The sequence below is a fragment of the Anastrepha obliqua genome, chromosome 4 (assembly GCF_027943255.1).
Source record: "Anastrepha obliqua isolate idAnaObli1 chromosome 4, idAnaObli1_1.0, whole genome shotgun sequence".
Classification (NCBI taxonomy): Eukaryota; Metazoa; Arthropoda; class Insecta; order Diptera; family Tephritidae; genus Anastrepha; species Anastrepha obliqua.
The window spans coordinates 103,410,906-103,513,515 of NC_072895.1; the positions used below are offsets into that span (position 1 = coordinate 103,410,906).

A 102,610-nucleotide genomic window follows, 5' to 3' on the forward strand; every position below is an offset into this window, starting at 1 on the left:
AATATTTCTTTTCAACATTTCTATATTAGAAATAAACTTTGAACAATTTTTCTTAATCCAGTCTTTAAAATTTTTTTGAAAATTTTTTTTTAGGGAACGATTTCTTTAAAATGTAATTAAAACTGTGTAATAAAAAAACTACAAATGTCTTAAAGCTTAAGCTTCAAGCTTTTTCTTAACAGTCTTTAAATTTGTTCCCAAAAATTTTTGTTTTAGAAACATTTTTTCTTCAAAATATAATTAAAATAAAAAAAAAGAAATAATTACAAATTGTCTTGCAGCTTTTTTTATCTTAATCCAGTCATTAAATTTCTCCCCAAAAAATTGTTCAATTCAAAAAGTAATTAAAAAGTAAAAAAAAAATTCAGTGGTCTTGAGCTTTTATTTATCTTAGTCCAGTCTTTTAAATATGTTTGTAAAAAAATTGTTTTTTTGGAAACGTCTTCACTTCAAAATGTAATTAAAATTAAAAAAAATGCAAAGCGTCTTCAACTTTTGTATCTTAAAAACATAAAATGTTAAATACAATTTTTTCTTAACTTAATATTTCCGATGTGTTAAAGATACGTTTTGAAATATAATTTTAATTTTTTTATAAACTTTTTTTGGAAAAGAAGTTGAGGAGATTTTTTAAGTGGCCACACGGTTTTCCATGAATTCGTAATAAAAGAATGATTTTTTACCACTTTAATTTCTGTTTAAAGAGATTTTCCCACACCGTCGTTTTTCTTCTAAAATTTGTGTGCGCATATTTCTAATAGCACACAATCGGGTTGACTGCCACACGTACATACATAAATAATTGGATTTAAATGAATTTTTACAGGAAGTTTTTCAGCGTCATTTTCGTTACGTAGCGCATTGTCAAGGTTGCGTTGGTTGAAACGCCTAAAAGCAGACTATTGCAAGCTCGGAAATTTATAAGTATTTTTTCATTTAAAATAAATTTAACTAAAATTTATGCTATTTTACATTTATAGTGAGAATCCGGCAAACTTCCAAAATGGCACTGATTTTTTTTTTTTCAAAAAAAAAAAAAAAAAATTAGGCAATGTGTACAGTATTTTTTCAAGTATTCACAATCAACAAACGCTTGCGCCTACGCTTGTGCTGCTCCTCTACAACGCATAGACATGGGACATGGACGCCGACTTGGACGACGATGACAACCTGAACAACAACAACAATAATATGAACAAAAGCAACAACAACAACCACAACAAAAATATGTACATTTCCCATTGTACCTACAATATAAAAGAAATATAAAACAAAAAATATGTAAAAGTATATACATACATACATACATGTATGTGCAATAAAAAAAGAAAAACAAAAACAAAAAATCAATGCAAGAAAGTTTAATCAAATGTGTGCTTTAGACAGCCAGTCTCAGTACTACAGTCTTAGTCTGTCGACAGGAAAAAAAAAACAAAAACAAAAAAAAAAAGAAATGATAAATTAAAAATGAAAAATGAAAAAAAACAAAGTCTCAAGCAACAGCTGTCTGTCTTTGCGTCTAATTGCGTATTGTCTTTAAGCGATTTATTATAATTATTATTATGATTACGATTATTATTTACATACATTTATGATACATAACAAAAATGAATAGTTTGTTTAGATAAATGATAAATTGATGAAAATCGAAGAAAGTCAAGACTATTTGTACTTAATTGCTACATGCATACATATAAATAATTAATTATGCATTTGAAGTAAAGTGTGGTGGTGTAATGCTAACTTAAAAATACAGATATATACATATATATATATAATTCAATTGAATTGATTAAAAAACTGTAATGCTATTTCGAAAAAAGCAAAAGATTTTTTCACTACAGCAAAAATGGAAATTGTTTGGTAATTTTGCAAAAAAAGCAGCGGGGCTCACGTTGAAAAGTGTTGAAAAGCGTTGAAAAGCGTCTAAGGAGGAGGAAAAGATACTAGATGTTGATGAGCGTCACATATAGCTTTAATAAAATACCTTTTACCGCAAACATGTGGATGAGAAAATTTGTTCATTTTATTGCGTACTGATGGAGCTTTTCGAAAACGCGTCACTCAGCAGCTGCTTTTTGAATTATTATAATTTAAAATGTCCAGAATAGTAAATATTAAAAATCCAAAATTCACTAAAGAAAGTTAACTTCGTCGCCATATTTTTTTTTAAATGTCTAGAATAGTAAATATTGTTTTCCAGTATTGAAAGTTTGGAATTCACTAAAGAAATCGCCATAATGTTTTTTCCTATTCACTTCATAAACCAGCTTCGTAATCTTGGTTTATCGGCAGGCTAATCACCTACCCTGGCAGAAATCAAAATAGATTAACGAAACCAACGCGAGACTGAGTCTTGTCGAGGCCCTATGCTTCCCAGAGGAGTGAACAAGGAAAAAAAAGAAATCTTGATATCCAGCATCAGTTAACGGTTATTCGATTAATAGAGTTTTAATTAAGCCCACATGACCAAATTACGGCACTTGACTTGCATGGAACTCGATACGAAAATTCAATTTAAGCTTAAGTTAACTGGACGTTGAAATTTAATTTAAAATAAAGCATTTTGAGGATTTTCGAAAAGATTTTCAAAAAGATTTTGAGAAATTTCGAAAATTCTCAAAATGCTGGTGAAATGTTGGAAAAATAATTAAACACATTTTGGTCCCCGAAACATAATCGGTATTTTACATGAACAAATTCCTATAAATTACAATGTAAAAACAAAAACAACATAAAAAAAAATTTTTCAAAACTTGTGTTGATTATGTTTTTGTAATTAATGTGGAAGAATGTTTCGTTCACGTAGAATTCACGATTAAGTTGAATAAAAAAAAACGAAAACTGCAAGCAGGCATTCGCAATTTTCTTGTGACCAAGTACATTATTTACTAGATTTTAAATGTTCTCTGAAACCATAGCAAAATTTAATTAAAATGGTGGTAATAAACAATTCTAATGACCTTTCAAACTTTCAAACCTTTCTAAGCTAAACTAAAAGGTTTAATTGTTGTTTTAACGGCATGTAACACTTCCCAATAAAAAATATTAAGACATGCCTTCGAAGTGTCACACCTAGATGGCATATAAATCCAGGTCGCTCCAATAGCATTGGTAGAACAGTTGAAGAGACCACTAAAGGAGATCTTCCGCATGCTCCCTTTGGCGTGTCAGCGGCATTTTGTAATTTACACATGAAAAAAAAAACTTTGTATTTGCTTCCCGTGGCACTTCATCTAAGACCCGCACGCATGAGCAAAAAGAACAAAAGAAAAAAAATCAAAGGTACAAAATAAATTTCCATTCTGCTGGTTTTCTTCTCAACCTAAAAAATATTTTTTTTAATGCCTAGCAGCTTTATCGAATTCGTCAGCAATGACAAACACATTTCTCTTACACTTGCGCTACGCCCTTCGAAAAAGGTATTTGTAGCAAATATAATATATATATATAAATATATTTAATAAAAAAGAAAAAACTTCGAAAATTATAATTGTATGTATGTAATATGATGTAGCCTGTAACTGCATACTATTCCGTGAAAAGTAATGAAATAAAATTTAAGTAAAAATCAAGCACACATGAGCTAAATTCGAATACATACACACACACACATACTACGTATACACATATACACGTGCGCACTCTAAGAACATACATACACATATATGTACGTACATAAGTTTACACGTGCTCACTAAAGTACGTATACAGTAAAAACTTGTGAAGTGTAGAATTTCAAAAAAGCAGCGAAACAGTTTGGGTTATTAAAATTCGGACTCTCTTTTAGTGTGAGACACAACATACCTACATATGTGAGTGTGTAAATGGGCGCACGAGCGTGTTAATTGTTAATGTTGAATTTGTAAATGAACTTGAGATTCAACCAGCTGCTTTTTATTAAAGTTTTGTACATAGATATGTGCATATGTATGTATGTATATGTACAGCTCAAATTCATTTGTATGTATTATTGTGCTTGTGTGCTCTTGAAAAGCGCTAAGCAGCAAAAAAGTATGTTTCTAGTGAAATAAATGCAAAAAAAAAATTGTAAACAAAACTCCAATTCCTCAATTCCGGCTTCCGTTTAGCTGGATTTTAACCGACTTGAGCGATTTGTAATGGCGTCTGTAGTAAAATGCTATGAAACAAACAAACAATTTCGAAACAAAATTTTCCAGTTACACTCACAAAAACACATATTACAGTTTATATATAATTATAAATATTGTAAAATTTGCAAAAAAAAAAACTTTCTTTAAAATACACAAAAAGTTATTTAAAAACTGAGAAAAAAAACGGTTTGTAATCATTAGTGTTGGGCGGGCGAACATTTTTTTTCGTTACAAGTTATTGAGGGTGCCGTAGCCGAATGGGTTGGTGGGTGACTTTATCATTCGGGAGGCGTAGCGAAATAATCGTATAGCGAAAAATTTGCTAATACTAGGTTGGGTTAGTTTTAGTAGCCACATCGCGCATAGAGACAGCGATGCAACGCAGACCACGAAATGAGTCCGTTTTGTTCCCATATTGAACCATCCTGATCTTTTGACAAAGCGTTAAAGGTTGTTGATATCTAAAGTGTATAGATTATCTATATTCATTAAGAAGTAGGATCTTAAATATCGGTTCCTGCTTCTGGCTAGAGCCGGGAATGTGCAAAAAAGGTGTTGAATTGTTCCCAACTCCTCCATATTTCTGCAGCTACGACAGAAATCATGCATGTAATCTCCTTGCATGATTGCCTACAGACGTAGATTTAGCCTTGGTCATGTTTGCCTAGCAATTTCATATGTATTGGCACCAACCCATCTTTGATTTCTAGAATTCTAGAACTGAATAGTGGAGCCTGAAGGATCTTAGGTTTGTTCAAATTCATATCATAGTAAGAGTGAGTAAACTAGTGGAGCCTGGTTCCAATGGATAATGTGGAGCCTTCGTAAAATTTCAATATTACTTTTAAAGTTTATGTTTGGTTTTTGTGGTCACGTCAAAAATAATATTTAATGACCACTCAAAATTCACTTTTTTCATCTATTTGAAATGGCTCTCGCCACCTTCAGGCTCCACTATTCAGAAGCTTACACGCTGCGAGAGGTACTCCTCAGCCCTATAGTTCGCTGGCATATCTCTGTGGCCTGGAACGCAGCATAAGATGATACTATATTGCTTGGGCATCTCATTAGGAGATTGGCGAGAATGTAAGACACTCCTTGATGCCAATTGGAATGCATCCAGGGCCCGTAGGTCAGCTTGGCTGTATGATAGAATGCAGGGTATGTTCAACAATGCATTATAATGCGCAACATACCATTTCAGAGTGAGCAGTGCGTTCAAAAATACAAATATGGCAGTACTGCAAATGCAACGCGTTCTCAAACGTCTGTATCAAAAGTCGTGCATTATTTGCAGCAAAAATTTTCACACTGCCAATAAATACGCTAGTGCAATGTCTGATGAAAAGTGGGTATTTAATTATTTAATTTTATTTACGATATTTAAACTTTATTTTATTATACTTTTCTTGGTTTTAGTGATTACTTTAGTGCATCGGAGATAAAATTACTGCTCAGAGTCCGACTGAGCAATGAGAACGAGTTCACGTCGGGAAGGAGGAAAAAGAGCATGCTCTGGGCTAAGGTCGTAGATGAAGTAAAAAAAGTTAATAAAGATTTAAAAATAAGTAGAAACATGACCAAACTTAGTAACAATTCCATTTTACTGTACGGCGCGTTCATAAATGCAACAAATCTATTTGCAATTTTTCAACAAATCTATCAGTTGCATGAATTGTCACATTGACTGTGCTGCCAGCGCTGCAAGTACTGCGCATTATAATGCGTTTCTGAACATAGCCGCAGATATCTTTTGATAATATTCTGTTTATCTCTAACCATTTTAAGGCTTCATGAATAGCGTTTATTTCCGCTTGCAAAACACTACAGCGATCCGGTAGTCTAAAGGATTCAGTGATAGAAAGCTCTTCGCAATATAACCCTGATCCTACACCGGTGTTCATTTTAGATCCGTACGTGTATATCTTAACTGGTGTGTTGGATGATGGATCTTCTTCAATCCATTCCAGTCTAGAAGGGATTTTCATTAAGAAATTCCTTTCGAGGGAAGGTGATAATCATAGGAGGGTGATAATCACAATCTCTAAGTACATCCGTATAGGAGTCTAAGATGGTTGAATGCCCATGTGTGACAGTCTTCCATTGTGAGGTCGCTCTGAGCCTTAAAGCGGAACAGGCCGCTGAGTATTTGGGGGTGGCTTCACGAAATATTAGAAGTCGTATCAAACTAAGAATTTTTAATTTGCGTGTAAAAACAGTCCTCTTGTGCGATTGTGAAACCTGCAAAGCCACTAACAGAATCTGCCAGAATATGTAAACCTTTGTAAACAAATTTCTTCGACGAATTTGCCGAATTTTCTGGGTCATAGTTATAACAAACGACAATCCACTAGCACTAACAACGTCAAAACCTGTTATTGTCGAGATTAAACGCTGGAAAGGGCGTAGGATTGGGCACACTTTGCGAAAGGAAAATAATGAAATGGCACTCCAGTGGAGCCCCTAAGGTTCACTAAAGAGAGGGCGACCCACAATTACGTGGATAAGAACGGTAGATGCTGAATCTCAACAAATTGGTAGCTGACCTTATATTCTAGGAATTGCACAAAATGGGGATGGATGGAATGCGTTGTCTTCACCCCCTATGCCGACTAGGAACGATACTAAATTGTAACGTTAAATTATTTTTTTTGTTTGTATTCAATTTATTGTCAAGGAAATAAAAAAATATAATTTTAAGAAACTTGAATTTCTTATCGAATTTTTAGTATTTTTTTTTTATTTTTCCAACGAATTTGTATAAACTGCTGAATAAGGCGCATTCATTAAAGCTGGTAGCACTAGACCAACAACAATGTTTTGTACGTTTGATTGTCATGGCAAAGTATTGGAGGAGTAGAAAAGAAAAAATGATCGCCTTGTTTCATTCATACTGACAGCCACATGGACACGGCGAAAGAAAAAAAAACAAATCAGCCGATTTACCGATACCACCTTTAATAGATTTGCCTTGACTGCAACCATCTTGTATGAATTCGTTTTAGTTAAAAAAATTAATAAATAAATAATTGGCGCGTACACTTCTGTTAGGTGTTTGGCCGAGCTCCTCCACCTATTTGTGGTGTGCGTCTTGATGTTGTTCCGCAAATGGAGGTACCTACAGTTTCAAGCTGACTCCGAACAGCAGATATTTTTATGAGGAGCTTTTTCATGGCAGAAATACACTCGGAGGTTTGCCATTGCCGGCCGAGGGGCGACCGCTTTTTGTTTTTTTTTTTTTTTTTTTTTTTTTTTTTTGTTTTTTTATTATTATTAATTTTGCTTTCACCGAGATTCGAACCAAGGATCTCTCTGTGAATTCCGAATGGTAATCACGCACCAACCCATTCGGCTACGGCGGCCGCCGTTTTAGTTATAGACTTGAATTTTGCTAAATTTACAAATTCATTTAATCAATAAATTAAATTGAAAAACTTTTCTTGCATTCGGATTTATATTTGGAATGGCTTTGGAATTTTAAATACATATCTACGATGTTAGTATCCAGTTTGTGTGACATATTTAGTGCTACAAGGCATCTTGGCTGCATAGTCGGATCATAGCGCGCATACTTTTAGGCACGTACCTTCCACTCAGATATGAATGAATGAATGAAAATTAGGTATGAACTTCAATCCCACTTTTGTGTAGTCTACTCAGCACAGCACCTCATCCAAATACAGTCCTCTCAATAAACCTAAGATGGAGCTGGGTTGGGCTGAGCGTATTTGTCTTTCTTCCGGACACATTCGGCCGAGATGTTTGATCCTTCCCCTCGCTCTAGCTACAAATTCGAGAAGAAAGTGTGTGTTGGAATTTCAGGGGATTGGTTACAGAAACGACAGGAGTCAGTGGACCATGCCGGTGTAGATGGAAGCGTAATTGTTCCCACGACAGTCAGTTCTACGCTACCGGAATGACCCGGATTTATGACCGGCCAAGGACTGTCCCTCCAGCAGCATTCTACGTACATGTATGCAGAATGTTTATGTTGCTACAAGCAAAAAAAAACAAGAAAACAACAACATTACCGCGCAATGAGAATGCCAGTGAGCCACATATGAGCCGGAAGCGATTGTATATGTACATATTCTTAGTAAATTTAATTTAATTCAGATATAAGGAGAAGATAGAAGGAGAGAAAACGGAGAGTTCTTTTGTTCTGCTAATGATATTTATTTTTTGATATATTTGCTTATAATAAAAAGGCAAGTTTCTTAAAAAATTGCTTAGATATGTTTGGACTTGACTCACGACGCCACTTGCAAAAGCTACCGACAGATTTATTCATTTTGCGCCACATTATACACGTGCACGTAATTGGCGCGAACATGCTTCGTTGAGTGTATAGCCTGGCTCTTCCTTCCACTTGCAATTTTCTGGAATTTGTTTCACAAATGGAGGGACCCGCACTCGGACGTTTGCTATAGCTTATCGGGAAGCGACCGTTATTAGAAAAAAATCTTGGGAGTTACCGTGGACCGTTTGCTCTCCTTCTCAGCGCACATAACCGCTATTGCCACAAAAGTTCAAAATCGCAACAAGGCACTCAAATCGCTTGCCGGCAGCACTTGGGGCAAAGACAAAGAAATGTTGCTACCGACATTTAAAGCGGGTTGGTGTCGAAATTCTGTATGTAAAAAATTCTAAAAACAAAATTCTGCTTTCAAAATTCTGTATTACAAAATTCTGTATTAAAATATAATGTTAACAATTTTAAAGAGGTAATGTAATTATTTAATTTATTATTATTATTATTTTTTATTATTATTCGAGACATTAAATAAAAAATAATAATAATAATAATTTTTTCTTCAGTTTCGATAGAATCCACAGTATTTTTGCGTAGAACTTCTTTTCGCATGGGCGGCCTTCGGCCGCACTTCAAAAAAATAACCCTCATCAGTCCAACTCCGGCTACGCAATCCACAGTATTTTTGCGTAGAACTCTTCTAAAAAAACGAACAGCTGCGAAGAATTATTAAGAAAAGAAATGAATTAAGTCACACTACATACTTAAAAAGAATTCCAAAAAAAATTGTAATTGTCTAAACTAAAATATTGTTATCGCTTATGTTATGTATGTATATTTATGGAATAAATGTTTATTTTGTTACTTCTTGTACGACGAAAATCACAAAACTTGAATAAAACAGAATTTTTCGCATTAAACATGCAGAATTTTGAAAAAGCAGAATTTTTTTGCAATTAACAGAATTTTGTCATCCAGAATTTTGTAATACAGAATAATGACACGCTCCCATTTAAAGCAATAGGCCGGCGGGTTTTAAACTAGGCTGCGCCTGTCTGGCCGTCTGAAACCAGCTACGGACTTATCAAAATACTGCCATTAGGACTGCGACAGGATGTCTTCTGATGTCTCGACTACAACATCTATATGACGAGCCCCATATGCTCCCTGTCAAGGAGCATAATAAACTGCTCAGCAAGCAGTTCCTGTTAGGCTGTTACCGCAGGTCTCACCACCTGCTTGAGCCTGAGCCGCTTCCCAGGCATGTTAGGAGGCACCTCCTTAACTGCGCGGACAAGATCCAGGACAAAACAGATAGACAATTACTGGACAATTATCGGGCAGTGTACATACAGACAATTAACGACATTCATCGGGAGGTTCTTACCACCTTCTGAAGCTCCCGACTCCCGAATGCCGTCATCGAAGTCCAACCACCACCCATTGCAGACGAAGAGCTCCAACTTCTACGAAATCCCGCCTAACCTTGGCACAATTACGTTCTGGATACTGTAGCAGGTTAAACTCCTACCTATCCAGAATCGACCCCGAAATACTAAACATATGTGCGGCATGTGAAGGCACCCCGTACGACACTAACCACCTTTTCACATGTCCTATCAAGCCCACTCATCTAACACCTCTATCCCTTTTCTGAGCTTACCGTTACATTAGCTAGACGAAGACGACCGGTGATTACACTACGCCGACGGGGCAAAGTTACTGCTACAACAACAACAACAACAACAACAACAGAAACCCCCTTCCTAGCATTTTGAACATGGGCAATATTGAATGGTCATGCACAGACCTATTCGACTACGGAGCTGCAATCACTAAATAGTGTACCAAAAAATCTTCTTAAAATATATTCGAATATGATCGACAGTTTGGAAATTACTTGTCGACATTGAGACCTTCAATTCCATTCGATTGTCAAAGAATAACTAAAAACAAAGCCTAAAATAAACAGAATAAAATACAAATAAAAAAATAAGGTATTTACTTTCTTTGTTTTTCTGCAAACTGAGGTGAGTACGTGTGCCAATTCAGCTACACACAAAAATTTGGCGAACAATCACATAAATGATATGGAAATTATTAAATGTATGGGTGGTCTGGCTTTGTGCGTGGGTGACGGTAGACTACAGTGCCATGCATTTTGCCACGCACGAACATGAAGCCTCGTAGACTCACATATACATACATACATAAGTGTGTGTACATATAACTAAATGCGAAAGCAATTTATGAACCGTAAAGTCGAGCAGAAACTATTATTCGCATAATTGATTTCGATGTAATAAACGATGTTAAATGTGTGTAATTGTGATGTGCAATACATACAAACAAATAAGTGTCAGCGCTGTTTGGAAGTCGTTTCAGTAACCAAGTAAATACGAAAAACAACAAAAAGTGGCATATATGGAGGTAAATCAATTATTTAAGTAAGCAAAACAAGTAAGCAGTAAATAAAGGGTGTGCTTTTAGACGTATAGTCTTATCGATAGGAATATCTGTGAAGCCAGCTGTGCCAGCAAAGATTCCACATTTTGTCCCAAAAGTGCCGGCAAATGATTTGAGCGATGATGATTTTCATCCTTACAATAGACTATCCAAAAAGGCAATCTTCTTCTTCTTCATTGGCGCGATAACCGCTTAAGCGATTTTGGCCGAGTTTAACAAAGGGCGCTAGTCGTTTCTTTCTCGTGCTAACCGGCGCCAATTGGACACACCAAGTGAAGCCCAGTCCTTTTCCACTTGATCTTTCCAATGCAGAGGAGGCCTTCCTCTTCCTCTGCTACCACCAGCTGGTACCGCATCAAATAATTTCAGAGTCGGAGCGTTCGTATCCACTCGGACGACATGACCCAGCCAACGTAGCCGCTGGATCTTTATTCGCTGCGCTATGTCTATGTCGTCGTAAAGCTCATACATCTCAATGTTTTATCGCCTACGATATTCGCCGTCGCCAACGTGCAAAGGTCTAATAATCTTCCGCAGAATCTTTCTCTCAAACAGTACAAGCGTTCATCGGATGTTGTCATCGTCCAAGCTTATGCGCCATACGTTAGGACGGGCATTATGAGAGCCTTGTACAGGGTTAGTTTTGTTCCTCGAGAGAGGACTTAACTGCTCAATTGCCTACTTAGTCCAAAGTAACACTTGTTGGGAAGAGAGATTCTACGTTGGATTTCCAGGTTGACATTGTTATCGGTGTAATGCTGGTTCCTAAATAGACGAAGTCTTTTACAACCTCGAAATTATAACTGTCAACAGTAACGTGGGTGCCGATACGCGAGTGCGCCGCCTGTTTAGGTAGGTACTTCGTTAGAAGGTACTTCGTTTTGTCCTCGTTCAGCACAAGACCCATTTGCTGTGCCTCTTTATCCAGTTTGGAGAAGGCAGAACTAACAGCGCGGTTGTTAAGGCCGCTGATGTCAATATCATCGGCATACGCCAACAATTGTACGTTGTTATAAAATATTGTGCCTGAGCCATTAAGTTCTGCGGCTCGTACGATGCTCTTCAACATTAGGTTAAAGAAGTCACACGACCGCGAGTCACGCTGTCTGAAACCTCGTTTGGTATCGAACGGCTCGGAGAGGTCCTTCCCAATTCTGACGGCGCTGCTGGTGTTGAGCAACGTCATCTTGCATAGCCGTATTAGTTTTGTGGGGATACCAAATTCAGACATCGCGGCATACAGGTAACTCCTTTCCGTACTGTCGAATGAAGTCAACGAAAAGATGGTGTGTATCGATTCTCCTTTCATGGGTATTTTCCAAGACTCGACGTATAGGTCTAAAGCCACACTGACAAGGTCGAATCTGTTGGTTGAAGGTGGGCTTCAGTCTTTCACACAAAACGCTCGCTAGAACCTTATGGGCGAAGAAGACTAATCCCGCGGTAATTGGCACAGATTTCAGTATCACTTTTCTTGTGGATTGGGTAGAGCGCACCTGAATTTCAATCGACAGGCATGCTTTCATCCCATTATATTTTGATGCATGCACCTCGCTGACATGTTTGAATAGCTCAGCCAGCAGTCCGTCGGCTCTCGCGGCTTTGTTGTTCTTTAGCCGCGTTATCGTTATTCTCACCTCGTAATGGTCGAGTAGCGGAGCAACAGTCTCGTCGTCAACGATTAGGGCATCGGGATCTTCACATTCTCTGTGACATGCGCAGCTGTCACTGTTTAACGAGTTCGGGAACTGTTCCCTACATAATTTAAGGATGCTCTGGATGTACGTCATCAGATCGCTGTTTTAGTTTTTACAGGAAATCGCACCAGTCTAAAAACCTTCTGTAAGCCGCCGAATTTTCTGGTAGAATTTGCGAACGTGTTACCTGTTGGGCATTATCTCAAGCTACTTGCAGTCACGGATTTTGGTCTCTCGCTTCTTCATTCTGATAATACGTCACTCTTCCTTTTTCAGCTCTCAGTAGCGATCCCACATGGTTCGCATTGCGCTCGATCGTAGTGTGGCAAAGGCAATCATTACTAATAAATTTCTGGAAAAACAACGAATATCAGCAAACAATCAACGTTTTCTTCTAATGTGGCTCCAGCTGAGTTTTTTCTCTCTTTCTAAAACACCAAATACAAATTCAAAGTACGCATTTTCAGTCGCTAGAAGGCCTGAAAGAGTTTTTGCGGCGAGAACTGAAGTCTCGTCCGATATTCCGTATGCGTTTGAAAAATATTTTAATAATTGAATGATTCGAAGGTTTAAGTGTTTAAACACCTACATATTTTGATGGCGGTTTAATAAATTTGAGTGAATAATAAACATTTTGTGATTTATCGATTCCTGAACCTTTTTCTTACAGGAAGTGCATTCTTGACATTTCTGCTCTATATTTTCTGCCGTACTAGGAGAAGACTCACCCAAAATGAGATTGTCACTTACACTGTGATACCAAATGGGACGAAAAAAGAAAATAATGCGCTAAAGGAATTTTCTAGTGGTTGCTGCTCGTTGGATCAGAGACAATTTAAAAAACGCGCTGGAAACGCGACTGGGCAAAGTACTTCGAAAATTCAATTGGTTCAAACGAATGCGAAAGTATATTGATCATCATGGGGAATACTTTGAAAAATAAAAATAAATAAAACCTTTTTCAACTACCAATGCTCCTTTTTCTTTTGTTAGGATAAAAATATACGTAGCAACCCTCGTACCTTTTCACGGCACTTGGTTTTAATGAGAAGAGTTTTCATGGAAGAAATTCACTGGGAGGTTTGACGAGCGACCGCTATTAGTGAACATTTTCCCTGATGTTTGTTGTTTCATTTTAATAGTGGACTTTCAATTCAGACCAACTCGTCTTCTCTAATTTGTGAGCAACTATTTGTCTTTGTTTGGTGTTACCAATCGGTGTTAGTTGGAGTCAAAGAAGAGAACTACTCGTATACATTTTTGAATTCTTTCAAAAATTCGTATACGGTTTAAGCGCCAGTTAAGAAAAATAAAAAGAAGGTGTATGGAAAGCTAAAGCCTGCATAAGTAAGCTCAACAATCATACGAAACCGGAAATCCTGCTGCTCGTCGTGGAGAAAGTTACTAAAAGCTTAACACCAGTTTCGCAATGGTATCAATCGTATTGATTCGTGCACTTAAGAAAGCTTTGACAAGTTTACCGGCATCCCAGCCCCAGCAACAGACAATACCATACACACATGTGCATGCTTCTTACCCCGCGCACAACAAATCACCCTACACATGCTTACAACTGCCATAAACCGCAAATCCTCAATGAACTCCGCCGCTCGGCTGAACAACGTGCTACTCGCACACGATGTTGTTGCTGTACGCATTGCTCGTGCCCCGTGTCTCGTGCCTGTCTGCAACAGTCAATGCAATCTCGTGTGAAGCCAACGAAAGCTCTACAGCACGCACGGCATGCGAGCTTTCCGTGCATTTAGCAGCTGCATGAACGGCGGTAGGCACAGTGACTAGCTGGCAAATGCAGTTGGTGGCAGAGTGGGCGGCCTTCCTGTTGACTTTGGAGCGCTTTTGCTTTTGGCTTTGCACGTGAGCGATTTTTTGTTCGTTACCGCTTTGACGACGCTCGTGTCACCAGTCGCAAATTGCCGCTACTGCCACTTTTCAGCCGGGACTCAATGCATAGTTCGCGAGGCTGCTGTCAGCAGTTGGTGATAGGACACCGAGGGCAGCTGTGTGCTTTGAGTGTTTCGAGGGTGCAACGGTTCTACGTTTTGACGCGTTACGTTCGGGTGTTTGAGTGTTTGTTTGTTTATTTGTTTATTTATTCGGGCTGTACGTACTTCCTCGTATTCGGATACTGCTAGACACTACCACATATACAGTCACATACATAATGTAGCCATCTATCTATACAATCGCAAAAGGCATACAATATTTATAATACAAATACAAGTTTTTCACTACTCTCGCTTTCTTTCATTCCTTTTTTTCTATTTTCTATTTTCTGCTTTCTGTTTGCTTTGTCAGATGGCTGCTTTGTGGAAGGCCAAATAAAGTGTCGGCAGGTAATGGTGTTAGTGTATTTTAAGCTTCACGGCCAAAAGGATGCAAATAACTGTGCGAATCCTTCCATAGTGTTTTAATAAAACAATCAGACGCGGCAAAACCGTTATTTCGTGGTCGTTTATGCACGTGTGTGCGTGTGCGTTCACCAAGTTCGAATGCGTGTTCGTACATTCTCGTGCCTTGGCATTGCCTACGTCGCGACGTCTGCACCCGCCACATTTGCCAATCGTGTGAAACGTGTTTCAAATTTGCACGTGTCCTTGCGACGCTGACGCTTCCGTCGCATCTGTTCTCATATACATGAGCACATGGCACGAGTCTGCGTGCGTGTGTGTGTGTGTGCATGCTTTGTTACTTCAAATTGCAAGCTAAAATAAAAGTCACCAGAAAGCGGATAATGTGATGCGATTGAGCGTTTAAAGTGGGGAAGCGTGACATAAAGTGGAGCAGAGTAAAAAACGCACGCGATTTAATTTAGGCTTAAAATAGAAAATCGTGCAGGTGAGCTAAAGTGAGGCTCGTGAAAGGCAGTTTGAGTAGAAGTAAAGTCACTAAAATTGCATAGAGATTATTGCATCTTTTTCTCGTATTGCATGGCAGACAAAAACAAAAACACGTGGGCCCAAGACGAAATGGTGGTGATGTAAAGAAGTAGTAGATATTTGAAGGGAAAATTAATAGACTTTGCCTCAAATATTGAGAATGTAACGAAAGGAATGCAGATATTTAAAAAAAAAAATTATATTTAGTTTACACCCTTTTTTTGGGTATTTGGCCGAGCTCCTCTTATTAATGGCGTGCGTCTTGTTGTTCCACAAATGAAGGGACCTACAATTTTAAGCCGACTCCGAGCGGCAGATATTTTTTTTTATGAGGAACTTTTTCATGGCACAAATACACCCGAAGGTTTGCCATTGCCTGTGGAGCGGCGACCGCCATTACAAAAAACTTTTTAAACTTTTGCACGGAGATTCGTAGCTGTGCACTTCTGAATGCTGCGACCTTCTAAATTCGGTCGGAAATCGAACTTTATACACGCGCGCTCATTTTAATAAAATTTTCTTTGGACTGGATGCTAATTTTTAGAACCAGACAAATTCATCGGCCATGAGAGTTATAACTTGTAGCGTCAGAGGGATCGACAGAAATTAAGTTTTAGCATATGAAGGGTTGGCGTGGCTTTTAGCCGATCCCAGCAATATTTATATGGGGTCTAAGAGGGATGGGGAGCAATACGTGTGGAGAGCATATTGAGCAGGTTTTATTTAGTCGTTATCGAGATTTACACATTTATCCAAAAGTAGGCGTGGCACCACCCATTTTCTAAATGTATACCAAATTTCAACAATTTTGCTTCATTTATAAAGGAAATATCACGTTTTTTATTTTTCGAAAATTATCGTTATATGGAAGGAAGGCTTAATTGTCGGTCTATTTCCTCAATTTTCAATATCAAATTATCCTGGACTAGGTGTACCAAGCATCATTGAAATATATTAATTTTTGATCGATTTGGCGTGCGCACGTATGAACTGGGTCAGATATACAATAGCAAAATTGGCTCCACTCGCCATTATGAGTATTTTGGTGGCGCAAAATTAATCATCCAAGTTGGTTTGTGAATACTTTTACTAAATAAAAAAAATATTTTGAGTCATGGAAATCTTTATTCTGACTTCTCGGTGCTCCATTGCTAGTCTGTTTGTGCACTGCAGCTGTCTAGTTCGCATGTGTCCAAGGATGTACGACGCCACCTTGTATATTCCCAAGCATAGAAACAAGAAGAAGAAATTACACAAACAACACAAGAATAAATTGCGACGTCACACACACAGCGATTGTGTCCAATTCGCTGAGAGCTAAGAAGCGGTATTACGATCAGCGCCACTTATATCTACTTCGATTTTTTTATCCTGTTACAAACAACCTTTATGTGAGGAAATTTATTATACCCTTATATACAAGTGCGCGCGGGTATAAAAATCGAGTATATACCTGAGGGCATTTTAACATTTCTCATACATTTCTCTCAAAATCTGAGGGACTTATTTATTGGTAATTGAGTAGAGTTCTTGGCAGCATTAATTTTTATTTGCTTTTAATGTCGTGACTTAAGTCGGATACCTTGGTGCTTCGTTTGGGTATCTGGTATACTTTAATAGCTTATCTTCTGGTCTTATCTCGACTTGGCAGGTTAGGTTAAGTTAGGTTAGGTTAGATTACATAGCTGCTCCATGGAAAATCGGGCGAGGCATATTTAGATGATCGAAAAAGAAGCCATCCGTTGTGATACCATTAAGAAGAATATAAATAATAGAATTTAATACATGTTAGATATCTGTGGTCGTTCCAAACGTTTAAGAAACACAATGCCTGGTTGAACTTCTACAAATGCGGCGCTGAAGACTTGTGAATTTCCTTAGCCTGTTTTTAGTTGAATCCATTTTGTTGTATCCAGATTTGTGTTCCTTCCTTTTTTTCGTCAAATTACACTGTGGTACAAAAAAAAAAGTTGCAAAAAAACTTTGGATCGGACATGGTGAGGGTTGTAGCTTATGAAAAACTGAAAAGAATGGTATAGGAGAAATTTCCAATACACCCCCAAAATCTCATTTTATGGCCATAAAACCGTTTTTCAGTAGGTTGATATGAACAATCCCTCCTAACTTCGCCAATTTCCATCCGATTTCGAATTTGCTTTTTTAGTTCGAAAGAACAAAAACAAGCCTTTTTGACAGTGTGTTAACATTTTTTCTGAAATGACAACTGACGAGACTGTAGACGGAAGTATTTGGAATTTTTTTATTTTTTCTCTATTTTTTCGACTTTGACATAATTTTTACGATATTATCCGATATTGAGGATTTTTTTTAGTACCCTACTGTGTTACTAAATTTAATTTTGCGTCAAATGAGCTATATTTGACTGTAATTGAATTAAAATTAATAGAGTTGTGTGGGTTTTAAGATTTTTTCTTTTTTTTTACTACGAGATTTGGTATGCGTTTCGAAGCATGAAAATAATAACAAGTGTCATTATAAACGCATAATATTTATTGGAGTATTGTGCAGTGCAGCACTGTACGGTATGGTGCGGTGCAGTACACAACGGCACTGGTTCCAAACTTAAAAATGCATTGGAAACGGCCCTTTGGAGTTTAGTATGGTACGGTACATTTGTCATTTCTTCATCAGTTTTGAATACTTCTCTGTAAGAAATTCGATCATCATCATTCATCTGAAGTCGTCATCAACTAAATTCCATTGTTTAAATCGAGAAGCGAGCGTTTCAGATTGTCTTCCCGATAGAAGTATGTAAATCACGAGAAAGATCCTGAAAATCTGAATTTGATACAATGTCTCAGCAATGAGTTCAACTTCCTTCAGTTCATGACCTGCAGTTGAGTCAATCATATCGTCCAAGACTACGGGGTTCTTAACAGTTGCAACATCAGCATACTTTATGTGCTTTCGAGTTTTATAATGATGACCGTTTACGTCCGTTTTACAAAAATAACAATCATCTGGTTTATGATAAGGCTGATGATGCCATATCATCGGAGAATATTGAGAAATTTGACTTTTCTGGCAACGTTTTGATTTATATCTTTTGAATTTCAATGAAACAAACGATAAAACTTTAACTTTTTAATAAGGTTAAATTATAATAACAAACTTCTTTTGTTAATCAATGTACAGTGTGAACTTTGGTACACTTGGGAGCTTTTTCATATTTCTATTGAAAAAAAAGTGCTATAATATGTCAGATATTTTCGTAAGTTCCAACCAGTTCTGTTGTATGCAGTACAGTGTACTCTTATGTATACATATACACTCCAATAAATATTACGTATCTATAATAACGCATCAAAACACGTCCTTATTCCCATTTAGCGTAAGCTATACCAACATTCCAAATTAGTAAAAAAAAAAACAAAAAATCTTAAAACTCGCACAACTCTATTAATTTTAATTCAATTACAGTCAAATATAGCTCATTTGACGCAAAATTAAATTTAGTAACACAGTAGGGTAATAAAAAAAATCCTCAATATCGGATAATATCGTAAAAATTATGTCAAAGTCGAAAAAATAGAGAAAAAATAAAAAAATTCCAAATACTTCCGTCTACAGTCTCGTCAGTTGTCATTTCAGAAAAAATGTTAACACACTGTCAAAAAGGCTTGTTTTTGTTCTTTCGAACTAAAAAAGCAAATTCGAAATCGGATGGAAATTGGCGAAGTTAGGAGGGATTGTTCATATCAACCTACTGAAAAACGGTTTTATGGCCATAAAATGAGATTTTGGGAGTGTATTGGAAATTTCTCCTATACCATTCTTTTCAGTTTTTCATAAGCTACAACCCTCACCATGTCCGATCCAAAGTTTTTTTGCAACTTTTTTTTTTGTACCACAGTGTTATTTTTGCATAAAATTTTTGCACAAATGGTTTATGATCGATCTTTAGCTTCTTGGCTATGCTACGACTATTAACATGCCGGTCAACTTCGATTATTTCTGTCATTTTATCGACATTATCGATATTTTCATTAGCACTAACCGTACCGGTGTATCACATATGTATACCTATTCTTACCGCAACCGGTCATTTGACCGGTTATGAAATAATTGTTTTTCAAAACAAATTTTTAATTTTTTCTAATACATAATTAATATTTATATATATAGTAAATAGCAATAAAATAATAAATCATACATTTTCATTTTTTTGTATTATATATGAATTTATATAAAGTTAAATTAACCATGGAACAAATAGTCAGTTTATATAATATTTTTAAATTCAATTGTAACCGGTCATTTGACCGGGCGGAGTGCGATTAGTGTTAATATAAAAAATGCCTGAACGGAATCGACGAAATCAAAATACAGTTTTGGCACCATAAACATCATTCAGTATTGGCACCACAAACACCATTCACAATTTCAGTGGCGTGCATTTTCGAGTTTATCAAAGAAAAACTGTGAAATGTGCCGAATTTTCTATTTGTCGACTTCCATTGTGACCACTGAATGGAACAAATATGAAAAGAGCAAAATAATTTTTTAGTGTGAAATGATGCCTTGACAACGAGCATAAACTTTAAATTGTTTGATCGATACTTTGCGAGATATCCATTACTACGACCATCTACCGAGAAAATAATGGATTTATTTTTCCCCAAACTTATATTCATCCTCTTGGCTATTGCTTCTGTTCTTTCCATTGCGCTGTAAATATTGATTGAGCTTAGCGCAATAAACTTCGAAAATAATATTTTCCTAAAAAGTTGCTCAAATTATCCACAATTAAACATCATAATGTAAGATATTTCAAGAGATAATAGTTTGGTCCTAAATAAGCAAAAAAGTCTTAATAAATATGCGTCTGGAAATTAACAGTTTTTGAGATATGGCAAACTAAACTATGGAAAACTAAATATGCTTGGAAGGCTCCATTTCTCACACTATTCGTGAACCTAGGTTGGGTTAGGTTAGGTTACAGTGGTAGACACTCTCCACGAAGATATGTAGGGAACCACTTAAGCCTGAAGCCGCATTGTGATACCACTTATTTGGGTTCAAATCTGCTCCTCTAATTACCAGTATGGTGATTCTTCTTCTACTACTTTAACTTTTCAGTAAAATGTTTATAACTCGCTCAATGTTGCCCCGATTAGCCATAAATTTCGGGAAATCATTGCGAAAGCGTTAAGCTTTCCAAACATGCAAAAATGATAAAAAATAGTGTTAAAACAACAATAAATGTTGAAATATTGTGGATGACTGTAGATACTGAGTCTCTCAGAGATCCAAAGAAGTAAGATGTCGCGTTTTGGTAAGAGCGGGACAGTAGCTACACTCTCTACTGCGACAGAAGACACTAGACCCCATACGCTTGCGTGTGTTCTCATTAGGTAGTGTCCAATGATTATAGTCACTAACTACTGTACCAATGGAAGATCAGTCTAGTTCGATTAGGTCGCTAGTTATGTTCTCATTCATTTGCGCAGGTAGGCTCCGCGGTCTGTCTATTTTTAGCCTGCGCGCTGTAGACCGATCAGATACAGAGCTTGCTTGGGGATAAAGGAATGTCCACATAGGATGCCGAGTTTATGGGTTCAAGAGCACTTAGAAAATCAAATGAACATTTAACGCAAATGACATGAGTTTTATTCGCTTCCATAAATCATTTTATTGTTGTGTATAAGCACTTGCGGCCGTCGTAGCCGAATGTGTTGGTGCGTGACTTCCCGAATCGTAGTCGAATCTCCGTGCATGAAACACCAAAATAAAGAAAACGTTTTTTCTAATAGCAGTCGCCCCTCGGCAGGCAATGACAAACCTTCGAGTGTATTTCTGCCATGAAAAATCTTCTCATAAAATATCTGCTGTTCGGAGTCGGCTTAAAACTGTAGGGCTCACCATTTGTGGGACAACATCAAGACGCACGCCACAAATAGGAGGAGGAGCTCGCCCAAAAACCTAATAGCCAATTGTTTATTTATTTTTAATCACTTGTGGTGCCAGAAGAAGAGAAGCTCATTGTCCATCTGTCCTAGTTTTTTATTTGTTTAGACCGACGACCCTCAAGTTTACAATAATAATAATGCAAAGCATAATTTTCATAAGCAAATAATGCAGACTAATTGAAAATAATTTTATTTTGAACTTGTGCCCTCTTTTATTCGCCACTAAAAACATTTAAGATCTGTCGTGCAATAAGATAAAAAAGGTATCGCATTGTCGACTTGTTGGGCATCGAGCCAACAAGCAATCAGCCACTGCGCTTTGGCTGCCGTTTAACACAGTCATTAAATAATAACTGCTTGACGATTTTGCTTTCTATTATATTTTTTGTTGCTGCTGTAATTTTTTCGATTTTATTTTTGCACTTGCACTAACTGCACCTTCCGTCCCATAATGCAGTTGTACTTATATTTTTATGCACTCTCAATAGGTCGAGTATTAATAAGCGGTTTATTTATTAAACAACGCTGAGCAACTACAGAAATGAGAGAACGCGCCTAAAAACGTGCTACCATTGTGTTTGTGGCTATGTGTTGTATAAATAAAATGTATAAGTAAGTGTGGCATGAACGCGTATGGCTATGGAATTACGCAGCATCCACATAGTCGTATATGTGGCACAAATAATTCCATTTGGTGCTGTGCGTAGACCAAAATAGACCCGTTCGTGTGTTTGCTATAATCCGCCGAGATGGGTGAACGCATAGCAGCTGCAGCTGCAACGGCGGTGAGTGCTGGTGGACGACACTCGCGTATCAGTCCAACACCTGGACGTGGTAGTAAGGTCGCCTACACCCTGTGTCCGCGCAACGAACCGCCCGATGAGAAGATGCAAGTGCAGAGACGAACGTCGACGTCGAAGGGGGCGCCGCCAAACTGTGTAGCCATACCCATGTCATCAATTCAGACGAATACGAAAGGTGAGTGTGGTATTTAGTTGAAATATTTTAAATATGTGTTTGTTTGTATGTTAGTAAAGGGTGATCAATTTAGAGCTATCGAATTTTAAATTTTAATAAAAAAACGAAAATTCAAATTAATTGGGCAATCTTTATTATCATATTTGTGTGTAGTCCCTTTCAAATGGGCATTCGTAAACACCATTTTTGAATGACTCGCTGGAGGACTTCGGTCGGTATCTTGTGAATAACTTTAGTAATTTTGGCTTCCAATGCCTCAATCGAAGCTACTTTATCCTCGAAGCATTCAGACTTTACATTCCCCCACAAATAAAAGTTCAAAGGGTCCGAGATGAGAGAAACGACGACGCAGTAAATCCATTGTGTCACAGGGTGCATGGCAAGTAGCCCCGTCTTGTTGGAACCAAATGTTGTGGAGATTACGGGCTTCAACTTTCGGCATCAAAACGTCGTTTTTTATGGCGCGATAGCGTTTGCCATTCACTATTACATTAGCGCCAGCCTCGTTTTTGAAGAAATATGGGCCAATGCGCCCCATAGGCCGCACAAATCGGTTGTTTTCAATAGATGTAATGGCTGTTCTTGAATGGCAAGAAGATTAGAAATCCAATTTTATTATCGTCCTTCACAATCATCTTCTTCTCACACCTACAATTGGAACTAGTTCAGCTCCATGGTTATAGCTTCCTTAATCTGCTGCAATACTTCGCCATGATGAGCTCATTTCAGATGCCACTTTTTTCGCGGGGCGTTCAAAGTTAGACGTTGGAATGTCTGTTTTTGAAATAATCTCACGAGGTATGGCCAATGTTTTGTCGTGGTGCAAGATCCAGTAATTCTCGGCCACTTCAATCCACTGCTAACTTTGATTACGGTTTTCTTGGTCATAATCAAGTATCCAGGTTTCATCACTAGTGACTACCAGACTTATCCAGTCTTTACCGTTGCCAGATTTCATTAAAAATTGGATTACAACAGGTTACTTGTAATATGAGGGACTGGATGAACTAATTTTTATTTCATCACTAAAAAAACGTGGTTTAAGTAAGACTGTCGGCTCATAAAAAGACGTCAGACGATACTCACAGAGGTTCATTGTGGTGGCTGGGAAAGATTTTTTCCATTCCTATTCCATTCCGATCTTCTGAGAAATCCAATCCGTCCTTCCAGGGAGTACAACGTCGATTCTAATATTTTCTGCTTATTTGGTCTCCCGATCCCTTTGCAGAAGTTTGATACTCACAGAGGCCCAATGTGGTGGCTGGGAAAGATTTTTTCCATTCCTATCCCATCCCGATCTTCTGAGAAATCCAATCCGTCCTTCCAGGGAGTACAACGCCGATTCTAATATTTTCTGCTTATTTGGTCTCTCGGTCCCTTTGCAGAAGTTTGATACTCACAGAGGCCCAATGTGGTAGCTGGGAAAGATTTTTTCCATTCCTATCCCATCCCGATCTTCTGAGAAATCCAATCCGTCCTTCCAGGGAGTACAACGCCGATTCTAATATTTTCTGTTTATTTGGATCGGCTTTGCATAAGTTAGATTTTTAGCTTAATCATCAGTATCGCAGATGAAATATAGTTCTAGTATTTCTATAGTTGTACCTAGTGGTTCAACTGCTTCGCGGGCTCCCCACTTTGCTATCAATCTAGTGACTTGTTGGCGTTAATGACTTGATTATTAGTATACCCTTTTTAAGTGTTTGGCCGACCTCCTGCTCCTATTTGTGGCGTGCGTCTTGATGTTGTGCCTTGAAGGGAGTCGCCTACAGTTTCAAGCCAACTCCGAACCTCAGATATTTTTAATGAGGAGTTTTTCCAGTTCAGAAATACACTCGGAGGTTTGCCATTGCCTGACGAAGGGCGACCGCTATTAGAAACAAACTTTTTCTTCATTTTTGTGTTTCACCGCGATTCGAACCTACTTTCTCTCTGATCCCATTCGGCTACGGCAACCGCCTATTAATCTAGTCGAACTCTAATTAGCACCTGAAGCGTCACTTTGATACATTTACTTCGTCAAACTACATACTTGGACTTGACAATGAATCTACTTTTAAAAGCTTTTTACTGCTGGGTGTCTATTATAAGGCAATGCGAAGCAAGGTTTCATAGTTGATTCAGAATACTTAACATACCCTTTTAATCCCCAGTATATCCTCTTGGGAAAGTGCTAGCAAAATTAGGTTGCCTAAACAAAAGAGAGACATCGAGTTCTTCAAGAAACACGTTTGCCCTTATGCCACTGTCCATTTTGGTACAATCGATATAGAAAGCAGTGGAACTCTCCTAATTTACTTTAAATCCTCTTAGTTCCTTCTAGAAAGAAGCTGCTTCTGTAATCTAACGAGCGCATCCTTAATTGCTCGCGAAAACTCTGCGACCGGACACCCATGAACTGGATATGTAAACGCAATTAGTCACATCGTCAAGGGATGCCATCTGTAAGAAGGTCATATCCGCGGAAAGAGACAAACTGAACGCAGCATCTTCAGAAACAAAAGACACACAGCAGACTGAAGCAGGTACAGACGCATAGAAGTTCAACAATTTAGACATTTCACCAAACTAATCTTTCTCTTTTATACTATGCCCCAATCAAACACTCTGTTAGTCAAGTTTGAGTGAAGCCCGTCAATCGACTTTTTTTCCTATATGAGTTAGCATAATTGGAATACATAATTTCTTTGCTCTGCCACTATTGTATGACATTGAAAATAGTAAATTTTGATTTACTCAAAACGCATAGTGGCTCGTGAAGGCGCTGATTGCGAATTTGGGGACTTATTTATGTATGTCGGCCTCATCGAAGAGTAGTAAATTTTCTTAGCCGGCTCTTTAAGGTGTTTTTGGTCGTGCTGGTGATCTTGCTTGAAGTTTCTCAAATTCTCGCTGCAGTTCGTGGCGAGATGTTCATCCACCGGATAGTAGAATTTAGCGGCGTCTAGAAATCACCTCAAATATAATATCCAGTTCACGCTAGTGGCTGCATCAGCGTGGTGGTCTAACATTGTCTCATCCAGCTCGTTTAGAGGAAAGGTGCAGCCTTCAACTTTCTGCCGGCGACGTGTTTCCTATTGCATGATAAAACGTGAAAAACGCTTACGATATGTTACAAAAAAATCTTCTTTTGAGGGAATTGTCATCGAATTTGACGTTCTCATAAGTTCCAATGTCGAAAATCCACTTAAGAAATCCTTGAGCACAAACAAAAAACGCATACTACATTTGCTTTCCGCACTCTAACCATCGTCAGTCTTAACATTCTCAAATATGGATACGCACATATTCGTGTATGTGTGTGTCATCTTTTGTGAATAAATGACAACTGCAACGTTTACTTCAACCGATCCTGACTAAGTCCTTTGCGTTTCCGCTAGCCATTGACGCCACTCAATGCGGTAAAATGTTGCATTTACAGATGAATTTCAATGTCGCAAAAAATACAAAAGAAACAAATAAATAGTAACACAAGTGTTCCACGCGAAAGTGCCAAGAAATATGTAAATAAAATAGAAAACAAAGACACAAAAAGCCACACAGAACTATTTACCACCACGATTTTCCATTTTTAAGTAACTCACAACCCTTCATTTGTTCGCATTTCATTAAGTTTCAGCAGCACAGAAGAAGTGAGCTGAGTAGGACAGAGGTGATGAGGGGTGGTGAGATTTGTTGTGCAATTTAGCTGTGGCTGGCACTATTGTTTACGACTCGGTCGCACAAAAGGTTGCATCTTGGCCAAAGTCTTAAATGCGCCTTTTGTGTATTTGTGGCTTACCACAAGAGCCAACAGGTATTTATCCTTGTGCTTGTGGCGTGATATATATGTGTGTGTATGTAAGCAACTGCCTGGCACAAAAATGATGAATGCATGCAAACTTTCGAGATTAATAATAATACTCGTAGAATATAGTAGGAAGTACAGTTACAGTTGTCAGTAATTCTTTCATACACACATATTAACACACACATACACATGTGCTTCATACCGAAAAATAAGACTTTCCCTTAGCGGCCTTCAGATTTGTTCAAAGTGCGCAACGCTCGAAAATATACAATAAATGCTGTAAGTGCTGATAATTATTAAAAAAAATAATAAAAAAGGATTACATTTTTTGTTCTTAATTTAATTTATTTAACAATAAAATATTTTAGTTTTTTATATATTAATATATTTTTAGTTTTGCAACATGAAAAACCAATTAATTCTTTTTTTTAAATTCTATTAATTTTGTTTTTACATACAATTTTAATTTCTTGGATTTTTTTTTAATCTTTAAAGCCTTTGTTGGATTAGAAAAAAAAAATAACACATTGAACTTAAAAACTAGGTAGCCTTACTACGTAGTTTTCGAAAAAAGTAGTAAAATATAATTCATTTTTTTTAGGAAAATTTAAAGTTTCTTATAAGTTTTTTTTTTAAAAAAGGCTTTAAAAATAAAAAAGAACAAAGGAAATACATTTTTTATTCGTAACTATTTAATTAAAAAAAAATGTTTTATGAAAAAAATGAACAGATGTTCATTACCATATCTGTCTCTCGAAACATTTTTTTTTGTTTTAATTTAATTAATTTAACAATAAAATATAATTTTTTTTAATCAGAAAAATCTAAAATTTCTTTATTTTTTTAACGTTTAAATCACTTTTTAGATTTGATAAAAAAACGCAGGCTTCATAAAAAATTTGTTTAAAGAAAGCAACTCTCGAAAAATAGTTACAAATAATTATAACTTGATTTATTTAACAATAAAATATTAAGTTTTTTTTTAATTAGGAAAATTTTAAATTTCTTTATACAGTTATTTTTTTTTACAGCTTTTGTAGATTTGAAAAAAAAAGTTTAAAGTACAACTCTATATATTAATCAATATTTTTTTAAAAAAATAATAATTATTTTTAAATTTTTTTTTTAATTTTAATATTTCAACTATAAAACATATACATTTTCTTAATTACGATAATTTAAAGTGTCTTTTAATAGTTTTTTAATTTTTTATAGCTCTTTTTAGATTCGAAAAAACAAAATATATTAACACATGCTTCATGCCATTTTAATTTTTTAAAGCCGTTTTTAGATTTGGAAAAAGAAAAAAAACGCCTGGTTCATATAAATTCTGTTTAAAGTATGAAGCTTTCGAAAAAAATAATTCAAATAATAATTATTTTTTTAATGTGAATTATTTAACAACAAAATATAAATTAGGAAATTAAATTTTTTTTTTTTATTTTTATATCGCTTTATGCCATGCCTGTTTAAAATACGAAAATTTCGAAAAAATAGTAATAAATGATTTCCATTTTTTAATAAAATATTAATTATTTTTAATTAAAAAATAAATAAACAAATTTCGTAACTTTTTTTTTACTTTTTAAATCCCTTTAGATTTAAAAATTTAACTCCTGCTTCAAATCTAAATATGAGACTTTCCCTGTGCCGTTTCCATGTCTGTTCGAAGTATTCAACTCCTTAAAATGTGCAATAAATTTTGTAAGCCCTGCTAGTTTGGTGAAAACAATTAAGTTTTTTATTTAAATTTATTTAAAATATCATATAATATAAATTATTTTTAATTTAAAAAAATTTAAAAATTTCGTAACTATTTTTTTTACTTTATAAACTTACTTGCTAATTGCTTGCTAATTTAGTAGAAAACCATTAAGTTTTTTTTTTTTTAATTTAATTTATGTAACAATAAAATATTAGTTATTTTTAATTAAAAAAGTTGATAAATTTCGTAAAATCTTTTTATTGAATATAAAAAAAAAAATAAATAAATTGGAAAGAAATATTAAAAGAACTTCCATTGTAACTTTCGAAAAATTTAATATAAAAGTCCATTTATTTTTTTAATATTAATTTATTTGGTAATGAATATTAATTTTTTTTAAATTAAGAAAATATCGAAGAAAATTCGTCTTGCTATTTAATTTTTTAAAACCTTTTTCATTTGAAAAAGAGTATTAACACACACTTCTTTTCTAAAAATGAGACTTTCCCTATGCGGTTTCCAGGTCTGTTCAAGACATGTATCCCGGTAAAAAAAGCAAGAAACTGAAATATAATTTATACATTTTTTTTTGTAATTAGTTCTCTAAAAAATAATACGTAATTTTTTTAAATTTAATGAGTTTAATATTAAAATATGTAATTTTAGGAATTTAAGAAATTGAAAACTTCGTTTAATTTTTAATTTTTTTAATTTTTAAAACATTTTTTTAGATTTGAAAAAAGAATAGATATATATATTGAAATTAGTGAAAACAAAATTAGTTCTCGTTTTCCTCATTTTCTGCAAAAATTTCGCAAACTGCTTTGGCAGTGTCATTGCTAATTAAATAAATAAAATGCTCGTATAAATAAAATGTCTACTTGAAAAATGTGAATTCAATTCATGCAATGGTATTCGAGTTAACAGTCATTCTATAGGTTAGCAAAAGTGGCTGACGATGAGTTCTGTTGGAAAGAGTATAAGGATCTGCTAAAAGTATACAAGAAAGAGATACGTAGAGCCAAGAGAGAATCTTGGAAAGACTGCTGTAGCAGTATGGAAGGCACTAACGATGTGGCTAGACTTAGGAAACTGTTATCCAAGAATCCGTCTATGCCAAGAACAATACGAAAAACTAACGGGGAGTGGGCTGACAGCTGTGAGGACTCTCTAGAAGACCTAGTCAGTACACACTTTCCAGGGTGTGCGGACACTGCAGATCTCGAACCTAGAGGAGATATTGTGCACGAAATCCCGACGAACGTAATTACAAACAACAAAATAGAATGGGCTATACAAAGTTTCGACCCATACAAATCGCCAGGACTGGATGGAATCTTCCCGGCCATGCTCCAAAAGGTAATCCATCTTGTGGTACCATGGTTAAGAACGATATTCAGGGGATGCCTGAGGTTCAGCTACGTTCCTGTATTGTGGAGAGAAGCGAGGGTTGTGTTTATTCCAAAAGCGGGAAAAAGCAATCCTCTATACTCAAAGGAATACAGGCCCATTAGTCTGACCTCATTTCTCCTGAAAACGTTAGAGAAGATTTTAGATACATACATTAGAGACACAATTGCGCCGGACGTATTATCCAAGGCGCAGCATGCTTACACTAAAGGCAGATCCACTGAAACTGCACTTCACTCACTTATACTAAACATAGAAAAGGCGTTAGAATATAAGGAGTATGCTCTAGGAGTATTTCTAGATATATCAGGAGCCTTTAACAACGTGACAAAAGATGCTATTTTAAACAGCATTGAGTCTCTTAATGTGCAACCCGCGGTTTATCTATGGATAAGGCAGCTATTAGCTAGCAGAAAGATAAAAGCGGAGTGGAACGATGCGAGCGTCACCAAATATGCATGTAGAGGTACTCCGCAAGGTGGGGTACTATCACCGCTATTATGGTTACTTGTAGCAAATGAAATTCTTAAGAAACTTGACGGAGGGGCACCTAAACTAGTGGCATATGCCGATGACATAGCTGACTCCGTACTTTAATTGGGAGAGAAGGTTTCGCACTACAATTGAAGAGGAGGGATGGCACAAAGGCATGAAGCCTGGCCATAGAACTTTTCACATCTATACAGACGGCTCGAAAACTCCAGACGGAGTGGGAGCGGGTATTTACTGCTCAAAACTAGGAATAAGGCAGCCTATCAAGCTGCCAGACCACAGCAGTATTTTCCAAGCGGAAGTTTTTGCTGTGGGGAAGGCCGCGGAGCTAGCCTACTCTAGAACAAGAAAGAACTCAACAATTAATATATACGTGGATAGTCAAGCAGCAATAAGAGCAATAAGCTCATATTGTATTAAGTCCAAAAATGTTCGACGGAGCAGAGAGGCCATAGAAAGGCTAGCCGGAAACAATAGGCTGCATATCTACTGGATACCTGGTCACAAAGGCATTATGGGGAACGAAATAGTAGATTAAAATTCTGTAATTCTGTAATCCCGAATTCCTGTAATCCCGATATTTCAGTATTGACATCTCTAATATAAAATCACATTTTCATATGATTAAATATTTGCATACGAATTTATTTTTTGCGGCCATAACCAAGCATAGTTGAGTACAGATGAAATCACATAAACTTGAAAATACAGAGAAACACTCACACATGCACACATTGTTAAAATTTCAGCCTACTTAAAATACCAAAGTATGAGTACTCGTAAGTAGAGTGTACGTGTGGGAAATGGCTTCTTGTTGTTGCACTCAAAATCATAATACTTGTACAATAAAAAGCGCCAGCATTGTAACAAAATAATTTTGTAGGCCTCTCTCAAAGTTTACAACAGCAGCACAAAATTTGTAAGTCACCTGCTTTTCTGAGGGAAATTGAATAAATTCTTACTACACGGCTACAAGGACAAGCTTTTTACAGTAGTTTTGTACTTTCGTTCTTCTTTTTTATTCTCTTAGCATCCTTTTAATGGCTGTTTGGTTTGGAAAGGCAAGGCGAAATGCCGCAAAATATTATTTCTTTGATACGAACTTGGTGGCAGTTTACCAAGGCACGATTTTTACGATTTTATGGGATGAATTATGGGCGATTAATTTTTTATTTTTTATGTATGGTAAATATATTTATTTGTGTGTCTCAGTTTTTATATTTATGTGTGTGTGACGTGCGGTATAATAAATAATGATTTATTGTGATTTTGAAATATGTTTCCAGACTTAACGAGAAAATTCAGTTTAAAGTTTGATTTGAAATTCTACTATAAGTGAAATGAGCTGTGTATATTTACATTGTGTATATAAAAGTCTGTATTGTAATCACTTGCTTATAAAAATTATACGATCGACGAGAGCACCGACTTGGCGCTCGAAGTGATGACCATAAGCCCGTAGCATACTTCCATGGAATAACCATTTCCTACACCGACCTGATAAAAATTTAACCACCAGATTCTGGATTATTATCTAGTTGATTTAGCAATTGAAAGCACACAACCATTCGCGATATCTCTTCTGAATTTCTGGCGATACTCCTTTTTATTTCGTCGCCAATGTTAACAAACAAAAATGCCGCATATAGGAATTGGAAAACAAGCTCTGGATTATCGGGAGTTTCTTATTTCTGCAAAGTGTGAGGGTTTGCAAGCTCTTGAAAACTCTCTCTGTTTTTTAGAAAATGTGTCATAATTTTAGTAGACTAAAATCTAATTCACAGTTTTAGCAAAATGCCACCCAATTCTGATACTAAAATAACAGACAATTTAAAGCGCTGAGTACGTTAATCCTGCCATATGTTGCCTTTGTGTTTGTGTTGTTAATTGGGAGAATCGAACCCGTAGTTTAATCCCATTAAACTGTTCTCTGTCCGGTATTACTAAAGATAGATGCCCGTGCTTAATTTAGAAACGATTCAGGCTTTTGGAGGAGCCAGAAACCGTGAAGTGGATCTTAGAAAATTGTGTTTAAAGGAAGCTCTATTGGGATGCTTGCCTAAGCAGTCACATTACTTTATGAATTTCTATCAATAATGGGAATATCTACTTTTTCTTAAAAACACATAATTTACCAACAAAAATATAGGTTTGTTAATTTTCCCAGTGCTTTAAAAATAAACTTATATATTCGACTGCCCTTTAAGAAGAGTTTGGTCTCATGTAAAAACATTTGTGTATTCATAAAAAGTACACTGACAGTCCAAAGAAAAATTTAGTGGTTCCCATGGCAGTCGGTTCTACTTGACCGGAACGACCCGGATTTATATCCGGCCAAGAACTGTCACTTCAGCAGCATTCCCTGTATATAGTATATGGGACATCTTGTGGACTTTTTCTTGTTGCTCCTTCGCTGTGACTGAGACGTCGGGCTTGTACGTGACTACCATGAGGTTGATTTTCGGTTTGTTGTCCACTGTGGACATGAAACATCAATTGAGAGATGGATAAATAAATAATCAGATAGATTTATAGATACATACACTGATAGAGAATTGGTGAGTAGCAGAAATTAAGGTACCTGGAGGATCTTTTGTATCTCCTTAAAACGTCTCTAAAGCTGTTTACAAGAGACTGTTAGCCTCACTAATGAACACAACGAGCATTCAAAAAAAAAAAAAATAATAATAATAAGAAAAAACAAAATTAAAAAAAAAAAAAATATGTAAAGGTGACGCAAAATTAATCGTTAAATTTTGTTTTTCAATGGTGGTAGAACTCATTTTAATTAAAAAATAATAATAATAATAAGAAAAAACAAACCTAAAAAAATATGTAAAGGTGGCGCAAAATTAATCATTCAAGTTTGTTTTTCAATGGTGATAGAACTCATTTCAATTACAAAAATAATAATAATAATAATATGAAAAAAAATTCAAAAAAAAAGTATGTAATGGTGGCGCAAAATTAATCATTTAATTTTGTTTTTCAATACTTATAGAGTTCATTTGCAAGCCGGTGTTTTGCTTGTTCCCCCCATCTATCCCGTATATCTGCCGAGCATTCGCCCGTCCGCAGCCTGACGACGCATCCGTTGGGATACAAGCAACTCCCCACGTTTGATACTCCAACTATGATATTAGTTAAGGGGATCTACAAGGTGAAGTCCAGTCCAAAATAAACAAGACTGGCGTCATAAACATGTTTTTGATGGCGCCATCTTTTTAATGAGTTAGTGAGTTGGAAGTTACATCCCTACCTGACTTCCAGTGAAAGCTTGGTGACTTTCGGTTCAGTGGAAGCGAAATTATTGCGTCTAAAGTGTCAGTATGTTTGTATCATCGGTACAAAAACGAGTTTCGAATAGCAAATTTTGTTTTAAAATCGGGTAAATCGATCACCGAAACATTTGACTTGATGAAAAAAGTTTCTGGCGATGATTGTCCTTCTCGTGCCAGAGTTCATGAGTGGTTTACACGTTTGAGAGATGGTAATGACAATGGACGGGCGCCCATAATCAGTAACCACCGAAAACTCCATCAAAATTGTTCGTACTTTAACAGAAATGAACCGAAATACTCTTTGATATCGATGAAATCGGAGTTGAATATCTCCAAAACATTGATTTATCGCATTTCAACTGATCATTTGGGCTTACGAAGGGTCCGCGCACATTTCACTCCGCACAAGTAAACTGAGGACCAAAAATTGCTCAGAATTCAACATTCGAACGAACTCCTTAGAGAGGCGTGAAAAGACGAGAACATCCTTTACAACATTGTAACGGGTGATGAAACGTGGTGTTTCCAATATGAACCTGAAACTAAGCCAAAGTGTCAAAGAGCCGAATGGAAGACCCCAGACGAGCCACCACCTAAAAAATCGCATTTAGAGAAGACAAAAATGAAGTCGATGCTCATTTGTTTTCACGATTCCAAGGGAATTGGGCACAAGGAGCTCGTGCCAATGGGCTAAATCGTCAATGTATTTTCGAACTTGGTATTTTGAAGCATTTGTGGAATGGGCCCTGAATACCGCGAAGGAGGAAGTTGGCGCTTATTACATGACAATGCACCATCTCAACGATCCACTCTTGTGAATGATTTTTTGACTAGAAATCGCATTTTAACCATCATTCACTCATCGTATTCACCTGATATGGCTCCCTGTGTAATTTATCTATTCAGAAAATTGCATTTGGCCATGAAAGGAAAACGTTTTGCGTCCGTAGAGGCCATCCAAAAGTCTTGCACCGGCATTCCGGTCAATGACCGAAAAAATTCTTTCAAAACACCCTGTATTGAGGCCAGAGGGGAATATTTTGAATAAATGAACAAAACTCCTGTCGTTTCTATTTTAGTTCAGTCTTGTTTATTTTGGACTTCATCTTGTATATCTAAAGTATATAAATATATATTTTATTTACGCGTTCCATTGCTTTGTCCGACCCCATTTGCAAAAATTACAACTCTTCCAATAGGGTGACTAATTTTGCGCCACCTTCTATTTCCATTTCTTATACGTGCGACTGCTCACCAGCGTACGCCAATTAACAATCTTGCTTTTATGAATTTAGTATCCTTGTCCACAATTTGTGATTGAGTTGCAAAGGTAAAAATTCCTTTTCTCTACTTAAAAAAGTTGATGCAAATACCAAACCGGCATTAGCTAACACTCAATTAACATTTTGCCGGCAAACCGTTGCATTGCTGGTGGCTAATGTTTATGCATGGCATCTTCACACAGTCCCCTCACCAATAGATGCACAAATAAGCAGAGAGCCGAAACACATACAAGCAAACGTACCTTTAGGCAAATATCTACATAAAATTCCGTATGAAAACTGGGTCTGGGAGTATGTCTATCAGTATTAATGAATGCATGTGTGTATGTATGTATGTGTTGATTTTTGTTTGCTTACGTTTAATCGATGTCCTTGTCTTTTGCAGGCGAGCTTAAAAAGTAAACAAACAAACTAACGAACAGACGTAGTAGTTCAACATGCTGATGAGTGTGTGTGTGTGTGTGTGTATGAGTGTGCCAAGTGTTCCAGTGAAAGGCAAGAAGATAATAAAAAAAGAATATAAAATGGGATATTTACGGCAAATGAATGCAGTAAAAGCAGTAAAGGCTTGAAGTACTCGCAAAGGTGGCTTGAAAAAGAAAATGAATAAATTTTAATTAAAAATTAAATAAGAAAAACATGTACAAATAAATAAAGTTTTAACTCGTGACGACTTGAAATCTGTATATATACATACATATACACGGTTTTTGGAACTTATTGTAATTCTTGATTGTTGAAGATGAAAAGAAAAGAAAATTCAAAACTTTTGTTTGATAAGCAGTACAAGCCACTGGGCTAGAAATAGAATTCTGTAAATATTAGTTTGGGGGGTGGAAAAATCCATTAATTTTGCGTAAAATTTTTGCCCAAATGGTTAAAAACTGGTTTATGGTTGAACTTTAGCTCCTGAGCGATGCTACGACTAGTAACACGTACATACCAGACAAACACTCATACACCCTAGAGCCCCATTATAGTGCCCATGCAAAATATGGGCCAAAAATTAATCTGACTGAACGGATCGTTCTTCTACAATTTAAAGATTTGAAGTTAAATAAAAGTCATCCAGACTTATTAGGAGATAACGGATCTTGAAAACGCAGAGACTGGTAAGCAAACCTAATAAAAGCGTGTTGAATACTCTCAGGAGCTTTTATGTAACAATTGTCACCATCAATGCCTTCAAATGAAGAGAGAAGACAGATTTGGAGCTCACTAGAGACATGACAATTTTAAAATATAAAGATCTGTGAATACATGGAAAAAAATGGCGTATCAAGGCATGCGAATCATCAGACTTTGCGGTAACCGTTCCCACGGCAGTCGGTTCTACGTTATGGGAACGACCCGAATTTAGATCAGGCCAAGGACTATCACTCCAGCAGCATTCCCCATGCTTCCACGGGTAATGTTTATGCTGCTACTACAACAACAACAACATAGTGCGAAAACATATAAGAATAATTTAATATCTGTAGTGTGCGCCATGGCTGGCCCTCCGACCTAAAATATATTTTGTGTCCGATAAAATCATTGAAATGACTATGGAAAAGAAATTTAACATCAAAAACTATGCCAAGATCAGATGCTTCTTTAGCCCTCCAATGGACACCTTGTTTAAAACCTTCGGTTGGGCACCCGCGTCTGGCCTTTTTCCTCCTCTTCGAGGTTCCTTTTTAAAAGGTTATATCCATAAATCGTTAGAAAATTAAATTTTAGGCAGCTACTTGGAAGCTCAAGTCGTTAGCTATAATAAAAATATGTTAAATTCATGTACAAAGTAGAAAAGTCTGGTAGAGTCGGATGTGCAACGGAGGGTTAACATGGGTGGGAAGATGATACAAGGAAGCATTTTTTTGAATTGAGATGTCGTTGTTTGTTACTGCATCAAACTATTTCAATCTCAGCATAGAATCCGATTTCTTCAAGGTTTTACAAGCGATTGGTGAAAGTATTTTAGGTTATGGCATTCTATAGGTGTACGTGTCGTATGAGTAATATTTCACTGAAGTGGAATTTTAATACTATAAATCTCGTGAGAGTTAAGAGCGCCCACACTCATACAGATTTATACAGAGTATTTTACTTCAATCGCAAACACTCATTTTTTCTCAAAAAGAAAAAAACACTCGAGCACGTCGGTTTTTCACTTCGTTAAACAGAAAACAGAAAAAAACGCATGCAAAGCGTCTCTGTTTCTTTTTGCGATTATTTTCGCTAATACGACAAGAGCTCTACAGTTTAGCGTCCACGATCAGCTGTGACAGTTTCATGTCTAGTGCCAAGTGCCTTTGACGATCAAGTGCTTTCCACAATACACAAAACATATTCTCGATCTCGATCTTGCAGGCATTTCGGCCGAACAGCTAAACGCAGACAAGTGCATACACAAACATATGCACACATGTGTATGTGTGTATTTATAAAATAGAATTTCAAGGCATACTCTTACGCGCGCGAGTGTCAATGACAGACCTTTAACAATGTCGGCAACGCGTGACGATTTTTCGCTACTCATACACTTAATATTGTATTTTCTGTAGTACAGCGTGCAATTGTTTTACACTTCACCAAGTGATTTAGTTATTTAAAGTTGCTGCGGAAGTGGTGCGAAAATTCAGTTTATGCGAAATAAATGTTAATTTTACATGAGTCGCTCAAAACAATTTATGTGACATGTGAAAAAGTTATAAATTTCTGTTCACCGTGAAATAAAGACAAGTTTAATTGCATAATACGAAAATATTTAAATACAATTAAGACAAAATTTGCAAAAATGTCTTCGATGATTGTTCGCGTGTGGAATAGTAATGAATAAACAACAAGAATTACAAAAAAATAAAATAAATTATAATAAATGAAAGCGCACCGTTAGTGTAGAGTTGTAGATATTCGAAAGCGTTGACTATCTATTCAAGCTATTTATCCATCTGTCTGAAAATAAAAAAGAAAAATTCGATTTATGTATAACTACCTATCTGTATGTATTCTTGTGTCCGCTATGCTAATCAAATGCCATTAATCACAAATAAAAAATACATGAACAGACATACAAAATTTTACCTGCAATGAAAATTTGCATTATACATTAGACGATTTATCATGAAAATTTCTTAATATTTGAATACAATGCAAACAAATAAAAATATGAAAGTATAAATATATAGCCAAAGGCAAATAAATTGGGTTCGAGGAAAGCTTCGAAAAAATTAAAAATTTTATATTAATTCAAAATAACAATTAAATAAATTTTATGAAAGTAAATTAATTTATTCAATATCAAAATTATTAAGGTTCTATACGCAAATTTTGAATATTTAAAAATTACCTAAATGCATATATTTGCCATTGAATTGTTGCATTACATTTAATGCGGCATTGCATTTTTCAAATATATGGGGTATGCAGAATTTCATTCAAAATAAGTATGCATGATTTAATTTATGAAAAACATTTGTGCTGCAAAGAAATGCATACTTTGTTTTACTTAAAAAGTTGAAATTTAAAATTTAGACTTTTCAACGAGTACTTCAATATCCATTGAATTCGCGCATAAAATATATTACAGAATAGTCAATTGAGCTACAGAAAACATTAAATATATAAAAAATAATAATAATAAATTTATAAAAATAATATAGAAAATATATCGCATTCTATAAAAAAACCACATAAATCCAATTGTCAAATTTTTTATCAATCAAAATGTTTAAATATTTATCAATTTTCATCAAAGATCACACTTTCTATTCAGCAGCTTTGGAGTTTTGAGTATGCAGTCTTATAGCCCATTTAATTCTAGTATAATGAATAGCTAGTTCAAACTGGTTCCGAATTTTCGTTAATTTTTGATGATTTTTTTCTTTGACGGTGTTGCGTATTTTAACTAGCATTAGCACGAGCATTTGTTTTATGGAGAAAATAGGCAACACCGTCAGGAGAAATATTTATAAAAAATCAACGGGATTTTGTAACAACATAAAATTTGCACTAAAATTTAATAAACTATAAAATGGTAAAGCAAAATTTTTTCAGAAGTTTTAATTAAAAACTGTGAAATTTATTATTATTGGCAAATCTAGAAATACATGATTTCTTGCGACTACAACTGAAAACCATAACGATATTAGTTCATATTTACCTAAGTAAAGGGTTTTCCAATAACAGGTGTTTTGTTTTTTTTTTGCCGTAATTGGATGGAATTTATCTGGACAACGTTTATTTTCAACAAGACGGCGCTACGTGCCACACAAGCAACGAAACCATTGATCTTTTAGGGGAAAAGTTTCCGGACCGTGTTATCTCTCGAAGAGGTGATCACAATTGGCCACCGAGATCTTGTGATTTAACACCTTGTGACTTTTTTCTTTGGGGCCACGTGAAAGAGAAGGTCTACGCCAACAGCCCAGAGTCAATTGAAGACCTCAAAGATGATGAATTCGAGATGCTATCGAGGGCATAGGGCAGCCACTTTGCAATTCGGTTATGGAAAATTTCATGAAAAGAATATTGGTGGTCATATGCCTGATGCTATTTTCCACTATTAACGGCATACCTTCCTCTTTATAATGAAATAAACATCAGTTATATTAAAAAATATTATTTTTTTTGTGAATATCAAAATAACACCTCTTATAGGAAAATCTTTTATATAATTCATTCAGTGACAATTTTAAAGTTTACTTAAAATAAATAAATATTTGCGCGTACACTTCTGTTAGGTTTTTGGCCGAGCTCCTCCTCCTATTTGTGGTGTGCGCCTTGATGTTGTTCCACAAATGGAGAGACCTACAGTTTCAAGCCGACTCCGAATGACAGATATTTCTTATGACGATCTTTTTCATGGCAAAAATGCACTCGGCGGTTTACCATTGCCTGCGGAGCGATATTACAAAAAACGTTTTCCTTCTTTTGGCGCTTCATGCACGGCGAGGACGAAAAATCAAAATCCAAAGAATTCGAAATTTTACTCAATTCATTCAGTGTTCCACGCATCGGAATAACCCGCTCTAACTCCCGAAAGAATAAATCATTACTCCGCAAGCTTTTTTTTGAAACGTAGTTAAATTTTTTGATAAATGAACTGATATGGAAATTTTGTGGAATTTTACTAATTTTTATACGAAGCTTTTTCTTAAACTACAAGCTATACTTTTATTGATTATGGGCATTCAAAAAAAAACAATAAAAGCTAAATAGTCAAATTGGCGCCCAAAACCTTCAATAGGAGTTAAAGAAAAAGCAAAAAAAAAGAGAAAAAAAAATAGTTTTATCGCGGGCTTCATTTTCTACTACTTTTCCCGGCGTTTTTCTACTCACTAGTGTAACTGCAGCACTGATTCCGAGAAGATATTACAGCTTTTCTATATTTTAAAATTAATTATCTATAACACATTCCAAAAAGTGCATGAGATTCTGTTACAACAATAAAATCGATTGATAACTCAAATATAGAAGTTTGAGTGTGTATGTTTTGGTAACTGTATATTTGAAATGAGATATTTTACCATGGACATCTTTTGTTTCAAAAAGTGCTTCAACTGAGCATCAAGATGAAGGTTACTATAGGAGTATGCTTCCCTAAATTGACTCGCGTCGGACTTTTTCCAAATGTTATTTTTGCAAAAAATATAGACATTGAGCAGCCTGCAATATGCTATTTTTCTATCTCGCTACTGTATGCATACAAATTAATATAAGAAAATCAAATATTGCTGTTTGTGTGTGTGTTTTTGCTCCCAAATGTGCGAGCGCGTTGGCATTTCTATTTTTGTCGCAATGCGATTTTCAAGTGCCATTTTCAACTGTATAAATATATGTGTATGTATGCGCAAACAGTTCCATCTCGTTATTTATATATTTTTATTTATTTATTATTGTTATTGTTTTTGTTTTTTCTTGCCGCTTTCGCTTCATTGGAATTGCCAACAGATGAAAATTAGGTATTCTTCGAAAAGAAAAACAAAAACTGCTCGAAGTTTTGACTGCATTTAAATAGTGTAGTTCTTAGTAGACTCTAGTTTGTGATACATTTTTGAATATCTTAAATCACTGACGTATGCAGCACTAAATCACCGAAAAATCACCTCAAACTTTTAGTTTTTAAATTTTTATGCCACTGTTGTTAGAGAAATATTTCTAGCGAAGGGGAGGCGCAATCCATTCTTATTTCGTTGCATATTTGCATTTTGCTTTCATATTTTGCATTTTCTTAATATTTGGTATAACGAGGTATAAAAAATTGTTCAGTAAGCAAGAGGGGTAAGTTCATGAAAGACCACTGTGAGGTGTTGATAAGTAAGCCTGGATCTCTCACTCGTATATATGTACGAGTACATAACATATACTGAGCTTCAAGATTGATTACGTAGTTCGGGTGAAGAAAGGCGATCTTAAAGTATTTTTCTTTGTATTTCGCCGACGAAATCAACACATTATTATTATTATCCGCATGCAAATGGTTCCAAACACTAGCTTTCTGCCTAAGCTTCCATTCCTGGGAAATGGGAAAAGTTCTCCCATACCAGCCCGATTCGCCGATTTCAATGATTTTGTCAATAGTTTTGTCAATATTTTTGTCAATTTTCGATAATTGACCTACCAGAGAGTAGAGAGCATCATCTTCGACGTTCATATGATCAGCACGGAATCAATAGAATCATCGCTTTCCTATTGCATTCGATGCTGTATTGGTCCCATAAACAGAGCACATGTTTTGGCTACTTGCTCCGACTTTTCATCTTGGCCTTTGTTGCACCGTTATTTTGTAGTGCTGTAGCACAAAACTGACTGCATCAAACACAAAATTGTCAAATTACCTTTTTTTTTTGAAACGCGTTGCCAGTCTTTTGTATCGCCGTTATAGGTCTCTAACTCTGGTTGCCGCAAGAGATTTTCAGCCTAGCTATGTCATTGAATGCAACGTGCTTTAAAAAAAAAAAATACATATGAATATATAGACAGTGTAGTCACTTGAGTAACTTTTTTAGTAAATAAAGGGAAAAATGATTTTGAGTGAACTTTTTTTGTCCTTTACGCCGCATTGTCTGCCTGTTTGAATACTGCAATTGTCTAGTTCATAAGTGTCAAAAATGATTGATATGGGATACCATTGGCAAAAATTATAAATTTTCCAATAGGGTGATTAATTTTGCTCCAACGTGAATTATTTGTCTCGAAGGTCATCTAGTGGCAAACATTCAAACATTTTTTACTTCACCTAATATTTCCTTAGATTTATTAGGTGTAGAAACATATCTTGAGATAACTAGTTTCAAAGGCCTTTTCATCAAACACTAGTGCACGAAACACTAGTGCCATTCGAACTATATTAGTATAACCTCTTCTATCAAATACCAATTCGAGAACTGGTACAATTACAACAACAGTAGTACAAAAGTGCCTTTCGAGCAAAAATAAGTTCGTCCATTAAATGAATGAATTACTACAATTCTAGTTCCCTTCGGACTAGTGCAAATCTAGTCCCTTTCGAACTAACATAATTCCCTTCCTCTATTAAATACCAATTCTCTAACTTGTACAATTCTAGTCCCTTTCGAGGAAGAATAATTTCGTGCATGAAACACTTGTAAATGAACTAGTGCAAATCTAGTTCCCTTCGGACTAGTACAAATCTATTCTCTTTCGAACTAGTATAAGTTCATCTATCAAATGCCAATTTTCGAACTAGTAAAATTATAGTCCCTTTCGAACAAGTATCACTTCATCTATCAAATACCAATTCTCGAACTAGTACAACTCTAGGCCCTTTCGAACTAGTATAAGTCCGTTCATCAAATACCACTTCATGAACTACATATGTAGATATGTTATCTCGTATGTAGTTTTTGCTTTTTACTGCAGGGTATTTGCAATATGTATACGCATGTCATTGTGCATGCATACACATAAATCAAAACGTATGACCTTTCCTTTTTTTCCCCTATAAAATTTTTACTTCTTTCAACACAAAACACACAACAACCAATCTCAGTAGAGCAAAGGCTCTGCATAAATAACAGATTTATTTACTTGTTGATAGCCACCAAAAATACATACTTACATGCACACATACACAAACAAATATATGCATCAAGCGTGAAGTATGAATTTGTGGTACTAGCCACGGATTATGGGAATTTATGTGTGAAGTGCCATTGAAGTAGTACTGATTCTCATACTACTAAGCCCTTCCAGCCCGTTATTTCTATAAAAAAATTTCACACTCACAATAATTAAAATGGATTGCGTTAGATTACTCCGAACATAACAGCGGTAATAAATCTCGAGTGCCACTCCTACTACTCTCTAGTGGTGCAGCACCAGTACCATGGAATGAGGTGGCACAAAGTCACACATTCGAGAAAAAGGGACGAAAAAACTAAAAATGAATAAATAAAATTATAAGTAGAAAACATTGTACGATTGCAACGAAAACAAGCAAAGCAATTTACAATAAATGCATACGCGTGCTAAGATTGCGTGTTTGCGGCGCAGAGCCGGTGCTGCTCAAATGTGCCAATTTGTTATTTCCTCTAACATTACCGTTAGAGCGGATATTTGCTATATCCGTTGTTGGCTAAGTATTGATTGTAATTGAGTGGTGTGTATGTGAGTGAGTGAATGAATGAGCAAATGGGTGGGTGTGTGAGAGCATGCAAGGGAGTGAGTGACTGAGTGAGTGAATGAGTAAGTGAGTGAAAAGTGTACAATAAAGTGTGGGTGTGTGTGCGAGTGAGTATATGATTATTGCCCCCTTTGCTATTAATGACTGATGTCGGCTTACTTGCCCATTTGCCGGTTTTTGGTATCTTAATTTACCCCCTTCTCTCTCATCACTATTAGCTTGCTCACAATGCGCGCGCTATTTATTTTTGTTTATTTTTCCCAAAGCGTGCATACAAAGTTTTGTGCCATGCATCATGCTGCCAGCCCCACCAATATCACCCTCGCTATTTCTTGCTCTATCCCCTCTCGATTGACGGCAAGCTGTTACCAACAAAAGTCGGTAGAATTCTACTGTTACGCTGCGGGAAATTTTGGCTCGTCTCCATTGGCTGTGTATAAGTGCTCGAGACTGTTGGTGAAAATGACAGTTGTTTGTGTTAAATTTAATTGGCTGTTTTATTGTTTGATGGGCTGAATGGTTTGCTATTGTTATGGGATTCTTTTTAAGCTTCTATACTATTAATAATAAAAAATTAATGAATTGTATGCCAAAATTTATTTCTTTCTGTTACAATGGGAGGCCAAAAAGTTCGCGGAATGGGGAAGAAGTGGTGTGAATTTAAATGTGAAATTAATTTTATATTATATTTTGATATATTATATTAAAGTGTGCAATTCTCAGGTGTTTTCTCTAATTATAAAATATATGATGGCCTCAAGTATATTTTATCAACAGTCAAAGTCGCATGAACGTTTTTGTTTTGTTTATTAATTTTTTACAGAAGTATTTAGTACATATATGCGTGTACATTCACTATAAACGGATAGCTGAAAGGAAGGAATATTTGTTGGATGGGTACCTTCCGGTAGACCTGCAGGCAAAATATATAGCGCATAGTGTGGCAATAACGTTGAACATTTTGAGTAAGTGCTCAAATACAGACTACGGCCATCGTAAAATACTGGCTAGCATTTTAGAGCTTTTGGGACAGTCCACCAGCACTCCCCTCTATATTTACCATTACAATGTTCCCAACCCTTCTATCCTCAATGGAAGAGTGGGAAAGGGACGATGTAAGACAGGGCGAGTCCATCCATGTATACACAGATGGCTCAAAGCTCGAGGGCAGGGTGGGCTAAGATGTATTTTCTGAATAGAATCTCCTTCAGTTTTCGGCTTCCCGACTATTGCAGTGTCTCTCAGGCTGAACTGATACCAATGATGAAAGCCGTGGCACTGGTGATGCGATACCTAGAGATTATATCTATATTTTCCCTGACAGCCAGGCGGCTATAAAATCCCTCACAAAGCAGTCGACAACTTCCAAGTTAGCCGCGAAATGCCACACATCTCTTACCGAGATGGCTGAGTCATTTCACCAAAGGTAACAGGCGTTTCTGGCCACTGTGACATTGAGGGTAACTTCAAAGCCGATAAACTAGCTAAATTCGGCACCAAGTTGGCCGATGAGTACATAGACGATGTCATAGGCATACCCTTACAAACATGTCAGCTACTTACTTTTGAGGGAATCGTAAGAGCAGCGAATGAAATATGGCGTAATAAAACCGCATACAAAATCGCCCGACAACTGTGGCCGACTTTCAGTGCTAAACGCACAGAATCTTTGCTAAACCGAGATAAGCACTACCTTAGCACACTGATTTCAATTATAATGGGGCCTAATCGCCGGGCATGCCCAGAGGATGGGTGTGCAAACACATGAATTCTGCAGAAGTTGTCTAGATGAGGGAGACGAAGAGACGATCTCGTACCTCCTGGGCCATTATCCTGCTCTATCCAGGCGTCGTAGGTTTACCATTTTATATAAACAATTTTCTAATTAGATTAAAAGACCTCAGTAGTGTAGAAATCAGAGATCATCCAAAATTTTTGAAAAGCACACACTGGCTTTAGAAGAGATAAGGACAAGTTTCCCACGCGGCATCACAATGGGCGAGGAGCCTGAGCGTGCCACACAGTAGTCTACCACTCAACCTAACCTAACCTACCTTAAGGGGTTAAGGGTAGCCAGAGGCCCGAAAAAATTATGATAATAATAATAGCTTTTTTTGTTTTTTTTTTCAAAATTAACAATATGGCGGCCTCAGAAAATATTTTTCAGATTTTCGAGAAAAAAACCGACAATTGTTAAAAAAAAATCGAAATTTTGAAAAAAAAAATTCTTTGTTCAGGCGCGAGTTTTTTATGTTCCGTAGCGCCCCAGCGCCTTTTGTTAATTGTTGAATAACTCGAAAAGAAGTTGTCGGATTCACTTAAAATTTTCACACAATATTTTTAAGATAGTATACTTTAAAAAAATGCAAAAAAAAATATTTTTTTTGAAAATTCTTATTACCCCTAACCGCTTAAGAACGTAATTCAATTAGCACTCCACCTTCTATGAATAGTCTATGCGATTTATAAATTAATGTTTTTTTCTTAGGCCAGATTCGCCATACTCTAATCACTTCTCCTTCACAAGGAGCCGGTGTTTCTCTTTGCTTAGTTATTATTAATATTTTTATTAATTGCTTTTGCGCCGGCTTTGGGCGCTTTGGTGCTTAGTGAGACACTTAATCCCCGCCCGAAACTCAGGTTTTCGCCATTGTTGATATTTTCTTCCATTGTTGATATTTCCGATTGGCTCTCTTAGCTGGCCGTATCTCAAGAGTTAATGAAATGATTTGACTGCAGTTTGGTAGTTGAGATCGTCAAGTAGCTTTAAGTTGTCAAGTTCTTTCCTATCTTACAACACTCTTCTCCGAAGTTTTTGATTTTTCTTCGTATCTTATCCACAATGCACAAAAAATTATATTTTATGCCGAGCATCATTCATTTGTTTTTTTTTTTGTCTTTTTTGTGGCAAGCAACAACATAGCTCGTCACTACAATCACACCACCCAACTGTGCAGTGCTTTTAAAACTGAAAACTTGCCCATAAACGGCAAAATCAGCAACTCAGCAACGACTCAACACCAATAACAACTCACCACTAGAACTGCTAATGCAACGAAACGCCCGGAAATAGGCCGACCCTTTCCGGTAATTAGTTTCAATTGCAATAGTAAACATACGCCACGAAACGACACGCACCTGCCGGTAACACACATACAAGCACACAACTATAGAACAATACAGCAATACAGCAATACACCAACTACTACACATAAATTTGAACTCAAACACTCAAAATGAATTTGATGTTTCGTAAGCATTTTCGCGAAGGTGGTGGTGGAAAGTCGGGTGGCGGCGGTAGTAAGCTGCAACCGAAGGCCAATCGTACGAAACGATCACGCGACATGGGCGCTCAACAGGAGGATATCCATTATCGTACACATTTATTTTTTGCACCCAGTCGTCCCGGAGTGGAGGTGGGGGAAGGTAGGCGTTTAAAAGATGATTGCTGCACCATTCTGCAATAAGTCGCTTTAAAACCAAAAGAAATACAAAAAAAAATTATAAAAAATAGAAACACAAAATTCCAAAATTTCTTAAATTAATAAATAATTAAACGAACTGAGTACATTCCTTTAGATCGAAACAATGCTACACACAGCACTATTAACTCAACTCACAAACTGAGCACCTGTAGATGTTTTTGCTCGCTCGCGCATCGCTACACTGCATATTTTTCTTTTTCTTTTGTTTTTATTTCTCTCTCATTCGTCCTCTATGTGTGTTTTGCATATCCATCCAGCCATTGCTTAGACAATTAACAACTCGAACATAACCGCACATGAGCCATTGAAATAAGTTATTAATAAAATATCGATCCTTATATGCAATTAATTGAATATCCTGCAAAGGATATCTGCCTTGTACATTTTAGAAGTAATTTAGTATAATACTTTGATAATAAAATGAAAACCAACAGACTACACTTTAGTATAAAACGCATTTTAGCTCATTTTATATTAGAAATTTGTCGCATACGTTTATGTACTATTGATCACAATTTAATTGCACCTAATGATAAATGTATCTACAATCATATGTATTAGGTGGCGCAAAATTAATCACTCTATCGCAAGAATTATAGCTTTTGTAAATAGGGACGTACGTCAATCATATTTGACACTTGTGAACTGAACAGCTGCAGTAAGAAAACGCGCGCGTAAGAGTCGAAATAAAGATTTTCAACATATAATTTTTTTTTGTATTTCGTAAGAAAGTTATTCAAAAATCAAATCGGATAATTAATTTTGCTGCACCGTGTAATTAGTGCAAAATACTTATATAAAAAGTAGGTTGTTCGACTAAAACTCGATTAGTCTAAACAGGGTCGCCTGTAAAATTTGAGCCATCTTAAACAGCTTTACGAGTATAGGCAGTCACCAGTTAGCACTAAGGTTCATGTGAAAGTGCCCTACTTTGTGCTAACTGGTGACTGCCTATACTCGTAAAGCTGTTTAAGATGGCTCAAATTTTACAGGCGACCCTGTTTAGACTAATCGAGTTTTAGTCGAACAAGAGTGAGAGCGTACAACTTAGATTTTATACACAGATATATTTCCCCATAGTTCCTAGATGAAACAAAAGGCATCAGTTCTTCATCACTTTTTTGGGATTGTTGTTAATTTCTTTGTTTATGGGGATTTCTGCAATCCGTTATTTAAAGATGAGTAAGTGATTGATCTTCTGCATCTGATTCTGGATCCGGGGTTACCGGCCTGCCTTCAGGCTGGCATGGCGTATGAACTTCCCCCTCGCTTGTAGAAAGGTTATCCCGTCTTTACTCGGTCGTCAGAGCCTCGTTCGTTTTAAACAGGGGATGCCACGTGAAGGAGAGGTTGACATTTGGGAGGGATGAGGCTATGTATTCGCGTCACCATCACCGTTTACTCATCTTGAATATTGGATGGTTAGCTCCCACAGAGAGAGATTTTACATACATAGTAAATACATTTATACAGTGATCTGTTTACTCTTAGATGGGAGCTAGCGCTTGGAATCCAAAAATATATTAGAATAGAATAGAAAAGAGGATTGCATTTCGACCTTAAGATCTTTTGAGCCTTTTATACCTCCCAATACCTCATCCAAACTCAGTTCCCTCAATAAACCTAGATCGAAGCTAGGTTGGGTTGAGCATACGAGGGTCGTTTGAAAAGTCTGAACAAAGTCAGAGAAATGAGACTACTGGCGCGTATCGAGCTTTCGTTTAGTTAGTGGCATTTTTAGATTTCTTCGTTCAAGTGTGCCCACTCCTTGGGCAACCATTTTAACCTAATTAATGGCATCTCTTGGAAGAACACACACCAAGTTTCAGTAAGATCGGTATAATTCTTTGTCTTTGGCATTCGTTTGAATCGACAAAGTCAAATGATTTTCAAAAAATGGAGGGAAAAGAATTTCATATACACCTCAGCAGTTGAGGCCGCAAAATTAGGGAACATAGAATTCTAATAAAACTAACACTCTACAAGGCTCTCATCATGATCGTCCTAACGTATGGCGCAGAAGCTTGGACAATGACAGTATCCGATGAGATGCCACTTGGAGTGTTTGAGAAAAAGATTCTGTGGAGTATTTTTGGACCTTTGCACATTGGCTACGGCGAATATCACGGGCGATGGGCTTTACGACAACTTAGACATAGCGCAGCGAATAAAGATCCAGCCGCTACGCTGGCTGGGCCATGCCGTCCGAATGGATACAAACGCTCCGGCTCTGAAAGTATTCGATGCGGTACCAGCTGGTGGTAGCAGACGAGAAGCAAGACCTCCTCTGCATTGGAAAGATCAAGTGGAGAAAAACTTCGCTTCACTTGACGTTTCCAATTGGCGCCGGTTAGCATGAGAAAGAAATGACCGGCGCGCTCTGATAAACTCGGCCAAAACCGCGTAAGCGGTTATCGCGCCAACCAAGAAGAGGAGAAAGATTCTAAATCGTTTCACATCCCGCCTATTCTTCACACTTTGCTCCCTCGCGGGAAAAAGACTTGGACCAATCCTATTATTTGGAAAGGATCAAAAACTATACCAGTATTGAACGAAGTGTATAATTCTATATCGAAAAATAAAAAAAATGTTTACCACCAAAAAATTTAGTAGTTCTCATTTTTGCACGGACTTTTTAAATGACCCTCGCATATGCTTTTCTTCTGGCCGTACCACATCGAGATGTTCACTCGCAAGTATAGAGCTGTTTTCGGTGATATGTCGCAAAAACAGCAGAAGCCCCGTAGCTCATATTTCCAGCTATGAACTCTAGTAAACCATTAATCTAAATATGACGAGCTGATCTTATGAGAGCCAAGCGGTTTTTTAGATGTTACTCAGAGGAGTGAATTTTTTCTAGCCACTTCCAGGTGTGCCAATGTAGCGAGTATCACAGAAAAATGATGCTTAGCTCATAGAAGCTTAGCGGAGATATTTGCGTGATCTAACGCATGAAAATCTATGGGATCCGCTGACTAGGCTGTGTCGTGCGAATGGTTGCAAATGCTAGTCAGCTGGTAATGGCAGAGGAAAGGTAAGGCCTTCTTTGCTATTGAGAACCAAGAGAAGAAGAACTTGGGATTTCTTTGGTGGTCATAATTTGGGTCAGTTAGCGCGAGAACGGAGAAATATCTTGTTAAGCTTGGCCAATATCACTGCAGTGGCTATAATGCATTTAAAGATGCAGAAGAAGATGGTCCGCAATCACAATTATGAGCTCCTTCCATGACGTCTCGCAAGCTTAAAGTAATCTCTTGCCATCAGTCAGGTATGCGAGTTTTGTTTTAAGTGCCTTTCTCCTAGCGATTTCTTTCATAGCACCCATTGCGATATTCTTATTTTATTGGGAAGGCTCGAAATGTGTTTTATATCACTACATAAATATTTAATAGTAGTCCAGTTCGGTCACAACCAGAACAATTTAGTGCATTTTTTTTATCACACACACACCCACTCTCTCTCTTCGTTATTTGTTAATAATTAGTTTTATTACGAGTCAGCATTAACACAAATACATACACGAATACCAACACATTCTAGGTTAAGTATATCACTAAATGACACTCACACTTATTCACTAACACTGAAAATAAAATCAACCACAAACAGTACACAAAAACAAAATTTAGTGAGTAAAGAAACAAAACATCCTTTAAATCAACAGAACTCATTGCAGAAAGGTGCACTGCCTTTTCGGGTGCGTGCACACAGTTATCGACCACCACAACATCACTTTCACTTCCACCTCAGCCCTATGAAGTGGAGGCACCGCAGCCCCTTGTCGATCGCAAGCCGTCCATATCTCTATTAAGATGGAACAATAGTGTTAGAGTACGGAATGGTCAGGTTGCCACGGTGCTATCGAATGCAGCAGCAACAACAACGGCCCGCTTTCAAGCTGCCAGGCAAGGTTTGAGTTTCCGTTTCCGTTTAATACGACTGACAAAAATTAAAAATAAAAAATAAAAATATGCGAAAAAAGCACAAAAACAAAAATCAAATAATACATATTAAAAAAAATTAAATAAAAAAACAGTAATTTTAGTAAATAATTTTTTTTCGTATTACCAAAAGCCATTGCTGCTAAACTAATTCCTTAGCACAGTTAATAAAATCAAAAGGAAAATTTATAATTAAAAATATATTAACTTGTGTTGAGATGCGCTCAAATAATTTGCCTACTCCTTGAACAAAAACAAAAAAAAACCAAAACCTAAAACAAAACCAAAAAAATTCAATTGGCTTACAACGCCTTTTTTAACCAAACCTATTTTCCACCATCCTAGTTCAATACAGCATTCATCTCCCTCCTTTTTCCTACGTCTAACATTTCAATGAAAGCAAGGAAATAAAAAATTGAGAAGAATATTCCACACAGGGGAACAATGGCCTACAAACGGACACTAGAGAAAACTAGCAATTTCTTACAAGTAACGTGATTTTGTTCTTTTTCGCGGTAAATTTAAAGAAGTGGCTTTAATGACCTTGACCTCAACTCTCTTACTCTGAATGACCTTGAGATTGTCTTAGCTACTGCTTGTGTGGCTTCGCTGTTCATATAATTTGTTTTATAACGCGTTTATGAATTATAATATATATTTTTTGATACTGTGGTTTACGGTCTATAACTCTGCGATGTATTGTTTTGTCGATTTATTGCTTTTGGAATACAGATTTTTATTAATGTTTTTTTATGCTTTCGACCAACAAGAATGGACTCATTTTTCCCCTGTGCTGCTGTAAAAAAAAACTAACTTTATAAAAAATTGTGTCTTTAACTGCTGACTAATATTACCGTAATGCGCCGAATAGAAATCCTGGAACGGAAATGTTTGCGCATAAAAATATTTTCGAAGCAAAAAAGGAATTTTCATGCCACACGGCATACTGACTGAAAAACTGCAAACCTTTTTTAATTTAATTTAGCAAAAAGCACACAGAAACTAAAAAAGATCGTCGTTGCTATAACTTCATCACCAAAACTATATTGCACGCATTAAACACATTTGCGCCCAGAAATATGCAATGTCAATACGAGTACACATCTTTTGAACTTGTGAATTTTTTCTCTAGTGATTGAAATTAAAATTGAGCTTTACTGATTTTTCAGATTGCATATTTTGAGACGGTCATTTTCAGAATTTCCAAAAAGCTATATTTCAGAATTTAAAAAAATCAAAAAAAATAATTATTAGTGACAGAAATTCTAAAATGCCATTAACGGTGCAAGCGATTGAAATACCAAATATGGCCTATTACAGTCCATGCAAGTGAAAGTGGGCAGTTCTTTCATAGTTTCGACTTGCGTCATAAGCCATCAGCCAATGCTTTGGAAGACTGTCTAACCCAGGTTAAGCCTTTAGCATTGAAACGTTGAACATTATTTTCAAGCTTAGTCCTTCAGAAGTTAATCCAAAATGGGTTTGGCAAATTATGCGAATTATTTGAAAATAATGAAGTGGTCTTATCGGAAATATAGTTTTAATACTGCTTTAAAGTTATCAAGTGTCCCCTTAAATCTCACATTGTACACATTTGTAATCTCCTTTTGTTGTCAAACTAATTCTAACTCGTACTTACAAAACTGTGAAAGCACCAGCAGAAGTTTAAAAAGCTCATAGAAGCTCGTCCGTCAGCTTAAAAATCATGTGTGTAAGTCTTTTAACAAAAACCTTTCATACTTCGGGGACCAAGTATGCGTTTAACCAAAAAAATGTTTACCAATTGTCAAAGCTTTGTAAATCTTCTAAAAAAGAGAGCTTCATAAAGCTTTGCGCCAACTAAATATTTTCTTTTTTAAATTTTGTCTAACTGTTGTACTAACTAAATGTATGAATTTCCATAACAACTATTAATCAGCCATTTATATGAATTACATTTTCCAGTGAGTTTCGGTGGCGACAATGCAGCTGGCACGTCGGGCGCAATCCGTTCCGAACCGATTTCATTGTCAGCGTTGGATCGTGATTGTTTCATTATACCAGTGCACAGTGTCGATCGTTTTCTGCCAGCGGGTATACCGGTAAGTCTATTAAGCGCATACATTTCATATCTCACAGAAGTATTTGAACAACCCAAAACGCCTGTCTGACATTTAGTTGCCCGCCCCATCGTCCGATGGTAAAACCAATAGTCCTCTCAGCATACTCGAGGTCTCCGATCCCAAATTATGCATACTCGTGCATCTAATGAGCCCTTTGGAACCCATTGATCCAATGCTCGAGTCACCATTGTCACACCCATTGCTGAAGCAACGCGCTGTGGCAGCGGAGCTCGTATCGGAGGTGCAGCAGGCGAATACGGCGGTCGGTGGCATGCTCTTGGCCAATATGGAGAAGAACGGTAAGTGCAAAATTGTAGCTAAATACACTGGAATATATATGATTTTACGTTTACTCCCCGCAGCGGACTTTCCATTCATCTCTTACTATTTAATCAACACTACGCAAACGGATCCATCGCACTTTTACTCAGGCATACGCGTCTCATCACTATCAAAATTCGAACCGAAAGCACTAAAGTAAGTATTTGAAAGATGTGGCGTAGTTGCGCTAAATATATTTTAATTTAATGTCCGCTAATTTACTAAACTGATTTCTGGGGTGTGTACTCCAGTTCAGAAACCAAATCATCATGCAGAGAATTCTGCAGCCCTACTATGATCAGCTCAGCATAAGAATTGTTATGTGCCCCATGCCTATTCATGGCAACCATAGGCGAAGAGTTCATGAGGGATTAGGGGTGGGGTACGACACACTAGGCAGATCTAGTTGACTGGAGTGGTAGCTCATGGTCGGGAAAAGTCCGAGTCATTCCAGTAACGTAGAACCGGTTGTCATTGGAATGTCTTTAATGCCTTTCCCCGACGAAGTCCACGGCGACCCTCTTCACCACTTGGACAAACGAGGTCAAACTGCAACTTGAAGTAAAAGTCGATGACAGACCAATTCCGACTGTTAAAACCCCCAAAATATTGGGAGTTACCTTCGACAGTTTGCTCTCGGCAGCCCTTGGGGCAAAGGCAAAGGAATGTTGCTATCGACATTTAAGGCAATAGGCCGGCCGGTTTTAAACTATGCTGCGCCTGTCTAGTCGCCTGGAACCAGTGATTCGCAGTGAAGGAAGCTACAGCCGTCGTCGGAGTCCAACCACCACCCATTGCAGACGAAGAGCTCTAACTTTCCCGAGAGTCCCGCATAATCTTGGCACAATTACGTTCTGGATACTGTAGCAGGTTAAACTCCTACCTATCCAGAATCGACTCCGAAGTAATAAACATATGCCCGGCATGTGAAAGCTTCCCGCACGACACTAACCACCTTTTCACGTGTCCCATCAAACCCACTCATCTAACACCCCTCTCCCTCTGAACCCAACCTGTCGAAACAGCAAATTTCCTGGGCCTACCGTTAGATGAGCTAGACGAAGACGACCGGTGATTACACTTCACTGACTGGACAAAGTTGCTGCTACAACAACAATTCATGAGGGAGCCAAGCATACCCAATCTATTGGATGTGTTATTCAATAGCAATGCAATTTTTTGTGACCTGTACCATTATATTGTCTCACAAATAGAGCGATATAAAATTTTTTACCGCCTCCGAATAGCTAATGGCTTTTTACATATGAGAAACTTTTCCATACAGAAATGTCTTCGGTGGCCAATGCCAGTGTCTGCCGAGGCGCGAAAAAATCGTTTAATATTTTATGTAGAGTAGATGTACTTGTAATATTATCTATTATTTGCTAACGCGCTGGCTGGGTGCGCAAAGTGCTGATACAAATAAATTCCTTTCGGATCGATTTGCAGCTTTTGACTATATCTGCCGCCAAGTAAGCGAGTCGGCAGATGTCGTGACTTCGTCACAAAGCTTCGTCTCTATATTCCTTTTGGCCAGAGCCTTGCGGATTCCGGTCTAGGGACATTCTGCTGATGTCAGTCGCTGGTTTACTGATCGTATGGCCTATCCTTTTCCACTTTCGTTCACGTATTTCAATCTCAACCGCTGTTGTTGAATCCGCTGCGGACCACGTTTCTCAGTACAGACTTCACATTCAAATTGAAAATCCTTAGCTTTGTTCTGGCGGTTAGCAGCTTATGGTACTCTGCTTTTAGTCATAACGAAGAATGATCTGGCTTTCGTTATTCTGTACATATTGTCAGTATTAACGCCACCGTTAGGGGCGATGTGGCCACCTAAGTAGACAAATTTGTTAACACTTTCGATGGGTTGTCCGTACATTGACGATGCGCAAGGTCGAGTGCCATTAATGGCCATAGACTTCGTTTTTTCAATGTTAATACCCAACCCAACGCGATCTGCGTAGGTAGACACAACGGCTAGTTGGTGTAGCATGTGCTCCCATTGCTGTGACAGTAAATCAACGCCATCAGCATAATCGAGATCCTCAAGATGTTCCATACTGATTGGGTTCCTGAGGGTGGAAATTTGGTCCACATACGATTTTCTCGGCCCAAATGCAGCTTGTTGTCTACGTAACTATCAATTTTACCGCTGATTCGGTTAAGAATGACTTTCCAGAGTACTTTGAGTGTTACATACAACAGCATGATTCCCATCCAGTTACCACATTCAGAAGGCGCATATTTCTTAGGGATTTTCAGGAGCACCCTTCTTTGGGATGTGCTGCAAACTGGTTATACAAATTGAAATAAGTAATTTATCGCACTCCGCCGACCCGATCAGCCACAATTGCTTAGCCGATGCTTTTTCAAATGCAGATTTGGTCATTAAACTATCAAATTTCATTATTTGTACTAGACTTTTAAGTGGTGTGAGCTTAAGCTGCTACAATTTCCCAAAATAAAATTCCACCTTAATCTGCAAATAGTAAAATCATGCCAATATACATTTACATACAACAACATTTTTTATAGTTAAAGTTTGAACATTGAAGCATTTCCATATATGCACATATACATATATGTTCACGTACATACCTGCATACATATGTAGATTGCCCTTGGTGATGTCTGAAATAGATCTGCAAACATTAGAGCTAAAGTATACTTTGCTCTTCTTTCAATTCACTATAATCCAGTTTACTCTACGGCTGGATAGAAAACATATCATTTTATTCCTTTAACAATACTCATCCATACAATAATTTACTATAATATATTTCACATTCTTTTATTTTCAATTTCCGCTTAGATATACTGCCGCTCATACTCTGGATCTGTACAGCGAAGTAGCTGCCATATGCCGTCCACCGTTGGTGTTGGCGCCCAATGAAAGTGGTAGCTTCAAGAAGACACAAACGCCAGCAACAGGCTATATAATCAGCGTGTTTAAGGTATGTACATGCATGCATACATACATACATGCATACATACATACATGCATACATACATACATGCATACATACATACATGCATACATACATACATGCATACATACATACATGCATACATACATACATGCATACATATATACATGCATACATACATACATGCATACATACATACATGCATACGTACATACATACATGCATACATACATGTACTATACACATATACTTAAGAGAGTGAATGAACAGAAGACGGGAGCGCAATACCCCAATAGGAAATGGTAGATGCACTACTAAGAAAAATTTATTGAAAACTCGAATCACTTCGATTTCAGCAAATGTAGGTATATAGTAGCGACTAGTGTAAGGTGGCGCAAAATGAATCACTCTATCGCAAGATTTATAATTTTTACAAATCGTGCAGTCATAATTTGACACTCGTAAAGTGGACAGCCGAATGGGTCGGAATTCAAAGAGAAAGTATATTCGAATCTTGGTGAAACACCAAAATGAAGAAAATGTTTTTTCTAACAGCGGTTGCCCCGCAGCAAGCAATGGCAAACCTCCGATTGTATTTCTGCCATGAAAAAGCTCCTCATAAAAATATCTGCCTTCCGAGTCGGCTAGAAACTGTAGGACCCTCCATTTGTAGAACAGCATCAAGACGCACGCCACTAATAGGAGGAGGAGCTCGGTCAAACACCCAAAAAGGTTGCACACGCCAATTATATATGTATATATATAAAGGGGACAGTTACAATATACAACCAGACAAGCAGTGGAGCGCATAAAGGTTAAAATAAAGATTTCCATTATTCAAAATAGTTTTTTTTTATTTAGTAAAAAAATTATTCAAAAACAATATTGGATGATAATTTTGCGCCACCTTCGATTACGCCGGTTGAAAGGAATCACATAAAGTGTAGATTAGGTTAGGTTACGGTGGTTTCCACACTTCATAAGGGTGTAGAGGGACTCACTTAGGCCTGAAGATTGATATCACTTATTTAGGCTCAAGTATTCGCCTGAAATTCCCAATGTGGAGAAATCACTTCGTGCCTTTAATAAATGTGGAAATATTGTTGCCACCTGCGGATCTTAACTCTACCAGACATCCAAGAAAATAAGATGTTGCGTTCTGGTAAGAGCGAGACAGGGGCAGAGAAGTGCTCAACTCTCGTCATTTCCTCCTCGTATTTGCAGCTGCGACAGAAACCATTGGAGGGAAACCCTATACGTTTCCATGTGTTCCCTTTTAGCAGTGTCCGGAACTAAAGCAAGGTCGGGCTAGCTTGATTAGGTACTTAGTTCTGTCTTCATCATCTATTGTTGGCGTGCGCGATGTAGACCGACCTTAATCCAGTGCCTGCTTGTGGATAAAAGGATATCCACTTACTAGGAAGAGTTCACTAATTAACGATCAGTTCCTCTCCTATCCAGCTCATCCCCGATGCAATTTGCACGAATGCCCCTGTACAGGTGTCAAGTGTAATGGTCACCATAAGCTTGCATGCTTGGGTTTTCAATCAAGACCTACCAGTTCTCTCAAACTCGTTCCTACATCCATGCTTCCGAATACCCTACAACCACACATGTTCAGAGGCACCAAATTTCCCACAGGCTATGCACCAGATAGTATTTGCATAACACTTTGCATAGCCATTTCAAAGCAACTTGAGTTATCTCTTAATTTAAATATATCAGAAACTAGGTTGTTGCAAGGATTCATTTGTTTTAAGAGAAAACGATAGTGAATTATTTTTATATTATTCTAATCTTTTTTATACGACGAAGTGTGTGAAATATTTATTTTTATTTTACATGTATTGATTGTTCGTTTGTTTGTTTTAGGTTTTCGAAGGTGATGATGGTGAACGGTTCGAGAAGAATTGGCTGTACTGGACGGGGGCACGAATGTTGTATCGGTGAGTGAAAGTCTGTAGATGAACGACTTTTAAATTAAAGTGCAATTTTCTCATGCAACCTATAAAGTGCAGTTTACTAAAAAAAAGATAGCTAAGACTAAATCAAATTTTAGTAAAAATTACTATTCTAATTAAGAAGTACTTTGGCCACTATCATGGCAAAACAAGGAAAGTAAACAACGAAAACTTACAACGAAAATTGAGTTGCTACCGGGGTAGTAATTGATAGGCAATGGGTGACCTGCAGACACATAAATGAAATTGGAACCTGTGCATGTCTTGATGTTGTTCCACAAATGGTGGGACCTACAGTCTCAAGCCGACTCCGAACGGCAGATATTTTTTTTTTTATGAGGAGCTTTTTCATGGCGGAAATACACTCAGAGGTTTGCCATTGCCTGCCGCGGGGCGACCGCTTTAAAAAAAACTTTTTCTTCACTTTGGTCTTTCGCTGAGATTCGAGACATGTCAAATAGAAATTCGAGATGATTAGTGCCAAATAAGGAGGAGAGGTATGGAATACATGTAACGGGTGATCAATTAAGAGGAGTTTTTTTCATTTGCGTTTTTTTACAGATCGCGCGCGAGTTGTGGCAAACTGTCATCGTGGATTTGATGAACAGCGTTTGGCATTTCATCATGGAAAGACTCACACCGCAACAACGTCTACAAATTGTTCAACTGTATTATGAAAATCAGCGTTCTGTGACAAATGTTTTTCGTGCGCTTAGATCGCATTATGGTCAACATAATCGGCCTGCCTTAAACACTATTCGACATACCATCAACAAATTTGAATCCGAATATTCATTGGTGGATAATTCTCGACCGAATAGATCACGTCCAGCAAGAAGCATTGAGAATATAGCGGCAGTAGCAGAGAGTGTACGTGAAAACCGCGATGAATCGATTCGGCACCGTTCTCAGCAACTTGGACTGTCGTATGGAACAACTTGGTCAATTTTACGGAAGGATCTTCATTTAAAAGCATACAAAATACAGCTCGTACATGAACTAAAGCCAAATGACCTTCCTGCACGTCACCGTTTTGCTGATTGGGCTCTTGAAAAGATTGAAGAAGATCCGCTGTTTTCGAGCAAAATTTTGTTCAGCGATGAGGCGCATTTCTGGCTCAATGGTTACGTCAATAAGCAAAATTGCCGTATTTGGGATGAAGAGCAACCAGAACAGGTTCAAGAGCTACCTTTACACCCAGAGAAAACAACGGTCTGGTGTGGTTTATGGGCTGGTGGAATCATCGGTCCATATTTTTTCAAAAATGATGATGGCCGCAACGTAACTGTGAATGGTGCTCGCTACCGTACCATGATATCGGACTTTTTGCTACCTGAAATTGAATCTAATGATCTCTACGACATTTGGTTTCAACAAGACGGAGCCACTTGCCATACAGCTCGTGAAACAATGACTTTATTGAGAAGTCATTTCGGAGAGCAGCTGATTTCACGTTTAGGACCTGTGAGTTGGCCACCAAGATCTTGTGATATCACATCTTTGGACTTTTTTCTTTGGGGATTCGTGAAGTCCAAGGTCTATGCTGATAAACCAGCTACGATTGAAGCTCTGGAAGCCAACATTACGCGTGTTATTCACGACATACCAGTCGAAATGCTCGAACGAGTGATTGAAAATTGGACCTTCAGAGTGGACCACCTTAAGCGTAGTTGCGGCCAACATTTGAATGAAGTCATATTCAAAAAGTAAATGTCAAAGAATGTCCTTTCAAATGATAAATAAAGGTTTTGAACATAATTTACATTTTTTTTTTTTAACTATTGAAAAAAACGCACCTCATGATTGATCACCCGTTATATTATATATACAGGGTTATCCATCTTAAACTGACCCATGTGATTATTAAAAAAATATGGAAAAAGAAACATGTGTTTCATTGTGAAAAACATTTAATTTAGTTCAAGGAGATTCGTTTACACCACTTTTTGAATATGATATCGCGCAAGTGGTCGCCCTTAGCTCGTATAGCGTAATGTGCCCGTTTTTCGGCGTTTTCCATAGTTTTGGCCAGCGTCTCGGCCGATATGGCGGCTATTTCCCGTCGGATATTGGCCTTAAGTGCGCCTAGTGTCTTTGGCTTGTTGACGTAAACCTTAGATTTCAAATTACAGTAAAAAGTTATAGGGTTACTCAATGGGTCAGTTTAATATGGCCAACCCTGTACATACATATAAGGGCCACAACATTATTCCTCCATTCGATTCCAACAGAATAGATCTTCTTCAGCTCGTTCCAGCTTTTGTTCATTTTCTTCATTTCTGTTTCTAAACTGTTTGTCGGTTTCCTTGTGGATTCCAATCAATTGCTGTGCGTGTGATGTGACTTGATTCTCTTCAAAGAATGTGTCCAAGCCAACCCCATTTCCTTTTCAGGACTTCCCTTTATATTGGAGTTTGTTTGGTATTACTCCACAGGCTGCTGTTTGGTCTGGTGTTGGCGCAGAAAATACGAAACATTGTCCACGGGCAGCCATTTACAAATACAAGAAGGGCTATGGGGTAGAAGATTCTAAACATCCAAAGTTTATATGGTAACAGGGCAAGTAGCAATGACTCTCAGCACGACTGATTGCTGAAGTGTTTAGCACCACAGCACTACTAGGACGGCTTTAATGCTCATAAAAATGAGATAACGAGCAATGATTTACAACTGTTACGATTTCAACATAAAAACTTAGCTCAATAAGAACTTATCGAGGATATTCAAAAACTAAAAAAAACCACATATTTACAGTTTTGGGCTGTCGGATATATTAGGCAATCAGAAGATAAGCTGCATATTTGGGCTGAAATATGAGGCTTTAAGGGGTTCCGGTGGTCTAGAGCTCGAAAATTTGGGGTATTTTCAGGATTTTTTTCTTGCACTAAAAAAATAAAAAACAATATTAAAATTTTTTAGGCTTTTTATTTAACTTCTTTTACATACAAAAATGAAAAAAAATAAGTTTAATAATTTTAAAAATTGCGCTGAAGTTGACCCTCCCAAAAAATTGGACCTGGATGGTGTTGTCCATTTTTGCTCTTCTATTTATCTGAAACAAAAAACCAAACAAATTATTAATCAGTATGACTGTAGCTATGTTCCGCTACTAGAATAAAAAAAAATTGATAAAATGGTGCAATTTTGAATTTGGCACTCAAAAATTCGGTTTTTTCAGTTTTTTAATAAAAAATATGCAAAATAATTGAAATAAAATTATGATTCTAGTACGGGCGATAGCCATTGATGTTGTGAACAACATATTAAAATTTCAGACGATTCGGTTGAATAGCCGAAAAAAGTAATTTTGAGATAATTGAGTTTAAAGTTTTGAGAGTGGCCGAGTGACGAATCTGACTCTATCTGCTAAAACGCCTGTAGTATCGGAAATACTGGGAATATCCTTCCAAAAATTTTACAGTATATTCTTAAAAGCCTATGCTTTTTGGAAATTCTAGACCTGAGGTTCGTTAGGTTAAGAAACCTGCTGACCTACTTATGTGGGCTGATCTTTTATGATTCCAGGTTCTTTAAAAATTGCCGTATCGCAATTGATACTGGACATGACCAACTAAATATTTTACCCGGTTCTAGTAAATAGCTACGATGTTATAAAATGAGAATATCAAACTTTCTCGTTGCTAAAATAAAAAGAGCGAGGCGTTTTTAACACACAATAGAGTGAGGTGATCTGATTAGGATACTTAACATGAATGGAATTACACTTGTTCCAGAAATGGAGAGATCTACAGTTTTAAGCGGACTTCGAACAGCAGAATTTTTTATGAGGCGCTTTTTCATGGCGGAAATACACTCGGAGGTTTGCCATTGCCTGTCGAGGGGCGACCGCTATTAGAAAATTTTTTTTCTTCATTTTGGTTATTGTAAAAAATTAGTACATACATTTTTGAAATTTATTTAAAAAAATTCAATCGGAGCTTCAGTTGGAATTAACCAAATATTTTATTTATTTTCCCCCCAAAAGATATCTGCCACGTGCTGCTGGCCTACGTCGCATTGCACTGCATAAAAGCACTTCACAAAGAGGTGATAAAATGTATTTGTTGGTATGCGAATGTGCCGACTTGCTCAAGGACATCTCCTCAGCTGCCTTTTTGATTCCTGCATTGCGCGCGCGCCTATGCGGCTATACAGGACTTTACAAGCCAATACAAGTGTTCTAAGGATAAACATAAAAAGCAACACCAACAAAAATAGCAACCAACAGAGTATAGCGGCAAGAAAACTGAGGCACAAAACTAATGGATTATGTAATTGACTTATGTAGTATGTAATGTAATAAAAGACGAGCTCGAGGAAGCACCAAAAAAAGTGAAAATTGGTGAGACAAAAAAAAAAAAAGAAACAAAAGAAAATGTCAAATGAAATTAATAATTGATATTTATTTATAGAACACGGAATTAGTATTTAATCAAAAGTGTGCACTAAATCGAGAAAAAAAAATCATAAAATAAACAAAAAATCCCAACTAAGAAAGCATCAGCAAAAGTGTAGCAAATTGCAAGATTATAGAAAATGCAAAAAACTAAACAAATAAAAAATTCATTTACGTAGTTTCAAACTTTTTGAACAATCAGCTGTTAGAATGAAAATAGATGGCAATAATGGTGGTACAATTTTGAGATACATATGTAGGTATGCATGTAAGTTTAGCAAGAACACGAAGCATATGAAATAAGCATATTTTTTATATACTAAATAATTGAATTAAAATATATAAATAAGAGAATTAAAAAATTTAAAAAATTGAAAACTAGCGATTGAAAATTTATGCATGAAAATACATGTAAATAATACATATTTACATACTCATGTATGTATGCCATTTTATATCCGCTTGAGCAAACCAAAACTGTGCAGCAACGTAGAAAAAAATTAAAAAAGCTTTAGTAACAAATTTATAAACTCTTTCACTATATTAAACACATAAAAATACACACACTGTTGTTAGTGCATTTGACGATTCTTATACATATAATATATGGAAATATTTCCATTGTGAAAAAATGAAAGACAAATTTGGAAATTTGATATTTCTTGAAAGCGTAAACAATAACAGGTGCCAAGTGACTGGGTAAGGTGAAAGCAGGTGGGCAGAAATTAGTTTAAAGGTATTTCATAAACGTTAAAATTTTTATTTTATTTTATATTTGAAAATTATTTTATAATTGAAAGCATTTATTTCTGATTTATTTTATTCTGAAGTTTTCATCTTCACGTACACATTTTTTCGACAAATTTTAATGACACTTAAAAATAAAATTTTTAGCGATAACAGCAAATCATATTTCGAAAAGTCGTATGGCTGAAAATGTTTTTTTTTTTAATATATTCTGAGTTTTCACCACTGATATTTTAATCCTTTGGGGACGAGTGTCGGCATATAGTCGCCCAAGCCGTTTTACCGTTGCGTACGCGTATCGGCATTTAGCCGCCCAAATTAGTTCGTAGGTATAAGGCTCGCAACGTCTGTCGTTCCGAGCGATAAAAAAGTCACTTTTTCATTCAAAAACATTAGGAGCCATTAGCGATGAAGTCTTATCTTCCTTATAATGTAAACTTACGATGTGAGACGATGGTAGAGTTAGAACGAATTTCAGTTCTTCGATTCAGTCTCTTAGGGTGAACCACCAAGATTTTTATATATTTTATATTTTATCTCACGCACTATGGTTAAGCGATCTAGAGATGATACGTTAGATAGTGACATTACTTGCCGTCATTACAATGCCGGAATAAAAAACGTATACATAAATACAGCCACACTTCTTTTATTTTATTTTATTTGTTTATACTTATTTTTTGAACTTACAATATGAAAAAATTTTCTTGTGTTAAACAAAGCCTTAGTTTTTATAACGTTCAACGTATTTATTTTCTTTACTGCATATTCCAATACCTCTCGTCCTCAACGGCGCTCGCTCGTCGGGCGGATCTGTCCCCAAAGGGGTTACATACGTACATACATGCATATCCAAGTATCTATCTATCTCTAAGTCTCAATTGCAGCAGTAAATTCGAATATCGATATTTTGTATCAAATAATATCGATTATATTCGTGAAGTTATCGATGTTTATCGATTAAGTTATCGGCATTTATCGGCGAAGCAGTAGGTATTTATCTATGAAGTTGTCGGTATTTATCGGTCGCTCTATCGATATTTATCGATTAAGTTATCGAGTGCGTTATCGATATTTATCGAGTAACGTATCGATATTTATCGAGTAACGTATCGATATTTATCGAGCGCGTTATTGATATTTATCGAGTGCGTTATCGATATTTATAGATGAAGCTATCGATATTTATCGATTAAGTTATCGATATTTAACGTTGATATTTTTGAGTTTTCGAGTTTATGGATATTTATATTACTCATAGGTGGGCACACTGCATTATAAACTTACTGCATTACAAATAGCAGTAATCAGTAAAATTTTACTGATAATGAAGTTTAATTTGCATTACCAGTAAACTTTTACTGATTACTGAAAAACAATTGCAGTAAAAATATTTTTTTACTGATTACTGAAAAAAATTTGCAGTAAAAATATTTTTTTACTGATTACTGAAAAAAATTGCAGTAAAAATATTTTTTTACTGATTACTGAAAAAAATTGCAGTAAAAATATTTTTTTACTGATTACTGAAAAAAAGCAGTAAAAGTATTTTTTTACTGATTACTGAAAAAAAATTTCATTAAAAATATTTTTTTACTGATTACTGAAAAAATTGCAGTAAAATTACTGATAATATAATTTGATTTGCATTATCAGTATAATATTTACGGTTTATGGGAAGTCAAAATGTAATATACTCTCATCACGAAATTCAATCATTTATGTACTCAATAATTCTTTCTTATTTTGGTTTCTGTTATTTTCTTTCTTTCCAAAGGTAAAAAATCCTTCAATTTAATTGCAATTTTTTATATTTACATATTTTCTTACTGCACAGATGCACACAATTTTGGAATAAATGCAATAGACCGAAATCTGCAGAAGTAGTTAATGGAGTGATAAATGCGAATTTAATAACTCCATGCATAACAAGGTGGAACTCGCTTTATGATTCCGTAAATAAGTTACTGGAGCACAAAACCAATTTAGCGGAATTGTGTTTCCGTTTAAAAATTCCTACCATTCTCAGTGGTGAGCTTGAGTACTTAGAGGAATACGTAAAGCTTATGAGACCTATTGCAGAAGCAATCGACTTCCTTCAGGGTGAAAAGACCATGTATTTTGGTTATTTCATACCCACTATAGTGTCCTTAAGAATAAAAATGCGCCGTTTGGAGCCTAAAAGTTTTAAGTATTTAACCGAAAGTAGCAAAAAAATGCATGAAGCTTTGCTTAAAAGATTTGAAAAGTACTCCCTGATTCAGCCTGACGCTTGGGATGCTTTTATTGCCGCTATTTCTGTCTCTGACATTAAGTTGCGAATTGTGAAAGCTCTTTTAGAAACAGCTAAAACGCAAACAAGAAGTTAAAAAAATGTTGAACACTTATGTGGTCAAGTATGGAAAAGTAGCCTGTGCCAAAACTCGTATTCTACCTCAACCCCCTCAAAAAACATTGTTTGACTTCGGAGATGAAGTAATGGTGAACTTTTTACACTTGGTTTTCAATTAAATATTTGTTTTACGCATATATTTACTTAAATAGATATTAGCATACAATGTGGTTCCACTGACTCGGAAAATTATCTTCAAGAAACGCTCTTATACCTGACCGAACGAGAAGAAACAACAAGTTGCCTAAATAAATATCAGGCTATTAAAAACGTATTTTTAAAATATAATACCCCATTACCGTCATCTGCACCTGTAGAACGGTTGTTTTCATTCGCTGGAATTGTAAATCGGTCCAGAAGGCAGAAACTCAGCGATGCAAATTTTGAAATGCTTGTGTTAAGAAAGGCTAATAGCTAATAGCAAATCAAATTATATTAACAGTATTTTTACTGCAATTTTTTTCAGTAATCAGTAAAAAAATATTTTTACTGCAATTTTTTTCAGTAATCAGTAAAAAAATATTTTTACTGAAATTTTTTTTCAGTAATCAGTAGAAAAATATTTTTACTGCAATTTTTTTCAGTAATCAGTAAAAAAATATTTTTACTGCAAATTTTTTCAGTAATCAGTAAAAAAATATTTTCACTGCAAATTTTTTTCAGTAATCAGTAAAAGTTTACTGGTAATGAAAATTAAATTGCAATATCAGTAAAATATTATATTTACTGCATTTTTACTGTTACTGCAAAGTGCCCACCTATGATATTACTTTACTTATATTATATTATATATTTTACGAGTATAATATGTTGATATTTTTTCTAAAGTGATTCGATATTTTTTGACAAAGGCATCAATATTTTTGTCGGTAACGACTTTGATCTCAATATCCCGAGATTATTTTTTATATCAAATCTAATTTGTTTTTTTCGTCTATGTGACTGCTTCGCAACATCATGAAAATGCTTCTGTTTGTGTTTTGCTGACAGATTTGAAATTTTTTTGGCAATAAATGCTCTTTAATAGCTTCTGATTATAGATAAAAATACTGATGTGTCGAAATAATTATTCATTCATTCATTTATTTATTTCATGTATTTTAAATTTGTTTATGAAATTAAAACTTTACTGGCAAGTTAAGATGAACTCGATATTATTTTTAAATACCGATGCGTTAAACGTAGCTTTTATTTAATTTCGAAACTAAATTAAATTTCTTTTTTAATTATTTTACTAAGTTATTGCGTTTTCTCAATGCTTTTCTCGTCACTTCTTTTTCACATTTTGTCAAAATTTGTGACTTGCATAAAAAGTGAAACTACTCGTATCTCAAAATATATGCATAAATATCGATATTTGTGTAATATAATCGATATTCTTGGCTAAGTAATCGAAAATTAACTAATAAAATACAATGATAAATTGCGTTTACATCGTTTCTCAGTTATTACATGAAATTTGTATCAAAAATAGGTACACTTAATAAAACAAAAACTATGGAAAATAAAATTTTGTATTAAGAAAATGAAATCAGGAAAATTTATTATACATAAATATCCATATTTTTGTAGATTAATCGATATTTTTCACAAAGTAATCGAGATTTAGCTAAATCGGTGATAGGTGTCACCTTTCAATTGTTACACTAATTTTTTATGAAAAAACAGATACCTACATTTCATCATTATCAAGAAAGTGAAATCCGGAGCCATTGCTTTGAAACTACTGAAGTGATCTAGGAACCCTGTACAATGTAAACTCAACTTAACGTGGCTGCTTTTGAAAGTCAAGCAAAAAATATTAATTTCACGTTTGAAAAACATAGCCATTGAGAGTTTTTTATTGTTAATTATGAGTTAAGTGATCCTAAGCCTCTTAGGAAAGATTGCCTAATTTGTAGTATTTTTTTATTATTTTTACACCAGCGAAGTGCACCCTTTTTGAGCTTTTCTCAGGAGCTTTGTCATCAATAGTAAATTTGTCGAAAGTGATTTGCTAAGTTCTGATACCCTTTAGGGCAAATATTTCATAATATTGTATTTGAGAATGCCAACTGATATCTTTTAAATTTTTCGTTTTCATTTCAGTGAGTTGCATAATTTTTACCCGATTATTTAATGCAACATCGCCTAGAATCTCTAATCTGACCTATGGCAATCAATTCAATTCATTTAAAAAAACTGAATTCATACCAAATATTACAATTAAAAGCTGTGACAACTCAGCCGCCTCAGAGGGGAGAAATACTACATAAATAATCAATCGTATCTAATACTTAAGAAAATATGTAAAAAGAAAATAATTAAACTTAATTTCACACATTTACTGCCACTGAAGGATAGTTTACTGAAAGTTTGTTAATGAATGAAATTGGCCTGAATAATGGTGCTCTTAAATCTACGATACACCCTGTACATGCATGCATGGTATGACATGTTCATGCAGCTAAAAAATATTTCGATATTAGAATAATGTAAAGAAATAAAATTATTAGTGTGAAAAAAATAAAGGATTAAGAAATTAAAACAAAAAGAGAGCAGCAATTTCCCAAACGTTGTCATTAGGGCGAGTTTACATAGACCGTCAATTAATCGATGGCCATTAGCAGAAATGTTACGCATTCGCGCTCGATTGCCAACCCAATCAAATGGCCACATACTCGATCACTGTTTGGCACAGATTCCCAAATTTACACCTTATCTGCATGCAAACTCGTCTTAAAATTAGAATTTTGTAATTAGTTTTTAAAAATTATTAGTAAAAGTTTATGAAGAGTTTTGGGCTATCGATCATCATGAGCAAATATAGTAAAGTAATTTGAGTAAAACATTTGAATTATCAATCATTATTAATTCCTAGAGTTCCAAGTTGGAAAATAGGGCCACGAAATATGAATGGACATTAAGAATGTGAACCGCGAGCATATCTAAATATCGCCAGAAACTATACCAATATAAAAAATAAAATAAATAATCCGCAAGGTGCAAATACCTATTGAGGCAAAATATTTTTTTCTTTAAAGAATTAAGGCACTTCGAAGAGGAATAGCTGGACAATTTCTTGTTGAATTGATTAATACATTAGAAGAGGAAAAAAGGTAGTGAGTGTTGCTCACAACCGTTTCGTGACTGTTTTGTTCGGGTTTGACTGTTTTCTTTGAAACTTTACAGGAAGAATAGTTGATCAGTAAGTCATTTTAAGACTTGATGCAGAGAGACTCGGTTGAAAAATTTTTGCTATAGATACGAATAAATTAATTTAACAAAAACAGAAATTATTTTAATTACTTTCGTGTAATAAATCTACAATTTAGATAAATAAATAAAGAAGTGAACCAGTAAAGGAATTAACAAAAATTAGAAGAGAGTTAATTTTTACAACAAAGGATTAAATGAAGACTCTCGGAATGGCTTCTTTGTCGTAGAAATAAATTTTGATTCGCTTAACAATTGAAAATTCAAAAAATATTTAGTGGTTAATAAAAAATAATACTTTCAATAAACAAAAAATAATAATAATTGCGAAAAGAATAAGTAAAAACAAAAACAAAAAAATGCTGTGATAAACAAACCAAAAATCAATTACGCAATACATGCGGGCACAAGTGCTACACTCAGAGAAAAACCATTAAGCTGCAATTTCAAATTAAGCAAAGTATATTTAAAGTAAGGCGATGAATAGAAAACTACAAATTTAAACAATTTTAAAATTTAAACTTAAAAATTATGAAATATTAATAAAATAAAGCGCTAAGTTTTATAGTAAATATCTGAAGGCGGATAAAATGCAATACATTGAAAAAGCTAGAAAAGTAGCTTAAAAATTAAATAAAATTTTCTAAAAACATCAGTTATGAGAAAATACAATCAATAAGACAACAAAGCTAGAAATAAAAAATAGCTGCTGCATACTTTTTTGAATCAAATTAAAAAATGCTCAAAAACTGTAGGTATTAAAGCAGTATGTGACTTTTTCACATTTCACCATACAGTTTTATTAGTAACTTTAAAGTAAGCTTTTTTTTTAATTTAGTGCATTCGAAATTGACTTTAAAGCAATGCTCCATTGGACTTTTCTTCTAAGAGCTCTATGTAGAATCCGCGTCTGCTAGGAACGATGTCGAGAGAAACAGTTTCATACAAATTGAGATACCCTAATGCACATCTGTTTGTAAGTTTACAAGTCTATTACATAATTATTTGCTTACGAAATGTAAGTAGATTCTTATTAAAACTTGCAGTGATATTTTTTTATCATAAAAGTTTTTTCCTAAATTGGCATTGTTTGATAGTGGCTAATCCAATTGGCCCAAAGTAACAAAAAAAATTTAATTAACGTTCTTTATTTTAACTAAGAAAAAGCGTTGATGTCCGATGCCAATCGAGACTACTCCCAAACTCCTTACGATGATCCCTTCCTTGACCCGGGGTGAAGGGCAAATCACGCAAAAATTATAGGAGGTGGCGTATCCTATTGTTGGCAATGCAGATGTACTAAATGCATCGCACATGGCAATGACGATGAGCGAAATGATAATAGCGAAAACTACAAATAAGCGAAAAGCGAACAAGCGATAAGAAAAATGTGAGCGACAAGCAAGGCAGGGAGGATTTTCGAATTGGTCACAAAACAATTGATAGCGAGTAGGGTGAAAACGTAGAATAATAATCCAGAAATATAGAACCTAATCTTAATCTAATCTTAAAAACAGCAAATTAGGTTTGGCTTAGTTATAATTAGTTAATGAACAGAAACAATTTATTAAAAGTATGATTTAAAATTGCGTCGCATTTTTTAAATGCGCAAACGTTTTTTTTACCAAGCTGTCATAAAAATGCAAACCTGTGTACATACGCATATAAACCATGGTGAAAAAATTTTTAGAGATGTACTACCTAGCAGACCGTTATTTTGTGTTTCACAAAATTTAGCTTTAGCTTAGTGAATCCAAAGTTCTCCTCAAAAAATTTTTTTCACCATACCTAACGAGCAAACCTAGTATCTATCATCCTTGCATATAAACCTTAAACTAAAAGTTTTGATTAATTTTAATTAATTTAAAAATCTCAAGTAGTTTCATACTGAAAATTGCAGTAGTAATAAAAATTTATGCACGCAATTTTTTAACAAAGAAGAAGCAGCATATACATATACAGTTTGTCAAGGAAGTGTCTTGACATCTACTAATTAGTGAAATTCGGACATTTTGTCATGGGTATCCTTCAATATTTTGGTTTTATTTGACTAATATAAATAATTTATAAGTCAATAGCAGAAAAATACAGTTATTTCTTTTAAAAATAACACAAAAATTAAAAACAAAAACCTAGAGAGCTGTGTTAGAAATCTTTTTACATTTGCAGTTAATAGCTTTGAGTTATATTTATATGTTTTAAAAAATGAAATATGAATCAGTACTTTGTATAGGTTAGTCATAGGAGCATGTATAACACCTTGTAGTGTGCTTCTTATAGGATGTATCAAATTTTGAGCATCGTAGTTTTGAGGTAACATCGCTCTAAAATAACGTTTTGAGCTCTGCTTGACCTTTGGAGTGTCTTTTTGCAACTTTTTTCTTTAAATATGCTCATAAACTTTGTATTGAATTAATATCCGTGCTTTGAACTGGTGTATCCAATACTTTTTTTCCTTTTTCACTACTCTCGGGAGCATAGGGCCTCGAAAAGACTAAGTCTTGCGTTGGTTTCGTTAACCTACCTACCTACGGGGTAGGTGATTAGCCTGTCGCTATCAGTCCTAAATAGGGGGAATGCGCACCTGTCGTTGCTTAGGAATAACGCCTTCTTACTGCTTTGGAGCGCCATCTGTGTTTTACATTTTTCTGCCAGAAGGATCGCACAGATGTTTTGAGAACTTCGCAAAATTTGGTGCGTCTGCGCTATTTCCGCGGTTGCTCGTTTTCTCTTGCTGGCCCCACTGATGCAATGTGCAACTGTTGCTGTTGTTGTTTTCTTTGTTTTTGCTTACTACAATCTTTTACTGACATAAAAAGAAACCACATTCTGACCATAAGGTCCATAAGTTTTTGATCGTTGACCTAGTAGAATTTAAACTGGGATTTGTTGTCAACAATAAAGTCAAATTTTGTTGTACTGTTTGTGAAATGGCATTGCAGAATATTCAAATATTGTCATGCATCCATTTTAACTTCTAAAGAGTAAACGATTTAGAGATATCGGATTTTGAATTGAAATAAAACAACGAAAATTCAAATTGATTGGACAATTTTTTTATTATTTTTGTGTAGAACCATTCATGAAATTTAAATTTTAATATTCAATAGTCTCAATAGTAATGTTGGCTTCCAATTTCTCAATCGAAGCTGGTTTATCCACAAACAGCAAATCCCCACTTCAATTACTGAAAGTTTGCCATATTTCACTGTGGGTGTAATATTCCGCCTTTTCAGTGTTTGTACTGGCTGCCTCCACCTTCTGTTGAGTCCATTGTTGTATTAAAGTATGATTTTAGTCTCATCGCAGAATATCACTTCTTTCCAGTAGTTATCTGATTGAGCTATGTAGGTACATTCTAGCGAAAGATAACCGCTTTTCAATGAGCTGTACAGAGAGCAAAGGCCTCTTTCGAGCAACTCTTCAATTATATTTGTACTTTGGCAAAACTTGGCGGACTGTTTCACGAAAACGTCGGCCCTACACTCGTCTTTAAGCTCACTAGCAAGACTTCTCTTCGATTCCTGTGAGTTTGCGGCAACTTTACTCAGCAAAAAACGTTCGGCGCGGTCAGATATTTGATGTGCTCCACTTGCAGATTTTGTCTGCAACCTATTTTCATTTTTTGCACGATTAATTACATATGCCAAAAATAGTTAGCTGGGTTAAATAAAACATTTCTGACACCTATTGCTGTTTGTGTATATTTATTATATATTTATAATAGACCAACTGATGTTCGTTTTCCTGGCATATTTGCGTATTTTGTAATTCACGCACGATTTGATATTTTGATTAAAAATTTACTCAAACGTTCACTTTACGTATGATTCATGACTAACGCGTGGGCAGCAACTTAGGGGAATAACGGTACATCAAATCATCTGTGCAAACGATGCCAGAAATATACGAGTATTACTTTAACTAATGGTAATGCTAATGGAGCCAAGGTTTCTGTGTCTCCTGTAGCCTAATGCCCCACAATAGATAATCCTATTGTGTTAAAGTGACCTGCAAGTGCTCCACAAAGTAATCTGAGGCCCTTTTTATCTAGAGTTAGAGCAGATTTTGCTCCGTTGGTATTAAAGTTCAAAAACTTTTTGGAGTGATTAAGGCCGCTTGTGCCGTTACAGTGTTCCCTGATTTTATAATAGTTTTGATCAATTTTTTGGTTTCCTGTATTATATAATATAATTTTTGTAAAAGCCGAAAAATGGGGTTGGTCCAATTCTAATAGCCTTTCTGTCCCTTTTTTGGCATAAAAGTCTGCCTTCTCGTTTCCTTCGTGTCTCTCATGTCCTGGTACCCAAATCAGTGAGACCTGATTATAGGTGTCCAGTTTGTTGAGTGCACTGTTACACTCTATTAGGACTTTTGACTTGAATGTGAAGGTATTCAAGGCTTTGACAACCGATTGGCTATCCGAAAGTATGTTAATTCTTACTTTCTTGAACCCTCTTTTGGATATGATTCCCACTGTTTCCATTATGGCGAACAGATCCGCATGGAAAATTGTGGTATCTGCATTTAGTGTTAGGGATTTGAGTGCTCTGAGCCCCATTATTCCTGCTCCCACTCCTTGGAGCGTTTTGGAACCATCTGTGTACCATTTTTGTGTGTCATCATTTATCCATGTTGAGTTAGTGTTCCACTCTTCCCTATACGGGAAGATAAACTCGCATCTCTTTATAAAATTGGGTACAGGTTCCGTGTGGCCATTCGCCTGGGTTATGCACACTGCATGTTGAACTCTGCTCAAGTTATTGAAGTGTCAAGTTTAAGTTTTTCTTTCATATGAAAAGAGAGTGCTTGCATAGTAGCTTCCTCTTGTATTGCTAAATATAGCGGTGGTAAATTTGAAACCGCTTCAATGTCAGCAGTTGGGGTAGTTCTCATGAGTAGTTTGTAGTTTACACAGTTTTGATATAGTAGTAGTTTGATTTGTTTTAATCCACCATACCAAAGCCCCATATAGTACAATAGATCTTACCATTTGGGTGTAGATCCAGAAGGTCATTTTAGCGTTCGGACCCCAGGATTTACCCAAGAATTGTTGTGTTGACAAAAGGTTTTTCGTTGTCTTTTTTACTAATCAGTTGAGGTGGGCCTCCCAAGAGAGCTTTTTATCCACGATAATTCCTAGATATTTAAATTCCTAGATAGAACCCTTTTCCTGGTAAATGGAGTAATAGTGGTTTTGGAAGGGTTGATTGATAATCCCTCTTTTCTACACTAATCCCAGGTTATATTTAAGGCATCCTACATTAAGTCCTTTATGGTCCTTTCGTGGTTGTCATCTGCATACCCTATTGTCTTATACCCTTTATTGTTAAGGGCTAGTACCAAATCGTCAGCCAGGATAGACCAGAGCAATGGCGATACTAAGTAAGTTAATGAAATAATTTTGAAAAGCTCTCCAAATTCAATAAGAAGTGTTGGTTTGAGTTAAAAAAGTGCAAATAACTTGAGAATTTTAGTATGTCAAAACACTTTCTTGACAAACTGTAAAAAGTTTTGAGTTAAAAGAGTGCAAATAACTTGAGAATCTTAGTATGTCAAATCACTTTCTTGACAAACTGTAAAAAGGTGATAACAATACACACAAAAAAAATTAAAATGCTTGCCTAATTTTTATCGTTAGAAGCAAAATCAAATCCATATCAATTAAAAAAATGTAGCAATAATATTGCCGCCTATCCAGTAATCTGCTTGCCACCACTGTACCGTACCGCCTATCTAAATTAAGTCAGTCACATGCGATTTCTAAACAAACGGTAAATGCACTTTTCCTACTTCCGCGCAACTCTGCATTGTAACCAACGTCAAGCAAACCGATTAATGGTGATATCAAATAAATAGCGTATCAAATAAGTCAAATCTACTACTTAGTATGTATTTAGTAGTAATCAAGTACTTTCTTTTATTAGCTATAGAACCATAAAAAAGTGAATTAACAAAACCATTACCTAAAAACTACGATTGAAAAATAAATTTTAAGCAAAATAAAAGTTGTATTTGTTTGTTGTTTTTTTTTTTTATATTTACAAAAAGGTAAGCACCGGCTCTTTAAGTACTGCAATAATCTTCGATTGAAATCAACCGAAAATGTTGTCATAAAATCGTAATGCCCAGCCGTCCTCTGCGTTGTTTGGGGAGTTCTTCATAAATAAAATATACTTCTCGAATTTCTCCGTTGATGCTGGACCCCAGTTGCACTTTGGTTTTATAGCTTGATTGAATTTCTGGCGACGAAATTTAATGAAATAATTGTTGATTAATATTCATACACTTTTGAGGTGATTAACAAACACTCACCTCCTTAAAAGTAGCGCCAGGCTGCTTGTACACGGTATATAAAGCCCAGAACGGTAGCTGACCCACGCCAATAAACCATATTAACCAGGCAATACTGCATATATAATCGGGATACTCGACACCCTTATATTGCAGCGGCTTATAGTTGATTAACGTATAGATGAGCACGAGAAACATGAGTCCGGGCGTGCATATCGCCCAGCAAATGCGCCAATAGAGGCCCGTCTTGATGTTGCACATAAACTCAATGTCCTTGCAGAAGCGTTTGACGCCTGCCGGCAATGAAATGAAATAACATAGAAGTACATACATATATGCCTACTAGAAAGCATACTACCACGCATCATACATACCGTAAATCCATGAAATAGTGAAAATCTCACCAATGGCCAAAAAGAGTGCTATAAATGAACAACCAAAGAAGTCTATCAAGTTAAGTAGAAATTGTCCACCCGGTGTCGTATAAATTAGGCCACAAAGAAAGCTGAAGATTGCGAAACCGATTGTTATCACCCATTGTGGTATGTGGGCGAAACGATCCTTGAATACTGCTATGACACACGAAGACATGCCGATATTGCTGCCAACACCTTGCAGAAACAAGCGCTCAGTTACTCTCAATTCTTTGTAATTCTCTAATTTTCTATCTATAAGAGTTCTGTGCTCTACTTACCCAATACGAAAAGCATAAAGAAAAAGAGTATTGCGAATAATTGCGGTAAATATTTGAATTTAGCAATCGCCTCTGGATATGAGATGAAGGCCAAGCCAGCGCCACCCTTAACCACTTTCGAAATATCTGTGGTATCCGTTTCCAGCGCGAGATTGCCAAGTATACCGAAGATAACACAGCCGGCGAGTATCGAAGTGCACGAATCTATGGTGGTGATGATCAAGACGTCTCTGTGTGAAGAGATATATTGGATGTGATTTAGGGGGTTTCAGTTGAATGGTAAAGATTCAAAAATGACGTTTTAATGATACATACGAGCATATGGGGAATTTGAGATTTTCGATGATTGAGACGAACGTGACGAGAACATTGGGCTTGCGATCAGAAGAAGGCTTGAGTCTAATTTTTTAGCTCTTAACCTGTTAAGTGATTATGTCGTATATATGCGTCAATTTCAAAATTCATTTTTTAGTTAATGTCGTATATGTGCGTCATGCCGAAAAAGGAAATTGCATTTGCTATGAAATTTAAAGTTAAGCAAAAAACGAAAATTTCCCTGTTATTTTGACATTATAAAGTAAGCATGAACACTGAATTTCCTGATAATCGTTATCATAATCGTTCAGCCAACGCGCACGGTGAATCCAATATTTGGCTGAAAACCGGGTTTGCATCGACAGTCTTCGTTTGAAATTAATTCAGTACACTGTCAGGTTGATACCTTCACAGCTTTCAAGCTACATAGAAAGTAATGGCGCAAACTTTTTTTAATTAATAAAAACTAAAAAATTTTGAGTGATGGAAATCTTTATTTTAATCTTTACACCCCTTCGCTTGTATGTTTGTATACTGCAGCTGTGAGCTACACAAGTGTCAAATATAATTGACGTATCAGGTCAGTCCATAAGTTCGTGCGTAGTTTACCCATAATTTCACTTTTGTACGATTTTTGCATACAAAAAATTATTCGCGGGATATAACGGAACTATTTATATTTTCTTTGATATATTGTGCATTAATAAATACTTTAAACATCTTTTTTATTAATTTTAAAACCACCTTTAAAAAACGCACGAACTTATGGACTGACCTGATACAACGTCATTTGCAAAAATTATAAATCTTTTGATATGGTGATTTGGTGCCGAAAAATTTCGAAAAATAAAATTCACCTTTTTTGCACTGTTGAATAGCATACCGCTTAATCCTAAGGTTAGTTTTCTCATCTAATCAATAAAGTGAACTTTACTAATGGAACCGAGAAACTATTTCTAACATTAAAGTGCCCTTTAACTGCGTTTGTTATTTCAACTGCATAAGAAAAATTGTATAAATTTGAAATGTTAAACCGCAAAAGTAATAAACGCTACAAAATACGAGGTGTATTCAAAAAGTAAGGTGGCTTTTCAAATTCCGCGAGCTATCCACATTCGATTTTCTAATTTTTTAGTTTTGTTGTGGCTGTGCACGTGTACCGAAAATATGATTAGAGGTGTTTTGGCGATTCTCCATTTTCGAAAAAACAAAATTGATCAAAAAAATCGAATCACCGGTTTGGCTCCTTGCGACTTTTTCTTGTTGTTAAAACGGAAAATACGTATGAAAAGGTTGAGATCAAGTTCGCATGGTTGGAAGAGCTCAGGTTATGGCAAAGTACTTTCTCATCAGAGGAGTCTCGAGGATTGGATTGGAGAAAACTGTACCACAGGCATACTCTATTTGAGAGGGTTCATTTTGAAGAGGACAAAAAATCACCTTACTTTTCGAACACACCTAGTGTTTGTGTACATTTTTTGTTGGAGCGAGGTTCCGATAATTTTTAAAGTAAAATGATAAAAGTTTTTAAAAGTAAAAGTTTTTAAAAGTAAAACTTTCTGTAGGTTTGAAAGTTATCATTTTCATAAAAATCTTGCAACTGATTTGTAGGAATTCGGAAAATGATTTTTACAGGTGAACCAAAGGCGCTCCGGAATTCTACAAGAATATAATTTTTCAACACTCAAATCGATTCTGCAATTATCAACAAGTTGAACGAAAAATGGGCATTTCGTGCGCTTGTAATTTATACACAGTCCAGAGCTCCCCGGAGGTAAGAATCCCCAAATAAGTAATATATTAGCCGTAGTATGCTTACAATCTTCAGTATACTTAAAATGCTAATGTTAAACATTGCGTGCGCTTACTAACGTTTAACGGGAGCCTGAGTGTGTCCCATAGTGGACAACCGCTTCAACCTAACCTAAACTAAGCTTTAACGAGATCGACAGTCAACTAAAATTCATACGGTTTTCGGCCATACGGAAGTAGGTATAGTGATTGAGACAGATTTTGTGTCTTTCTTAACGTCCCAGGCAGTGCATCAACAGCTAAGCGGCAGCAAAAGCAATCTCAGCACCCTCAAGCTGTCGAGCTCAAATAGTGAAATTCATTTTGAAGGTTTACTGCTCAATACATACTTGTAAGCACTAACTGCTCGGAGAGTAAAAAATTGGATTAATATTTCAATAAACTTTTTCTATTTTTACCAATCTCTGTCCTAATATAAAAACTTGCTCATGGCTCTACTTCCCTATTACAAAATACGAAGTTGTTAAGCTTCAAGACTCAATTCAGTCGACTAAGTAAGTGGTGCTAAACCAGTAATAAGCGGGGTCGGATCCGGGACTTAACCATACATCATAATATAATATTATAACAACGCTTTCTAGAAGCACACACTCGCGTTGCCAGTATACTTCGAAGTCGAGGCACTATACAATAGACCGGAGTGAAATACGTAAATTTTTTCAAATCATATCGTAATAGCAGGGAAAAGTTGCTACATATCAATACAAATTCAGGAAAAAAAAAAGAAATTTCAAATCGGTTAATATCTTCCGTTCGCGCATTGCATTTAAAATTTCTGTCTTGAGTATATAAGTAGAATAAATTATTCCCCTCTTAGCGCGCCCACTGACCACACTATCTTAAAGAAGTTTTGTACAGCTCTTGGCCTGCCCTTTTTGGACGACTCAGAACTCACCGCGTGAAGGTTACTGTACGACGAGTTCCACCCACTCCCTTCCCAACCAACCAACCAAAGATGAAAAATTATTTATTCGGGAGTGGCAAAGTCTGCTTTAGTGTCAAATTGAGGCATAACTGTACGAGAAGTGAGTGCTGCTCTTATAAACCCATCACGTCTCTCGTTCCCATACACTTTTGAGGACGCTTGAGTTACTAGTTTTACGCAACTCTCCACAGCTTGCGTATGGCATGGAATATTTGTTAAATCTATGGTTAATTTAGGTTTTTCTTTATCAGAAATTAATTGCAAGATGTCTTCAGAAGATGCCTCATAGGTAATTCCTTAAAATGGAGGAGACAGATAGCCCATTGTACTGGTCTTTTTAAACGCGTTTCAATGAATTTTATTGCACCATTCTTCCACCCAGTATTTGTTGACGTACCATCACATCCAATCACTACAACATTAGATTTATTTATACCATTTTCTTCAAAATAATTTACAATGCTGTATGCTGTGTCCTTTCCACTTTTTGAAGTAGGTACTAAATGACAAAGGTACTTTGAGCCTGGTTCTGCTATTACTGAAATGTGTCTTCTTTTTTTATAGATTGATAACGTTTGTTTCCTTTTTCAACTAAAACTAAAGTGTCATCCATCCTGCCATCAAAATACACACACATCGGATCGTTTAATTGCTCTATTGCATTCCCCGATTCGATAAGTTTTAGTCTACATTTTTCTTTTTCTCTTCTCATTTTGCTTCGATCAACAACAAAAGAAGTATCTTTGTCCGTTATAAGACCAACGTCTTTAAATGCACTAGACACAATAGCTGCTGCTGCTCTATCAGATACTCCAAAACGATCACTTGTTAAGGCCGTTGCTGGAAGTGATAAGCGCATCTGTGCATTTTTGGAACTTGCTGACTGAGAGGAAATAGAGCGTGGGGTCTGAAAATCGGGATCATTCTTATCATTGTCAACTTCAGGAGTTATCTCTGTTTCAGAATCAATACTACTACAAGAAGGTCCAGGTAAGTTGGTCTGACTTAAGTGACGAGCTTTTCTCTGCAATTTTAATGTAAGCTTTTGAGTTTCTTTGGTATCTACTGTCCCAATCTTTCCTTGTCCGAGATATCTTTGAGCATATAGAAATTTGATTTCTAATGGCGGTATCTTTCTATCTTTAGGGCATGTGCAGTTGATAGTTACCGGCCTGGGACAAATACACTTGTCAAATTTTCTTTGACAAAAGCAATTGAGTGTCATCTCGCACTTGCAGGACGAAATGTCAAATAATGTACTTGAAGATTGTTCAATAAAATCATTGTACTTCTTTTGTTTCTCAGGTGTGTCTTTGTCCCTTGAATAAGATTTACGAAGAGTGTAGTATCGATCATGTAGATGTTTAATCTTTTGTACAACTCTTGTGTGGGAAACTATTGGAATCGAAGCCTTGGAATAAAGGGACTCAGTCTGATGAGCTACAGTATCTGCTACAACTGTGAAGCTTAACTTCTGACCAGAACTGGCAGCAGAAGATTCTACTGACATTTTGTACCTCACTTCTTGCCAACATTGTATAATGTCGGTATTAGTGGGAAGGACCGATGACAGCAGTGGTTTAGGTGCACCAAAAAATGGGCAGTGTATGTCCTTACGAGTAAGAGACATGAATAAAATGTTTCAAGAGATTTAATCTTAAGTAATTGTGTAAACTATGTAATTCAAAAGAACATCGAATAGATTTTTTTTTGACCAAACAGCGCTGTTCGACAAGAGTGAAAGCAGAACTGGTAATGACCAGAGAGTACTAGCTCTTCCGTGCACTTCGTTTATCGGTATGCCAGAATCAAAAGCAAAATGAAAAGAAAGACGATGGAATACAAGTAACCAAGTGGAAGACGATCTAAAGCACAGACGTGTTGTAGTAGCCGTAAGCCGCTTTCACGCAAGCCTCATTTGGCATAGGCTTCCTTAGTAGATTTGGTGTAAAATTGGTAAAAGTTAATCGCTCAGAACCACAGAAATGGATAGATTAGTAAATTAAAAATCTACTACTCAATGCTGAAAGTGCTATGTATAAAAAGGGAGCTCGATCTTTAATCATTTACAACTTCTACAAGTTTTCGTAAATCAGCTAGATTTGGGATAAAATTTGTAAATTTTAAATGCAATGCGCGAACGGAAGATATTAACCGATTTGAAATTTCTTTTTTTTCCTAAATTTGTATTGATATGTAGCAACTTTTCCCTGCTATTACGATATGATTTGAAAAAATTTACGTATTTCACTCCGGTCTACTATACAAGTGCAAACCAATTAGAACATTTTTATTCTTCCCAATGATTAGATAAATATTTTAAACGACACGAAGTTTTAACGGAAGTTACTCACTTATGAACCCGCTTGTGAAAGTTATTATACGAGGCATACATAATCAGGGTTCCAAAGCAAATCGCCAACGAGAAGAACATCTGTGTGATAGCGGCATACCAAACCTGCAGCGAAGAGCATTGAAAAAAATAAGCTAAAAATATAGATCACAGTATCTGTCAATACCTACTTCGGGGTTAAGCAACTGATCCCATTGTGGTTTCAGGAAGTAAACTATGCCATTCCAAGCGCCAGGTAAAGTTAAAGCGCGTCCAAGTAAAATAAAAAGTATCACATAAGGAAATAAAGCTAGAAAATACGCAGCTTTGCCAGAACTTTGAATGCCTTGAAGGAAAGTAAGACTAAATAAATTACTCCAAATATTTGAGCACTTGTAGAACTTACCTTTAATCAGCGTAATCGCAATCATTACCCACACGAGGAATAAATAGATGACTAGATCCAAATTCGGTGCGCCAATACCATCCTCAATATTGTCTTTCTCGCGCAACACCACTTTGCTAATTGTGCGTAGAAATATGTGCATATATTTAAGTATGTAAGTCATTCAGTGAATCTAAAGTGGATTTCTTACTCACGTAAAAAACAGCTCTGCCGAGGAGATCAACTTTTCGTGAGTGACATTGGCAGTGAAGCTTGAGTTGTAGGTAGTAATTGAAACACAATTGGCGCCCCATTCAGGCTGACATGTCGCCCAGGGTAGTATTTCCGCAAAGGAAGCAAGTAAGTATTTGATTGTAAGCGCCATAATGGCGGCGTAATAAGTGGTCGCAACCGCTGTAGCATAAACTTGGCCATAAGCGATGCCTACGGGTTGAAAAAGAGAGGATTGAAGTTGAAGACCCGGTATTTTAACAAGAGGAGAGTTTTTAGTAGGCTATTTCCACCAAGAGCTTAACTAAGTTTCGGATATCTAGATATGCATGACAAGTATTCGACCGTAACTGGAAATCAATTTGTGTAGCTGATACTTTTTGATAATTTGATTATTATTTGACGCTCGCCTACGCCAAAAAGTTGCAAGACAAAAAAGAAACCGAGAGCCAAATTTCTGCTTGACAAATTTCTGCAAGTGATAAAAACAGCTGATCAAAAGCAGCTGACTACAATTTATGCAAATCAAAAAAATGTAATTTGGCATTGAAAGAAGTAAATTAATAATTTATAAAAATATTAAACAATTTAGATATGGAAGAAGTAAGTATGTGTAACTTAGGCTCTACAAAAAATGCCTGGAGAAGATGCATTACAGATTATTACAGAATTTTTCTTATTTCACTTTTAATTTTCAATGTAAACAAAACATCAGCTGATTGTGAAACTTGCGAGTATTTACTGGTTTTCTGTTCGTTTTGAATATTTTCAATAATTTTCTCGTTGAGAGAGATCAGATAGCAATAGTCCAAGGCGAATCTATGAAAGGTGGTAGAAGTAGGCCAGCTGATTTGTTTTTTTATTTCGCCGCGTATATTCGGATGTCAGACAAAATTGAGGTACGAAACGTATTACTTATTCTAATGAATTTAAATTCAAAAGTTATTATGCACATTTTAAATTAATTTTAACACGAGAAATAAATAGATTTTTTTTCTATTTTGCCTTCACAAATAAATCATTTCTTCGTTTTCACCTTTGACGTGACATTCTAATAAACAAAATGTTGTTGTTAACCTAGTGCCACCACCTTTAATGAATGCGCCTTTCGATAGCCAGAATTTTCCCTGCTGGAAAAGTAACTTGGAGTGAACTCAAACAGCTGATCTTTGCTTACATCCGAGATTTGAGCCGTCTGCTCCGAATAGTCAATGCGTGCATTTATGCGTAAAGGGGAATTCTCAACAAGTTTCATGTTTTTGATTTGCTTTTAGAGCATTGAAAGAATTTTTGTTTATGGGTACTGATGTCTTAAAAATGGCATAGCTATTTTGGGTATTTAAGTGCGAAATTTAGCTGCAATTAATGCTCGATGGAAACAGTCTATTAGTATTGGAGACTTTCTCCAAAATTTTTGAAATGCTAGACGCATTTAACAGAAAAATTTGAGTTCAAATAAACGAGATTTCATTTGTTCGGTGTATACAAATAAAGGGTCTTTCAAAAGAAACGCCTAGTCGTACCTAAGCAGTGAATAATTCCTAGATGGTACCTTTGTAATATCATCTTTGAAATTTTTCAAGTAGACAGATGTACAATTTTACACGACAAAATAACGTGCTAAAATTATTGAGATTTATTATGAAGCTGGCCGATCTTTAAAAACAACATACCGCAAAATTCGTCATTTTTTTATGGAAATAATCACCCACATGAATCGACAATTCAACGGTTGGTGAAAAAATTTCAAGAAACTGGGACTGTCGAGGATAGAAAATGAACTGACAGACCAGTCACCGTGTTTTTTAAAAGTAAAGTCTCTGTGAATAAGTCAACAACTATCCCAGAGCTGAAATACAAGACTCGGATCGGAATGGCTGAATAAAATGATAATCGAAGTCGTGAGCGACTTATTGAATTCTCGTATGACATCCTGCTCATTTAAATGATATCATTTTTCATATATTATACATACATACAGGTGGGCCATATAGCGTTTGCTTTTTGAACCACATATTTTTTTGAGAATGGTAACACAAATGACATGTCAAATGTGTTCATAATTTATTTAAAGGTTTGAAATTTACGAAATGGGACGCTATACGCTTGAACAAAATTGGGAAATATTGAAAACCTATTTCCAAAGTCGTGAGTCTTCTTCTTCTTTTCTGATGAAGCTCATTTTCACATCGGTGGCTACGTCAATAAGCAAAATTGTCGGATTTGGGGCTCAGGAAATTTACACGTTACTGTAGAGAAGCAAATGCATCCACAACGAGTTACTGTTTGGTGCGGTTTTTGGTCTGGCGGCATCATCGGGCCATTTTTTTTCGAAAATGAGCGAGGAGCCGCAGTTACAGTCAATGGCGAGCGTTACCGTGACATGCTCAACGAGTTGTTTCCAAAAATTGAAGAGGATGACATGGACGACATTTGGTTTCATCAGGACGGTGCAACTTGTCACACTGCCCAAGTTACACTCGAACTTTTGGCTACCGTTTTTGAATTCCGATATCAATTGGCCGCCTCGGAGCTGTGATTTAAGCCCGTTGGACTATTTTTTGTGAGGAGCCGTTAAGGACAAATGCTATGCGAACCATCCAGAGACGATTGATGCTTTAAAACACGAAATCGAAGTTGCCATTCTTATAGAGTTTGGTGGAAAGCATATTTTCGACTCCATAAAAGACACATAATTGCGCTTTAGTGAACTGAAAAATTAAATAAAAAATGTACCAATTTTTCAAATTCTTACCCACCTTTCATAATGGGCGCCATATCGAATACTTTCACTGCACCACCGCTCGCAAATTGTCCGATCAACACCTCCATATAGTAAATCGGGCGGCCGATAAGTAACAGCACAATCACGTAGGGTATAAGGAAGGCACCACCACCATTCTCCAGCGCTATGAAGGGAAAACGCCACACATTGCCCAGACCCACAGAGAGAGCAATACACGAAAAGAGAAATTCTATCTCACGACTCCATTTTTCGCGTTCACCGCCACTGTCTGCCGCATCGTTCGTTGTGCAGGTGATGACGATCTGCGAAGTGGACTTTAAGATTGTATTAAAATGTGTTTTAATAGAAATTAATTTCTTCTTACCGCTTCCTCATTTTTCCCCTGCTCATAGTTGATATGTAAACCATCTATGTTTAGAGGATCTGCCTCGTGCGGTGCACATTTATGGAATTGTGCCTTGGGCATACTGACATTGAATTCTAAAGATCAAATTGTGAACCACGTGCAACTGATGAAAACTGATAAAAGAGGTAAGTATAAGTGCATTAGTATTTTCAAGGCCTAATGATAGTGAGATTTTAAACGCTGTATCACTCTAACATAGATTATTCTGATGCTGATCTTAACAAAAAAAAAAAAAAAAATTGCCGCACTTCACTAATTAAGTCCACTTGAAGGTAATGAATATGCCAGCTGCAAAAAAAAAATACTAATGCATATTCATACAATGTGCATACAAATTTACAGGGTGGTTTTTTAAGAGCTTGAGAACTTTAAATGATAATACAAAACAGAAATATTGTTGCAGTGAATTTTTCGTTTTATTATAATCTGGTAGATAATTTCATGGCATTTATTTTTTGAATTTGATATCCGGCATATGTCCGCCGTGGATACGAGTTACATAGCCCATTCCATCAGTCCAATTTTTGACTATTTTTTCCAATAAATTTGGCCGTATGTCGTCAAATGGTGGCTTGCATATTGTAATAAATTGATTGTTAAGCTGCAAGTTACGCCATCGTCGAAGGAACCAAATTTTCGGAAACAAAAATTCAGTCAGTATGGTTTGGTAGCGCTCGCCATTCACTTCCTCATTTGAAATAAATCAGAACCGATGACGCTGCCAGTGCTTTATGAACTTCGCGAACAAATTTATTTTATTATTTTATTTTTTCAAAGTGAATTTCCACAATTTGGAAGTGTTCTTTTGGCGTTAAACGATTCAGGATGACTTGCCAAACCGTACTGAACAGAAATGCCAACTCAGTTTGCCACTCTCAGCTATCAAACCATAGTTATCGATGTCTATAGTTCTCATGCAGCTAAAAAAACACCCGATACAATTAAATGTTTAAGAAACTGCGTACACATGAGCGTACATCCGTCTAGAATTTTGATACCTATCAAATACCGGCATCAGTGAATTACGTTGTAGTTATATACTTAGTAGATGAATAAGAACGGAATGCGCGCATTCTTTGTAATCCTACTCGGCGTTTGAAGTCGGCGCCAAATTTTTTTTATTTTATTTTATTTTTTTTTTCGTTTTTTTTTTTTTGTTTTGTTTTATTTTTCCCAACAAACTAGAGTCCATACTGCATAGTATTAGGCGTGTAGCAACATATAGTAAAAATGAAAGTGGTAAGTGTAGTGAAAGGTGTCTCATTATTTTCGCTTTCTAAAAGTAGAATTTAAAAAATAAATATTTTAAAAACATTATTTCTCAAAAATTACTTGTTTTGTAAGTTGTAATTTTTTATTTTGTCTTTCCTTCATTGTTTTCTCTCTCATTCACTTATAAATTTCCGTTTCTGAGCTTCAATTAGAAGAAAACGCATTAAATGCAAATATAAAAAAAAACATATGTAAACTTTGATAACAAAAATAATAAAGATAATAATAAAAAAATTAAATAAATAAAGTCCGCACACGCCTGATATTTAAATATTTAATATTATTTCTCTCTATTTAATGCATAACATATTTATATATTTCTTTTAATGCATTATTAAATAAAATGTTTAAGAAATTTATAAATCTAAGTAATTTCCAGCGGCCGCCGTGACCGAATGGGTTGGTGCGTGACTACCATTCGGAATTCAGAGAGTGAACGTCGGTTCGAATCTCGGTGAAAGATCAAAAAATTAAGAAAAACATTTTTCTGATAGCGGTCGCCCCTCGGCAGGCAATGGCAAACCTCCGAGTGTATTTCTGAAATGAAAAAGCTCCTCATAAAAATATCTGCCGTTCGGAGTTGGCTTGAAACTGTAGGTCACCCCAATTGTGGAACAACATCAAGACGCACATCACAAATAGGAGAAGGATCTCGGCCAAACACCCCAGAAGAGTGTACGCGCCAATTATATGTAAATGTATAAGACGACCTTTACAGCACTTAATTGGACGGAATCTCTCAAGCTTTCATCAGATGTGAGCTATTTTGGAGTGATAATTGACTTTAATTCCATTGGAAGTATTGAAAATCGAGTAAAGAGGACAAGTATAGCTTTCTACTCCTACAAACCTACTTATATGTTCGGCAAAAAATGGGGACTCAAACCACTGGTCGTGTTTTGGATGTATAACGTAGTGGTTCTGTTAATTTTAACGTATGGACGGTTTGATGGGAAGCTCTTCGGAAGGCCTATAATATCACCAAACTGGGGAGGGTGTAAAGGACTGCATGTATTGGCTTCACCGAAAAATGTAGAATTTGCCGCGGTGCTGCCCCAAATGTCGTTTTGCACTTACTTCCCTTCGACTATTATGTTATTTCCATCGTTGCTCAAAGTGCAATCAGGTTAAAGAAAGTTGGACTCTCCAGGGACATGGTAGCATTTTTAGGCAGTTAATAGAGTTATATAAACTTCGGACCGATCTCTCTTTCACAAACTGGGATTTGAGGGTCGTGCCAGGGCAATCTTTCCAAGTAGGCTGGATTGGAATGAGGGAAAAATCTGCAGCGAAGCTGGCATCGTTGTCTTCACTGATGGCTCCAAGATAGAATCTGGAGTCGAAGCAGGGCTTTTCTCTAAATCAGCGAATTTATCTATTTCCTTAAAATTGCCGAACGCTGTTAATGTTTCTCAGGTAAAAGTGTTTGCGATCCTGCAGGCATGCAAAATGCTTAGGGAAGCATGGGGTGTGAGCGAGGGAGCATTTTTCCGGTAGTAAAGAAGCGATCAAGGCCTAACGAGAGGCGATCAAATCACTTGGGTGTGCAGGTAATATTTCTCTGATCTGGGTTCCAGGGCATAAAAACATAGAGCGAAATAAACTTGTTGATGAGCTTGCCTGGAAGTGGATTAAATTGGTTTTAAAGGCCTCCTAGCCGGTAGTCGGTATCCCCCTGACTGTTGTTAAAGGAAAATTGCACAATTTATTTCTCAGGAAAGCGCTTAAAAAAGATGGAGCTCCATTTCTTCATGTGCTATTTCGAACACCCTTTGGCCCCACTAGAATAGAAGGAGGATTTAGAAAGCAATGGAGACTCCACGCCATTCAATTTCCAAACTCGTAGGTGTGTTTACCAGTCATTAGACGATCGGAACATACGCGGAAAAGCTGGGGTTACCATTTAACCCCCATTGCAGAAGCTGTGAGGACCCTTCAGAGAAGGAGACTGTTGAGCACTTTCTCTGTAAATGTCCGGGTTTGACAGCTAGACAATTAACGTCACTGGAAGTTCCTTTCTTCGACAGCCTGGGGCAGTGCGTCAACCTCGATTCCATCAATATTCTCTATTATATCAACAGCTCTGGCTGACGTTAAATATCTGCTTGTTGGAGCTCTCATAATGGTATCAAAATGGCGTTTTAGTGTTACTTGGGCAGTGCCAGAGTGATACTCCAACCATTTCACCTACCTACCTTTAACTGAAAGTACATACTAGATTTTTCAAAGAGTGCGGCTTTCGAATTTGTTCAGACCTTACTTCATTTCCATGGTTTGCAAATTGGTTGCTTCACAGGATACCTTTCACGCTTGACGCTTCTTTGAATAAACGTACCAATACAAATAATTGTAGAGATTTATAGTAAATATATCATCGATAAGCCGAAAAGACAAACAATCGTTTTGTTACATTGACTTTTATTTATAAAAAATATATTCAGCATCAGAAATGAAATCTATTTAGACACCCCCCATAATTTCCATGGCTCTTTGAAGTTCGGTCAGCAGCGATGCTGTGCTACAGTGTTGATTACAGTGATGATTAAAAGTGAAGCGTACTTTTTACTGAGAATAGACGATTGCGTGGTTGCTGAACGTCCCACATATTCGAAGGTAAGGCCTTTTTGCTCAAGTTCAATGGTCTACTTAAAACAAATATTCTGTCTATAATATATTTTATAATCATCGTGCGACACGGTTTTTATGTATGTATTCTCCAATTAAAAGACCAACACATAAATATATCGCACTTATTAAAAATAATCAATAAATGTATATGAATTAAACAACTCATTGCACGGGGCAAAATTCTTCAGCATATGTTGGTTCGAAGCATGAAGAAGAGGTGAATAGTCGCTCTCTGACGTTTATGCAAAACTGGCTCTCGCAGCAGAAAACTGCCTTCAACTTGCACTTTTATCAGTGGTTTGTACATACAAACATACGAGTATGGATGTATAAAAGTAGCCGTTGTGGCTGATAGTGCTTATGCGCGGCATAGCGACTATTGTTCTGAGGTAGGTGTGTTCGAATCCCATTTCGAATATGAGCCACGAGTAGCGATTGGCTCTCGATAGGCAATGCCAAAGTTGTGAATGCATTTTCTGGCGCTTAAGGAATATTTTTTTGGCCTCATCCTGCCAAGTTTATATGTGCCAAATTTATTGCATTTTTATTTATTGATAACGGAATTTTTTATATATACAAAAGTTATCGAAAAATACGCTCCTTGTGAACTTTGAATAAACCAAATTGAACAAGTAAAGACTACAGTTGAAGAGGACTCACAGCGTGACATTATCGGCGTTTTGCGGAATTATTTTGTAAGTCTTTTACAAACAATCTGTTAGATTCTCATTCACTGTTTTTGTATGTATTTCAGGTACATACATACCAGGCGCGTCTATTAAATAACGAGATGAGAAGTGTTTTAGGGCCGCTACTCTTTGTGTTATTCATAAACAACATTGCTTTCCATTTGCTTTTTTTCTGTTATATGCTGACGACTTAGAAATATTTTCAGCTATAAATAACACAACTGACGTATGCCGGCTTCAAGCAGATATGGACACATTTTTATGTGGTGTCAAAAATCTCAACTTTCTTTAAATGTCGAAAAATGCTGTCATGCCACTTTTTCCAAAATCCCTATGCATATCTAATTTTAATGAATATCTAATATTGTACTTCAAACTGTTAATATTGGGTGGATCGGAAAGTAATTGCGCTGTTTTGTGGATATATCGAGCTTCGAGTGAAGTTGAATTCGATAAATTTAACCTCTCACCGATCTCACGTGTTGTTATTTGCCGGTTTGCTTCAACTAATGCCTTTATCGCGCCTTTATCACCTTCAACCGGCCTTCCAGAACATGGTGCATCTTCGACATCAAAATTGCCGGATCGAAATTTTGCAAACCGGATCGAGTTTTAGGCACTGGCGTATTATCAACACATTTTCTCCATACACATCGGTTAATTTCTTTCTGGCTTGAACAACATTTTTACTTTTTCTATAGTAAAAAATAAAATATAACGAAAATGCTGCTTATTGCTCTCCATATTTAAAAGGGCACCGAACAAAAACTACTACGTAAAATCAATTGAAGTTATTCCCACACAAGCCTTGCTATATCAGCTATCAAAACATATAATGACAATGCGACTTAAGTGTGAAGTTAGCTGTAAAAAAATACAATTACATCTTCTGTCGGGAAAAAAAGAAACTACTTTTTGAACTACCCAATAGAATTTAAAGACTTTGTCGTAATTTTGACAGTCGTTTTTCATTTAAAAGCCACATTAATTTCATCTCATCTAACTTATATTCTTCTTCTTCTATCTTAGGCTTTATACGACAGAATGCTCAAATTTTACGGACCCTTATACCCTAAAATTGCTGTTTACTGTATTCGTGTGCTCTGATTTGGGATATGCGTAGGAAAAGGTGTATCTGGAATTTATACTAGGATCAGTAAAATTGTCTGAACCTATTCCATCTTAGACATCGCGTTTGCTCTTGATCAACTTGAAGATCGTTTCTTGCTCTCTCGTTTGTTTTCAATGTCATTGAAAGCAACATTGGTTGCCCCTTTCTGCTTCAATGTATTAATTTTTTTATACCACCAAGAATTCTTTGTAATGGTCTTCCTTTCTATCTAAATAAGTTGAATACAAATTATGCAGGCAATGCTGCTATTGAACGTACACTTCGTGACTTTAATGAGATCTCGAATTCTAACTTTACAGATTTCTCATTTTCTAAGAAGGAATTTTGTGTACTATCTTTAATTAGTTAGAGGTAAAGTTGTAGTTACGGCGGCCACCTTAGCCGAATGGCTTGGTGCTTAACTACCGTTTGAAAGTGTTCAGATTCGAATCTCCCTGCATGAAACACCAAAATGATAGAAAAAGTTTTTTTCTAATAGCGGTCGCCCCTCGGCAGACAATGGCAAACCTCCGAGTGTATAGTATAAAAAATATAGGAGGAGGAGCTCGGGCAAACACTGACAAAGTGTGTAAGACCCAATTATGTAAGAGTAAATTTGTAATTGAATGATGTATATATTTTCATTATTTTTTAGTTTTATTAGTCAATCTGAACCTCATCATGTTGGTCTCCTTGCCGCGGGGATGAGGCTTAAGTGGTGGTTTGACCCCCATATCATGGGGACCAACCCAACACGAACTAAGAGGGAAGCTTCATGTGAGGATTGGCTAGCCATCCATCAGCTTTATGGTAAAATTGGTGGCCATCCAATCACCATATGAAGATCACCGTACTGACGAAGATCCCCTGTCAATCCTAAACTCCCATCATTCCATCATTTCCTCTCCTTGACCCCCCCCTAACCCAAGGTGTCATGCGACCCCTGCCTATTGGGTGGTTTGCAGTCAGGGAGTTTTCTTTCCGACTGTATTTCTACGGAGCTACCTCGATACCGGGTCACCTCGGGGTATAACCATGACCTTGCCGTGGTATGGGACGCTGCCACGGTCGACCATTATGTTTCCCCTTCCTTTTAATAAGATCACCATGTCTGCCACGGTGGACGGTGATCGTACGAAACATATGGAGTCCTTCAAACCAAAAATCTCTATGGACAAGCAGTCCTTAAATGCAAAGGAAGCTATAGCTTCCACCCCCAAATCTGGATCAAACCAGATGTTTTCTAGTACGGCGGAAGCTGGGATACTCAAGCCTAGTGGAGGTGTCAGTACATCCAAGCCCTTCACGGCTAGCCCATTTCATACGGCGGAAGCTGGCGCTGAGGACAAACCTGGCAACAGCAGAAGTGGCGGTACTTACAACAAACCTCTGGCAAAGAAGTCATCTTCCTGTACCACCAATACAGGGACTAGCCCTGGTAAAGGTGGTAAAACTGAGTCTGAAACGACTGATACCTCCGCAGTAGCAGAGCCTGCACGGCATGGCTACAAGGAGAGACGTGCTGCCTTCAGGCTACTGGAGCGCCTAAAAACGATTCCAGAGCTACTGCAATATTGCACGCTGTCCAACACGCTACAAAAAATACAGGAAAATACATAATTTGTACGGATAGCAAGTCCTGCTTTCACGCCATCAATCAATGCAATAACACCAATCAAGAGCGACATATATCGCCTAGTTAACCAAAAAAGACGCACCAAGCTGGCTCTCGACTGGATAGATTACAACCATCATTACGCCAGAATCAACCCAACCCGGACCAAACCTCACTACCCTTCATCCATACCAACAAACATGATCACACCTTTTATACGGCTCCGAATCGCACAATACTCACACATGCTCATCTCCTAGAAAGGGGCCGGACCAACCAATGACCCTTCTGTAATGCCCCAACAAGCGCTCTCCATCTAATTGCTTTCTGCCCAGGACTCGATACCAAAAGACAACAGAATTTCGCTGGAACTGACCCCACCACACTTCTTATGAATCCATTCGAAAAAAACATAAGAACAATGTATGGATTCCTAAAAGACGCCGACCTACTCCGAAGGATTTAAAACCGTTCATACTACTTCCCGGACAGCTGATAGCCTCTGATGCTAGTGCTGCATGACAACCCAGTTTATATAATAGTTATTAACATTGTACAGTTGTACCTCGATTAACCGGGTTGCTCGGGACCGGGCTCAGCACGGATAATCGAAAACACGGTTGAAAGAGGTTTTTTGAAATATTCAAAAATTTTATTATTTTTATTTATTTTTAAAAAGAACATGTAAATTTGCATCTATTAACATACTTATGAATACAGATACATATCTTATTACTGTTTTTATAATATACTTTCATATACATACATATAATATAGGTACATAAATGCATATTTATATTAATTTAAAATATTCGTTTAAAGTTGTTTGTCTTTTAGAATTCATTTGTTCCTTAAGTAAATGACTTTGTATGCGATACACTTGTATTTTGTCTGGTTCTGAAATACCTGTACCAGTATAGTTTTCTAAGAACTTTAACAAAACACTACTAGCCTCTATTGCTTGAGCTAATGTGGGGGTTTCTACCGTATTACCTCCATCTGATTCCTCTGAATTTGACTCAAGCTCATATTCTTCTGTTTGATTGACCATGTTAACGATTTCATCATCAGATACAATAGCAAACGGTGCGACATCAATATCGCACTCCATCCACTTTGAGATAGCATCAGCTGTAAAACCAGGTGGTATTAATACATCTGATTGTATCTCAATACTAAAAGTTGAATCATTTTCATCATCTTGAGATAGTAAGTTATTCCAAACTTTATTTAAAACACGTGGGGTTACAGAATCCCACGAAGTCGCTGCTGTCCATAAAGCTGACTTAATGTTCAAAGATTTAACAAATTCGTGTCGACTATTAGAATCCACAAGTTTTTGCACGATAAATTTACGGTACTGGCATTTGAAACTCCGAATGGCTCCTTGATCCATAGGCTGAATCAAAGATGTACAATTCGGTGGTAGATATTTTACTGTAACATTATCAGATATCATTGTATTTACATCCGGGTGTGCTGGACAGTTGTCTAATAGCAAAAGAACTTTGCAATTCTTTTCGAGACCAATGCGTTGTAAATGTTCTCTTACCTCTGGTACAAAATTGTTGTTAAACCACTCCAGAAATAGCTCTTGTGTTACCCAAGCTCTCTTATTAGACTTATAAACTACAGGAATGTATTTAACATTTTTTAAACATCTTGGATTAGCACTTTTTCCTATTATCATCAATTTACACTTGTGAGTCCCAGCTGCATTTGCACAAAGTAAAGCTGTGATTCTTTCCTTGGACTCTTTGTACCCCTCAATAGAACATTCATCACCACTCGCCAACGAATTTTGGGGCAAACACTTCCAAAATAGACCGGTTTCGTCTGCATTATAAATTTGTTCAGTTGTAAGTTGTTCATTTTTAATGTATTCGTTTAAGTCTTCCACAAACATCGTTGCAGACACATAATCAGCACACTCCTTTTCTCCTGTGGATTTCAGCCTACGAATTCCATGCCGATTTTTGAATTTTTCCAGCCAACCAGATGAATACTTACACTCGGAATTTATGTTTAATTTACCATGAAAATATTTTGCCTTCTCAGTAATCATTTCGCCTAGAAATTGCAGGAAATTTTCAGTTTATGTGGATGTCTGGATTTGAGTAATATTACCTGTAATGGGACATCCCTTAAATCTTTCTTGTCGAAACCATTCATATGTTGCAAAATCAACCTTTGGATTTTCGGATTTTTTCAGAGTATGTCTATTTTTTAAACCGTGAATTGAATCACTTTCCGATTCATATTTCAAAATTTTTTCTTTGTTTTTTATTAAGTCTCGTACAGTTTGTTTGCCAACACCATATTTTTCAGATAAAAAATGAACGGGTGGGTTCTTGCGATATTCGTTAATCAGTTCTATTTTCTCTTTAATTGAAAGAACTTTTCTTGCTCTTTTTGTCAGTTTACTTATTGATGGAGCCATTTTCACAAAAGCACCTGTTAAGAGATCAAATTTCACTTACAGACTGAATGAAAGTGAAATTTGATACAAATTTATTACATAAAAACAAAAAATGGGAATCCCCGAATTTTATTTCTTTGCACTTACAGAATGAATGAAAATGAAATTTGATACAAACTTATTACATAAACAAAAAATGGGAATCCCCGAATTTTATTTCTTTGCACATTCACTTAAATTGAAAAAAGTTATTATACGCCGCACGGATAATAGAGGTAAAGCACGGTTAATAGAGATATAAAATCAAACACACAGCATGCCGGTTAACAGATGTACCCGGTTAGTAGAGGCCCGGTTAACCGAGGTACAACTGTATAAGCTTAATTAAAATATAAAAAAATTAAAAAAAAAATATTTACACATAACTTGGTTTGTGTGTCTCTGTGTTTCGCACATCTGCGTTATCAGTTAATATACAATTTTTAATTGAATAATAAACCAAAGCTAAAAACCAACAAATGCAAATAGTTCATTTATCTATAATTAACATTATTCAACATTGCTTTTAAGTTAGTTTAATAAAAATTACATTTTTTCTACGTTTATTTTGTAAATGATTTCGAAATGTACTGTTTGGCAACACTGTGTGGTAGGATAGCATTCAGCTGACACGGTTCTACGGGAATTTTCCAAAATCTTACGATAAAATCTACGATACTACGGAACGGAAGGGTGCTGAGAAATCATTTACATGGGGCTCTCATTAGTTTCATCGTATCAGCTGACACGGGCCTTCGTTTACGTTGGTGACTGTGCACCATTAGTTATTTTGTTGCTACGGAAATATTCCAAGTGTAGCAATAGGGCAATGACCGTTAGAACTGCAAGACGTTGGCAAACAATAATTGTACTGGCACGCTGAATGTTCTTGAAAATTATGCATGCCAATCGTTTTGTGAATTTTCGCCATCACTCTTTGAATTGACATTCGGCGTATACTCAAAGAACATTTAAAGGCAAGAAGCTGCAGTTCCGCAGTTATATTGAGACCAACGAACTTCGTTTGCATATTTCGAAAAAAAAGCGATCTACATTTTACGTAAATGAAAAATTAAATTAAATTAAATGAATTAATCGTTTAATTGCTAGTGATTACACACTAATAATACTTATGAATAACTACTATTGCACGCTTATGAATAAAGGAGATTTGCATTTCACATCATGTAAATATTATCTTAATCTTTACCTTAAGGAATGTTTTAGGGCACTATGAACTTAGTTCAATTTATTGCGAAATAAAATTTACTACTCGTTTCTTTGTTCTTATCAAGTTGTTTAATAGGCGGCATCTCGTTAGAGGCCTTTAAATTTTCTTCAATTAGTGAGACTAATATTAGGCTTTCTGGCACTAAGTGATCATATAAAATATAAAAGAAATTCAAATTGTTAGTACTATTATTTATTTACTAATTGCAATATTATAACGCCTCTTTAAATTGTAGAAGAAGCGTTAATAAAAACAAAAAAACAAATCGTCAATATTATCAAGACTTTATTCATAAAAAGCAAGCTTTAGCTAAGACTCAAAGTTGCTTATTGGCATGCATGAAAATTATTGAACTGGCTAGCGGTTATAAGCGGCAAAGTGATATCCGAAATCGAGTTAGAATTCACATGGACAAATGTTTGAAAGCAAGTACTCCTAAATTAACTCGGTAATAAGTAAGAGTTTTTTCGGCAGTAAGAGAGGTGTTAACTCTTAAGAAGTTACAAATTTTTTTAACTAGCTTTAATAGTTTCAAAATGAAATACTCAAAATAATTATTTCCTTTTCTATTTTTTTTAATTTGAACTTTTTCTAAGAAACGCTTCTTTTTTAACACACTTTTATTAGGACGGGTTGTATGTATGTATGTAACGGAATCTTTGAGCTTAATTTTCACTGGCTTCTAAAAATCTGATCGACTTGAAATTTTGCACACCTATCAAGGACCGATGACAATGCAATAATTTGATAAGTTTTCCATTATCCTTACTAGGATTGCTAGGATTAATATTTTCTTTTTTTTTTACTGTGGGCAAAAAGTAAGGTGAATTTGGTTGTAAAATGAAAAATCTTTATTTATTCTTGTAAATCAGTTTCTCAGGCTCCCTCCACGAAATAAGTTCTTCATCCCGATTACTTCCTTATCACGGCCGATAACTGCATAGCTTTAGACTCACAGTCGATAAGAAAGGAATTAAATATAACACGAATATATCGAATCATTTATTCACTGACTGCAATGATAACAATAATTTTCATTCATAATAACTAATTGTTTAAAAGCGTGGGATGCATTTTGCTTCACTTTCATAACCCTCTGTATACAGGTAGTTGCCAAGAGAATAATTTAATATTTACTATATCAAGCTTCCCACGCTTTTAACTCGAATTTGAATTACTCTATTTGTATCTTAATTTTTGTTATAATTCTGTTCTGAGGTAGTTGACTATGACTGATCCTTCGATTTGTTATTACTTCATTATAGGTCCCTTTGTCATTAAAATTTATTTTCTACTTTTTAGTTCGATTAGCAATAAAAGCGTGTTTTTTAGTTTTTTTAAACTATTTTTTATTTTAATTAAGGGGGCCCGGTGGTCTAGAAATTTCAAAAACTCAATTTGTTTTCGATATTTCGGAAGTATAGTATCTTAAGAATATACTGTGAAATTTGTACCCCGAAATTCCCAATGTTACAGCTTCTACAGCCCATTAACAAGGTAGAGAGCGGTCCACGCGCCCCTGTACGTCAAACTTTAAACTCATTTATCTCGAAACGACTTTTTTCGGCCTGGTGTTGTCAAAAACAAAAAAAAATAATAATAATGCAGCCGAATTGTCTGAAATTTTAATATTTTGTTCACAACATCAATGGCTATCGCTCGTACTAGAATCATGTTATTATTTTACTTATTTCGTATTTTTTTTATTAAAAAACTAAAAAAAAAACGATTTTTAGAGTGTCAAATTCAAAATCGCGCCAATTTGTAATTTTTTGTCATACTGATCAATATTGTTTTTGGTTCTTTTGGTTTAGTTAAATAGAAGAGCCAAAATGGACAACACCATCCAGGTCCAATTGTTCGGGAGGGTCCACTTTTTAGCGTCATTTTTAAAACTAAAAAAAAAAAAAATTTTTAATAATAATACAAAACTTAAAAAAATTAAAAAAAAAATTTATTTAAGCGTCATTGTTTAATAATAATACAAAACTTAAAAAAATTAAAACAAAAAATTTGTTTAAGCGTTATTTTTAAAACTAAAAAAAAAAAATTATTAAACAAATTTTGTTTTCATTTTTAAAACTAAAACAAAAAAATTATTATTAAACAAATTTTTTTTATATTATAATAAAAAAATTATTAAACAATTTTTTTTTTCATTTTTAAAACTAAAAACAAAAATTGTTTAATAATTTTTTTTTTTTGAGTTTTAAAAATGACGCTTAAACAAATTTTTTTTTTTAATTTTTTTAAGTTTTGTATGTAAAAGAAGTTAATAAAAAGGCTAACAAATTTAAATATCGTTTTTAATTTTTTTTAATTGTAAAAATCCAATGTACTCTATATAGTACTCTATGCATATTCAATCAAAAGGCGCTACTTAATCGGTCAAGGCAAAACGTCTTTATGTTAGTTGCTTTGATCTAGATCGAAATGCTCAAAGATTTTACATACCTCATTTCGACTATTGCAGAAGCTGTAAGAATGAGGACAAGGAAGATTCTGTCAGACAAGTTCTCTGTTACTGTCCTGCGAGGCGTGCCAATAGGTTTAGCTACTTTGGCTCATCGTTCTTGAATTATACTGATCACCTTAGAGATATAAGTGTCAACCAGATGGGTTTGCTTTTAAAACAAAATGGCTCAACGGGGAATAGCAGATAAACTGCTACTGTGGTATCACATTAGATCGGCAACGGCCTAACTAAGTTGGGTTAAGGACCGACTGCCACTTCTACCTACCTACCAACCTGCCATGGATAATCATTCGAAAAATGGAAACAAAATTTCCAGTAATTTTTAGTTTCTTTATAAAAATTTTAAACTTTTTTTAAAGTGACTATTTCCTTGCTAAAAATTCAACTTACGACTAGCATATATTTTTAATTAAAAATCCAACACTTAGTGCACCTTTTGTTTTTTGTTTTTTTTGCTAAAATCGTAATACTAAAAACATCCTAAGAATGTTTAATGGTTAAAAAAATATTAAATTTTTATTTTGAATTTTTCTTTGAACACGCGCAAAAAATAACACATATGTACATATATCAAAAAAGACCTAGGTAAATATTTCTCTGGCTATCAACATAAATAGAAATCGCATAGAACCGCAAAGAGAAATTCCTAAAATATCTCAACTTTTCCTGTGGCCTCGTAAAATTGTAATTCCCTCCATTTTATGGAAAAATATCAGGGTGTACAGTACAAAGAGGAGGAGGAAGAGCGCGAAAAAACACACAATTATTATACATGTATACAAGGTGGCGCAAAATTAATCATCCATTTTTTTAATAACTTGTTTAGTAAATAAAAAAAATAGTTTTGAGTGTTGGAAACCATTATTTTGTCCTTTATGCGCTCCATCCGTCTATTTGTATACTGCAGCTGTCTACTTTACAGGTGTCAAATATGATTGACGCACAACGCAATTTGTAAGAATTATAAATCTTTCGACAGGGTGATTAATTTTGTGCCACTTATATGTGTATATAAATAATGGCTTAGTCCTTAATTTTATCCTTTAAAAATAGTAACATTTTTCAAATATTGCTTATTATATAATTTTTTTTATTTAGCTCCTATGGTTTTGTTGAGTGATTTAAAATCTGTGTCGTCTTTTAAAAATTCGGTTTAACTAAGAAAGTAATTTTTTTAATATTCAGTCTAAAAAATGTCCAGCTTTTTATAGCAAAACCACTTTTTTTTGCAGACAGATTAAATTCAGGTAAAGGGTACTTATTTGTATTGTAAAGGGTATTTATTTTTATTGTTATCAAAAATTTATTAAATACTTAAAAGAAATTTACTTATTAAAAAATTATAATTTAATAATTAAAAAAAAATTGGACCAGCTCATTTCAACACTTCCTTACGCATATATATATTTCACAACTGTTATTAAAATATTTATGAACTTTAACTCTTTACTTTGAGTTCGCCGCTAACGCTGCCAACGGAAATTTCAAAGGATTATTTAAACGTCACGCTTTCACTACGAACACATATGTATGTATGTATGTATGTATATTCGTAGATCAGCGGTAGGATTATTTCCGTCTCGTAGATTGCCTAATCGAAATACAACCGCGCGCCGTCAGTTTAAAATAACGACTGAACTCAACTTAAAATCACGGTGCAACGAAGTGAACGATCTATGTAGTGATTTCGTAAAAGTGTGTGTGTATGTGTGCCAATTCGTGCATGCATAAATGCGGGCAGGCTTGTTCACTTCTAGGTATGCGCACATGTACGTTTGTATATAATATTAAAAAGTGCATGTATCAATAGATAGATAGGAAGCTAAAGATTTGATGTGAAAAAAGAAATCTCGAAAGAAGTCGAATAATTTACAAAATCCCAGACATGTTTCAACATAACTCAGTAAATATGCACCTATCTGTGTATGTGTGAATGCATGTGTGGGATTGCTTGTATTTACTGTACCTACTCATAGGTACTTTTATTATCAACAAACTTAGACAGGAACAATTGTCTAAAAACTTAATACCTTTAATGATAATTAGCCAAAGAAAATGCCTCACAATGGTAGAGTTTGGTAGTTTATTTGTATTTAGATTTGGTAGTTTATTTGTATTTAGATTACTCTCGTCACATATTTATATACACACATACGCAGTTTGCTTAAATCTTTTACAAGATATGGAGAAATGAAGAAGTGCTGAGAGGAATCAGTTGCTGTTGCCGTTACAGACTCAACTAAGCATAAATAATGCAGATAATTCCAACTAGAAGAAGATTTAAAAATTTATGGTCACTGAAAAAGTTATTCATTTTAAAACGTCATTGGCTAAAGGCTGCAGAGCATAGCCCTAAATAAAAACAAATCTAATTTTTCCGGTAGACGGCGCGGGAGTTAATATATTTGAAAATTCCGCCTTTGTGAACTGATCCGACAGATATTTAGAATAACATATGATATTACTTAAAGCACCTTCGATTCGCCAATTGTCTGCTCGCTATCGCTGGGCTCTGCCCATTTCACGAAGAATTTGCAATTTGTGAAAGCAACAATAAAGTTAACGAGCAGCGCTGCCAAGATATGTTTGCTTCGTTTATTCCCCACTTGCTAACGTTTGACGCAAGGAAAACGCCTTATCTATACTAATATTATAAAGAGGAAAACTTTGTTTGTTTGTTTGTTTGTTTGTTTGTTTGTAACGAATAGGCTCAAAAACTACTGGACCGATTTTAAAAATTCTTTCACCATTCGAAAACTACATTATCCAAGAGTAACATGGATTACATTTTATTTTGGAAAAAAAATAGGGTTCCGTTAGATATTTGGATTTTTCGGACACAAACTGAAAAAAATCTTATATATAAAATAAAGTCAACTTTTTGTGTGTGTTCGCTAACCGGCCGTGTCTGCACCGAATTAAACCAAACTTACACACATTGCTAGAAGGTATTGAAGATGGTTTCCGTATAGTTTGGATACCTATTGGTGGATAGGGCTCGAGATATAGGTCAAAACGTGGACCCGGGTAACCTTCGGATGTGTATGTACAATATGGGTATCAAATTGAAGCTGTTGGTGAATGCTTTAGTAAAGAGTATTTTTCATGCCGCTCCGTCACTGGGGTCTCGAGATATATAGGTCAAAACGTGGACCCGGGTAACCTTTGGTTGTGTATGTACAATATGGATATCAAATGAAAGCTGTTGATAAGTGCTTTAATACGGGGTAATTTTCATACCTACTGATGACTAGGGTCTCGAAATATATGCCAAAACGTGGACCCGCCGTGTCTTTGAAGATGGTTTCCGTATAGTTCGGATACCTATTGGTAGATAGGGTCTCGAGATATAGGTCAAAACGTGGACCCGGGTAACCTTCGGATGTATATGTACAATATGGGTATCAAATGGAAGCTGTTGGTGAATGCTTTAGTTCAGAGTATTTTTCATGCCGCTCCGTGGCTAAGGTCTCGAGATAGAGACCAAAACATGGAGCCTAGAATGTGCTTGTACAATATGGATATCAAAATGAAGCTGTTGGTGAATGCCTTAGTACAGAGTATTTTTCATGCCGCTACGTGACTAGGGTCTCGAGATATAGGTCAAAACGTGGACCCGGGTAACCTTTGGTTGTGTATGTACAATATGGGTATCAAATGAAAGCTGTTGATAAGTGCTTTAATACGGGGTAACGTTCATACCTATTGATGACTAGGGTCTCGAAATATATGCCAAAACGTGGACCCGCCGTGTCTTTGCACCGAATTAAACCAAACTTATGCACATTGTTAAGTAAGTATTGAAAATGGGTTTCGTAAAGTTTGGTTGTAATTCGGAGCAGTGGCAACGGGTACAGCGTTCTTTTGAGCCAGCCATAATGTCGCTTACTTTTTTAACGCTTGGGGCGGAACTGAACTGTCAAATTGACAGTGTGAGTTACAATGTGTCAATATTTCTTTCTGATTTGGATGCCATAAGGAAAAAACGTAAGTGCAACATGTAAAAATAGTTTGTGAATTTTTTTGGAGTGGATTTTGGAACAGTGAATAATTTCTTACGAAATTTGAGAATTTAATGTGAAATCCGAATGAAATTATGTGTTCGTGGAAAAAACAATTTTTTTCGTTTTTTTTTTTTGAAAAATATAAATGGATAATGGTTAAAAAAGCTCCAATGCTTAATAAAACATATAAATTGAAACGAAAAATTCATGGATGATCAGGAAAAAAGACGATTGTTTCTTAATTATTCATATGCGTTGATTTGAAATTTAAAAACAATCTTCTTTTTTCCTGATTTTCAATTTATATTTTATATTTACTCAAAAACAAATAGAAAAACAAAAAATATTGTTTATGCCAAAGCGCTTGAATAAAGAATAAAGAAATAAACAATATGAAAACCATATATTTTCTGTTCTAAACCATATCTATTCTATTTTAGTGTGCCCAGCGAAGGGGGCCGGGTTTGCTAGTACCATATAAAACTGGCATAGCTCACTTTGTTTCAATGCTATCAACTCCATTTCTTTCAGTTTTCATTAGAGCCCATTTATACTGGAAGCCTTTTATTGCTTCAACATTGCGAATTCTCC

At 35.9% G+C, this 102,610-nt stretch overlaps 3 protein-coding genes across 7 annotated transcripts; 1 reads left to right on the forward strand and 2 right to left on the reverse strand.

Annotated features, from left to right (window-relative positions):
* The first annotated feature begins 37,138 nt into the window (after positions 1 to 37,138).
* Positions 37,139 to 62,123, forward strand: LOC129245581 (uncharacterized). 4 transcript variants are annotated; one of them, XM_054883837.1, is made up of 9 exons: positions 37,139 to 37,279; positions 46,183 to 46,351; positions 50,075 to 50,320; positions 52,296 to 52,432; positions 52,509 to 52,752; positions 52,816 to 52,930; positions 55,590 to 55,731; positions 57,577 to 57,650; positions 61,651 to 62,123. In XM_054883837.1, exons 1-9 carry the CDS (start codon positions 37,262 to 37,264, stop codon positions 61,847 to 61,849), a joined length of 1,344 nt encoding a protein of 447 aa, XP_054739812.1. In that variant the 5' UTR covers positions 37,139 to 37,261; the 3' UTR covers positions 61,850 to 62,123. The 4 variants fall into 4 exon arrangements, with proteins under 4 accessions (XP_054739812.1, XP_054739811.1, XP_054739813.1 ...); XM_054883836.1 differs by lacking the exon at positions 37,139 to 37,279 and having other exon boundaries at positions 46,105 to 46,351; XM_054883838.1 differs by lacking the exon at positions 37,139 to 37,279 and having other exon boundaries at positions 46,105 to 46,351; positions 50,087 to 50,320.
* A 12,269-nt stretch (positions 62,124 to 74,392) lies between these two features.
* LOC129246030 (sodium-dependent nutrient amino acid transporter 1) lies at positions 74,393 to 99,633 on the reverse strand. 2 transcript variants are annotated; one of them, XM_054884534.1, is made up of 11 exons: positions 99,466 to 99,633; positions 84,494 to 84,648; positions 84,143 to 84,431; positions 81,368 to 81,596; positions 81,174 to 81,289; positions 80,959 to 81,113; positions 80,790 to 80,893; positions 75,384 to 75,613; positions 75,064 to 75,300; positions 74,711 to 74,982; positions 74,393 to 74,637 (listed from the first exon to the last, which is right to left on the reverse strand). In XM_054884534.1, the coding sequence occupies exons 2-11, from the start codon at positions 84,593 to 84,595 to the stop codon at positions 74,491 to 74,493; spliced, it is 1,881 nt and encodes a 626-aa protein (XP_054740509.1). In that variant the 5' UTR covers positions 84,596 to 84,648; positions 99,466 to 99,633; the 3' UTR covers positions 74,393 to 74,490. The 2 variants fall into 2 exon arrangements, with proteins under 2 accessions (XP_054740509.1, XP_054740508.1); XM_054884533.1 differs by having other exon boundaries at positions 84,143 to 84,443.
* Positions 92,644 to 93,915, reverse strand: LOC129244310 (jerky protein homolog-like). Its single transcript, XM_054881928.1, has one exon. It carries the CDS (start codon positions 93,913 to 93,915, stop codon positions 92,644 to 92,646), a length of 1,272 nt encoding a protein of 423 aa, XP_054737903.1.
* Positions 99,634 to 102,610: the final 2,977 nt, after the last annotated feature.

Coding starts and splice junctions, on each gene's coding strand:
- LOC129245581 (XM_054883836.1), top strand. CDS start 46,162: ATGAATTTGATGTTTCGTAAGCATTTTCGCGAAGGTGGTGGTGGAAAG. Junction 52,433..52,508: donor TTCTGCCAGCGGGTATACCG/GTAAGTCTATTA, acceptor TCTGACATTTAG/TTGCCCGCCCCATCGTCCGA. Junction 57,651..61,650: donor GGGGCACGAATGTTGTATCG/GTGAGTGAAAGT, acceptor TCCCCCCAAAAG/ATATCTGCCACGTGCTGCTG.
- LOC129246030 (XM_054884533.1), bottom strand. CDS start 84,595: ATGCCCAAGGCACAATTCCATAAATGTGCACCGCACGAGGCAGATCCT. Junction 84,444..84,493: donor AGGGGAAAAATGAGGAAGCG/GTAAGAAGAAAT, acceptor ACAATCTTAAAG/TCCACTTCGCAGATCGTCAT. Junction 75,614..80,789: donor TTTCACAAGCGGGTTCATAA/GTGAGTAACTTC, acceptor CTCTTCACACAG/AGACGTCTTGATCATCACCA.
- LOC129244310 (XM_054881928.1), bottom strand. CDS start 93,915: ATGATTACTGAGAAGGCAAAATATTTTCATGGTAAATTAAACATAAAT.